General features: G+C 44.6%; 1 protein-coding gene across 1 annotated transcript; it reads right to left on the bottom strand.

Annotated features, from left to right (window-relative positions):
• Positions 1-39,931: 39,931 nt before the first annotated feature.
• GK (glycerol kinase) lies at positions 39,932-107,787 on the bottom strand. Its single transcript, XM_056861808.1, has 21 exons — positions 107,704-107,787; positions 101,536-101,609; positions 100,432-100,538; positions 99,581-99,658; positions 98,661-98,740; positions 97,580-97,717; positions 96,912-97,021; positions 94,138-94,204; positions 92,515-92,532; positions 89,765-89,800; positions 79,056-79,123; positions 76,599-76,641; positions 75,660-75,740; positions 75,013-75,091; positions 64,250-64,346; positions 63,731-63,815; positions 62,528-62,648; positions 61,085-61,228; positions 60,643-60,723; positions 54,198-54,284; positions 39,932-40,365 (listed from the first exon to the last, which is right to left on the bottom strand). Exons 1-21 carry the CDS (start codon positions 107,785-107,787, stop codon positions 39,932-39,934), a joined length of 2,112 nt encoding a protein of 703 aa, XP_056717786.1.
• Positions 107,788-144,179: the final 36,392 nt, after the last annotated feature.

The following is a 144,179-nucleotide window of genomic DNA, read 5'->3' as shown; positions in this document are numbered from 1 at the left end:
ACATACATACATACATAAATCTGCTACACGAATGATCTCTCTTGAAGTCATTTAATGTATGCTGTTATTTTTGTTTCTCAAAAGTGGCTGTTTACATGCTGGATAAAACATCCAACTCTTGAGGTAATGTGGGGGCAATGTCTTATTTGAGTGAAAGAAGTGCAGAGAAAGACCCCTGTGGAAGCGATGTCTTCTGTCCTGAAAGCCTTGGTACTTAATTCTGTATCAGGAGAACTAAGCTCGGTGGTAACAAACTGTTCGGAACATGCTCAGAGACATTTAATGGGGCAAACCAATGCTCCTATGAAGCCATCTTTATAGATATGCTTTCAAATGATATAGAATTCTTCCTCAAATGGATACTTGCCAATGCCAAGTATTTTTCAAGACAGAAAAAGAAGAAATTCTTTTAGAGTTCCCAACATGGCCCCATCTTTGGAGAATTAAATCAGAACAGAAAACAGAACCTTTATTGGCATTAACAGTAACAAAACAAACATGAGAGAATTAAATCAGTGGATCGGAGCCATAGAGACAGAACAGAGTGTTTTTTTTCCCAGCAAACTTGAAGGACCTCCCAAGTTTGCAGAAAAATCTGAAAAGTTTTAAAATATTGTCGAAGGCTGTCCTTCAGTGTTAATCCTCTGAAGATGCCTGCCACAGCTGCTGGCGAAACGTCAGAAAAGAAAATACGAAGACCACGGTCACACAGCCCGGATAACCTACAAGAACCAATAAAATATGTGAACCCCACTATGTTATTTGTACCAGTGGATCTCTCATTATTGGCTCTTCCACAATATGAGTTTGAATGTTCTCCCTTAGAGTAGCATCATCTTGAGCAACTATGGTATATCCTGAAGAAGCCAACCAGTTATCCCTGTGGACTTGAACTCCCTTAATTAGAAAGCCAGAATTTTCTGTGCTTGTATTTGATGATGGATGTAGCCCAGCACTTTCCATTGGTGATTGTTAGAGTACATTGTATCACTGCCAAAAACAATTTCAAATTCACATCAGCTTTGATTGTCTTTTGTGAATCCTGGCAAAATAAAAATACTAATGTTAAAGGTACAGAAGGACTGCAATTAGCTTCATCCACATTCATCTGTTCCAAAACAGTACACCCAGCAATAGTTTAAACGTTTCCCTTGCTCTTCTGCAACTACATCAGTAGGCAGTGGCCAGTGACTGGTCCATTTATTACATGGATATATGTGGGAAATTCTTGATTAATTATCTCTGCTCTTGTTTCAACTAGGATTAACTCTTTCACCATTAGAACAGACCCTTATCTCATGAGAGAAGGTCTGGAGACAGAAGCAGGTGAAGACATGATGTTTATACCCACTGTTCAACCATCAGGGAATAACTTCTTTTGCCACCACTTCATAGGGGATGAAGTCACTTTTAGAATATGTGCTAATGGGCACAAATCAGTAACAGTTAATTCTCACTAAATATGTTTTAATAAGGCTGTGAAGACATGATGTTTATACCTTCTGTTCAACCATCAGGGAAAAACTTCTTTTGCCATCACTTCAGAGGAGAGTGGGCATGACCCCAAGAAGTAAATGTATGTCATCCAATACCTAATAGAGTGCTCTACTGGATGTCAAGTCCAGCCTTCAAAGAGTAAGTAAGCAAATTCCAAAACCAGAGTGCTCTTTAGCAAAGTGGCTTGACAGTGTGGTTTTCTCTTCCTCATAATTAGGTAGTATCTGTAAACACATTAGCTATCATTAAATGAAACTATCTCAACTTAATAATTACCAAGGAACAGCCTTATTAAAATATATTTAGTGAGACTTGACTGTTACTGATTTGTGCCTACAGCAATTATTTCTTAATATACTTTAAGAGAAATTTTATGTGCATGCAATTATGGTATTGTTCAGTCTAGTATGAATGTGCCTTTTGGAATATTGTTGTAAATTAAAGAAGTCAAATAAACTTATTGATTTTTCATTCCACTCTGTAACTAGAGGAAAGGTTATGCTTAATTATTGGAACAGCTCTATAGTGGGATGGATGTGAAAGATGCAGCTCGCTCAGTAAGTCAAACACATGTTGCTAAAACATTGTAAGATTAGCCCAGAAGTGTACTGATGACAACAGTACAAGAGGACTTGATGTACAAATGAAGAAGTTCTTAAAGAAGCCTGTCAGTCACTAACATTTATTTAATAAATGGCCACATCCTTAAGATTGTACTATAGTCCAATTGTCTGTAAATATTTTGGAAATGTTTTTGAACTTTCTTCTCCAAACATGCAACTTTGTATGAAAGAGCACCTGCCTGACCTGAAAAGTGCTGCAATATGCTGTGCATTATGTCCTGGCTTAAAAGTGGACCCAAGAACAAGTCCTGGATGAGTGCTCCAAGATTTGGAGTGGAAGAACTGGAAAAAGGGAGAACTAATGTACCTACTTGAGCACAATATAATGTGTTTAGGTTGGAAACAGTAATGATTGATAGGCAGTGGCTCCAGTTCAAACAGCGGATACTCCTTTTGGAAAGGACTGCAGTGGATATAATAGGACAATGCATCATAAGATTCAATGGGATTTGCTTACATGAAAAAAAACTCAGTGTTCACAGCCTTTTCTTCAATTGGTTTGTGATATGGGAAGCAGCCTAAAAAATTATGCACATATGTGCTGTCAAGTTGCAACCATGTATGGCAATCCCAACAAGAGGCTGTCAAGGCAAGTGAGAACTAGAGGTGGTTTGCCATCACCTTTCTCTGCAGAGCCTTCCTTGGTGGTCTTCCATCCAAGTACCAAACCTGCTTAGCTTCTGAGCTCTGATGAGATCAGACTGTACAATGCCACTTTTCCTTCCCAACCTAAACTAGTCAAAATTACAAAGAAATGTTGTGAAGGTAATAAATGAATTGCTGAATGTTGCAGGATGTATTACTAGTATAATGGGAGGAAACTTGAAACATGTATCTGTACCGACTGTATATAAGAAACCCAAAATAATGAGCTCAGATGATATGATTGAAGGCTGCGGCAGTGATCTTAGAAGACTAGAAACAAAGCATTGTTGTTGTAGTCTACTTCGGAGAGTGGACTGTTAGCAAAATGGCAGGGTATGTTTGAAGTAACAGGCCTTATCCATTTGGCTACGTTGGCTCTGGCTGTGCCCCGTCACAGTTTTTTTCTTGTTGGTTTTTTTGCACAAAACAAAGGGCCAGTCCACCAGAGAAAACCTTGCTCCATTCTTGGATCACTGAGTTTGAGCACTAGTAAACAACACCTCGTGTGAGAAAGAAAACCAGTTTAAGTACTTGTCAGAATAAAAAGGAGTGGCCAATGCCAGTGCTGCCCTGGTTTTAGGATTATAGACTGACTCCCTTTTTAAAAAAAATTCTAATTTTTGATTGGTCCGCTACTTCTGCCTTATGGGTAGTTCTCTACCAGGCGCTACTGGGCATTTTTCCAACTGGGCCTTCCTTTCCTTCCATGTATGTTTGTGTGTGTGTATAAAATTTCATACAACTGTTACTACTACTACTACTGTCATTCTTGTTGTTATTATTATTAACCTCTGAATATTGATGCACTACCCCAGCCCACCAGAGTTCTAATAGTCTTAAAATAACACAGCAAACTTTGTATATCCATTCATGCCAGCCTTACTTATTCTGTGCCTTCACGTCTTTATGCTTCAAATAGCAGTCCCTGTGGCCACTACTATCTTTTTAGCTGCTACGGATTAATACAGATACTCTGGGACAGAACGTTCTTGTAAGAGCTCTCTGCATCAACACTGCATCAACCAAATTAAAGTTCAGAGCGTAATGCTTCACATTCAAGCTACCCTGAAAATGTGGGACCTCTACCTGCAAAAATGCCCCCACGGGAGCTGCGCAAACAAACAAACAAAAACCCATTGTGCAAATAGGTGGGAAAATTCCAATCAGGTCTGACCTAATTCCCAGAGGGGCAGGAGGAAAGTAGCTGACTGCAATTCTCCCACTTATTTCCACAGGGGGGCGGCCGGGGGGAGGAGCCGCCGGTTAGGCGGCTTCCTACCCCCTTTCGGCCACTTGTGCCAGCGGCCGAAACAGCGTTGCTGCGCCTGCTATTTTGCAGGCGCAGCCTCACTGTTTCCAATGGGGCAAAAAGCCCCAGTTAAACAAAAAAAAGCAGTGAAATTGCTTTTTTTGTTTTGTTTAACGGCGTAGCGGAAACGGCTTAGGAAGAGGCGCTGCTGTGCCTCTTCCCCGCCGTTCCCCTATGCCATCAGCTCAGGAATGGGCTGTTAGTCTCTAGAGTCCTGAGTAATCCCAGTCCAGTGTAGGTGTTAAACTGGTGAAGAATGTGTTTTAAAGTCAACTCAAGTGAAATCTAAACAAGAAACCAACAAACAAAAACAAGCCTCTCAGTGGAAACAAAGATCTAGCATCCTGAAGTGAATTTAGCCATATCATGTAGAAGAGCCAAACCTCTCTTGTGTAAATATATATTATTGTGAAGTGCCTACTCTGTTTTTGGAATTAGCTTTTCTGAAATCCAAGTTTACCTGCCTAAACCCTCATCCTGCCTTTCTGTTATAAATAAATCCCTGTTGTTTTGAACTTTCACCGCAAGCCTCTGTGTGCCCGTGCCGTCAGATTTCTGACAGACCTAATTTCTCGGAAAAAGTCAAGTCTTCCTTCAGTTCATCACAGTTTTACTGGAGAGTTTGCTGGATAAGGATTGGCGTGCTAGAAAAAACCTGCCAGAGCCAGCGTGGTGTGGTTAAGGACGGTGGACTCTAATCTGGAGAACTGGGTTTGATTCCCCACTGAATACTAGTTAATGCAAGAGAGCCAGGGTGGTGTAGTGGTTAAGAGTGGTGGTGTGGAGCAGCGGACTCTGATCTGGAGAACCGGGTTTGATTCCCCCCTCCTCCACGTGAGCAGCGGGCTCTAATCTGGTGAACTGGGTTGGCTTCCCCACTCCTAGACATGAAGCCTGACGGGTGACCTTGGGCTAATCACAGTTCTCTTTGAACTCTCAGACCCACCTGTCCCATGTAAGCTCAAGTCCTGCGACAATTCCATAAACAGACTTCAGCAGACAGGTAGTCCAACGAAAGCTGATTTATTAGAAAAATCTACAAGTATCAGAAGCTATAAGTCAAAATGGACACTAGTAAAAGCTATGGGTACAGTACAGGGCATAATGTCAGGCCTGTGTCTCAGTTGGTTTCGTTTTCCCACTGACCAGACTCAAGGACTGTTATGCATACCTGAACTCTTTTGAAGCTGTGGGAACCACAGCGCTATTTGTGTTTTGTAATCTCTTGCTTTTTTCATGCTTTTATATTACCAAGTGCAAGCCAGCAAGCTCCATTGCTGTCACCTTTTCTTTATGCTCTGTTAACCTATTTGACCAGTAAAAACCAGCTTCTTTGGACCTGACTGTCTCTGATGTGGTTTTTGGTTCAGATTGGGCCAAGGGCTTACACATATATAGAAGAGCAAAGGGCAAATCAGGGTAGATCTGGATACCATGGCCACCCCCCTCCCTGGAGCTGCCAGGAGGCTAGGAGAGTTCCCACATAAAGAAGTCTAAACACACTGTAAGTCGAAACACACACTGTTCACAGGGCACGAAGTTGGCCTTGGCCGGCACCTGGAGAAACCACAACATCCCTTTCTCAGACCCATGCCTGACACCCCACAGGGTGTCTGTTGCGGGGAGAGGAAGGGAAGGAGATTGTAAGGCGGTCTGAGTCTCCTTAAAAGGTAGAGAAAGTCGGCATATCAAAAACCGACTCTTCTTCCTTGCTTCCTCTGAGATATTCTAGGGTAGCGTATTTAAGGCTTTATTTTGATGGCTGTTGAATTGTGGGTTCACTATTGTGGGGTGAGGTTTATGGTTCTTTAAGGACGCAGACTCTTGAAGCAGGATTATAATAGAACAGCAGTTGTGATTTATTTTTCTTCTTAGAACTGGATGAAATGCTTAAATAGTCGTAGGCACGCTGAACAAGCTACCGAACAATGCAAAGTTACAGCCCTGACTGAGGTAAATATTTTCTTCTCCGCAGGTTACACTGTCAGAAAGCGTTATATGCAATTTAACTCAATTGCTCACAAAGAAGTGTCATTTCACCGCAGAGTCATACATTTTCAGCCACGAGTCATTCAAGGGCTTCATCTCAAGGCAGTTTGTCCCTGTAAGACTTCCATAATCTTGACATGCAATGTATAACAAGTAGGCTTTCTGAAGAATAGACTTTAAACCGATTAGACTGATTTATAAACCATCTAACCTGCCTAGTCTGTTTCACCCTTTAAACAGGCGGCTTTTTCTTTTTACATCTGTTCTGGCCTAGAGTCAGACCTTAACTATACCTCCCACTCCTCCCACCAACGCTCCACCAGCTCTCTGAAAACTGACTAGATGTAGCTGCAGACTTCAGATCTTTGCAGGGTATAGGTAGGTTGTTTGACATCTAGGGGCCAGGCAGCCTCCTGTCCATCACAGTCACCAACCAAGCTTCATGGAAGAGTGGATAGTGGAGCCCCTGCATCTCCCAGATCTAAGTCCTTAGCACTACACCATGTTCGATCTCGACTAGCTGAGGCTGTAGTTGCTAGGAATTTGCTGCTACACGATTTAACTTAAATATGTGCAGCTTTTCAGGGGGTTCATTGTGATTTATGTATGCTACCACAAACCACACAACTAGCTGTGGGGTGGGTCATTATTCCTTGACTGTAGAATGGAGCAGGTTGAAGTTAGAGAGAGAGAGAACGCCTAGTCACTGCTGTGAGATAATAATAGAGATGCAATTTGAACTGCTTGCTGCTCAGTCTCTCAGCCACAATTACACTTGGACTCATAACTGAAATAAATTAACGTGTGTGGTTGTGCATGCATTGGCACCATTGTCCACTGCAGGTGTTGTGGAAGCTGATTTGAGCATAGAAATTGGCCTCTGTGCATGGATTTCTCTTGCAGTAGCACAAAGAATATTTTACAGTTCTTGGGGTCATCTACAGAGAAAAAGAAAGGGGAAACTGACAAGAAAAGGAAGAACAAAATCAGACTGGGTTATTGGAGGTGAAGAGAAGATGCATGTGACAAAGTAAGGAAGGGTGGAGAGTATAAGATGGAAATTTCTACTCGTTTTGTCAGTCCTTTCCTTGAAATAAAACTGCATGTTTTTCAGCAGTGCTACCAAGGGCAGAAAATGGAAGGGACAGCTTAAGGCAGAAGTCAGCACTACCAGTTTTCAGTGAAAACACGACCTGAATGGTGAATAGCAGCTCTGAAAGGTAAAATGGAGATCAAAGGAGGTGGCATGGGGAAGAAAGAAAGCATTTGAGAAATCAGCAGGATTATCAGAGTTGAAGTCCCCATGGATAAGGGTGACTGACAGCATAGGAACAAGCAAAGTTTAAGCATCAAAGTTAGAAAGAAAATAGGTAACAAAGCTAGCAGGGAGAAGAGGAGAAAATGAATGATGTACCATTATGTATCAGGATGCATTAAGCCACAATGTTAAAAAATGTGCAAATGACTATCACACTCACAATTTGACAACCACTCTTAAATGTTTCTTTGATAGCCTTTCTTGGATTTTAGTGCTACTAAACCCCTAGACAGAAGCTCCCATTTAATAAGCCATTCAAGATTTTTAAAAAAACATTCAAAGAATTAAACATATACCAAGTAACATGCTAAATGACACCATGTTTATTCTCCTCAGCTTTTGTAAGGTAAATGATGCATGATTATGATATTGTTGCATACAATAGCAGCTTTGCACAAGCAAAATTAATTATGTGAAAAATGTATTGAGCGAACTGCTGCTACACACAAAATTATTAAAGCACATTTTGAAGCACATTATAAACAGTCACATTTGCCACATTTCACATGGCATTTAGCACAAATGCCGAAGTCTTGAACCCTTCAGAGAATGGCCATTCAGCACAGCTATTTAATCTTTATTGCAATGAAACATCTCAATTGCAGCAGTTGATGAGGCCATCTGGGAGTAGTAGTGACAGGACAAATAAGGAAAACATACTTCTTCTTTTACTGGTCCCTGAAGAGGCTTAACTAAAATGTCCTTTTAATTTAAAAGCATCTGGAGCTATTTATCACCAACAGTTTAACAATGCTACTGGGTGTTATGGAAAAATACAGAATACAATTGGCAACAAACTGTTTTTGAGCCTATCACAAAACACCTATATTATTTAGAGCTTACCATTCTTTTTTACACATTATTTGAATACTTAATATTAAATATCTAGAACAATGATTACAAATTAATGTTCAACGTGAAACACACTGTTACAGGCTTTGACATATTAGCGCATATGAACTGTTGTGTTAGTGTTGTACATATGCAGATTTCTTCAATGTAAAACCATATTATTCATGACAAACCATTAGAGGCTTGTCTTTCATTTAAAATGAACTTGCCTGGCTAAGAGACTCTTTTTGAGGACTCTTCTGGAATCCTACGCTTTTAGAAAACTAAGTTTCTGGAATCCTACGCCTTTTGATTTTTCCCAATCTGTCACTAACAATGACTGAAGACATTATCAAATAGTGTTATATAATGTTATATTGGGTTTTAAAGTTTAAATGTGAAAGAGTGGTAATAGAATGTTGAAAATAGGTTCATTTTGATCATGCTCTTTAGGAGATGAAGATGCTGATAAAATCAATCATTATAGAGGTATATTAATGCTAAAAACTGTCTAAGGAATAGCTATGATCAACAAATGACCAGCTGGAAGAGGAAATCCACATATGGTAGTCTGCAGGAAAGCAGTAAAATAATCTAGCCATAGGAATCCGGCTAAATTGGAATACGGTGGCTTTTGACAGTATAAATACAGGCAAGGAAAGGCTAGAAAGCTAGATCTCTCTAAGTCTTTGGACTAAGAGAATCTCAAAGGAGACTGGCTTTGGGTATGTATTGATTTATTGTCGAAGACTTTCACGGTCAGAGTTCATTGGTTCTTGTAGGTTATCCGGGCTGTGTGACCGTGGTCTTGGTATTTTCTTTCCTGACGTTTCACCAGCAGCTGTGGCAGGCATCTTCAGGCATCTTCACTGTCCTTCAGTGTTACTCCTCTGAAGATGCCTGCCACAGCTGCTGGCGAAACGTCAGGAAAGAAAATACCAAGACCACGGTCACACAGCCCGGATAACCTACAAGAACCAATGTATTGATTTGCTTATACAGTATGATTCTTTTAACTAAATCAGACTTCTTTAACTGTTGTATTTTAAGTATTGGATTTTAAAACTAAATAGTATGTAGAACTTGCTTGCTTTATTGTATACATTGTTATTGCTTTGAAGACTTTGTATTTTATTGCTTTGAAGACTTGCATACACACACACACACATATATATATACATTTATTACATTGAAGCTATTCAATAAAAAGACTTACTTTATGTGAGTAAATAAGTTGAGTCCTGCTTAGTAGGTGACTAACTGAATAAGATAACATACCACTTCTCAGGCAGAGGTCGATTCAAAGAGCATAGTCAACTGAAATGCAGTGACCCGCTTCAGCACAAACTAAAACGAGCCCCTGGTACATGGGAGTGTGTGTGAGGAAGGGGAATATGCCTTTTTTAATGTAAGCAGTCCATAATAGATTTCTGCCGTCTTTCCCTCACCATCACTTTTGAAGAGGGAAAGGCTATAAATTCTACACTGACTGCTACATTATCACTATGGGGCACGGGCAGGTATGCCTTCTTATATGTATATGGAGTGTTTGTACTGATAAATGTGTGAAGCAGCCTACAGGAAACAGGAAAGAAAAACCATAAAAACAGAGACACTAGAATCTTGAAGACACAGGTTCAAATCCTTACTCTGCTATGGAGGTTTGCTGAGTGATCTTGGACCAGTCACATGCTCTCAGCCTCAGCTGCCTCACAGAAAAGAGGAGAACAGTATAAGCAGCTTTGGGTCCCCAGTAGGGGGAAAGGCAGGGTATAAATGAAGTATGTAAATTGGACTGAGTTAAAAATGCAAAGGGGTAACCAATGCAGGAAAGGACTTTCTGTGAGAACCTTTTGGCTTTGGTAGCTTTTTTAACTGTTCCAAACATTAAGGATGGAGGCAGACAGAACTGAGATGAAAATGAATGGAAAGTTGCTTTAACTGCCTACACTGTATATATATTCAACCACCCACACATCCCCTGATCAAATATATCTTGCATGTTTTCTGAAACAATATAAAAAGCTGTTTACTCTGACAGTACACACACAAACTTCTTTCAGCTCTCTGAAATAAAGCCTACCACCATTCTAACATTCACAAAGGAAAGCCAATGGCTTTGATAAAGACTAATGTTTCCATAGGCACAATGATCTGTGCCCATGGACCGTGATTTTCCTGCGTCCCAAGACAGCCCAAAATGTTTCCCAAATTTCTCCTAATTTTGAGCTGCCACAGGAGGTAGGAGCAAGAAAACCATGCTGCATAGGCAGAGATCCTTGTGCTCAAGGAAACTCTAGTCTGAATCAAAGCCAGAATATCTGAAAGATACAGTTGGGTGAGTTTTCAAGCTGTACAGGACTCTTCAGTCAGGGAGAATGGAAGTAGCTAGTTTTCAGGTGTTTATACTGCAAAGTAGTAAACATTTCTAAAAAAAAATTATAGGGATTGAGTTATTCACAAAGTTCTTTTTAAAAAAATGTTCTGAAGATTATAGATTCTTGTCATGATTTCGAATGTGTTATGCTGTTCTATGATCTAAACATGTTTTAAGAACTAAATATTTTGTGACTTCCTCTTCCCATCCCTTCTGCTAGTCTTTGGGTTTTTAGGAATTCTGAAAATATATTCTCAGTTTCTGGGAAATCCATTTAAATTCAGAGGTACTGAACCTGCTTGATATTTGTTGACAGTCTATTAAAGAGCAGAACTTCATTCAAAATTGCAGGCTGGTGAGGTACACCCTGATTTCGGAAAATCACAGTCTTCTCTTGCAGTCATATTGAGGAGTTGAAACCCCCAGATACGACATTGGTGAAGAACACACATACATGTGTAAGTGTGTTTACTATCTGTCGTCAAAATGTAAATTTCAGTGGTGTGAGATAAGATATTTCCTAATACTTGGCTCTAGAGCCAGCGTGGCATAGTGGTTAAAAGAGACAGACTCTAATCTGGAGAACGGGGTTCGATCCTCCACTGCTGGGTGACCTTGGCCCAGCCACACTTCTCTCAGAATTTTCTCAGCCCACATGGAGGCCGGCAGTGGCAAACCACCTCTGAACATCTGTGGCCTTGAAAACCCTAGGGGATTGCCATAGGTCGGTTTTGACTTGATAGCATTTTCGGCCACCATAACTTGGCCCTTTGGGTAATGGTTGAAACCAAGGCATAACTTCTTTTTTTACTTTATATATAAAATAATTAGTTGTTTATAACATGTATCCAAGTATAACTGAGAATTAGCCGTCTTGTGCAGAGCCCCAGCCAGAGCTGGCTTATGTATAGAGAGAGATGCATGACAACAATGGAGGGAATGAAAACATGAATTAGAATGAAGTCAGGGGGTGAAAAACTATAACACAACAGGGGATAAATATGTTTTGAGGAGGAAAAAAATGAAGTGAAGGTTAATTAAACAATATCTGACAGCTCAATTTCATATGCAGCACACACTGAACAGTGAAATGGATCAGGTGATTTTTATCATGCCATAGGCTTACCATATGTTCAATCAATTGTTTAACTCATCAATTAATATTTACTCACTGAAAACTTCTTCAGCAAAGCAGCACACACTTGGGAAAGAATCTGTGAGGAGCAAGAGAACTCTGGATTTGGAGGCTTGGGTTTTGTCTTGGCACATATTTTAGACTCCTGCTGCACACAGTCATTATCCTTGTTACAGAATCTAAGGCAGCCAGCTAAGCATATTCATATTTCTTTTTATGCATTATTCTTTGAAGATATGAATGGGAGTGGATTATACATGGACTTAATGAAAGTGTAAAAATAGAATTTATTTAATAGGATATGAAAATGTATTGAGGTTAAAGAAAATCTTCATCTTCCTGAAAGCACTATATGGTCTACAGATGTATCCCCTCTGTATACAATAGAGAAAATTTAGTTCCTCGTTGCTAAGCAATTTGAAGCACTTGTCCTTGAAACAGTCGGCAGGATTCTCTTGCCATTGGAATAGTTATAGGAAAGGTCACGATGCCCTTGAATCTTGCATGCTTGTTTTCCAAGGTTGATTTTTCAATCCTAATGTTTTTAGGGGCTTCTGTGCAGCCTATGGTGGCTGTTCGTGGAACACTTACAAATCAATATGAGAGCTAGAGAATTCTTTGGTACCTCTCCCATTATTGATTCAGTTCCTTTTAGTATTTAACAACTCTAAAATATTCATTACTTCTGAAACCTTTTTCCCTATCAAAAGCTTATTCCGTTTTTTTCAGCTTCCTCCACATTTATTTGATTTGACTCTACCTCTTTTCCAAACTGTATAAAGGGCTCTTATGAGACATAATTAAGATGTACTGCTATATTAAATAGAAATTTCACTTTTCAACATGACATGTCCATTTCTAACATTTCTTCAATAAACTGTTAACACAAATACTCTGTGTGTGTGTGTGTTTGGCTGATGGAAGAGAATCAATATGCCAACTAAAACAAGAAAGAACACCATGCAAAACGCAACACAGAGTTTCTCATTATTCTGTACGAAATATCAAGAGATGTGACTTCAAAAGCTTAAAGAATTTGCATTTATTGGATGAAATGGCTTTTAAGCCTCACGTTCACAGAATTTATCCCAGAGCTCTCTCTCTCTTAAAGACAGAAAAAAGGTTAAATACCAGAAATAGATAAGCAATACGTGCATTTTCACATCATTATCTGCAAAGCTCTGAGCTGTTCACAGAGTGTGCGCTCACGGAATATGCCTGTGCCTAGAGGATACATGCTCCTGAGCATTTAGCCCACACTAGTCAAAACCAGTTCAAGCCATGTGATCTGCTCAACAACCTGTCTATTGTCAGCTCAAGGGTACCCTGTGGGAAAAAATTTCCATATCACCCCCTCAAAAAAAAAAAAGTGCTAGGAACAACAGAAACAAAATCTCCACCAAAGTCCATGGTAAAAACAGTTGTGTGTGTGTGTGTATGTGTGTGTATATATATATATATATATTCATTTGTACCATTGATAGCTTCTTGATGCAAAGAGCATCCACATGGCAGGATTCTACTTTCCTTGGTCATCCTCTCACAACCCCCCCCACACACACATTGGAAGACTCTTTGCTGGCTTAAAATCAGTAACTGCTGTAGCACTCCACTGGTTCTGTGGGAACAAAAATGGTGGCTGCGAGGTTATCACAGCAGCAAAATAGTACCAATGAGGGTGGGAGGTTTGAAAATGCACACCTTCCCTTTCCACATGGTGAACTACCACCTGTGAACTACAATCTTCCCAGAAAGATCATACCACAGCAGGTTCATGAATATATGGGAGCAAAGCAGGCAAAAGCCTGGAAGATGGAGGAGAAAAAGCATGATACCATTATATGGATGGAGCCTCGACAAAGCAAAATAGCCACGTGGAAGCAACTTTTAAAAACCCTCAGAAATGCTTTAAAGGTATTCTCTGGTGAGATGAAGCATACAGCACGGTGCTATTTCCACAGTGAAACAAAACATCTAGATCACTATTCAGCATACGTTTGAAGCACATGAACTGGATAAACAGCACAACTGTAATCATGTTTTCTCTTAAGTAAGTCCTACTTAATTCAGTGGAATTAGAAATAGATGTGTGTTTTGGATTTGAGGCCTAATTTTGAAGGCTCTTCCAGCTGGAAAGGCTTCTAAATTAGCATAGCAATTATTTACAGACAAAAATATACTGATTGTCAATTTCAAAAGCTATGCTGAAATCCTCTCAATTTTCTTGCTAATAAACATAGAAAAGAATGTGGAAAATCCCATTTACTGTAATAAGATTTGGCTTCAGCACTGAGGCAGTATGTTGTACTGGAACAGTTCAGTTGGTGCTAGTGGTTTACCACCATTGACTAATCAGGGCTGCGAATAGTAACAAGCTCATCAAAGTTATCTTTCATCAATAGCTTGTTACAGTTTGGTACTGGCTTGGGGCTGTTTTGCTTAAGCCATTTCAGTTGATGATCTAATGTATTTTCAACTAGTACTGCAATTTGAGGAGAATTGACAAATAAGATTATAGTTAGTCGGAAAGCTATTCTGAAGTTGTAAAGTGCTTCATAATCATAGACACTGGGCACTTTCACACAGCCCAAATAATGCACTTTCAGTCCATTTTCATTGCACCTTCACAATCGTTTGCAAGTGGATTTTGCCAGTTCACGCAGTAAAATCCACCTTCAAAGTGCATTGAAAATGGATTGAAAGTGCATTATTTGGGCTGTGTGAAAATGCCCATATAGTTACATTCAGTATAGTTGAATATCCAAGGTCTGATAGAAACAGCAGCAGATGGACACCCAGCCAGAGCACAGCTACAAAGTCAAAGTTACAGTATCACTGCACTATCTTTATGTTAATGATGCTGGATGGCACCTAGGAATCAAGAGGTTATTGACTATATGGAACATTATTTTCTTCCTGCTTGACTAACTAATCAAAAACAGCGTCACTCTGTTATCTCCATGATTTCCTTTTATTTCAGTCTTCTGAAGTGGGATTAACTCCTAGACCATAGCTGATTCTTATATTTAAAATGTCATCACTGTGAATAGTTTTACACAGGACGAAAACATTCAAAAAGAGAGATCTTCTCCGCTCTTTTCTACTGCAAAGACTTTATCTGTCTACTTTGACTGGTTCCTTCACAGGTTAATGTGTTCATTTTTTTTTTTCAGTTGTGGAAAGGGACCACCTTACCAAAATGTAGCCCACAAATCTTAAAACCCAGCAAATGGGCAGAAGCATAACAACCACTCTTTTAAACCCCCACTTTAATTAACACCTCTCTATGTATTGTTTAACTGGCATATTTAAAAGCTTGGAGCACTGAAAATCCTGCAGAGCCGCACTGGCTGGGCTGTTTTTCTTCCTTTAAAAAACAAAACAAAACGAAGGGATACACAAGGCAAGGAGCCCACCTTGTGGACAATTCAGTGAAGTAACCCTCACATAGCCTTTCACTTTTAATGATATTTCCTTACAACTAGAAAAAAACAATCCTCGAACAACCAAGCAGCAAAAATCTTGACCCACACGTACAAATAAGGTTGACAACTGGACAGGAGAAAAAAGTTCAGTTTCTTTAATAAATATTTAATGAATTGAAATGAGCAGTTGAAGCTTGCGGGAGGGGGGTAGGTTTACCAGCTACAGGTTGGGAAACTCCTGGAGATTTTGGGGTGGACCTTGGGGAGGACAGGTACCTGGGGGGACGGGACAATGCCATAGAGTACACCACCCAAAACATCCATTTTCTCCACGGGAAACTGATCTCTGTAGCCTGCAGATGAGCTGTAATTCCGGGGAATCCCCAGGTCCCACCTGGAAGCTGGCATCCCTAGCTTTCCATGACAAGAAGTAAAATAACATCACTTGATAATTACTGTAGACCAAAGTAATATTAAAAGGACATCTAGAGGGACCAGTTGAAAAGTTGGCAATCCTACCTACACAGAAATTCTAGTAAATGTTAGGAGTGGAACTCCTCGTTCTTGCTGCAGCTTTTATGCAGGGCCTGGCATTAGAAGCTCTGCTCCATGTAACTCCCTGCACCATAAACGCTCAAAAGGGTGAGGGAAGAATTACCTACCTGTTATAGGCGTAAACTATGGGGGGCCCAAGTGGCTAGAGCCCCCTGAACTTACATCAGTAAGGTACCTTGCGTGTCAGGGCATTGCAATATGCAGCCATGACAACGAAGAGTCATACCTGAAACTGCTCTTGCTGCTATGTTCTACAGATGTTACGCAGCTGAAATCATGGCTTAATTGTACAAACAACAAATGGATTTCACTACCATTGTGAATAGGTATGCATCATGACTAGCATCCATTTTTAATGGTAGCCATGAATACTCCTCCATGAACATGTCCACTTCCCTCTTAAAGCTTTCCAAGTTGGCAGCCATCACCACATCCTGGGACAGGGAGTTCCACAATTTAACTATATGTTGTGTGAAAAAATACTTTTATCTGTTTTGAATCTCTCACCCAGCTTCAGCAGATGACCCCACATTCTAGTATAATGAGGGAGAAAAGCTTCTCCCTACACTCTCCATACCATACATAATTTTATAGACCTCTATCATGTCTCTCCTTAACTGCCCTCTTTCCAAGCTAAACAGCCCTAAGTGTTTTAACCGCTCCTCATAGGGCAGTTGTTCAAGCCCCCTGATCATTTTGGTTGCTCTTTTCTGCACCTTCTCAAGCTCCTCAATATCCTTTTTAAGGTGTGGTGACCAGAACTGTACATAGTATTCTAGGTGTGGTCTCACCATAGATGTGTACAAGGGCAGTATGATAGCAGCAGTTTTATTCTCTATTCCTTTTCTAATTATGGCCACCATGGAATCTTCTGAGAAGAGAGGAGAACCTGGGGGGAAAGCAGATGAGTATACACAAAGCTTGTTGAGATTTGTTACTTACTTCATGCTTCAGTTACTGCTGCTTGTGTTTGGTCGTTTGGACTTATTAAACACAACTCTTCAAAAAAGTAATCTAGTTCCATCAAGCAGAGCTTGATGCTTAAATTACTGCAAAGGAGAGTACAAAGCAACTGCAGGACAACTTTGAACAGTTCTGGTCACAGGCAGTCATGACAGCAAAAAACTTACCTTTAGAGAGTCCTCCTGTTCCTAGGTGCAGAAAGCCTGCATGACGTGTTGATGCCAGGTGTGATCTTCACCAATTTCAATCTCCTAAGAATTTCTACAGGAATGTCAGGCCCTGCCTGTACAATGTGCAGGGAATGCCAGGCATGGTCTGGCAGAGGATGTTTTGCTTTCTCCAGGTGCAGCCTCAAGGTCAGCACTAACAACTGCCAACTGTGTATTTTGACTCTGGACTCTGTGGGAATCTTACCCCACTGGGGGGAGGGTTGCCATGGCATCCTGAGTTGTTCTATGCTTTCAATATATGCATTGCTCCGTGCTTTTAGTTCTCATTAGTGCCATCTTGCTTCTAGCTTCTGTAAACCTATGGATCTTCCAATAAATCAACTCTCTTTTAGACTACTTGTCTATGGATGTTGTTTATGGGATTGTCTTGGGACAAGTGCTCGCATTATGGCACTAATCTCCCTACCTCTTTCACTTGGATTTCAATCCCTGGCTAGAGCCCTGGAGGGATCGCCGGGTTCTCGGGTTGGAGCTGAGGGCGTACTCCCCGAGTGAATTGTTCCTGGATCTCGGGTTGGAGCATAGGCTGTGCTCCCCGAGTGGATGTCTCTGGCTGGAGCCCTGGAGGGTTCACCTGAACACTTGTTTTCTTCGTTGGGAATGCCGGACGAGCTCCCCGGCGACCCTGACTTATTGCGGGACGTTTTGGAGGAAACACTGCGAATGGACGCAGAAGCCTCCCAGTTGATTGGGTTTGTAGCTGACCAGTGGTGTCACCTGGCTGCAACGTCCCCCTCGAAGACACCGGATGCTGATCAACGTGCCCAGGACGACCTCCGACAACTGGACGTACTACTGGAAGAGGTCCGACTGGCACAAGAGAACTTGGCAACACTGACTCGTTTGTTGGCGAGACTTATGCTCTGCGAGACTCCATTGGCACCAGCGGTCCCGATCCAGGGACCTGACGATTCTTTGCCCATGGCGGAAGCTGTAGGGGAAGCAGTTCCGCAATCCGCTCCGGATCCTGCCCTGTGCCAATGGGAGGCACAGAACGTGGCAGCCCGGATGGTCATGGTTCTGCTGGACTTGCCACCGGCTACAGAGGCGGCAGCTGACATCAAGAAACTGCTAGCCCCTGAGTTCGGCGCAGCATAGGTGGATCTGGCTCCCCGGGTCCAACCGCTGTTGGGCCAACCTAAAGAGATTGAGCTGCTCTTGCAGCAGGAGGCCTTACCGATCGTGATGACGGCTGCTGCCGTCCAACTTGAATAGGATCATGCTCTCGCTGACCAGAAGCGAGCGGAGGAGCAACAGATGGCCGATGCAGCCATCGCTCGGGCGTGAGCGGCGGCAGGAAGCGATGTACGGCCAAGGGAGAGCAGGGGACTGGGACAGTATTTCCCCTCATTTTCTCCGGATGGTGGCTTGCCTCGTGACATGGCGCGCAGACGACGACTCGCTTTTAGTTCTGACGTAATGGAGTACTCCGCCGCACCTGCCCCACAGAGACCGGCTCAGCCCGTGCAAGACCATGCGTTGCGCTTTCAAAGGGGAACCTGCCTCGTTTGCGGTGCCATGGGTCATTTTGCTATGGCCTGCCCATTTCGTTCGGAACAGCCAACTCCCGCTCCCCGCCCGGAGGGGACACCTCGCGGAAGAGGACGCATTCGGGGGCGAAGAGCCACGACAGATTGCAGTGCCACACCAAGGCAGCAAGCGCCTCCAGCCCTCTATGTCGAGGAGCCGAAACACGAGACCTCGCCAGCGAACCCGTCGGGGTCCCGGATTACAATTAACCCATCGGGGTCCCAGATTACAATTGCCCCAACAGGGGAAGGTTCTGCATCGTCGGATGAGGACCACCACTGTCTTAAACCTAGAGTCTCCCCTGGATCCACTGTCCTCCGCGGTGGCTGTGCGGCCGTCTTTGCGGTTGCCCACTCCGGTCGCGGGTCCACTCCACTCCACTCCACTCCCTTAGCTCTCTGTCTGGAAAGGGAAAGGTTTTGCCACCGGCATTCCACTTCTTCCGCGAGAAGAATCCATTCTTCAAATGTAGGTAGATCCCTCTGCATGTAAGCCCAGTACAGCACTTCAGGATGCAATCCTTCTCGGAAGCACTGTACCCGGGAGGCCTCGCTCCAGTCCATAATTCTACTAGCGAGCTGTTGGAACTCGCTGGCATACTCTCTGACCGACTTAGTGCCTTGGCGCAGTTGAAAAATGGCAACCTTAGCCTTTTCACTCTGAAAAGGGTCCTTGAAGCGTCTTCGTAGCGCCCACACATAAAGTCATTTAGGGTCTGAACGGATCGGGTCCGAAAATCAAACTGTTGGATCATCCACTCCGCCGCCGCGCCTTCCAAGAGGGACGAGACAAACCTAACCCGACTGTCTTCCGTGGGGAAGGTATGTCCCTGTTCCCTCATAAAGCTTTCCACTTGATGCAAAAAGCAGGGAAAAGTTTCATCAGACCCATCAAAAGTCATTGGCAGGGCAAACGGTGGAGGCAAGGGCTGTGGCCACGGTTGCATGTACGCCCCTGGTAGTCCCGGTGCTGCAGGCATCGGTCCCACACCTCTGGGTGGCGCAGCGGGTCCCCCCACTCTGGGCTGCGGCCCTCTTGGTTGCTGTGGTGCCAAACCTCCAGGCGTCAGCACCCCCGGTTGTCCTGGGCCCCCCGGTAATCCTGGTGCCGGCTGGGGTGCTCCTGGCTGTGGAGCTGGGGGGGAGCGGATCAGAGGTCCGCTGCGACCCACCTGACGCTGGTTGGAACAGCACACCTGGCTGACCTGGTTGTCCAGGCGGCAGCGGGGTCGGTACAAGAGTTTGCACCCGCTGCATCTTGCCTAAGTCCTGCCCCATTAAATCCATTTGATTCTGCATCCGAGCCATGTACTCCTGCAACACCTGGTTTTGAGCCCGCAGACGTTGGACTTCGTCTGTGTCCTCCCTGCTCGGAAGGTCATAAAATGAGGGTAGCGAGTGGAACGTCCAGTCCCCCTCATCCGTGTCAGTCGTCACCGGACCCTTGGGTTGTGCTCCGAATGCCTGTGCGGCCCAGGCATCCAGTTCGGCGGCCCGGGCATCGACCGCTTCAGCAAACATTCGTTCCATCTCTTGGCGAAAATGGGGTTGAGTAGGACCTGCCGTCTCCACTCGCTCCCCCATGAGGGATAAGGGTACGGGATCGGGGCCCTTCAGGAGAGATTCGTTAACCCTGGTTGCATTCTCACTCACACGGAGGTACCGATCCAATAGTCTGTCCCTACTGCCCCTCAACCTCTCTGCGCTGCGGGCAAAACTCCTTCCACTGCGGAGTTCGGGAACTCCTGTCTAGGCTTCCGTGTCGCCGTAGATCCACCTCCACACCTGTGGCCTCTCCTGAGCCCACTGCCCAATGCAAGGAATCTCCCTCCAGGATGGGTCGCTGTAAGTCCTTTCCCGCAGACTCCTCTCGGGCGGGCAGCATCTGTATTCTCACCTCCTCTCGGAGGAGTTGGCGAAGCACTTCTCTGGCTGTAACTGTCCCGGGTCTCCCCTCCTGGGATGACCCATCATCCCTCCCTCCAGGGGAAAGGGTGAACTCAGCTGCTGCCGCCATGCAGAACTCAGGGAAGAGGCTTTAGACTCATTTTCCCCAAAAACCAAAACAAAGAAAAAAAACAAAATGATGAAGGGCTTTGAGAATAAAGGAAGCGGAGTAGAGTCCTAATGTAAGGTCTGAGTTCACCTGTAGAGTCCTAATGTAAGGTCTGAGTTCACACACACCCACCCCCTTTTACACACTCACAGTTTATCTCTACTGGTTTTTTAACAATTTCACAGACCTTTACTGGCCAGAAAGCAACTACTGTCTCTGTCACAGTCTTGTGCTACCTTATTTTATTCCATCATAAGCTTATTGAGCACTGGAGTCCCTGGGTAGCCAATGTTAGTCAATTGCAGCAAAAACAAATAGCAGTCCTGTGTAAGTGTAAAGCAGATGTTCCCAACCTTTCTGAGCCTGTGGACTACCATTAGAATTGAGACAAGGTGGTGGGTACAGCCACAAAATAGCCACCACAGGAGGCAGAGCATGTGAGTACACACACACACAAAGGGCTAGGGTAGCCAACGTCCTGGTGGTAGCATTCCTGGGGTGAATGGGGTTAGGAAGCTGCCCAAAGGCAGCTCTGCCCCCGGGAATGCCCCAGGAATGCTCCCCACATTCCTTCCAGGAAATCCCTGCCAGCATGGCCACCAGCTCCTGGACACCGGTGTGTTTGCCCCTATGCCAGCATAGGTGCCACGTTATTCCATGATTAGGTTGCACCCATGCCGGCGAGGGGTTATGCTGACTGCTAAGGAGCTTCGCCTCCCCCTTCAGGAATGGTCTGCCCGAGGAAGTAGAAGCACTGCATTTGCAAACCACCTCCTCAGAATTCACAGAATATTAATATAGTTGAAGAAGGGAGTGTTCAGTGCTTTATAATTCCTATAACCAATGTATCCAAAGTCCTGTGGTTGCAGAGATTTAGCCCCATGTTCTTAATAGAGGAAGAGATGCACAGCAGATGCTGAAGCCGTTCATGCATACGGTATCCTTAGGGGAAGAAGGGACCCCTCAGACAATTGGGATACCGTTTCAGAATTTCTCAAGGTTAGAACAAGGTTATCCACTTAGCTACATTGTGGTTATATTTCCATTTTAAAAACCCCACGCTGAATAACAAACCAGGCATTATTACTGTGCAAAGTGGTGTTTCAGACAGTACTTAACAGATTTGTCAGAGGCTGCTTTTGCTTCTTGTAGGTCAGCACAGTGGTGTTATGGTGAAGCAAAGGACTTGGCTGGTATACAGAAAAATCTGTGGTGGATTGTTCTACCTATTAATTAAGGACAGTGAGAACCGTTTGGATTTTTTTTTTTTACTTCAGGTACCAACCTACCTTTATGTATAATTTACTTCTTTTTTTTAAAGCTCAGATTGCAGCTAATATGCTATCAATAATACAAATTAAAATAGAATCTGCTAAGGAAATCTGAACATGATCTTTTTTGAATTTGGAATGGAAAAGCCCAACAGTTCACTCACAACAGAGATGCAGTTTATCAGAATCTTTTTCTGCACAAACTGGATTGAATGGGAGCAGAACAAGATACTCCACAGATCAGATTTGTCGGTGCTAATGTCATTAATGGCATTGCAGATCCAGCATCTCATGCAACCACCTTGCTTTGTTGGCATTATGGTGTAGCTACCTCTACCTGTACTGCTTTTTAGCCCCTGCCTTTCTTTCTTGCCCCTACCTCCTCTCTACCAGGGTTGCCAGGTCCCACAATTAAATTCAATTCAATTTATTATGGTCATTGACCAGCAAAGTAAATATGCAAAGCCCAGCTATTATGAGGCAGTATTACAAGACCATCCAGTGGCAGCTGCAAATTATTGTAATGACTGATCAATAGGGTTGCCAAGTCCCTTTGCCACCGGTGGGAGGTTTTGGGGGTGGAGCCTGAGGAGGGCGGGGTTTGGGGAGGGGAGGGACTTGAATGCCATAGAGTCCAATTGCCAAAGCAGCCATTTTCTCCAGGTGAATTGATCTCTATTGGCTGGAGACCAGTTGTAATAGCAGGAGATCTCCAGCTAGTACCTGGAGGTTGGCAACTCTACTCTCTACAGATATCACTGCTAACACAACAATCATCTGAAATCTTGAAATGCTATGTCCAGTGATGACAGCAACCAGGAATCTTTCATAGAGTCATAGCAAGGAACAAAACAAGACTTGTTGCAATAGTACTGTGTTTGTATGTTTAAATAAATAACAAAATGTAAATGTAAAATGCTGAACAATGCACCTTACATTATGAATGGGCTCCCATCAGATTGCAGTATAGTTTTCAGGCTAACATTTAACAATGGCAAAAAGAATAGGCCAAGTCAAACATTTGTGTGACTTCTCCCATTTCTCTACTTCTAAATCTATGTGTTGTTTGTTTTTGTTATCCTTTGTATTTTGTCTGCTATGTGATTACACTTCCAATTAATATACTTCTCTTACTTCATAGGCAGACATTGAAAAAGCTCTGTTTTCCTGATTATTCAAAAGAGCAGGTGGGATCTCATTAGTTATTTCATAGCATCATAGAATCATAGCGTTGGAAGGGACCACCAGGGCCATCAAGTCCAACCCCCTGCACAATGCAGGAAATTCACAACTACCTCCCCCCTCCACACCCCTAGTGACCAGAAGATGGCCAAGATGCCCACCCTCTCATCATCTGCCTAAGGTCACAGAATCAGCATTGCTGACAGATGGCCATCTAACCTCTTCTTAAAAACCTCCAGGGAAGGAGAGCTTTCCACCTCCCGAGGAAGCCTGTTCCACTGAGGAACCGCTCTAACTGTTAGAAAATTCTTCCTAATGTCTAGACGGAAACTCTTTTGATTTAATTTCAACCCATTGGTTCTGGACCTTCTTGAGCAACAGAAAACAAGTCAGCACCCTCCTCTATATGACAGCCCTTCAAGTACTTGAACATAGTTATCACATCCCCTCTCAGTCTTCTCCTCTTCAGGCTAAACATACCCAGCTCCTTCAACCTTTCCTCATAGGACTTGGTCTCCAGACCCCTCACCATCTTTGTTGCCCTTCTCTGGACACGTTCCAGCTTGTCAACATCTTTCTTAAATTGTGGTGCCCAAAACTGAACACAGTACTCTAGTTGAGGTCTAACCAGAGCAGAGTAAAGCGATACCATCACTTCGCGTGATCTAGACACTATACTTCTGTTGATGCAGCCCAAGACTGCGTTTGCCTTTTTGGTTACAGCATCACACTGCTGACTCATGTTCAGTGTTTGGTCTACTAAGACCCCAAGATCCTTTTCACACACACTACTGCTCAAACAAGTCTCCCCCATCCTAAAGTTATGCATTTGATTTTTCCTACCTAAATGCAGAACTTTACATTTGTCTTTGTTGAATTGCATTTTATTAGTTCTAGCTCATTTCTCCAGCCTGTCAAGATCATCCTGCATCTTGGCTCTGTCTTCTACCATATTTGCTACCCCTCCCAATTTAGTATCATCTGCAAATTTAATAAGCATCCCCTCTATTCCTTCATCCAAATCATTTATAAAAATGTTGAACAACACAGGGCCCAGCACAGATCCCTGAGGAACTCCACTAGTCACTTCTCTCCAAGTGGACGAGGAACCATTAACTAGCATTCTTTGGGTACGATCTGTCAACCAGTTGCAGATCTATCTAACAATAATAGGATCTAACCCACATTTTCCCAATTTGTCAACAAGAATACTATGTGGAACCTTATCAAAAGCCTTACTGAAATCTAGATAAACTATGTCTACAGCAAGGTAGTAACTTTCTCAAAAAAGAAGGTAAGATTAGTCTGACATGACTTATTCTTGAGAAACCCATGCTGGCTCTTAATGATCAGCTCCATCCTTTCTAAATGCTCAAGGACGGACTGTTTGATGATTTGTTCGAACACTTTTCCTGGTGTAGAAGTCAAGCTGATGGGTCGGTAGTTACCCGGATCCTCCTTTTTTCCCCTTCTTGAAGATGGGGACAACATTTGCCCGCCTCCAATCTTCTAGCACCTCACCTGTTTGCCAAGACTTTTCAAAAATAATGGACAGAGGTTCAGAAATTACATCTGCAGGTTCTTTGAATACCCTTGGGCCAGAGGATTTTGTTTCATTTAAAGAAACCAGGTGTTTGTGCACTACCCCAATGCCAATTCTAGGCTGCAAGTCCCTTCCCTCATCACGTGTTCTGTTTATGCCATGTTGAGCACCACTTCTCTCACGAGAAAAGACTGAGGAAAAGTAGGAGTTCTGCCCTCTCTTCATCTCCTGTTATAATTTCACTTTCCGGTCCAAGCAATGGGCTTATCTTGTCCTTGTTCTTACTCTTGCTCTGTACATAGGAAAATAACCCTTTTTTGTTGCGTTTAGCATCTCTCGCTAGCCTAAGTTCATACTGAGCTTTAGCTTTCCTAACACTCTCCCTACAAGCACTAGTTATTTGCTTATATTTCTCTTTGGTTATAAGGCCCTCCTTCCACTTCCTAAATGAGTCTTTTTTATTTCTCAACTCTTTAAAAAGCTGTTTATGGAGCCACCCTGGCCTCTTTAGGCTCCTCCCATTTTTCCTTCTCATAAGAATGGTTTGGGATTGCGCCTTCAGTATTTTATTTTTAAGAAACTCCCACCCTTCTTGAACTCCCTTCTCCTTAAGTATTTCTGACCATGGGATTCTACCTAGCATAAGTTTAAGTTTGTTAAAATTTGCTCTTTTGAAGTCCAACCTACATGTGACTATGTACAGGTTTTCCTCTCCCCAAGATTGTAAATTCCAAGAGTACGTGGTCACTACTATCCAGGGTGCCTACTACTTTAACCTCATCGACCAGTTCTTCCCTGTTGGTGAGAATCAAGTCTAAGATAGCAGACCCCCTTGTTTCCCTGTCCGCCTTCTGGAATAGGAAGTTGTCAGCAAGACAAGTCAGGAATTTATTGGATCTTGCATTTTTAGCAGCGTTGGACTTCCAACAGATATCCAGGTAATTAAAATCTCCCATGACCACCATGTCCCGTCTCCTTGAGAACTTTGTGATCTGGTCTAGGAGTGTCCCATCCAAGTCCTCTGCCTGGTTTGGCGGTCGATAGCAGACCCCCACCAGAATATCACGATTATTTCTTATTCCTTTTATGTTTACCCATAGAGTCTCGACTGCACTACCATGCTCAGATTCATGTACTTCACAAGTGTACACATCTTTGACATACAGTGCTACTCCTCCCCCCTTCCTTATCAATCTATCCCTTTTGAACAAGTTGTACCCCTCAATCTTAATATTCCAATCATGAGTGACATCCCACCAAGTTTCAGAAATGCCTATTAGGTCAAAATCCCATTCCTGTATTAGGGCTTCAAGTTCTTCCTGTTTGTTTCTCATTCTCTGCGCATTAGTGTACAGACATCGGAATCTGTGGTTTAAATGCCCCGTGGTTTTCGTTTCTGTACTTACCTGTGAGTTTATGTGTAAGCATACGAGCCACCTAAAACTCCCAGACTGGACTTGGCAACCCGATATGCAGGCACATGACTGTTCCAGCTGCACGCACGCCCCAAACACTACTGGGACGGCCACAGCGCGCTCCGTTGAAACTGACACGGCCGCTCCTGTGTGCTCCGTGCAGCCGGCAGCTAGGAAGCAGAGGCAAGGGCAACCTCCAGTGAACCTGAGAGACTCCATGTTCCTGTTCATCCCTGTTCCAGCCGCTGCCATCTCGTGGAAAGCAGACAGCCACGTAGTCAGTGCCAATACACCCCCCTCCCATTGCAACATCAGCAGCGTAATGGGCAATCAGCAGCGATCCTGATATCAGCGATGAGTCGTTCCTCCAGATATTCACTTCAGCACTTCAAAGATCTCCCGGTTCCTCCCAGGTTGTGCAAGCCATTGGAATTAGAATAGATTTCTAAATTCTCACTACCCCACCCCGGCAGCCGAAGATTAATCCTTTTGTCACCTGGGAACCTAGGAGGGGTAATCCCATTACCCCGCCCCCAGAAAAACAGTATATCTGGGGTGCCCACCGCCCATAATGTTACCTTAGGTCTTTCCTGGAATACTTGCTGTTACTCCGTTGGTCTGGTTTTACACAGCTTGACCACTCTCCCTCCCACCTCGCTGGCCGAGTCTACGGGAACCTCTTGCCCCCGCCTTTGCTCTTATTTTCTGCTATCTTAGTCTATGGGAACTTGGACAACTCCTCATCTAGAAAAGGTGCAGTATTTCCCAATCAATGACCTCCTGCCACGTTGGCATCCGTCCTTATTCTACTACCTTTTATTTCTTAGAATCTCTATGTTTGTGTTGCATCACTGAATGAAAGAAACGACATAAACTCTCTTAATTCGGAATCCCTTGTCTGTCTTTATTCTTAAGGTCACAGTTAATGGGCTCTGGTATAGTTGGTTGATCTCGCTATATAAATATTAAAGTTACCGATCTGCTCAGCTAATTCCCCACTCAAAAAGCATTTCGGGTAACATATGTTTCCTTGCATACATGCCACTCCCTGCAAATCTTTATTGTTCTCGTCTCCAGGTATTGTCAGCATACAAGGCTTTAAATTGTTGTCTCGCTCCCCCAAAGGATTTAGTTTAAAGCCCTCCTGATCAGGTTTGCAAGGCTCTCACCGAACACATTTTTTCCTACCCTCGTGAGGTGTAACCATCCCCTGACAGAAATTGGGTGAAATTGAAACCTTGGACAATTTGATGCTTCGTTGTCCTTGCTGGTCTCAGGACAGAGAGGCCTTTATTGCTCCAATTCTTACCAACTTGATCCTTTCTTCACATTCCTGGGTGTTATCATTCTTGCTTGGCGATTCAAGCAATGGTCTGGTAACATCGAATGTGGCACGCTTTCTGGCCAAGGTTGCTGCTTTTAAGAAGAAAGAATTCTCAGCGCCTACCTTTGGTAACCTTCAGGCAGTTTGCTCCGCCCCCAGTCTAGCTTAGTTAGGAAATTTTATTCCCCGGGCTGATGCCTGGTTTTTAGCATTCTTAATCTAGCATTGTTTTTATGTTACTTATGTTACTTATCCCTTCCCTGTTTCCCTATCCCTCCCTCCTTTCTTGTTCCAAGACTGCGGTTATAGACCTAATAAATAATTTAATTAACAAAGAAAACCAGTCAGAAACCCCCCTCCAGCAGGCTACAGGCACTCTCTCTCTCTCTCTCTCACGCACACACACACAGCAACCTCAACTACTGCTCCCCAGCCACTGTGGAAAACACAAACTTTACAGTAAAACTTTCCCTGACTTTTCTCTAAGCTCCTTCTCTGTCTCTCTCCCAGCTGCTCAGGCCAGCCTCTGGCAAGCCGAGCCTGTTTAAATACTCTCAACCCCACCTGCAGCAATCAACAGCACAGCAATTGCTTTCAGCCAGCTACAGCTTTCTCTAAGCTCCTTCTCTGTCTCTCTCCCAGCTACTCAGGCCAGCCTCTGGCAAGCAGAGCCTGTTTAAATACTCTCAACCCCACCCTCAGCAATCAACAGCACAGCAAATACCTTCAGCCAGCTACAGCTTTCTCTAAGCTCCTTCTCTGTCTCTCTCCCAGCTGTCATCAAGTTGTACTATACCTTAAGGAAAGAAAATGGAGTTTGTCCCTTTTAAACACTATTTACTTAATTGCCTCTCATTCTCCCATTGGGTAGTAAAAAACATGGACTGGTAATAAATGTATTTGCCATTCCCTGCTTGTTCTGAACATTTGCATTTAAGAGCTTTATTTTTGTTTGCATGTTTTTCATGCAGTTTAGCAAAGCTGGCTAACTTGTGTCTTTGTTTCCCTTATTTTCTACCGTAAGCAATTATAAAAAATGAGGGGAAGGGTTTGCCCCTTGAAAAGGACAGGTGAGATCAGAATATGAATTTGGCGTGCTGCAGAGCATGCTGGCTCTTTGAAGGAAGGATGGGACTGACCGCTCCTGAGTCCCTGAAAAGTGAAAACTTTAAATGCCTCCTTCTGGGCTCTGCAAAGGCAGAGCAGATATGTATTACATGCACATCATGTCAAATCAATTTAAAGCTGAAATTAACCTATAAATGAATTCATTGTGGGATTTGCAAATGTTTGTGCAACAATATTCAAAACAATATGCTTGCAGATGTTTTGGTCAATAAATTCTAATTGGTATAAGTTTAGGGATGTTAGTAAAAATATTACCATTAGGAGCAAACCAGGTTCACTAGTTCGAATGTGAGCTTTTGTGCTTCATAGAACTCTGTTTCAATCTGCTTTGTGAACATTGGCTGGTCCCAGGAAAGACACTGCATGACTAATCCTGTGCACTTTATTCATGAACCAGAGTGGCAATTTAATCTATAATCTTGTTGCAAAATGAAAATGGTGCTGTTTCAGACTATCTAAAAAAAAACAGTTTTGTTATTTTGAAAGTTTGGGTTTGTGCCTAAAAACAGAATTCCCCAGAGCAACTTAATTCTGAAATGTGGAGGATTTGTCAAATGTTAACTCCCCACGATAATTCATCTCATTACATCTGTAAATAACAGTCAGTGAAATCACCATGTTCAAACCTATTATTATTAAAATACAGCTCCTGCGCACTGCTGAGAACACATTACCTTCATTTCTCTAAAAACCAGGGTAATATATTTTGTTAATCAGCTGCTCAGTGTGAAGTGAATGAATAACAGCCACTCTTAGACTTGGAGAGAGCTTCAGCTGAAGCATTATTTTTCTTTACAGCCCCACTCCTGAATCATGTTCCTTCTCCATCAAGTAACATTGCTGAGGTGAGGCCCAATGGCATTATATAATTAAAGGCAGTTAAACATCAGCATTTTCTATTAAAATCACCTTGTCCAGAATTAATTATAAGGCTGTGTGAAATCTTTTTAAAATTACTTTTAGTTGGAGCATTAGTTTAACCTGAGTTGTTTTAGTACAATTATTTGGAAATGTGATGAATATATGCAATTTCAGCGTTCTTCTGATGCTGGGAGTCATAAATTGTTTGCATGTATTTTTTGTCAGGTTCTTTTGAACTGGCAGAAGCACAGCCTGTTTTGGCAGAACAGTCAGTGGTAGACCACCACAGGGCATGCCACTAGTTAGTATCGGCTTAGCCAGAGAATCCTGCCATATGATGCATCCTAATTATACCTTAATAGTTACATGTCTGGATGTGTGGGATTCTTTCTAAGAAGCATTAGTGCATGTGGGTGCAATCCTGCCAAAGTTTACTAAAACACTACTATTCTTCCTTGGTTTTGCTAGGGAAAAGGTTCAAGCATGTGCATAACTGAAATCAAAAAGATTTAGAAGTGCTTACTTTACCCATCTTTCTAAAGGATACATTAAAATTTAAAAGGCTGTTAGAAGTGTATGCAGATATCCATCCATCTGCAGGTGAATACATGGAGAGGGGCCATGGCTAAGTGGTAGAGCATCTGCTTTGCATGCAGGAAGTCCAACATTCAGTCCCCACCATCTCATGTTAAAAAAAGGCCAGATAGTAGGTGATGTGAAAGACTTCTCCTTGACACCATGGGGAGCCACTGCCAGACAGAGTAGACAATACTGATTCAGTACAAGGCAGCTTCATGTGATAAAAACTTTCCCTCTGAACTCACATGAACTATTCAGACTGCTAAATTACATTTTGACATTAAAACTAAGGGAACGGGGCTGCCAAGATAAAATGATATCCAAAGGTACATAATGTCCCAATTAAGTTCCTATTTCATTCTTCAAAACAGAACTGCAACACCACTTTAAGCAAACATCCTGTCTGTAGGGCAATTTTATGGTCCAGCCTAAAATGTTCAGAGCACAACCTAAATTTACACTGGTGCAATTAGTTCATATCCTATGCTTCCCTAAGCTCCCCAGGAGCAAAGTCAAATCAATAATTATAGTATTGCATGCAACTGTAATGAGAGATTCCCTCCCCCATCCTATTAGAGGACCTACACTAAACCATTTCAAAGGTTTTACCTGTTCAAAACTGTCCAGCTGCAGAATTCTCTGGGATCTATCTATTAAAGGGAGATTAATAGGAAAAGTGCTTCAACCTTATAATTACATATTTAAAATTAAAACTTTTTGTTCCGATGTGCATCATCTAATTTTTTTTTAATTTTAAAAAATACAGACCATTCCCCCCATGTCTCCACGACCGAAAAGGTGTTCTGGAGCAAGTATGCTATGCCTAACACTAGGTGTGATGGAGGAGGTACGCCTAGCACACTTATTATCACACATTGGGGTGGAGGAGGAAGCCATTTGCAACACTCAGGGCCAAGCTACATGTTTGTGTTTTTAAAGAGTTGGGCTCAGCTTCCCCATAGGGGAAGGAGGAAGGGCTCCTACCTTCCCCCACATGCTGTTTTGGGGTGGCCAAATGGCTTCAGAGGGGAGCAGGATCCCTTCCTCCCACTGTGGCAGCATCCCAAACCCATTCAGTCTGTCCTTTCTTTTTAAAAGCTGCTTTGTAGTTGTGGGGAACCCAGACACAATCATTTAAAAACACAAACATGAAGTATGGCCCTCAGCCTTTGAAGGATGAGGTTCTCTTCTCTCTCCCCCCCGTCCCCATTTGTGCTTGGTCCTTGCATCCCCATCTGGAAGTCTGGGATCAACATTTCTGCTGGCTGTTTGTGTCTAGAGTTCTGGCCACACCTTGTCAGCAATATGACTTAACACAGATGATCACACTGAGTGGTTTCTTTCTGTAGAATGCTCTTCCACCACAGTTCCAATTGCCAAAGTCTTCATGTGTGACCTGAACTCTGATTTACATCATGCAGGGGAATCTGGAGGTAGAGTGCAGAAGTAGTAAAAGAGACCGCACCGTGTCAGACTGTAGGTAGATTCCACTTTGAATCGTGAACCACCTTGTTATGAATGGGGGTTGCTCTGACTGTAAAATAAGTTTATTTGCTGGAATGGGTAATCAGATCCCCAGCTGCATACCAGGGGGAGATGTGCCGGTTTAGTGTGGTGCATAACCTGGGAAAACCCAGGCAGGGGTAGTGAAGCATCTGCCAGCGGTCAACTTTTCAATGGACTCTCACTTCATGGGCACCAACAGCCAAAATGTCATAATACCAAACTGGGGGTAAGGCCAGCAAGCTTCTGATTTCTAATTGGGAATATTATTGGTGAATGGTTTTGTAAGAACTGGTAACCTTGCAAACCTGAAGGGGGGCCAGAGCTGCACAGGAACCAGCATGACCCCTATGCTGGCGTCCATGCCACTTGCACCATGTAAACTGGCATGGATGCTGGTGCAAGAATGCCAGCATCCTTATGCCAGCATTGAGGGCCACACAACAGCATGAGCCTCCTGGACCCATGCTGCCTTCCTGGCGGCATATATCCAGCATGAGTGCTGGCGCCAGCATCCTGAGAGCATTCCCTGAGGAGCAGCTGCCTTTAGGCAGCTTCCTCTCCCCTTTTGGGCTGGAAAGGAGACATTTTGCAGGTGTCGAGATACTCCTGCAAAATCATGGCGCAGTCCCATGGAATTCTATGGGGAGTTCCATGGAGTTTTTCTCTAAAAACTTATTTATTTTTTGGCTTGCTGCACTGGCAGCAAGGTGCTGTGAAAGCAGCACGGTTGTACCATCTCTGCTCGCCACCTATCTGCCCCTTCAGGAATGGGCTTCCCTCCCCCAAAGGTGTCATTGATTCCAGTGTGGGAAACTTCCAGGCCATAATCAGGTAGAACAGACCTGCTACCACAAGCCTTTTGTCTGGTCCTAGAACACTCGTGGAAGGGGGCCTCAGGAAGCTCACCCAATGGAGTACGAGGGCTGGCCCATCTTCCTTCAGACACAGAGGACTGGGGGATGTTCAGCAGATGTAAGTGAATTCTAACTAGCACTGGTTTTATGTTTGTTTCTCTAGTAAATCCTGAAATGTGTCCCTTTTTCTGGAAGGTATTTCCTAACTAGGAGGAGGAGGAGGAAGAGGAAGAAGAGTTGGTTTTTATATGCTGACTTTCTCAACCACTTAAAGAAGAATCAAACCGGCTTACAATCACCTTCCTGCTTAAATAGAGGTATAGTGGAATAAAGTCCTTTTAGCAGCCCAAAGTGACTGAGACTTGGAAGAAGAGTTGGTTTTTATATGCCGACTTTCTCTACCACTTAAGGCAGAATCAAACTGGCTTACATTCGCCTTCCCCTCCCCTCCCCACAACAGACACCCTGTGAGGTAGGTGGGGCTAAGAGTGTGACTAGCTCAAGGTCACCCAGCTGGCTTCAAGTGTAGGAGTGGGGAAACCAACCCAGTTCACCAGATTAGAGTCCACCGCTCAAGTGTAGGAGTGGAGAATCGAACCTGGTTCTCCAGATCAGAGTCCACCACTCCAAACCACCGCTCTTAACCACTATATGCTGCTCCCTTAGGCTCTCTTAACCACACTGGCTCTCTTAGGGCAAGGGGGACCTGAAACCTCCTACCCACAGCACCTAAGACCCAATATGCTAGGCGAGGCAGTCCTGAAAGACAGCTCCGTCCTAAAAGGAGAAGGTAACACAAGGCTCTTTGTTTTAAAGCAATGTATTCACCACTAAACCACGAGGCTGTGTGAGGAACGATCAGTCTCTCCCATGATCATTCAGTACAGGTGCCAGTCTTCTGCCTCAAAAGAGTTCAGAACTGTATTTATTCCAGGTCTTGGTAAAACCTTGTATCCTAGCCAATGATCACTCAATATTATCTTTTAAGAAATTTATTAAAAACCACCCTAGTTTCTCTTGAACAGATTAAATAAACCAGAAAAACAGAGTTTCACTTACCTGTAACTGTTGTTCATCTGGTGGATCTTCTATGCAGGCACACATTGGGACTGCGCAGGCGCAGGCCAGCCACGGATAAGATTTGTCAGCTTCCAGCAAATTCCAGAAGAGTGCTCCCCCTCCCCTTGGGACATGCAATCTTCCCGCCCCTCGGTCACATGACCCAAGGGGGAGGGAGCACTCTTCCCTCCAGTTCTCCAACCTGCCTCCACGGAACCAACCACTGGTCTAGCGGAGAGGTCCCACAGCGGGGAAGGAGGGTGGGATGTGTGCCTGCATAGAAGATCCATCAGATGAACAACAGTTACAGGTAAGTGAAACTCTGTTTTTCATCTGCATGGCTTCTATGCAGTCCCACATCGGGAGAGTAGCGAGCTCGCTTACCAGGACAGTGGGTGTGGGACAGTCACCGAAACAATGACTGCAGTACGGCACGTCCCACGGCTGCATCTCTCGCCGAGTCCACATCCATAGTGTAGTGTTTCATAAACGTGGAGGGCGTGGACCAGGTGGCAGCCTTACAGATGTCCTGGAGATCTATCTTTGAAGAAAAGGCGATGGAAGCCGCATACGCTCTGGTAGAGTGTGCCTTAATCATAGGAGGGCATTCTTGATGAGCAAGATCGTAGGCCAGTTTGATGGTAGACGTGATCCACCTCGAGAGAGTCTGAGGAGAAGCACGATGACCTCTACGGTGTCCCCTGAAGCAAACAAAAAGGTTATCGTCCTTATGAAAATTCTGAGACCTCTTAATGTAAAAAAGGAGGGCTCTTCGGACATCGAGGGAATGTAATGCCCCATCAGCATCTGAGGATGGGTGAGGGGGAAAACCCGGGAGGACAATGTCCTGAGTAAGGTGGAAGGCTGAGACTACCTTGGGTAAAAAAGAGAACTTTGGCTTCAGTACCACCCTATCCGATTGGAACTTAGTATAAGGAGGGGAGTGTGAGAGTGCTGATAAGTCACTCACCCTCCTTGCTGAGGTAATTGCGACCAAAAAGGCTGCTTTAAACGACAGTAGAGCCATTTCACAAGTGGCCAATGGCTCGAAGGGGGGCCTCATGAGTTGAGAAAGTACTAAGGAGAGACTCCACTGAGGAACAGGCAGAGTGATGGGAGGATATAAATTAGTGAGACCTCTCAAAAACTTTTTGGAAAGGGGATGAAAAAAGACTGAAAAAAAGTCGATATCTGGGTGAAAAGCCGAAATTGCGGCTAAATAAACTTTAATGGATGAATTAGATAAACCATCATCTTTGATGGTTAGCAGATAATCAAACACAACAGACAGTGGGCAAGTAATTGGCGAAACATCTTTGACCTTAGCCCAATCAGAAAAATGTCTCCATTTAGCGTCGTAAGATCGCCGTGTGGAGGACTTTAAGGAATGCAATAAGACCCTAGCTACCCTGTCAGACCACTGCCCTGGGGTCGCACCCTCCAGGCAGCGAGTTGAAGGTCTGGGGGGGAGTGGGAGGGATCCTTCGGGAGAAGGATGTAGTTCCCTTGTGCAAGTGACTGTCAGAGTAACAAGTTGCCCATAATAATCTGACAGAGACAGCTGACAGGTAGCTGTCAGATCAGAGGCATCTAGGATGATGCAAGAGGCAGCAATAGCCTTGCAGGTTTTAGGGTGAACTGCAACTAACCGGTTTGAAGCAGTAAGGATGATGTAATACTGTGGCCAGGTCTGCAGGTGGCCTTATTGGTTTCAGGTGGAATTCTGTATATAAGCCTATGTAACTGTAACTCTTGGTTGTACGTGACGGTTTGTCTTTTATCTGTGCACTGTAAATTAAACAACACTGTTTTCTATAAAGCAAGGAGTTCTGGTGGTGTGTCCTGGATAACTGCTAATCCGCCTGCTTCCACATCAGTAACATGAGCACTGCGAACCATGACCTCCTGGGCCAAAACGGAGTGACAATGATGGCATCTGTCTTATCGTGGTTCAACTTGGCTAGGACCTTGTGAAGTACAGGAAATGGGGGAAAGAGGTAAAAGAGAACTCCATTCCAAATTGTCTGAAAGGCATCCCCCAGTGAGCCCAGGCTGGCTCCCGCCCTCGAGTAAAACCTGTGACACACAGAGTTGAGGTGTGTTGCAAAAAGGTCTATTTGCGGGTAACCCCACAGTTGGAATATCTGGTGGAAACAGTCGTTGCTTAAGGTGAGCTTGTGCATTTGATTGGGAAGGCGACTCAGAGCATCCGCTGTGTTGCTCTTGCCTGTGATATGAATCGCTACAAGAGTAGCGCGATGAGCTATGGCCCATTCCCAAATGCCGCTGGCCTCTTTGGAGAGCGAAATGGACCCTGTGCCGCCCTGCTTGTTTATATAATACTGGACGGTGGAGCTGTCCATTGCGATCTGAATGTGATGTCCATCCAGGTGCTCTGCAAATGAAGACAGAGCGAGACGGATGGCACGAAGTTCTAATTTATGTGCAACCGGGATTCTAAGTGTGACCATGTACCCCGTGATGTCAGGTTACCACAATGAGCCCCCCATCCAGAAATGGAAGCATCTGTGAACAGGTACCTCTCAGGGGAAGGACAATGAAAGGGGACGACTGAGAGGATGTTGATATCATCCGCCCACCACTGCAGGGAGGTAATGACGTATCTGGGAATGGATAGGCGTTTGTACTGGGAGTCGACATTGAGCCTGAACGCCCGGAGGAACCAGTTTTGGAGCGGGCGCATACGGAGTTGTGCAAACTCCACCACAGCCGTGGTGGAGGCCATGAGGCCTAACAACTGCTGTATATGATAGGCTGTCTGAAAACGTTTCTTAGTGAACCTGGCTACCAATTTATGGATGGCACAACCTCTTTGAACAGGGAGGAAGGCCCTGGCTTGTTCGGCATCCAAACGTGCTCCAATGAAGGTCTGTACCTGTGCAGGGACAAGTTTGGACTTGGAAAAATTGACTAAAAGACCAAGATTGTTAAGGACTGAAAGGATTAAATCCACTTGCGTGGCCAACTGTGATTGAGACGGACCCATGACTAACCAATCATCAAGGTAGGGAAATATTACAGAACCTTTCAGGGCAAGGTGGGCTACCACAACTGCAAGGCACTTCGTAAAGGTCCTGGGGGCCGTAGATAACCCAAAGGGTAACACATTGTACTGGTAACATTTTCCGTTACATTCAAGCCTCAAGTATTGGCGACACTCTGTGTGAATCGTGATGTGGAAGTAAGCATCACAGAGATCTAGCACCGTGAACCACATGTGCCTGTCCAGGAGGGGAAGCACTTCTGGGAGCAAGAGCATACGAAATTTCCTGGTCTTAATAAAGGCATACAGGTCCTGGAGATCCAGGATAGGACACTTCCCCCCCTTTTTATCCACAAGAAAAAAGTGGGAGTAAAACCCGCGGTTCTGGTCGGTAGATGGAACCTCTGAAATAGCCCCCTTAGAGAGGAGACTGTCAACCTCTTGTACAAGTAGGTCAGGGGCCGGTGTCAGAGAGCGGGCCAAGGGCCTATGTGGAGATAACATACCAAACTCTATGAAGTAACCGACGTTTATTATTTTTAGAACCCAGACATCACTGGTAATAGCAAACCAAGCATGGTAGAAATCAGACAGGCGATCACGAAAACAAACGGACACGTCTAGTCATGCCTGTTTCGGTTTGTTGAAATGGCCGGGAGACCCTCAGGGACCTTTGCGGACCCTAGGTTTGGTTTGGAACTTCCTTTCGTTCTGGGGGCGAGGAAAGGAAGGGCGGAATGAAGGTTGTGTGAAAGACCCTTGAAAACGGTATGGGTGGAAAGGTTGGCTGGCTTGTCAGCCAAAATAATGCTGCTTGAAATCAGGCGCCCGAAGGGTAATCCCTAGAGACTTTGCATTTGTCTTATTCTTTTTCAAGCGATCCAGGAAGGTATCCGTTTGGTCGCTGAATAGGGATGTCCCTTCAAACGGAAGGTCCTCGATACGTGCCCTAGTATCATAGGGGAGCGCAGACTGACGCAGCCAAGCGTGTCTGCGGATAACTATGGCGGAATGGCTTTACTGGACGGGTCCTCCACATGGCGTGCTGCCGTGAGCTGTTGCCTTGCTAAAGACATGCCCTCGGACTGAATGGCTATTGCCGAAGGGCGCTGGTCATCAGGCAGGATGGAAATTTGAGGGGATACACGATCCCAAAGGGAGTACTGATATCTGGCCATGACAGCGAGGAAGTTGGAAATGCGGAGGCCTACCACACTAGAAGTATAAATCTTTCTAGCAAGGTTATCTAGCTTGCGACCTTCTCTATCCTGTGGAGAGGAATGTGCTCCTGACCTATATTTATCAGGCAAAGCCTCCGCTATAATGGAATTAGGAGGGGGATGCTGGTAGAGGAACTCCCCACCTTCTCTGCAAATCTTATACAGATTCTCTACTCTTTTGGTGGAAGAGGGGACAGAGGCAGGCTTGGCCCAGTTGGTACGGACCACTTCGAGAATGCTTTTTATCATAGGGCGGGCCACAGGGCCTACATCAGGGTTATGGAGTATATCCATAATATCATCGATAGGACCGGAATCCTCCGGTTTAAAATCAATTTTAAGAGCTTTCGCCATGCGGATTAATTGTTCCGCTTATAAGCAAACATCTCCCATAGGAGAAACTGGTTTAGAGTCCCTGACAGTGTCCTCGGGTGAGGGAACTGAAGTGCGGGATTCCTCATCCTCATCAGGAGAGAAGGAGGCATCATACTCGGATGGATCAGTGTCCCTTGACATAGAAGGAGACCTGGATAGAGGAGGCTTGCAAAGCGATGCTTGCCACGGCCGCGGCCATCTTGCGAACCCGGAGCAACAAACTTTGCCGGACGAACAACAACCGACGAGGGCTTCTTAGAAGGGCCACCCCGCTTTGATTTTTTTTTGGGGGGGTGCCTTCGAATTGTGGCTTACCTGTCGAAGGACCAGGCTCAGCAGATTGACCTCGTGGACGAAGAGACTCCTTGTAAAGATGAGAGAGCAGGCGAGTCAACCGAACCCTCAAGGCCTTGTTGGTGAGTTTGGAGCAACTTTTACAAGTTGCAGGAATATGGCCTTCCCCCAAACAAAGGAGGCATTCAAGGTGAGGATGTCTTTGCCACCTTGGTACCACAAGAGGTACATTTCTTGAAAGGTGGAGCTTTCTTGGACTCCATGGCTAGAGACAAAGCTAACACGTTCTCTCTACGTGGCGGCAGAAAGAGAACTGGAGGGAAGAGTGCTCCCTCCCCCTTGGGTCATGTGATCGAGGGGCGGGAAGATTGCTTGCCCCAAGGGGAGGGGGAGCACTCTCTTAGATTTTGCTAGAAGCTGACAAATCTTATCCATGGTTGGCCTGTGCCTGCGCAGTCCCAATGTGGGACTGCATAGAAGTCACGCAGATGAATCACAGTTATGTAGTAAACACTAGCACATGTAAATGAGATTATCAATAAAAAGAATATATGTCATCCCTTCTCTTCCCTAGCCTGCATTTAAAGATAAAACACAATGTCAAAAATTCTTACCAAGCCTTTTCAAAAAAGTCTCATCTCAACCCAGTGGGATTTTTGGGTGTGCCTATTTTGTATAGATACACATTGGGTGAGCCTCACATGGCTTTCTTAGTCTGACTTGTTTTCTCTAAAGGCATGACAGATACCTGTGAGCATTCCAAAGAACAACTGTGGCAACCTTTATTCCATTTGTTATGAGATTTATTCTAGATATAAAGCCATTGATTCATAAGTTTTCCTTCTCAAAACTGAAGCTGTAGGTTTGCTGGAACAGTGAAAAAAATGCACGTTTGCAGATTTACAGAAGAACCTCAAAGTAAACTCTCAGATCTACTGTGGCAAAACATCCTAAACAGATATTTAAAGTTATGTGAATTAGGCTTAAGTTTACCCTTCATGAGGCCAGAATGATGTAGCTACATACGACACTCTGAGTTATGAGTGACTGGATGTGTTATGGTATGCTAATAGCCCAAGGCTATCTTGGTACACCCCACAAGGACTGGAGCTACTGTGCAAGGATGGAACAGTGCTGTATAGCCAGAGACAGACAGGGGTCTCCTGACATCCATCTTGTTTGTGCCAATGCAGCAGAAGCTGATTGGGCAATGTTCAGATTTGTTTTCATATGCTTTCCCCTGCAAGGAACATTGATGGTGCACTGAAGATAAAAGAGACAAAGGACAGACATTTTAGCATTCCTTTAGCTCTCCTGCAGTAGGCCAGACACCCCTTGCCAGATCTCATAAACTCAATTCAGATGGACACAGTAGTAGTTAGCCAAGCCCTGACTCACCTTGCTCGAACCTTTCCAGTCCCCACCTCAATCTCCAATTCTATAGCCCAATACTCGGGTACTCAACTCTCAAGTACCAAGGCATTGTTTCTGATCTGCTTTACCTCCTGGCTCTATTCTACTGTGTGTGTTAAGTGCTGTCAAGTCGCTTCTGACTCATGGCGACCCTGTGAATCAATGGTCATTAAGGCATGGCCATAATTGAATTTGTTTGCCCCTGGCCAATCTCACGTTTTATGTCCCCGAGTTAAAAAAACTGAATGTACGGGGACATAATCTGGGGCAAACAAATTTGGCTGCTTTCCCCACCGGGTAGAAGGCACTGCCGGGCCCTGGTGAAGAAAGCAGCGGCGGCAGCACTTTTTCCTCTCCCCACCCCACCCACGCCTCTCTCCCCCCCTCTCCCCGTGCCCTCCCCCCCGCCGGCATTTGAAGCTCACCTCTGAGCAGCCTTCAGCCTGCTGCCTCGATTCCCGCCGTCAGAGGCAAAGCGGCAGCGGCCTTTTCTGGTGCCAGGTCCCTGCACTTCCAGCCGCCACAAACCTCCACCCAGCAACCTTTCGCTGGCTGGAGGCTGGAAGCGCGTGGCATGGGAGCCGGAAGGGGACACCACCACTGCTCTGCCTCTGACGGTGGAAATCGAGGCAGCAGGCAGCTCAGAGGTGAGCTTCAAACAATGGCTGGGAGGGGGGAGAGAAGGTGCCCCCGTCGCTGCTGCTCCTCTCCCCGCCGGAGCCAGGCAGTGCCTTTTACCCGGCGGGGAAAGGAGTCGCTGCCATTGTGCTGCTGGGGCCCGGAAGTCTCCCGGTGGGGAGTTGATCCGGGCGCCCTGCATGCACGGGCGAGCTCCTTCCTCTGTTGCACAGCTTCCTTTTAAGTTGCAATAACAGAAGAATTAGTTCTCCCGGGAATGTAGTGAAAGGCAGAGGGGTCAATGTGCGCTTGTGCAAAGCACATGCGTGGGGACCTCGCCAATTTGCTACATTCCCGGGAGAAAAGAGGGCGAAAACGGCCATGTGCGAATGGCCCCAGTCCTCCAAAATATCCTATCTTTGTCAGCCTTGCTCAGATCTTGCAAACTGAGGGCTGTGGCTTCCTTTATCGAGTCAATCCATTTCTTGTTGTGTCTTCCTCTATTCTACTGCACCCTCCTAATCCAATGTAGAACAATCATGCCTTTGTCACTGACAATGACCAGCCATTCCCACACATTGCCAAGCGCAGTGAGACCTAGCCTCCAGCAACATTCTGGGGTATAAATATATTCCCATTTGCCACAGCAAATTGCTAGCACTTTTCCTGGATCCAAGCTGTGAGCCACGATACTTGCGTGTATCATTTCCCTTTCCTTGCAAGTAGCGCAGGTAGCTACATGTCTCCACACATCTGTCTCTATCTCGACTCTCACTCTTTGGAAGGTAAATATAATTTCCCCTGGGTACCTTCAAACCTTGTAACCACCCCCTCAATCCTTTACTTTCTGAGTTCTGTATGTGTTGGGAATGTTGTGTGTATGTGCAAACAAATTGGACTATTTTAATAAAACCCTTCACATTCACAAAACACTTTATTTACTTTTTCCACTTGTGTACTCATCTGGCATAGAAATTGGTTTTAAAGATCCCCATGCCAACCTCTTGCAAAGCTTTACCAGTCTCCAGCTAATTTCCCCCAATAAAAGGAGACTCCTCTGCTTGGCGAAACAGATGTTACTACTACTTTTAGAAGTATATTGTAGAAACTGGAACTAAAGTCAGCAATGGGTATTTTATGCTTAGTGTTCAGGTGTATTTTATGGAAATGGATTTTGTAAACTGCCTTACAGCCCCTATGAACAGAATAGTGAAGCAGGTTTTTTTTTTACTTACTTTTTTATTATTATATTTATTCAATAAAATTAACAACAGCAAAAACAAAAAAAACCATATAGCAGTCTTCATAATTTAAAATACTATATATATATATATATATATATATATATATATATATATATATATATATATATATATATATATATATATATATATATATATATAAACAAACTTAAGAAAACACACCCTGAATTTCTATATTACAGCTTCACGGTTTAGTCCTCTATAAAATAGCTAGACTGTCATCGCAGAAAATTGTCCTTTCCCACCCTTGATTATAAGATTTTCCATTTTATTTACCGTTCGTAACCATAGCTCGTCTAGGTTCATTGTATCACCATTTTTCTGATACGTTGTTAACTTAATTAATACATATATTTTTTACTGTAACCAACCATTCCTCTACCTTTGGAGTCGTTTTTTGTTTCCAATGTCTGGCAAAAGCCATTCTAGCAGCAGTTATCATGTGTAACCCCATCCATCATTTATCTTTAGTTAGGTTAGGGGCTAAATTTAACAAACAGTATCTCAGGTTTACGTGGGATATCAATCTCTATTCCAACAGGCAGATATTTCACTATTTCAGTCCAGAACGTTATAGCTCTCACACTTCCACCACATATAAATGAAGTCTGTCACATATGAATTAAGTCTGTGAAGTTTTAAATAATAGATTGAAGCTTGTTTCTTAATGGAAATTTTATTTTCACAGAAAGGCCAGTTGCTCCAGGACAAGGCTGTATTTTGGAAAGGTCTTCCTGCATTCTCTATTTCTGAAGTATAGGCACAAGGGGGGCTTTTAATTAAGCTTATAAACAAATTGTTTTCAGCTTAATTATACACATCTGGTAGTTTTCAGAAGCCAAACTAATGGTTATTTTGCACTCACAAAAATGTAATTTGTTGAACAAAACACCAAGGTAAATAATTTACAATAATCCTAGGTTGCTTTGCATCATGGAATAGTTTATGGACATGATCATTAAGTATTTTCTTCTAAGTTGCTTATAATATTTATGCAGGGGTAATTCAAGCAATAATGAAAAACACTATCAAGGAAGTAAAACCCAGCTGTAGCTGCTGGAAGCCAACATCATGCAAATGAATATTCAAAATAGTTTGTTCAAACAACAGCAAGTCCTATGAATTGGGCTACAGAATCTAACTACAGCTGATCAAATAGGGAATGAGCATTAACCAAGACAGTATTTCCTTAACAGCTGCTGTGACAAAAATGTCTAAGAGCCAGACTTGCTACCCAATTCCTCAGAAATATTTTCCAGCCGTGTACAGTTTTATTAAACTCTTTTTTTATTACAAGCCAAGTAATGGAAAATGATGAGCCCCCTTCCCAACAGCAGTCATTAATCAAAGCAGGGAAGAATTCACAGTCTTATCAGCAAATGCACCTGCTCACTGCACTAAGTCCAATAAATAAGCTATCCATGTTGAGGCTGTGTATACCTAGGCCTCCCTTCACTTAAAGAAACAAAACTTTACTAGTTTGCAATGCTGCTTTACTACTGAAAAAGAGGAATAAATAAATCTCTCTTTCAAGGAAGGCTGTGTGATCTTCAGTTCCAGAAGTGAATGTGCAACCCTTCCTTCTCCTTACAAGTTTGGAAGTTTTCAGCAATGTGGAACTATACATTAGAAGCAAAACAGAAAAGGCCCTCATCCACTCACTGAAGCACTTGTCCACGCCAAAGAAATGCATGCAATTGCAGCTGAAAGTGTGTTTAAAACATTTTTTGAGCCTAGCTCAGCTTCTTGAAGATTTTTACAGCTACTTATTTAGATATAAAATGAAACAATTAAAGATTTCTATTTAAACAAAAGCTATCACTGTATTGGTAATGTAAGTTCATTAATTGCTATAATTAGCTAAAGGGCTGGATCCAGCCAACTATCATGCTCAGTCTCACCCAATTCTTCTCCGTACTATAGACCTCATTCCACATGACTTTCATCAAAGCAGATGCCATGATTTCCAGTACAGCATTTTTGTTGGTCTAAAGTCTCTCCTCTTCCCTTTTTGATTAGCCAAAAAACCTAGTTGACTCCAACCCCACATGTAGTTTGTATCACAGATCAGGAAAACTGTGCAATACAGAGGAAAATATGCTGGATTTATTGCTTTCACAAAACAGTTTAAAATAGTCTGTATTTATCAAGTTTAAATTCCTAGTGAAATTAAGGCAAGAAAAGTAGTAGAAGCTCACTGTAGAATTTTGTAAGGAAGAACTTGATTTGTTCACTCCAATAAGCACTGGATAAATAAGGCATTTTCACACAAAACATTGCATTTTAAATTTTATTAATGGTTTATATGTGCAAAAAATAATTGCCAACAGAATTTAGGACATTGTTACATTTATTCCTAGTATCACAATACCAGTCAGTGTTGCTATTCTATGTGTCGATTTAAGAATTTTAAAATCTTATATTTTATAGGAAAAGAACAACTTTCTATTCACAAAAAGTGAAGGTTTCCACTGTTATTAGTTCAACACATATGTAGAAATAACAGTGGAATTAGGTATATTTCATAAAAATTGAAACAGTAATTGTTTTCACAAAAATAATTTAATGTCATATTCCCTAAACCACAGCTGAAACCACCAGTCATAGTATATGTGAAACACCAACAGAACACACATAAAGGCAATCAAGAAAATTGGCCTTTCCTATGCTCATTTAAGATTTCATTTTTTTTGGGAATTTGTTTGGGAAAGGGGGTACATGTTTGGCACTTAAATCACATCTTAGGAACCCAATATTCTGGCAAAACGGTTGTCCCAGGACTACGCCCACTACACAGACTCCCAAGCACAAATTGATAGCAATGTATCTGCCCCAAGAAAAGCTCAGGGTCTCCGATTCCCTCTAAAAAATGCTAAGTTCAAGGAGGAAATGGCTACATTATAGCAGACAAAGGCTGTGTGTTCCAGGATAAACCTTGGCAAGCCATCTGGTCCGTAGGCCTTATGGTACCCATTCTCCAAGTCACTGTGCTGATCTTTGGAGTTTCACAAGTATTCTTCTCAAGCTGACATTTACAGGTAAATCACAGATCAGATCAAATCAAATATCCAAATTACCTTTTGTCATTAACATTTATCAATATGCTGAACCCATTATTCACCAAGACTACAATGAAAATGCTGAGGAAACAGGGTATTCTACATTTTACACCAACACATATATGCAGCAGTTTCAGTCATTATACATTTAACGTTTTCATTGCACTTAATGAAAAGGATTTCTATTAAATATCCTGTACAGACCTGATACACTTAGCATTTCCAAAGCTTAACTTTTTCTCTTAAGTTTCCTAGTTTTCTCTTAAGCTTCTACACAAACAACTTGTGATAGAAGCCAGTTCACACAAAACAGATATGGAAACAATTTGAGTGCACAATCCCTTTAGCTCCTAGTGTACCTACCTAGACACAGTACTGTGCATTTCATGCTAAGATGACACCAAGCTCACTTGTTTATCTACCAAAATAAGCCTTTTAGTAAGATTTTGTAGGAGAAAATGAGCAATACATTTAGCTCTCTCATTTATTCCCCATGGGACCCATTTCTGACCGCAAATTTAAGGTATGTTCTAGCAATCTGAGGAGTCTGCATATCCAGAAGGACCATGAGTTCAGCTAGATCCCCTTATGTTCAAGAGACTAATTTTAATGTCATAGAAAGGAGAAATCTCCCAACTAGAGATAGTAATGTGACCAACTTGAGTGCAATATTGGGGGGGGGGGGGATGGAGCAGCATGGAAGAAGGGAAGCACTTGGGACACATTTTTGTTGGCATCTCAGAGAGCCACAGACCTTTAAATCCTGTCAGATTCAGGAAGTTGAAGAAGTACCCCTTTACCTGCTTTTTTCTCACACCAGTTCCCGTTCAGTATCCTTCTCTTCCTTCACTGTCTTTCCCAAACAATGCCCCCCTTCTACTACAGTTGTAATACGAAACAGATTTTGCTTAATGTCAAATTTCTTTCCTAGAAAGTATTCATTATGGGCGCGCAGAATCTGAAACTTGTGTCTCGAATTCTCCAGCTTAGCATGCCACCACGCTGAGTCCAGAAGCAGCTTTTGGTCCACACTTTTACACCAAATGCAAACAGAAAAATCCAAGAACACAAGAAGTGCTTCTTTCTAAAGTTTCTTAAATCCACGCCTTTACAACCAGTTTTCTTCATTCCCAGTGGTAACCATCGAGCCTGTATTAGGGAACTTCAAGTAAGTAGGTTCTTGGAGCTCTGGCCTACCAATGGACATGAAAGCGAGAAAAAACCACAGCTTTAAAATACTTTTTTGGGTGGTGGGAAAAGCCATGATTAGCCTTTTAGGGTGGCATTTACAGGATTTAGTGTCCTCAGTACTAATGAATAAATTAATCACCATTTTTATAATTGAGAGAAAAAAGTATAATAGAAGACTGAGATTGGATAAGGCTGTTCATGTTTTCAGTGGTAACATTAGTTAGTCCAGAGATGACTTTGGCCTAATTATGGATAGTTTATAGTAACTGGAAGGAGCCACCATCACTCTACAGACTTGTAGGCAGAGCCCAGTTCTTGAACCACAGTTTGCTTTTTTTAAAAATGGCAATTTTTTTCCAGGTTGAGATGTATGAATAGGTGGTATTAGAGGAGGAAACTAACAAGGTTTTTACCCCTCCCCCATACGAAAAAGGCAGTAATGCTTTAAGTGTTTTGTATTCCACATTCAAGTCCATCCCTAAATTCTCACAGGTGATATTTTGACAATAAATGAGACAAAACAATGCCATCACATTGGAAGAGCACTGGATTCTCTACAGATATTGCAGTCTTCTGGAAATCCATGAAGCAGCCTTACTTGGCTGTACCTTGAAAAGAAAACATAGCATCAGTATTAAAATATTCCATCATTTAAAATGACATCTTAATGTATCTCCTATGATGGTTTTCTAAAAAATTTTTTTAGCAAGAGGTAATAACACCTGGCAATTTCTTAAGTTTCTGACTGTCAACATGGGCTACTGTATCATGGGGAAAAATACACATAAGTCTTGTGGCACCTGAAAGGCTAACATTTTATTCTAGCATAAGCTTTTGTCCATAAGAGCTTGCTTCTTTATACACTTTGAGCGAATCCTCATTCATTTTATATAGGAGGTTTGAAAAAAAAAAACGGGTTAAGAAGACTAATTACAGGTGTTAACTAGCTTAGTGTTAGTAGAAAATGGTTATTTCTTTCTGATTAGATTTGAATTTTACATAATTACATTTCACTCCGTTTCCTGTGTTTTATGATCTCTTGTCCCTGGTATTTGTTCTTTCCCCCCCATCCAACTTCCTACATAGATTCAAAGCAAGTAATCACTCCTAGCATCCGAAGAAGTGGGCTCTAGTCAATAAAAGCTTATTCTGGAAGAAAATGTTGTTTCTCTTTAAGGTGCCACAAAGATGGGTGTGTTGGTTGAGGGCCAAAAGATTATATGTATGAGAAACTTGTAATCATTATGTTTACATAGACTTTGTTAAGATAAAAAGTAGCGAGAATAAACTAACCTTTCAATATATTTTAAGAAGACATTTCAAGTTTAGATAACCTTCTATGCCCCCTTATCAAGTGTGATAGTCACTTGGGGGATGATGTTAAAATTCTATAAATATGGGAAATTGAACTGATTAGGAACTTCTTCCAAGAAGGGGCTCTTTGCCTGTGACCTGCTTATTTTTGGGGTAAGAAACTTTTAGTGACTCATGTTCTCCTTTAATTATCAATGATAAAAAAGAGAGGCAATTGTCCAAGAATGTACATATTACCTTTTTAAATCCAGAAATTGTTCATCCTACATCGGGGTATCAAACATATGGCCCAAGGGCCAGATCCAGCCCCTTCAGAACTCTTACCTGGCCCGTGAGCCAGCTGAGGCAGACTCCCCCCCCCATCAGTCCCAATCTGGGCTGATGAGGCATGGCCCAGCCCAACCAAGTGACATTCATGTCATATCTGGCCCTTGTAACAAATGAGTTCGACACCCTTGTCCTACATAGTACATATCAAGTGGCTGGAATCACAGGAAAATGTTTGGCAAGCATTTGAGAAAAATGGACAAATACCACATGTTTAACAGTGAAGGAACTCTGAAAGATAACGGCATGTGTGGACTTTATGAAACTTCCTACCCAAACCAAAAGAACTTTCTACCTGCATTTCCTGAAGGATGTATTTGACCATGATCAATTTATTGGTTTGAGCTCAAAGACATCATATTTGCTCTAGTTTTCCCACAGCTCTTTTCCATTGACAATCAGTTTAGCATTGAATATAGGGGTAAATCATAACAAGGATGCCCCAGGTGCTTAATGGCAAGCTGAGATGCTATTGTGTGTGTGTGTGTGTGTGTGTGTGTGTGTGTGTGTGTGAAGTGCTGTCAAGTCGCAGCCAACTTATGGTGACCCCTTATGGGGTTTTCAAGACAAGAGACTAATAGGTGATTTGCCAGTGCCTTCCTCTGCATAGCAACCCTGGTATTTTTTATGGTCTCCCATCCAAATACTAACCAGGGCTGACCCTGCTTAGCTTCCAAGATCTGACGAGACTGGGCTATGCCTTCCCTTCTTGAGCCACTATCATGGCATTCTGTTAGCTAGGGCTTGAGCTGCAACATGTCCAGAAATAAACAGGGACTATTTAAACGATGAAGCATCTCAAACTTTGAAAGTAAGGGGATCATACTGAAGATAAATGAGTCTAAAAGCAACAGCAAACTGTGAAAATCACTTTACTTCCATGCCTAGGAATGTAATGGAGTTCAGGACCAGTGAAATTGCAAGAGTACTGTAGTAATTAATACACATTTCTCCTTTGCCCTGTTTGATGGTATGAATGAACTGGTTTGTGTCACAAAGCACAGAAACTGGACACTTAAGTGAAAAAGGACAAGGTGTCTCCTTGTCCAGGTGCAGAAGGTAGAATTACTGAACCAACATTAATTAATATAATTAAATATGTACTTCAACACTGGGGATGAAGCACAAAGTTGATTCAGAAGAATTCTGAGCAAAATATTTTTCAGCCATGACATGTCAGGCCATAGTTGAATATGCCACGTTGAGTCTAAGGAGATAAGGCAGGGGTGTAGATTGATGAATAAACTGGAGTTGCTTGCAATGTACTTAGTGACAGTTCAAATCTTCTGCTTAGAGACTATGTACAGAATAGATGTGATATGCTCCAAATCTAAAATACATAAGGTCCAGTTTCTTCAAGGCAGATAACTGGGTAGAATTACATATTATGCACAATCAAAATTGACAACATCCTATTGATATTCAATCATCTGCTTCCTACAATATAGAAAAGCACTTGCTGACCATTTAGTGTTTTTGTTATTTCACTTTTTACTAGTTTGTGTGATAGGAATGTGAATTTCCTTCCTAATATCAGCCCTAAGTCTGCAGCTACTGGAATGCCTGTTTGACTTAATTTCAGCTGGATGTAAGACACACTTTCACCAAAAGTTTGAGAACAAACAGCAAATGTATTCTGTAGTTCCTGGACTTACTTTAGTTGCCTTTCAGTAAATAACAGCCTAGCACTTGCAATGGATCTGGATGCCATTGACACGCAGATGGTTGTGGACTGCAGAAGGGAGTGAGGTGCCAATACCATTAATCTTTAAAGAAATGAGAACCACAATAAGAGCACTACCTTGAGGGGCAACCTCTTCCTATTAAGAGGTCTGGAATGGGCACAGTGGATGCAAATATAGCTTACATGGTACCCCACAGAACTATATAAAGATGAGTAGATTGCCTTATAATCCAGAGTTAGTAGTCTCTGAGAATTCCACTTTGACAAAGCAATTCTCTGGATTCTTGAAGCTTGATCTGGCCTTCAAAACAGTATAGTGGTTAGTACTTTGGATGAGAGACCATCAAGGAAGACCAGGGTTGCTATGTAGGGAAAGGCAATGACAGATCACCTCTGCTCATCTCTTGCCTTGGAAACCCTCCGAGGTTGCTTGTGACAGTTGCCTCAGTTTTTCATCATGGACATTATCTGCCCCTTAAGGCATGGTACAGTGACTAATAGCTAAAACGAATCCATCCTGTTACAAAAAGCCAATTAGCGACATTTCCACTTCAAGTTTGAGAAGCAAGAATTCAGTTAGGTAGAGTTTAGGACACAAAGATGACTTCTCTGATGACATTTACAATAGCTAGCAAGTGCCTTCGATGATAGAAGTCAGAAGTCACAAGAAATGTATAACACCAGTTTTACAAGTTTTATTCCAAGCTGGTACCAGGCTTTCCTTACTGGTAATTCCAGATACTGAACAGATCAAGTGTTTCCCTGATGAAGGATTCTGTGAGCTATTAAAAAGCAGCAAGCTAGTCTGCACAGGATTTTGACATAAGACACACAAGCATTCCTCCCTTCTCAGTGACATGTTCCATAGACTGGATTGAATTGCTTTCATGGCAAAGAACTCCTCCAAATAAACCTCTGTGGTTTTTATGACACGACTACTACTGCTACCCCCTCTATTCTCTCACTGCTAAATCACTGTAGCAAATGTGCTGTCAGAAGTTGTTTCTTTTCAGGTGGTTACAGAATTATCCAGCTGTAAGGGACCATTTCTTTTTGATAAACAGGTTTTGATATAAACTCTCAACATCTGTTGTGCAACTAGACCAAAAGATAAATCAGGAAAGCATGTACATGGCAGATTCTTTTTAACAAAAAGATTAAGACGATTCTCTCTTTAAATTGGAGGAGAAGACAAGACAAAAGTAAAAAAAAAAAAAAAAACCAACAACAACCCAATCCCACACTCTGCATGAGTGGAGAACCTGGCCCTACTAGCCATTCCTTTACCTGGAGTATCACATCTGTGCGAGCTGTTCAGATTTTAAAAGCAGAGGCCCTCTTGCAATCTTTTATTACAATAGCAAGCATATCAGTACTGGGCAAGTTATATGCTAGACACCTTGAGACCCGCCTTTCGGAGTGGTCTCAAGCTAAATCCATTATTGGCCCAGAGCAAATAGGATTCACTAAGAACAAATCATCTTTAGATCACTGTATCGTTTTATCCTTTCTTGTGGAAAAATACATGAAGATAGGTGGGGGGAAATTGTTTGCAGCTTTCATAGACCTAAAAAGTGCTTTTGACTCTATTCCTAGAGAGAAACTGTGGGACAAATTGTCAAATCTAGGAATTGACCCCAGGCTGCTAATACTTTTAAAGAAATTACACTTAAATACCACCTGCCAAGTTAAATACTCACCTAATGGTGGACTGACTAAGAAAATCTTAATTCAAAGAGGCGTTAAACAAGGGTGTGTTTTAGTTCCCCTACTTTTTAATATTTTTCTTTCTGATCTAGCGCAGTCATTGGGTTCAGTTAATGGTCATCCACCTAAATTAGGGTCCCAGTCTTTACCTCTACTTCTTTATGCGGACGACACCGTCATTCTTTCTTTCACTAAAGTAGGCCTCCAACGATATCTAGATGCTTTTAATAATTATTGCCATTTTAATTTACTTTCTATTAACTCCTCCAAATCAAAAGTAGTGGTATTTTCCAAAAAATGGTCCTCATACAAATGGCACATTGGGAAGGATTCAATTGAACAAGTTAAAAGCTATAAGTATTTGGGAATTACTTATAACTATAATCTCAATTGGTCTATACATCGACAAAATACTATTAAAGCCACCAAGATTTCCTTAAATCAACTCAAGCAGTTTTTCTATGCGAAGGGGAATCAGTGTGTTCCTGCAGTGATAAAAATCCTGAATTTGAAAATATTCCCCCAACTTCTGTTTGGAGTTCCCTTATGGCTTGGAACTCTTAATCAAGAAGTGGAGAACATCCAAGCCATATTTCTTAGACAAATATTGGGGATACCTAAATGCGTCTCATATTTCACAATTTGTTATGAAACTGGGCAAAACTTGATTGCCACCAAAGCCTGGATTCAAACAATAAGATATTGGCTCAAATTATATTTTCAAACTGAGCCAGGTTCCCTTTTATATTTCTTGAAAAGTGAACTTCATTATTTCTCATGGGACATATTGATTAGATCTAGACTCTGTCAAATTGGAATTGATTTAGATAATCTTGCTCTGGCCAATGAATCTTACATCTTTAAAAGAATCAAGCAACGTCTCCTTGATGTAGAATTGCAGAATTTTAACCCAGCTCTTCCCCCCATCTGCTCTCCGGCGGCCCTAGGCCTTAATAATGGATCGGGTAAAATGGCTAGGTATCTAGATAACCTAGAGATACCTTCTCAACGCCGCGCTTTTCTATTAGCTAGGGTTAATGCATTCCCATCTAGGATGCTCTTAGGCCGATACCTCCAGATCCCTAGACATGAACGCCTATGCACATGCGGTTTAAACTTGTTAGATACAATTGACCACATCCTTTTAGATTGCCCCTTCTATGTGACTCAGCGGGATAAACTGCTATCTACTTTGCTCCAATACAAGACATACAGGAGTAATGAAGTGAAATGCAAATTTCTTTTGAGTGACCATGATCCCAAAATTACTGCTACCGTGGCTGAATTTCTTACAGGAGTTCTTAAAGAACAAGAAAAGTTTTATTAACCCGACTGTATATCTATTGCCCTTTGGAGGTATTTTGTTGTTGTTTTTTCTATCTCTGTCTTTGGTATGCCAATAAAGGTTAATGAAATGAAATGAAATGAAACAATAGCAAGCAACTGGCTTCTCTTCTGCCAAGGCCTAAGGAGGAGCCCCATACAGAAACCACAGAAAGAATGGACTACTAGGCACCCTAACATTTGAAATGAATGACACCATACCAGGCATGGCAGTAACCAGGTGAGCAGAGATGGGCTCACAGAGCCCTGTGGAAAGCCACCTCCCATCCTATTCTCCACTATGCAAGGTGCAGAATTGTAGTCAAAGCCTTTCAAATAATCCCTTCCTTAGTACATTATGGCAAGTGAATCTTCTCTAGGTGATCAGCCAGGGAATCTTTAAAGAGTTGGAGGTTACAATTTACTAACTTGACAGCAAGTGCTAGTACAATTTTTGACTTAGCAACTTCTATAGACTTGCTTGCAAGGCTAGCATTATGGCCTGGATTCACCATCAATTTCTACAGATGGAAGGGATTTCTGTCTGCTGTGTAACTTCTTTACCTCCACCTGCAGCCCCAAATCCCCCACACCGAAATGCTGCTTCCAGGGAACAGGGGACCACCAGGAACAGCATGAGGTGGGGAGTCAGATCTTTAGCAGAAGGGGGGGGGAATCAATAGAAATTCCCTCCCTCCTACATCTGCAGAAATCCTCTGGAGGATTTAAGCCTATAGTTCCATGTGACCTTCTCTCGCCATAAGACAGATCCCATCACTTAGAATCATAGAATCATAGAGTTGGAAGGGACCACCAGGGCCATCAAGTCCAACCCCCTGCACAATGCAGGAAATTCACAACTACTTCCCCCCTCCACACCCCTAGTGACCAGAAGATGGCCAAGATGCCCTCCCTCTCATCATCTGCCTAAGGTCACAGAATCAGCATTGCTGACAGATGGCCATCTAACCTCTTCTCAAAATCCTCCAGGGTAGGAGAGCTTACCACCTCCCGAGGAAGCCTTTTCCACCGAGGAACCGCTCTAACTGTTAGAAAATTCTTCCTAATGTCTAGACGGAAACTCTTTTGATTTAATTTCAACCCGTTGGTTCTGGTCCGACCTTCTTGAGCAACAGAAAACAACTCGGCACCCTCCTCTATATGACAGCCCTTCAAGTACTTGAACATGGTTATCATATCCCCTCTCAGTCTTCTCCTCTTCAGGCTAAACATACCCAGCTCCTTCAACCTTTCCTCATAGGACTTGGTCTCCAGATCCCTCACCATCTTTGTTGCCCTTCTCTGGACACGTTCCAGCTTGTCTACATCTTTCTTAAATTGTGGTGCCCAAAACTAAACACTTCTGAAAGCACTTCCAAGCTGAGCAACTTTTCAACAGTTTGAGCTAAGGCAGCCCAAAATTAAAACAAGTAAAACACCAATTATAGCATTTTATAATTTAACAATTAAAACTAACACTCGAGTCATACACAGTGGTTTGCATGTGTGATAAATAATTATTAGAACTGACCAAACATACGCCAGAATATTTATAATCATCATCATAATTAAAAATCTCTTTGATTGCTAGCTTTTCTTTGTTCCCCATCAGCTGCTAAAAATGCAACACTGGAGGTTGTTGGTGGAGGGGAGAGAACTTGCATGGATTAAAAGCCAAACAGAACAGGGAGCTGCAGTGAAGGATGAGGAGAAAGTAGTTAAATTCACCTCTCCTGCTTTGTGTGTCAGCAGTCTCTACCACTCGGTGGTGAATTCTGATGGCAGAATGGAGGCATACGATTCAGATCAACATTAGTGACCATGTTAAGTCTGTCAGCCAAATTGTCACGGTTCTATATGATTTTTAAAAATAGAAACTTTTTAGTGCTATCTATTACAGAAACAGCAACTCTCTATATGACAATAGCACCAGGGAATATTATTCAGTTCAATTCAATGCAATTTTTAAAAGTTTGTTTTTTTAATATTGTGGTGATTTTAATTGTAAACTGCCTCGAACGGGACTCTGAAGTGACAGCATAGAAGTGTCCTAAGTAAAATAAAAATATAAAACATTCCTTTAAATCCAGTAGGTATTTGTACCCTTAATGATTCTTCACATAGTAAAACACTGAACACTTTTAATAATAGAAGCAGACACTTAAACTAGCAAAGATACCTTGTAAAAATAATAAAACTAACCTGAGATGTACTTTGTTCCGATTAACATTAACAGGCTACTCATTATAAAGAAGCCCAAAGGTAGACTACAGAAGATACTAGATTCACCTGACGTCATTCAGTAGGAGAGGTTCCAATCAAGCAAATCAAAAGAGAAAAACATATCAATCACATTTTTTAAAAATCATGTCAATAGTAGAATTACAAGAAAGCAGCAATACCTGCAAAACACTGAGTGCACAGGGATAATTAGAGCTGGACCAAGCCTTTGATGCCTAGGTCTATTCCAATCGAACACCTGCGTTCCAGGTTATTTAGGCAAAGCCAGTCTCAAATACTAATCAAGCAGATAATACAGAATTCCAAGGTAAAGCTGATACAATGTTTTTTCTTGAAGAAATTTAACAGAGTAAGATTATTAAATTAAATAATTGTATTTAATTTATTGAACACTATAGAATTACTAACACCCTTATTTTGCTCAATAGCAAGGGCCGGTTCACACACTCACCTAGCCAAGAATCCAGCATAGGTGGTGGTGGAGCAGACAACACAGGAGCTTCTTCCTCAACATACACAATGCAAGCCAACATATGACACGGGTGCCACTTTCATAGGCTCATAACACAGTATTTTTCCCTTGAAAGGAAAAGAGGGAAGGATTACATTAATCTTCCCCAATATGCATTCTTGTACCCTTATCATATGCTGTCTGGCAAAACAGTGAAAAGCACCTGGCTCCTTCATCACATGCGCTGTATCTGTGGCTGGGGAAAGCATATATTCCCCACTATCCATTTTTTTAAAATTTTTTATTTCAAAAAGTGATGATTAATAACAAAAATGAAAAAGGATAGGTATAGGATACAATATAACATCATTTGATATTTTTAACAATTTCTATCCCTGAGTCTAATTTAACTCATTTATAATAACCTATAAATTAGATATATAAATGTCATTTACATAACAACTTAATATACATTATATTATATCCAAAAGAAAAAACAAAAACAAAATAGAATATAAAATATACCCACCACCCCCATCTCCTGTGAGTCACCCCCTCCTCCAGTGGTTGGCCTCCAGTGAAAGCTCTCTTAGATTATTCTGTTTTTCTACCCTTTTTTATTTATTTTATTTACAATCCTTTCATCATATTTTTAAAGTCATTTTTTGCCGTTTTTTCCCAATATACAAACACCTTTTGCCACTGTTCTTTGAATAGTTCTACATCTTTGCCCTTTAGGCTATTGGTAATTTTGGCCATTTGTATATAGTCTAATAGTTTGTCTCTCCATTCTTTCTTGTGTACATTTTTGTCTTCCTTCCTTCTGAGTCATCAGGGTCTCGGATGACTCAGAAGCAGTATACAAGCCGCAAAAGAGCTTTGAAGAGAAGCTGCCGGAGTCATTAATTTCCCCCCCACAAGCCGGATGGACCCTCAGGAAAGAAGCACACAAACAAAAGCAAGTAACACCTTCAATTCTTTTATTATGCACATCTCAAACTGAAAGCTCACTTAGAGTGTTTAATAGAAGCTCTAAAGCTCCCAATCTTGTTGCAATCTAAGTAACGCTAAAAGGGGAACAGCCAAGTCCTGCCGGATTTCAAACTGGAAGAAAAAAAAAAGGTTCGCTAGCAAAAATAAGGGTACATCGTTGTAAGAAATGAGAATCTAACCATTAATAAATACTATGAAATGTTAAAGTTACAAGTTTAAATGTTTTCCCAATCTTGTAGTTTCTAAAGACAAAAAATAACTCCAAAAAGAGAAAAGGGTATCCATGCTGGAATTGTAAGACTTCTCCTCTCCTCCCTCACAGTCTAAACAAAACTGAATACCAGCCAAACTTGGTGTCTTTATGGATAAGAAAAAAAAATATTCACCACTATCCAGACTAGGCTTGAAAGTATAAAACAGCTAGTATGTCTAATTATAAGTGTGCTGAAACCACTGTTCTCTAAATAATTGATCTTTTTTTCTAGCCTATATTTTTCGCTTAGTTATTAAACAATGTAAGATTACAAACAGCATGATTAGTTAAGCAAGAATCAAAATAGTGAATTACTGCATTTACTTCAATGGTTCTTGTATTTCCACCCTCCAAAATATGCACCTTGATCTTGTGACTAACAGTGATTTGTTCTGGTGACTAACAGTCCTGAGTGGAATGCCTGCGCAGGGCTTAGGAGGCAAAAAATCCATGCAATCCTAAAAGGTGGTGTATTGCGGCAAAAAAGGGGGCATTCCCGGGCCAAAACGGCTTAGGAGGCTGCCTAATGGCGGCCCCGCCCCCAGCCAGGTGCTGTTAAGCCCCGGGAACACCTCCCAGGACGCCGTAACATTCCAGGAATGCCTCCTGGGATGCCGGCGCAGCCTTTGGACGCTGGTGGAAGGCTCCGTCAGCGTCCCAGCCCAGCACTGCCATGGCAGCGGGCGGCAACCGGGCCTTTCCACTGCGTCACTTGCCCGTACGCCGGCGCGGAGGGCCGTATGCCGGCATGGACCCTGCTGGGCCTCCTAAAGGGCTTTTGCCCTGGATGCCAGCGCGGCTCAGGAATGGGCTGTTAGACTTATTCCTACTGTTCACTTGCTATCACTTCTAATCCACATGAGCTATAGATGCTGGCATTGAATAGTGATCACATTTTTCATTATAAAAATAACACCCTGTCTTTGCAGAAACATATATTTAAAGCCTCCCTTGCATAACAATCTCAACATTGTTTTGCAATGCACTCTTAAACCACTTGGAGGTACAGAGAAAAACTTCTTACAATTAAGAGCATATTCTATCAGACTCTCAATTATGCTACCTAAGGGATCAGGAAGTAGTTTTCACAGGGCATGACTTAGAACATTTAAGTACTTCTAATAATTATCTCCCAAACCCCTACATTCATAAAGCTTCAACCCCACCCCCTTTTTATATACACAGGTAGTATGTGTGTTTGTTAGGGGAAGAGGTTATCAATAACAGAAAGTAGAAATTGCTATAATATTCTAATAGTAAAATTGGCCAAATCTTTGGATACCTAAATCAGGTGACTGGAACTGTGAATGGGCAAGACAGATTTTTCTATAAACCTGAAAAGGGCCCCAGGTTTGCAGAAAAATGTGAAATCTAAAAAAAAGAAAAAGAAAAAAAACATTGGGGGAGGGGTTAAAAAACTCAGAAATTATATATGGGACACCTGTAGCTTTAAGCAACAGATCCCTCTCAGTGGCTGTTGCTACGCAACCACAGCATTCCAAGGCTTGGTTCTGTCACTAAAAGCAAGGGGGAGGGGGCAGAGCCCTTTCCAGGTAGGGTTGCCAGCTCCAGCTTGGGAAATACCTGGAGATTTTTGGGGCGGAGCCTGAGGAGGGCAGGTTTTGTGGAGGGACTTCAATGCCATAGTCCAATCGCCAAAGCGGCCATTTTCTCCAATGGACTGATCTCTATCGGCTGGAGATCAGTTGTTATAGCGGGAGACCGCCTGCTATTACCTGGAGGTTGGCAACCCTATTTCCAGGCCTATTTTGGCCTTTGAGCGGGGGCACCCTGGGGCCTGGCTAGGGTTGCCAGCTCCAGGTTGGGAAATTCCTGGAGATTTTGAGGTGGAGTATGAGGAGGACAGGGTTTGGTAGAGACAGAGAGGCCATAGTTGAATATAATGCCATAGAGTCCACCCTCCAAAGCAGTTATTTTCTTTAGGGGGCCAGATCTCTGTTGTCTGGAGTTCAGTTGTTATTCTGGGAGATCTTCAGGTCCCACTTGCATGACTCATTCAGGCTTGGCTGATTACTGCTGTTTAACAGCAGCCACCCTATGAAAGCCAGTGTGGTGCAGTGGTTAGAGCTTCAGAGCAGGGTCTGGGAGACCCAGGTTCAAATTCCCATCATGTTGTGTACGTTAACTAAGTGATTTTGAACCATTCTTTCAGCCTCACAGGGTTGTTGTGCAGATAAAAAGGAGAGGAGACTAGTGTAAGCTGCTTTGCTAAACTGTGGAGAAAGGTGGGGTATATATTAAGTAAATAAATAAATAAAAATGAAGATGGGAGGCAGATAAAAGATAGGTTGATGAATGGATGAGGAGAGAATGAGGCAAGGAAAGCTGAGAGGATATGTGAATCGCCAATTGGAGGGAAAGGGGAAATAATGTGGGGAGAGGGATACAGGGGATAGTGATGTGCCCCCCACATGTACTTGAGAGCTCCCTGCCATGCAAGTGGGCCTGGCTCAGTGGCCAGCCTTACACGACTTTGCCATAGTTTTCTTCTCTACCATTTCTCCAGGGGAACCCAACTTCAGTCATCTGGCCATTAAGTACACAGAATTCCGTTTAGGCTCTTGAAAGCCATTAACCTAAGACTCTGACTGGTCAGGACAGAGCCAACTAGTTATTTCCAGCCCTGTGAAAAAGAGTATGAAAAGACAAGGTGCAAAGCTCGCCCCATTAACCTGCATGCCATAATATCCCAGCCAGGAGGAAGCATCTTCATTCAGCTGTTTCTGCTATGACAACACCTCCACCAGTCCCTCCAACCCCAGACCTGGCCTGACACTTTTAGCCGATTAAGGACGCTGCTACTTCTGCAAGGACACTTTTGTTCCTGTGCTCCACACTTTGGTTCCTTCCACAAACTACCCAAGCTTACTAAACCACTTAAGAGACACGAATAGAGAAACAGAGGCAGAAACCACATGCACTTTCCTCAAGATTTCGTCTGCAGCTGCTAGGGCTTTTAAGAAATGAAAAAGCCAGGATTATTACTTGTAACAAAGCCCAAGCCCTTCTCTCACCCAGAATAGAGTCTTAAGTTTAAGAACCTTTGATCTAATTGATGCAACTTCTCTGTCTGGAGGGGTTTGTAGTTCAGGGTTCTCTTCAGATTTCGCAATGGAATGTATTTAGTTTTCCATGACAACACGTGGGTAAGTGCTCTCACCCTGATACACTTTTACTAAGATCAAGTCATTTAAAGCATAAACACACTGAGGAGTAAAAGCTACTAAACACTCATTATTTCAGTGGAGATTTCAGGATTATTTAGTAAAGGACAATGAAATAGGGCTGAAGTCTGATATATTCTGATTAGAATTAAAACAATTTACTGGCAGATCTGATTCAAACTTTCTATTCTACTTTTATAGGCCTAAAGGTAAAGGTCCCCTGTGGAAGCACCGGGTCATTCCTGACCCATGGGGTGACGTCACATCCCGACGTTTCCAAAGCAGACTTTTGATTTGCGGAGTGGTTTGCCAGTGCCTTCCCCAGTCATTTTCCCTTTACCCCCAGCAAGCTGGGTACTCATTTTACTGACCTCGGAAAGATGGAAGGCTGAGTCAACCTTGAGCTGGCTACCTGAAACCTAGATAGGCCTAGATCTGTCAATATGGGATTGCACTCAGTGGAACATATCCTATTGGACTGTTCATCCCACAGCAGACCTCGTCATTTAATGCTCAGCCATCTGCCAGATCCTCGGCGTATAAGATCAAAAAGGGATCTGCCTCGCTTCCTTTTAGCAGATCAGGACAAGAACCTCACTGCTTTACTAGCCTCCTTTTTAGCTACATCCCTCACTGAGAGAATCTTCAAAGATCATCCGGTTCAAGAGAGCTTAAGAACTTTACCAAACTTTAATTGATAAACTATCATTACTAATGAATAATAAGAATGATCTTAACCTATTTCAGCCGGCTGTTCGGCGTGTTTTATTATTCTAAGATGCCAATAAAGGTATGGTATTGTATTAATATGGGATTGCATGATCATTCTTTATTTCATTTTTAGTGCATTCTTGTTTTTCCTTTACATAGCATATGTCAATTTCTCTTTTATTTAAAATTGACCCTATTTGATATCTCAGCACACACATATTAGTACATAAAAATATTATCTGTTTCTCTCTACGTATGAAAGATTAGTCTTTTACTTCACTAGTCACAAAAACATTTTCTGAACGATTCTTGGCTACTTTCCCTTTTTACTATCTGGATATGAAAACGTTTACCCTGTTAAAATGCAGAACACTGCTTAAGAACAATTAGAATGACAAAATAGTTACCGCCTTAGAAGCCATTTGTAAATTCTCAATGTAAATGCAGTAATGGGGAGCGCTTTTCCAATTAAAAAAATAAAATTGGAGTGTTCCTTCAGCAATCCGAGAAACCCTTTTTAGGGGTCTTTCATAGTTATTAAGAAACTGAATTAGCAGAGCCTAAATAATGACTCATTGCACCTTGTTTGTACATTTCTTAAAATGTTTTTGAATGGTTTGAATTAATCATCAATCTCACAAGCTGGAACTATTTAATAAGCTATTTAATAATTTGGATGGTTTCAGAGTTTGTTCCCCCAAAGAAAACTAGTAAGAAAGGTCTCTTTCACAACAACATTCCTTGCAAAAAGCAAATAGTGTATTTAGAAACCACTAGAACGTACATAAGCCAAGTGTAGATGTAATGGCTTACCATCAGTATGAGGTTCTGAGGTCTCCCAGCCCATCGATCTCTTAACAGCTCTCTTCCACCTGGCATAGCGACATTCACTTTCTGGAACCAGAAGGAATACTTTCACTCCAAATTCTAATTCTTCACATCTCACAAGTATTTATGATGCAGGAACAACAGCTGTCCAGCTGTATGAACTCTAGACTGAGGGTACACTGAAATAGCAACTTCCCAAGCTCCTTATCCCACCGCTGCAGAGACCAAGCAGAAGCGAGGGCCTGTGTCACAGATGGGCACTTTTTTCTGGGACATGCCACACACATTGTGTGAAGCTACCTATGCTGACTGGACTAACAGTGCTAGCTCCCATCAGCAGTATGGACCAGACCAGAACCAGAACAGGCAGAGGAGGCTAGGTGTAACCTTGCCTATAAGAGATCAAGTATAATTTTCCTCTGTTTACCCTCAGGATTGATCTGAGGCTCAAATCGTTCACAAGTCACTGCTGTCAAGTCATCAGGATTCAGACTCCAGACTCCCACTCCTTCTGCAGCTCCTGCTGCCATTGCTGCTCCCAGTGCTGTGGTTTCAGGCATGGATGGTTTTACTAAGGAAGAAAGAAATGAAGGGAAAAGTGGATGAATTACGAAGAATGATACAAAATACTGAAGACTGAGAGCCAGCGTGGTGTAGTGGTTAAAAGCGGTGGTTTGGAGCGGTGGACTCTGATCTGGAGAACTGAATTTGTTTCCCCACTCCTACACGCGAAGCCAGCTGGGTGACCTTGGGCTAGTCACAGCTCTCTCAGCCCCACCTACCTCACAAGGTGTCTGTTGTGGGGAGGGGAAGGCGATTGTAAGCCAGTTTGAGTCTCCCTTAAGTGGTAGAGAAAGTCGGCATATAAAAGCCAACTCTTCTTATTTTTTTATTTTTTTGCTTTGTTCACTCTCTTTGCTTGAAACTTATGGAGAGGTCACCAGAACCAAAGATGTACTGTAAAGTTTACTGAAATTCTTATGCTACTAAGAGGCACTGAAGGACACACATAATGGATCTTATAAACGGCATCTACAGCATCAGTGGATACCTGGGGTGCTGCTGGTACTTATGTAACTTTCCCATACAGGCCTCCAAGAGAAATTTCCTTTCCACAGCAACCGCAGGAAGTAGTAGCAATACTGCCTTATCAGTAACAGGGGTGACAGCCACCCCCCCACCCCCGAAATTGAGTAGGCTCACAGGTACTTTCAATCAGTCAGTCTCACATTTTATTCGTAGTCATAGCCCATCAAGTATCCTACAAAGTTAAAAATTGAATACATATATATTCCACCTAAACATTAGGAAGAACTTTCTGACGGTGAGGACTATTGGATGGTGGAATGCACTGCCTCAGAGGGTGGTGGAGTCCCCGTCTTTGGAGGTCTTTAAGCAGAGGATGGATGGCCACTGTGTGAACAGACTGTTGGACTTGATGGGCCTCGGTCTGATCCAGCAGGGCCTTTCTTATGTTCTTATCTGTCGGGAGTGCTTTGATTGTGGGATCCTGCATGGTGGGTTGGGCAGAAAGAAGTGCTTGTAGTGGACTGGTACTTCACACATAGAGTAATTGTGGATAATACCTGTTTGCGTATTCACAATAAAATGGGCAGATGAGATTAGTTAAAAAGCACGCATGCTGTATCCCTAGATCGTTTTAGAGCTCAGCTTTTTCTTGCAAGAAGGAATTCTCCAAACAGGACTGAATAATCTGCTATACGTGGAAACGCTTTTCATCTAAATTCTTAAGTAACCACCGTAAAAGGAGAGGGAGGCAAACAAACCAGAGAAAGTCTAAGTTATTTAGCATTTACACTTCTTTATTTCTTATAGTAGTAGTTCTAAAAGTTGAGTCCAGTGCTCTTACCTACTGGAATACAGAGAATGTCTGCTTGGAGCTGCATAAGGATCTTATTGTTCGTCATCCCTCCATCAACTTGTAACTGGCTTAGTGGTATCCCACAGTCCTTGTTCATGGCATCCAATATCTTAAAACAGAACCATTTATATAAATTACATAGTTCATACGAGCCCTTGAGACATGGAAAAAAGATTACTGCCAATGTTTAGGAAGGTGCTAACAGCACAGCAGAAGGAATGTCATCTGAAGTTGTAATGTCAACTCTTAAGTCATTCCTAGGATTAGAATACCAACCTCAGAAACTCACTGCTCTTGCCTTTAACAAAAAAGGTAAACATTACAGCCCTGATTTTAATCCAAGCCTGAGAAGAACTCATCCTTTCCTTTCCTACACCTCTGAGCTCAGACGGCTGCTGTTCTAGCAAGTGGCCTGTCTCTCTCCCCTTTCAACGGCTGTGGTGGCCACTTCTGTGGCACTGTGAGATAAGGAAAAGGTCCCTACATCCCTCTCCCTGTATTACAGCAGCATTAAGAACACCAGGAGAAAAACAAGACTTCCTTCCTACTTTGCCATGGCTACTACAGCCCTTGGGAGGGGGACAAGCAAAGAGAAGAGACCACTCATCCTGTCCATGTAATCACCACAATGCCAGAGGTAAGTTGCACTGCATCCTCAGGAGAGGCCACACAGTGATCAACTATTTTAGAGCTCTTGGGAATCTTCTGCTATCCCCGCTACCCTCCCCGCCGGAACTCTCCAATATTACTAAAATTGTCAGACCTGCTCTGTCTAGAACCTGGGAAATTTTGCTCACACTAAAAAGAGTTCCTTATTAAACATAACAGGCCTTTCATAAACAAAAAGTGGGCATTCTAATGGTTTCTCTCCATTTGAGAAACTGTCTTGTGACTTATGTTCAGAGAGAACACAAATGTTTACACTTAAAAGAAATAGCAAAAACCAAAAAGGAGTTCAGAAAAAGCTGAGATGCCAGTGGGGGTAAACTGGGGTTGGTTTTATTGTTGCTAGGATGTTTTTAATTGTATATTGTACGCTGCTGTAAGCCTTTGGGAAAGGCAGGCTATAAATGGTTTAATAAATAAATGTATATAAACAGACAATTAACATACACCTCTGCTTTTACTGCAGAAATTATGTTTACCCCCTACAACAGGTCAGAGGAATGTTGATTAGTCTTTCATACGTACCTCTCGAGTCTGAAAGCAAACAGCCTCTAGTGCAGCATAGGCAATGTGTTTTTTGTTTGTAAACTGAGTAAGGCCACAGATAATTCTGTACAGAGAGGGGGGAACCAAACACCAGAGTTAATAGAAAGTTCAGCTTTTTTGCTAATGTCTTAGAGTTCCAACTAGAGTTTATTACAACTGTATCATTAATATGCCCAGCAGCCAGATTAAAAAAAAAAAAGAATACTGTGGTAGTAACAGAGAACTGCTGTGTTGCACTGGGAAAGCAAATTCCCTCTTGCTTGGCTGAAATTGTACTAGCAGCACCCACAGCATTCACATTAGAGAAAGACACACTCTAAGCACTGGCCCAAACTACATGTGACAGAGACATACCCAGGTTTTTGAATGCAATTCGGTCCCAGTTATTAACAGACTGTGTGTGCTTGTGTGGGGAGAATCCAATTTTAAAAGAGAAAAGGAAAAGCAGTTCCCTACCCAAAGCTTTCAGTGTAACTTCAGCCATAAAAAAACCCTTACCCTCTTGCACTGGGTTCCCAGTATGGTGCATATAATCCTGAGAATGCTGGGACAAAGTAGCAGCCATAAGAAGTTCCCACTTCAGCAGCAAGCATCTCTAAAATAAAAACCAAAGCGCAATCTATCATACTGAAAAGACATCAAACAGATTATTCCACTAAATACTGCCAATTAGGAAAGCCAATGTCCCAGTTTTAAATATTTGCAATGCTATATGCAGTTTCCTATAGATATTTGCTCCTTTGACAGTTTCATTTGGTACGCTCTGTCCTGAAAAAAAAGTCTCAGTGAATTGTAATTATGAAACTTTTACTAAGTGTTTCATTTTCACACACAGAATGTCATCAGATTCCTGACAATATATTCTAATTTTGGTCTCCTATTATCAAAACCAATACATGGGTTTCTAATACCTATCCCTTATAATTCCTATGTCTCCCAGAGTTGCTTGCTCTAATAATTCTGATGAATCCTTCCTGAGCTCCCTATGGGTACACTAGAACTTCTAGAGACTCGGTAATTAACTCTGCTGGCTTATGTCTGGCCCAATTTGCTATCCAGAGATACCTAATAATAGTAAATGGGCGATCGCAGATTGACCCTAATGGAGACTTTACTTTTTTAAATCAAAATGGTGCCAGTGTTATCGATAATTTTCTGGTTTCACTAGATCTCCTACCTTTAATCAGTAATATGGAAGCTTGTGATTACATGGGCAGTGACCATCTCCCTATTTCTCTTTCCAACCTAACATGTGTTCAACATCTGACATCATCCCACCATCAAACGCTGCATCAATCCCCAAAAGCCCTAGCACGTGTTTACTGAGCTTGACTCCTTGGTGCGTTGCAGAATGCACCTTTTAGAGGTGACTTTGTTGAGAGCTGCCCTCCTTGGGCAAGAGTCTGCAGCTACTGTCCTAAATGTTTTCTTCAAATTAATTGATTTATTTAAACCCTTATTTACTAAGGAAATTACCTCAAACTCACACGCCTTATCCAAACAAAATTCTTGGTTTAACCATGAGTGCAGTCTCCTCAAACGAGCAATATCCAGGAAACACAAGAGAATTCAAAAGGAACAATACTATTTTAGTATTGAAGGAGCTGCTAACCATTAAAAAGAACTACAAAGGCTTGGTACATCGGAGGAAAAAAGAGGCCTTATATAAAAATGGGAGGAGCTTGATTACAGCTATAAACAACAATGATAATTCAACCTTCTGGTGGACCGTGAATTCTCTAAGTAATGGCTATGTCAGAGTCCCCGCATGTATCCCGTCATCGGTCTGGGTAGCTTACTTCAAGAGCCTTTTCTCCTATTCTCTGGACAACCAAGGACTCTGGACAACTATTCTCTGGACAACCTGTAGTGCCTCCTATTTTGCTGAATTCCTGGCCGGATGTGTTTCCTAATGAAATTAAACCGCTCATTGACCGCTTATGCTCAGGGAAAGCCCCAGGTCCTGATCTAATTCCCTAAGAACTCTTTAAAGTGAATAGTAAATGGTGGGCCGACATTCTTGCTCCTGTATTTACACAAATTAATGAATCAGGAGCCATTCCAAAATCTTGGAGACATACTATAATTGCCCCAATCTTCAAAAACGGTCAGCGCTCTGACCCAAGCTGTTATCACCCAATCAGCCTTTTGTCTTGCTTAGGCAAATTGTATTCCTCCTACTTATTAAAGAGGCTGTTGGATTGGGTTGAGAGTAATGACATCCTTGGCTGGGAACAGATTGGCTTCAGAAGGGGTTTGTCTGTTACGGACCACTGTGTAGTGCTCTCTCACTTAGCCGAGAAATATCCCCCCCCCCAAATGGCACCCTTTATGCAGGCTTTATGGATCTTAAGGGAGCCTTTGATGCCATCCCAAGGGAGAGGCTATGGTAGCAACTATTAATTTCTAGCATGGATAGGAGGTTACTATGGCTTTTTCAAAAATTTCATACTGACCTCACAGCTCAGGTTCGCTGTGGCGGCCAAGGAGAACTAACTGAGCCCTTTGAACTGGCCAAGGGAGTTAGACAAGGTTGCCTCCTTGCTCCTCTCTTGTTTAATCTATATCTGACCGATATGGCAACTAACTTCTCAGAGTCCTGTCATCCCCCAAAGCTTGCAAGTTGTCCCACCCTAATTCTACTCTATGCCAATGATGCAGTTTTTCTGTCCCGCACAAGAATTGGTTTGAAAAGATCCTTACAATCCTTTTCTAAGTACTGCTCTAGGGAAGATAATGAAATAAACCATCCCAAATTTAAGATTATGATCTTCTCTAAGAGGAGAAAAATGCCTCCATTTCACTGGGTATTAGACGGCTTTGAGGTTGACCAAGTCAAGGAGTTTGCTTATCATGGCATTCTTTTACCCATAACCTAAATTGGAATGCCCATCAAAAAGCAGTGTCCAACAAAATTAAACCTGTGGCTAGACATCTTACTGACCCAATTAGAACTTATAGAGGGGTCCGACAGGGATGCCTGCTTGCGCCCTTGCTGTTTGCCTTCTATATAAATGATCTGATAAGCCATCTGGGAAATTTTGAATACCATCCCCCCAAACTCGCAGAAAGGCATATCGGAGGGCTGTTATATGCTGATGATATAGTTATACTCTCTAGAACCACCATAGGGTTGAGGAGAGCTTTCAAGAGGTTAGCAAAATATTGTGATGAGGAATATCTCACAATAAATTATCAGAAAACCAAAATTATTGCCTTTGGGAAAAATCAGAAAACTAGGTTATGGGCACTCAAGGAGCATCAGATAGAGCAAGTGACCAGCTTTAAGTACTTGGGGGTTGTGGTTCAAGCAACTGGATCTAAGATTAACCATTGTAAACATGTGGCAGATCAGGGAGAAAGATCTTCAAATAGTATAGTTAGATTTCTTCTATCACATGGAGGTTACTTTATCCCCGCCTTGAAACTGTATAAAGGGAAACTATGGCTCAACTCCTAAATGGCTCTTTTTTGGGCTCACTCTCTTCCTGTTATGCCTCATTGGAGAGAGTCCAATCTAAATTTCTGAGAGCCATCTTACAGGTTCCAAAACGTGTCTCAAATGCCTGGATCAGATTAGAGACTGGAATGTTGAGGATCGAGGCTAGGGTACGTATTATGTCCACTCATTTATGGCTAAAAGGAAATCTGAATCCCCAGGGTCTCTTTCCCCTGATACTTCGAGATAATTTTCAGTCAAAATGGCTATGGGCTGTTTTGAATTATATTAGGAACTTCGGTTTATCCCCGTAAGCCCTTCTAAGTAGTGGGCTAGATCAAGCAAAACAGCTGATCAGGCAGAGGATCGAAGACACCGAGCGCCAAGCTGATATATCTAGAACACCAGATTTCATATGCCCACAGAGTGCCAAATATGCGGTCGCTCCAGCGGCTTATTTGGCCACATTGGAATCCAACAACACCAGGAGAACTTTCACACTTGCCAGGTGTGCGGCACTCCCCTCTGCGGTACTTGAAGGCAAATTTAAGAAAATCCCTTTTATAGAAAGAAAGTGTCCATGCTTGCTTCAAGAGGTGGAAACGAACGAACATATGCTCCTATGGTGTACCTTCCATAGGGAGGTTAGAATTAAAATGATTAACCCACTGCTAGAAAAACTCTCTGGAGAAACTGACAAAACTAAAGTGGACCACCTGTTAGCAGGCAATAATCCTCAGATCTTGAGCCATGTTGCTAGATACTGCATAATACGTAGGGCTTGGAAATCACAGCTGTAATTTTTTAACTATATTTTAATAACGGTCAAATTCTATTTTGATAGTGTTCTTATGGTTTGTCCTCAGATCTGCCTTGTCTTTGTTAGTAGGCTGATGACATGCATTTCTGTATTTTTATAATGCTGGTCAAATGACCGTAATAAATTGGAATTGAATTGAAAACCTGTGGCTGGAGCTATTTTTCCATACCAAAGGCGGCAAATATATCCCAGGGACTAGTCAGGTTTTCAACTTAAAAATCATTCCAATTGTCCTTTTTGGCGTTGCCATTTGGATAACTGTTGTCAATGAATCTATAGATCGTCCACTGCTTCAGTGTTTTACGAAAACTCTTAAATGCCCCTTGATGGGTTGCTGGCGTTACCCTTCACTCTGAGTTTGGCCAGATGTCGCTCGAAGCTAGAGCATGGTTGGCCACCTTTACGTTACAACTTAGGCTGCGCTTTAGCACTGAGGCCTCCTAGCTTCTCTGAAGCCCGACCCTTTTAAATCTTCATGGCAAAAAATCTTAGATGAGAAATTGTCATTGTTGGGCTTTTCGCAGGATATGTTATTAGATCTTGGGGAAACTGAAGCTTTCACTATAATTAAAAAGTGCACTAAACAGCACTACTTTTCAAGCTCGTCGCGTTTGTTCATCTCAGTTTTTTGGAACACCACCACGCGGTTTGCCCACTTATACGTATTATTTGATAACTCCTTGTCTTTCTAGAGCCTCCTGTTTAGCTAGCTGCTAACCCCTCTATGGTTATAGTAATGCTAACCCCTCTATGGTTATGCAGGGCAGAATTTTGAATATATCATACCTAGACATGACCTGTCCTTGCTCTTCTGGTTCTATTGATTCATTCGCTCATGCCCTTTTGGAATGCCACTTTTATGAGGAACTTCTATCACATTATACATATTAATCTAATGCCTCTGTGTCTGACATAATGCCTTTTTTATTAAGTGACAGGGATCCCAAGACTACATTGTCAGTGGCAAGATTTATTTCAGTCCTTATATCCCTCAAACATTAGATTTACGCTGCTCAAGATCAATGGATCAAGGAGCTTCTAAGGGATAAAGGAAAGGCTTGCTCTAATATATTTCATAGTGTGTGTGTAAAGTGCCATCAAGTCGCAGACGACTTATGGCGACCCCTTTTTCATGGCAAGAGACTAACAGAGGTGGTTTGCCAGTGCCTTCCTCTGCACAGCAACCTGGTATTCCTTGGTGGTCTCCCATCCAAATACTAACCAGGGCTGACCCTGCTTAGCTTCTGAGATCTGACGAGATCAGGCTAGCCTGGGCCATCCACACTGTATTAAAAGTTTTTTTCTGATGCCATATGGGAAAATGTAGCCTTGGTACTCACTGAGATGGCTCTTTCCACTCTGAGGAAGAAGGGCATCTTGCAAGCTTGGGTTTTCCCGCCCTTTACCCGGGGAGGCAGGACCAAATTTCAACTTCCTGTCTCTCTGGCGGGAAAGCCTACAACTTCCAATTTTCCGAAAGCATAGACCGATAGAGACAGGAATAATAACAGTGTAACATTGTCAACCGTAAGGATAACAGTAGAAAAGGCTAAACATATAAAAGAAGTACACATATGTACGTAGGTCAACTCGGAGACTTAGTAAGGTCTAACTGGACAACAGGAAAACAGGGTTTGCAGAAGATAAAAAAAACCGCTGGGACAGAGGTTAGGATTAAGGCAAGGGCAGTGGATAGGCCTTGTCATGGGAACTACATTTTCTGAGGTTACTTATTATTGGAAAAAATGTCGAGGCAAACTCTATTAAGTTGGAAACATCCCAGCCAATTAAGAGTGACCACCCAGGCGATTAACATGAGAGTATAAGAATTTTGGGTGGGCAAGATGCCCTTCTTCCTCAGAGTGGAAAGAGCCATCTCGGTGAGTACCAAGGCTACATTCCCACTCTGAGCGAAGGGCATCTTGCAAGCTTGGGATGTCCAAGAGCTAAATCTCCGGGTGGGGTTAATCGTCCTGTTCCTCGACAACATGCTGGAGAACACGTCTCCCGAAGGCGGCTTCGGCTGAGGCATAGGTGTTTATGCGATAGTGACGCACGAAGGTGGAGACATTGGACCAGGTGGCCGCTTTGCAAATCTCTTCCACTGATGCCTGGTTGTGAAGAGCCGCTGTGGTCGCCGCACTCCGAATGGAATGGGCAGAGATGCCCTCTGGGATGGTAAGCTTGCTAGCGTGATAAGCTTCAACGATGCACTGGTTGATCGCCCGGCTGAGAGAGGGTAACTTCCGACCTTTGTTGGGCCTTGAGAGGGCTACGAAGAGCGAGTCGGAAGATCTGAATGGAGCCGTTCGGTTGATGTAAATTCTAATAGCTCGCCGAACATCCAAGGTGTGCCACTCCTTTTCCTTTGGGTTGGCTGGGTGAGGGCAAAAGGATGGAAGTTGGAGTTCTTGTTGCCTGTGAAACACCGAGTTCACCTTGGGAATAAAGGTAGGATCAAGTCTTAAGACTATTTTGTCTTTATGGAAAACACATAACTCTTTACGGATGGAAAGGGCTCCAAGTTCCGATATTCTTCTAGCCAAAGTGATAGCTGTTAGGAAGATAACTTTTTGACCTAAAAATCTAAGAGGGACCTCTCGTAACGGTTCAAAAGGAGGTTTGGTAAGTGCCTGGAGGACGGTGTTGAGCTTCCAGGTAGGGAACCGATGAATAGGAGGAGGGTTGGATTGGACGACCCCTCTTAGAAAGGCTCTAATTTGGGGATGCTCGGCTAACTTGTAAGCGTCTAGTGTCGGGATGATTGTAGAGATAGCGGACACTTGTTTACGCAAGGTGGCAGGTCTAAGGTTTTGGTGAACTCCATCCTGTAGGAATTCCAGTAACGATGGTAGATCAATGAATAAGGGATCTTTTGATTTTCTGCGGCACCACCTGGTGAAGGTTTTCCAAGTGTACTCATAGATCCTTCTAGTAGCGGGACGTCTGGCTGCGATGATGGTGTCAATGACGTCTTTGCTGAGACCGAGATGACTTAGCCGGAGCCTTTCAATGTCCAAACGGCTAGTTGGAACCAAGCCGGGTTGGGATGAATGATGGGACCCTGTTGTAGGAGGTTGGGAAGAAGAGGGAGGCGCCATGGACTCTGGACCGACATCTGCTGGAGAGCTGCATACCAAGGCCGTCGAGGCCAGTCTGGAGCAATCAGAATCACCTTGGCTCTTTCGAAACGAATCTTCCTGATCACCCTTGGCAGGATGGGTAGAGGAGGAAATGCGTAAAGGATTCCCCGAGGCCAGGGTGCCAGGAGCGTGTCTATCTGTTCTGCTCGCGGATGGTGAAACCTGGAGAAGAACCTGGGAAGGCGGTGATTCAACCCTGACGCAAAAAGGTCCACCAGTAGAGGGCCTGCTTTGGTGTTGACCATCTGAAAGGCCTGGGAGCAGAGGGACCATTCGCCTTCGTCCAAGGAGCGACGACTGAGCCAGTCGGCCTGAATGTTTTGGACTCCCTGAACGTGCTCGGCTTGAAGGTGGAGAAGGTTCTTTTCTGCCCACTTCAGGATGATCTGGGCCTCCAGGTGTAGGGACGACGATCTGGACCCACCCTGCTTGTTTAGGTGGGCCTTCGTCGAGATATTGTCGGTTCTGATTAGCACATTTTTGGAGCGCAGGAGGGGTTGGAAGTGGAAGAGAGCTAACCGAACGGCTCTCAGCTCCAGGATATTGATGTGCAACTTCTGTTCTGATTCTGACCATTGTCCCTGAACTGCTTGCTTGTCCATGGTAGCTCCCCAGCCCTGAAGGGATGCGTCGGTAAAAATCTGGATGGGGTCCGGGAGGATGAAGAGCTTGCCCTTCTGAAGGTTTGGGGCGTGACTCCACCAGAGTAAACTCTTCCTGACTTGATGTGTTAATGGGATGAGCTTGTTGATTTTTAGTGTAATGGATCGTTGGTGTGGTCTGAGGAGCCACTGTAGAGGGCGAGTGTGGAAGCGCGCCCAGGAGATGGAGGAGATGCAAGCAATCATCTGCCCGAGTAGACATGCTAGGGATAGGAGGGGTGCTTGGCTTGATTTGGCTATGGTGTCTGCCAGTCTGGCGATGTTGATGGCCTTGTCCTCTGTAAGAAATATGATGTCCACTGAGGTGTCTATGATCACACCCAAATGTCGAATTCTTTGGGTGGGCGTGAGATGGCTTTTTTCTTCGTTGATTAGGAAGCCGTGCTCCTCTAGGATTTGAATGACTCTGCTGGTGTGAGCCTGGGATAGATGTACCGACTGTACACAGATAATCAGATCGTCTAAGTAAGGATGGACTTGGATACCTCCCCGTCTTAGCTGAGCGATCAGGGATACCAGAACCTTGGTGAAGGTCCTTGGGGCGGAGCCAAGTCCGAAGGGAAGAGCCTTGAATTGAAAGTGGTTTCCCATGTACGCAAACCTTAGGAACTTCCGATCTGATGGGTGTATTGGGATGTGCAGGTAAGCTTCGCGAAGATCTATGGAAGTCATGTAGTCTCCGTGTTTGAGGGCTTCTGTGACGGAGAGCAGGGTCTCCATCCTGAAACGTCTCCGTGACACGTAGCGGTTGAGAAACTTGAGGTCGAGGATGGACCTCCAGTCCCCGTTCTTCTTTGGGACAGTGAAGAAGATCGAGTAGACCCCCAAGAAAAGTTCCTCGGGAGGGACCTTCTCCACTGCCCCTATGAGCAGAAGATGATGTATGGCGTCCAAGGATCTCAAGTGCTTTGCCTGGGACCGAGACACAGGAGATGGTAGGTAGCGGTCTGGAGGAGTCTTTCGGAACTCTATGCTGTAGCCGTGTAGAATGGTTTGCAGTATCCAGGCATCCGACTGGGAGGTTGTCCATTGTGGGCTGAACAGCTGTAGTCTTCCGCCCACTGGTAGTGACTTGGCGTCACTGTTTTTGAGGCTTCTGGAACCTCTCAGATTTGTCGCCTCTAAATTGTTGTTGTTGCTGCTGGAAAGGGCGACTGAATCGCCCTTGGCGACGAAAGGGCTGCCGGTTGCTAGGCCAGGATGGGCGCCTCTGCTCTTGTCGGTAGCGAGAAAGAGTGTGGGAAGAACGGAAAGGCCTGGAAAAGGGCCTGGACTCCTTTTTGGGAGGGTCAGGCATGGTGCGTTTTTTATCTTTAGTTTCTGCCAGCATTTTGTCCAGGCGGTCTCCAAATAGTTTGCCAGCCTGGAGGGGGATTGACAATAGCATGGATTTGGAATTGCCTTCCACCTTCCAAGCCCTCAGCCAAAGGGCCCTACGGATTGCCGCGTTAGAAGACATAGAGCGGGCAGAGAAGGACAGAGCATCCAGGGATGCATCTGCCAGGAAGGTTGAGGCTCTTACTAGTCTGTCTACTCCATCAACTATTCTCCTATCAGCTCCTTCAAGGAGTTGGAATATCTTTTTACCCCATGCAATGGATGCTCTGGCCATAATGGCAGCTGTGGTAGTAGCCTGAATCGCCAGGGCTGAGGACTCATGGACTTTCCTGGAGAGAAACTCCATTTTGCGGTCAAACTTATCCTTAATAGTTCCCGCCCCATCCTCAGACAGGACATCAGAGGATTGCAATGATGCTATAGGAGCATCCACTACCGGTAGGCTAAGGAGATCCATGGCTGCTGGGGACATATCATATAACTTTTTTATGGCGAATGGGAATTGCCTGTTTTGGGTAGGTTTATCCCATTCGGTTTTGATGAGTTTGACAAAATACTCTGGCATGGGAACTTTCTTGGTCTGGGTGGAGGCTCGGGGAAAGTATCCTTTGGCCCCAGTGGGCCATTGCTTGGCCTTAGGCTCCTCAGTGGTGCCTGGTTCCTCAGAGAGCTCTAGGGCAATGAGAGCTTTAGACAAAAGGAACTGGTAATCCTCCGGGGAGAAAAGCCTCTGGGGATCCTCCCCTTCCCTGACAGGGTCCTCAGTATCAGAATTATATTCTCCTTCCTCCCTGTCTTCATCACTATAGGAAGAATAAGAGGAGAGATCAGCCTCTGTCTGGACGCGGGAACTCTCCTTCAGAGCAGCCTTAGTGGGCCAAGACTTGGCTGCCATCTGGTGGCTGCAGCAAGGCTCGCTACTCAAGGACTGGGAGGGGGAGGGAGAGGGCTGCTCTGCAAGTTGGCCAGTAGGCGCGGGTATGTTAAGCTGAGCCTGCCTTCTACTCAATACAAATTGCATCATAGCCTCCATTTCCTCAAAGGAGAAGAGGCTTCCCCCAACCGAAGCTGACCCGGGCGTTGGTACATTACCGTCCGACGTCCTCTGGGCTTGTATTGAATCGATGGGGGGCAGTACTTCCACTCGATTTGCAAAGGAGGGAAGACCGGAGACGGCGGCTGGCGGGTTACCCGAGCTGTGCTTGGAAACCTGATGCCGCTTGGAGCTCCTCCCGGAGCTGGAGGATTTAACCTTTCGTTTTGCTCCTGTCTTTTTTCCGGAGCTGGATTTGGCGGTAGCGGACTTGCCCGGCTCTGTGATCTCCGCCGCTGCACCAGAGCCACCGCCCGAAGCTTCTAGCGGTTGCGTGGCTACAAGGGGGCGAAGAGAGGGATCATAGTCCCTCTCCGACAACAAATAGTCCTCTCTGGGGACCTCTTGAATGGTGTCCGCCATTTTTGGGGGGGCCGTTCTTAGCAGAGATCAGGGGGGGGAAAGGGGGGGCTTTTTTTTTTTTTGGGTAAGCGGAAAAGACAGGAGAATGAATAGGAAGTAAGAAGAGAGCGGTAAGAATGAGAAGAATAGGGTAAGTAGAGCGGAGCTCTGCTAATCACCAGCTCTCCCCGTCAAAGGCAGGAGGGAAAGTGGAAGTTGTAGGCTTTCCCGCCAGAGAGACAGGAAGTTGAAATTTGGTCCTGCCTCCCCAGGTAAAGGGCGGGAAAACCCAAGCTTGCAAGATGCCCTTCGCTCAGAGTGGGAAAGAAACATCTTTTCAGAGTTATAAACACCAGACAAGTAAAGAAGCCTAGCAACTATTCACTAAAATGTCAAATAATTGAAGCCAATTATTAATACTTACCAATTTCACTTGAGGACTTTGCAATGCCCAGGTTGTCCCTCAGCCAACGAACAACAGCACCTGCTATGGCAACAGAGCCCTAAAGCAGAGAACAGGTCACTGCTAGTTACTATATCTTCCTTCTTAAAGCACAGAATTACATGGAGGTAACATGCACAAACTGGGGACTTCTTTATAGCTCATAACAAAAGCATACCATATCTCCCAAAGACGATCTCACACACACTAGAAGGAGTTGTGGCAGTTGCACAGATTTCCATCAAATGGGCCAGGCAGCAAGACCATTAACTTAGAACAAATTCACACATGCTAAGTAAGTATTTGTTGTTAGGAAGTGACGAACATGTGGTAATAAACTGGCTTTAGTGGAAAAAGAATTATTTCACATAACCTCAAAACCTAGTATGTAGCAATAGAGTCTTGTTACACACTTAGCTGCCAGTTAACTACAGAACAGTTGCATGCAGAGAAATCAAGCAAAAATAAGCATTGTACTTTTTTTGGTGCCACAGAACCAACTTCAGAATCACCCAGGGCAACTCAATCCCAACTAACCTCGGGTTGCGGCTATCCAGGGAATACATGCAGTAGTTATTCCTTGGTGCAAAACCAAATGGACAAAGGCAGTATAGAAAAATTATACTTACTTCTAATGCATAGCACACAGGTTTGTCTCTTCCCAGTTTGTAAGCCACTGTGGTCAGCAGGCCATGTTCAGACACTGCGGGCTTAAAAAAAATGCTGAAAATTTTTACCTGCTTACTTTAGAAGTTGAGTTGTTTCTCAAATAAATTATTACTTTATGTGAAAAGCTAATGCTTAAAGATTAACCATAGTTTGGAGATGCAAACAGATTTTAATCAATAACTACATATCAACCAATGTTTCAGGAGAGCAATTTCAACATTTTATATATCATAAACTGCTGATCTCTGAAAGTATCAACTGACAAAGACTGCTGTGGTAGCAAGTATCAGGTTAATTTTTATATGTTACAGTTATCTTAAATACTGCATAACTGACTATAGCCTTTCAGTATATTTTTCTTTGGGGACCTTAAGGCTAAACAAATAATTTAAGCTGTGGTTTAAAACATGAACCATTTGGCTTTAATGAACAGCTGCATTCAGTTGAAACAAGCTGTAATTAAATTGCCAATGGGGATGAACACATCATGTTGCCATGATCGCATGTCCCTTTCTCTTGTCTCAGCTTCCTCCTCCTCTTATAAACAGAGATAATTGAAAATCTCCAGGTTTGATCAAGCTCTTATTTGCACCGATGTCTGAATGCAGGTATGTTGGCCAGTTGGAATTTGTTTACTCTTCACAATGGGGATTTAACTGAGTTGAGAGGATGTGGAACTACAGAAGGGAGTGTACAAGCATGTCAACAAGCTGTGTTGATGCCTAACTGCAGTTTAATTACTGCTTGTCATGACATCTGAATGCAGATTAAGATATTTAGAATATGACAGGCATGGGAAAGGTAATTTTCTTTTCTTCTATGAGTCATATACGGAAAAAAGTAGCAACTTGTCAGGGCTTCAAGCTTTTCAGTCAAGTGATTTTATTCCCAGCACTAACCTTATGACCTGTGTTGCAGAGCAAGAAGCAGCCTGTACCATATCTACAGTGGAGATGACAAAGTTATTGATCTACTTCAAAACAAGAAGTACAAGATGCATTGCCAAGATTATCTATGGCCAAACTGCATACACATACCACAAAGTGACTTTATACACTCAAACTGTAGCCACAACAGACTAATGATTCAAATAATAATAAAAAACCTGTTCTGCATAAACATAGCAATGACTAATTTAAATGTTTATCTAAAAATGTACTGAACTGCCAAGGATGGAAGAGAGTAACGACACCCACTATTTCTCCTTCTGCCACTGTCATCAGGGGCTGTAGTGCACAGTGGCAGCTGGGCTATACTGAACAAAATGCTCATGTATACTTCAAATGTTGTGCTTGCTCCAAGAGCCTAAGAGGCCTCATATAGCTTGCACGGGAACTTGTTTGATATCCTGTGTACAAAGGATCATAGGAGATGTTCCAGTCTGCATGTTTAAATTCTCTCAAAGAGTCAGACAGGGCAGAACAAACATGGTTGCCTTTTTGACTGAAACAAACGTGCACTTTCCTCTTCAGTCAAAACCTGATGAGAAAAATAATAAACTGAGTGCAGATTTGCTGGGCCTGTCAGTTCTCTGTAGGGCCTACCAACCCCTGGCCATGTTTAGTTCACATTACCATCATTTTCGTGCTATCCCTACTTCATCAACCTATAATGGGTTTGGAATACTCTCAGAAAAACAGGTGGTGGGAATTTGTCTACTTACTTGAGAGCTATTGTCTGTGTAAAAAGCTATTTCAGAAACATTTTGATTTTCTAGCATTTTAACAAACACCAGCAAACCTTCTAACACAAATGCACAGCATAGCCATACAAATTGAAATTGTGACTAAGAAATAGTACACCATGCTTATCAGGAATTATGTGAGGGGGACCTCTGCCTGAGACCCTGGAGGGCTACTGCCTGTCTACACAGACACTGACCTTGTTGGACCAAGAGTCTGATTCAGTATGAGGCAGCTTCATGTGCGTTCATTACGATAATTTAACTGGCAAAATGCTTCACCTTTGTTATTTTGATGAAATCCTTACAGAAAACCCTGTGCAGTAAGTTGGTGGTAGTAGTCTTATATTCCACATCTGAAGTAGACATTCCCTGATTCTGAGCTCAGTTTTAGCCACCTTGGTACACCAGTCACCTAACACTTTGTATTTCAAACAAAGGGCTTTTCTACATGCTTGACTTAAGCCTGATTTTCTTGGCAGTTGATTACAAGCATTGGAATCAATCTGGGCATGGTTCTTCTGCACATTTGCTTTCCCTCTGTATTTTCACATTTGTGGAGTCAGTTTATTGTTTTTTGCATGTGCCTTAAATAATTAGTATTTTCAAGGGAGGGTGCTGTTGTCATTGGTGGCATCACAGCATCCCTCTTTTATATTTTGTGCATACTTATATTGATATATTGTTATAGCATTGTAATGATAGGTTTAGCAGGTTCTCTACATCCTCAGCTTTCTTTCACAGCATGGTGTAGTGGTTAAGAGCAGTGGTCTGGAGCAGTGGACTCTGATCTGGAGAACCGGGTTCGATTCCCCACTCCTCCACATGAGCGGCAGAGGCTAATCTGGTAAACTGGATTTGTTTCCCCACTCCTACACACGAAGCCAGCTGGGTGACCTTGGGCTAGTCACAGCTCTCTCGGCCTCATCCACCTCACAGGGTGTCTGTTGTGGGGAGGGGAAGGGAAGGTGATTGTAAGCCGGTTTGAGTCTCCCTTAAGTGGTAGAGAAAGTCAGCATATAAAAACCTCTTCTTTCTTTCTTTCTTTCTTTCTTTCTTTCTTTCTTTCTTTCTTTCTTTCTTTCTTTCTTTCTTTTTAAAAGGAGGTTATCTAGCCTCTTCCCTTACAGAGATATGCTTTTTTCCTCATAACTCCATGAGGGGAAAGGCTAGAGACTCAACAAAATAAAAGCCAGGAACTCAAAAGACCTGCTAAACCTATCATTTCAATGCTATATCGGTATTTTACTGCCTTTAAAAAAAATAAAATGAAACCACTCATCTTCTGGGTGGGAGAGGGAGTGGTTTGATTATGACTGTCCAATAATTGAAAAGTGGGCTGGAGGTATCTGGGAGAAGGAAAACCAATGGAAACATTATGCACAAGAAAAAAAGGAGACTCAAAATCGGCTCCCAGAAAAAGATCAGGTGAAAGTGCTTTCAAATCAACTGGAACAACCCCAGGAAAAATATCAAAAAAATTGAAGCAAAACTAAAGGCACAAAAGATGCATGCGGAAATCAGGGGATAAGCCAAAGCAGTATGGGGCCAGAACTGATGGGGGAGGAAAACCATGTGGAAAAGTTCAAAGGCACGTCCTCTAATTGGCAGTGTTTAATTCTCTCTTACATAGGTTTAGTACAGAAATAATATTTTCTTCTCAGGTTAAACTCACGTATTTTTTGCCTGCCCGTTCCTGAAGCACATTTGTCCTACTAAAGCAGCAGACTGGTCACCTAAGCACTGGAAGGAAAAATACCACCGTTTTCAGCCAAAACATCCCAGAACAGTTAATCTGAACCACATTGGGTGTTTGTTGATTTTTGACCCAGCCTCTGTCTTGTTGCCACATAAAACCTTTTCTATGGACAAGAACAGTTACAGAATTTGATTGACTAGGTAGTCTAAATGAGCCAAAGAATCACAACGTTCAGTTGACAGGCACAGCATATCACCCCCACTTAAAGGTGCTGGTGCCTGGATTGCCTTATTAACCTCAACCAAAACTGCATCAACCACTGCTGCCCTTAGCTACATTTCGTAGTTGTGTTCATGGCTAATTGCAGTTTAATTACTGCTTATTATGACACATTTATTTATTTATTTATTGAACTTTTGTGCCACCCATTTCTGACCAGGTCCAGCTCAGAGCGGCTCACAAGCACTTCAGTACAATTAAAATAACCATAATATACAATTAAAGCTTATTACACAACTTCAAATCCAGGTGCCCTCAACCATAAGCAGCACAAAAAGCAATGATGGGAAACTGTACAGAGGGAATAAGGGAATAATATAATCCAACAGCATGAATAATCAGACAGAATCAACCATAACAAAGAAAGGGAAGGGAAGGAAGGGAAAGGAGGCCAGCAGGATGGAAACCATCACTGTCCTCAACTGTATGCCTGGAAGAACAGCTCAGTTTTACAGGCCCTGCAGAACTGTTTCAAGCCCTGCAGGGCCCTGATCTCACTTGGCAGGCGTTCTACCAGGCCGGGGCAAGAGCCGAAAAGGCCCTGGCCCTGGTTGAGGACAGTGAAATACTTTTCAGGCCAGGGATTACCAGTAAGTTCTCTTTTGCTGAGCGAAGTGCTCTCTGGGGGGTGTACTGGGCTGAACTCACGAAAAGCCTAACCCCTGATTTTGGAGCAGACGCTGCTGCTCTGGCAGTCCAGGTTCAACCGTTATTGGACCTACGTTCATGCGAGTGTTACGGGGCCATTTTGAGGACCCTTTCCTGGGAGAAAAGGCCAAGACAGCCCTCCTGCAACTTCGACAAGGCTCTACACCAGTGCGGGAATTCGCGGACAAATTCCAGAGGCTCGCCAGTAAAATACTGGACTGGATCGAGACTACACGAATTATTTCTGGGAAGCCTTACATCCTGAGATATTGAACTGGGCTTCTATGCAACGAGACCCAGACACTCTTGAAGAATGGATTTTACTAGCCGAGGAAGTGGAGAGTCGTTGCGAATTCATTTTGTTGGCCCGCCATCGAGCCAAGGAGGGGGGCAACCAAAAAACCCCGACTAAGGCCGCAGCTCCTACACCGCGGAGACCTGCTCTACCCTCGCAAGACCGCGTTTCTTGGTTTCAGAGGGGAGCCTGTCTCATTTGCGGAACCATGGGCCACTTTGCAGCCGTCTGCCCGCTTCGGCCGGACCGGTTGGTCCCTGCTTGACAGGATGGACCGCACCGGAATCGGGGGGCGACCTCTGCGCAGAGGCACCGCGGCCAACAGTAGCGCCGCTCCTGGACGGACTGCGCCATCAGCTCTCCATGTCAGAGATGCGCCCCACAAACCTGCACCAGCGAACCCATCAGGGTTCCGGATTACAAGTGCCCCACTTGGGGACAACTCGCCGTCTTCAGATGAAGACAGGGACTGGGACTCCCCTGCCTTGAATCTCGAATCTCCTCTAGATCTGTCAAAAAACGGGCAGGGTCTGCGGTGAGTGGAGCGACACCGCGGACCCTCGCAGCTGTTCCTGCAAAGGCCAAAGCTCCAGTGAAGGTGAGTGAGATCGAAGATACTGTGTATGTAGACGTAGTGTTACAGCGCCATACAGGATTTGAGAGAGCGATGTACGTCTCACAGCCTTTTCCAGTTGCTTTAGCATGTATTAATTCTTAGTGATGCCTGTCCGCGAAACAAGTTCGCTGGGCGGACTTCTTTGCTCAGTTCCGTTTCGTATTGAAACATATGCCGGGGAAACAAAATGTCCTGGCTGATGCTCTATCCAGACTTCCCCAATATCCAACCAAGGTTGAACGCCCCACGGAGTCCCTGTTCACTCCTGCTCAAAGGGGTTTGCTGCCCACTCTAGCAGTCCAAACCCGACCGCAAGCCCGGCTCCCACCGCAGCCCCCACGGGGGGGCACTTAAAGTCCAACCACGCCGGTCAGCCCGACTGCGCCACCCCCCTCGCCTCCTTTGCCAGCCCCCAGTCACTCTGACAGTCCAACCATCCCATCCCCCTCGGGGACATCCCCTCCCTCCAACACGGAGCCCACACCGCCAGATGGGTTGGATCTCACAGACTCTTTTTTGGCCTCACTTCGTTCCGCTTGCCAAGCCAAACTCTCTGAGCAAGCCCTCCCCTCCGCTCTAACTGAACGAGGAGGTTTATGGTACAAAGACTCTAAGCTGTATGTGCCTAAGGAGCTCCGAAAAGAAGTCCTACAGCTAGTCCATGGAGCCAAGACCGTGGAACACTTTGGGTTTCTAAAAACATTGCATTTGTTATGGAGGCAGTTTTGGCGAGCGGGCATGCGAACTGACGTGGATTCGTTCATTTGCAGTTGCCCAGTCTGCGCTACGGTCAAAAGGGCCCAAGGGAAACCTCCCGGATTGTTGCAACCGTTAGAGACCCCCACTAGACCTTGGGAAGTGATTGCTATGGATTTTATGACTCGCCTCCCCCTTAGCAAGGGAAAAACTGTACTCTGGGTAATCACTGACCTGTTCTCTAAACAGGTGCATCTCGTCCCTTGTGCAGGTATCCCGTCCGCCCCAAAACTGGCCCGCCTCTTTGTGTCACATGTCTTCCGTCTACATTCCTTTCCGCGCAAGGTGATAAGCGACCGCGGAAGTAACTACGTGGCTAAATTTTGGAAACTTTCTTAAAATTAGTGGGGGTGGAACAAGGTCTCTCAAGTGCTTTCCACCCCCAAACCGATGGCCAAACAGAACGAGTGAATGCTGTACTAGAATGCTACTTGCGCTGTTATGTTAACTATCATCAGGATGATTGGGTTGAATTGTTACCCTTTGCTGAATATGCGTACAATAATGCTGTGCATCAATCCACTGGATTTAGCCCCTTACAATCATCTTCCCTTCTCCTCCCCAGAACAGACCCCCTGTGAGGTAGGTGGGGCTGAAAGAGTGTGACTGGCCCAAGGTCACCCAGCTGGCTTCATGTATAGGAGTGAGGAAACAAATCCAGTTCACCAGATTAGTGTCCCCTGCTCATGTGGAAGAGTGGGGAATCAAACACGGTTCTCCAGATCAGAGTCCATCACTCCAAACTCAAAGGGACTAGGCAAGTAGGTGATGTGAAAGACGTCTGCCTGAGACCATGTAGAGCCACTGCCAGTCTGAGTAGACAATACTGACTTTGATGGACCAAGGGTCTGATTCAGTAGAAGGCAGCTTCATGTGTTCATGAAGTTTCGAAGATCCGTTTCAAGTGGAGAAGGCCAAGGCTGCCGTTCTGCAACTCCGTCAAGGATCTTCTTCGGTCAGAGATTTTGTTGATGATTTTCAGAGACTGGCCAGTAAGATTGTCGATTGGATGGAGGCAACCCGAGTGCATTACTTCCGTACCGCTCTTAACCCTGAGATTTTGAACTGGGCATATATGCAAAGGGATCCAGCCACTCTGGAAGACTGGATTCTGTTAGAGGAGGAAGTTGAAAGCCGCCGCCAATTCATTACTCTAGCCTGGCGCCAGGCTAGAGAGGGGGACAGCCGGAAGAACCCTCCCAAGGCTGCCGCTTCAGCTCCGCGGAGACCGGCCAAACCTCCTCAAGACTGTACGTCACGGTTTCAAAGGGGGGCATGTCTCGTTTGTGGGGCCATGGGTCACTTCGCTGCGGCCTGCCCGTCACGTTTGGAGTGACCGAGTTCCACTCCCCGACCGGAGGGGACAACTTGCGGGAGGCCGCGCCCGGGGAAGGGGCACCGCGGCCGATCGCAGTGCTGCTCCCACATGGAAAGCACCCCCGCTCTTCACTTCAAGAGAAACCGCGCCAGAGGATTTGCCTGCGGACCCATCAGGGTCCAGGATTACAATTGCCCCGTTAGGGGACAGCTCCGCTTCATCGGAGGAGGGTGATCACTGGAACTCTCCTGCCCTGAACTTGGAGTCACCTCTCGATCAGCCAAAAAACGGACTGGGTCTGCGGTAGATGGACCGCCACCGCAGACCTCTGCAGGTGCCCCTGCGAAACCCAAAGCTCCCTTGGGAGAGACTGTGTATGTGGATGTAGTCTTGCAACATTACAGAAAGGGCCCCCAGTTAAATGTAAAAGCTTTAATTGATTCTGGGTGTGCCCGTACCTTAATGAATGAAGCCACCTTCAAGGCACTTAAAGTGATATCAGTGCCTTTACCCACCCCCAGTGCAGTTCGCCCAGATGGATGGCAGTGACTTTAGGGGCGGACCGGTGAACCGCCGCACTGATGGAGTGGCAATGGGAATTGGTTCTCACTGGGAGCAAATTAACTTTACTATTGTGCCCAATGTGCGCTACGCGGTGGTGTTGGGAGCAAATTGGCTCAAGGGACACAGTCCCACCATAGACTGGGAGGCTGAGACCTTAGCATTTAATAGCCAGCTATGTGAACAGCACTGTTACGAAGTTGCTGTCAAAACAGTAATCCGATCAACCCCTGCCCTAAACTCAGTCGCTGTCAAGCTGTCCCAGCTGCCTCCCGAATACCAGGATTATGCGGATGTTTTTGATGTGCAGGAATGTGACGCATTGCCCCCCCTCACCGCTGCCCAGACTGTGTTATTGAGGTGGTGGGGGATGAGAAGTTGCCAAAGAGTAAGATTTATCCAATGAGCCCAATTGAAAGAACAGTGCTCTGTGAGTTTTTAGACAAGAATTTGCCTCGAGGCTTCATCCGACCCTCCACCGCGCCCTATTCTGCACCAGCCTTCTTTGTGCGTAAGAAAACAGGGGATTTACATTTATGTATTGACTTTCAGAAACGCGATGCAGTTACTCAAACTAATGCCTACCCTATCCCTTTAATCTCGGATCTCCTGGGACAACTAAAGGAGGGGCACATTTTTACCAAATTGGATTTGGTCGAAGCATATTACCAAGTTAGGATTAGGGAGGGGGATGAGCCTCTAACAGCCTTCTCAAGTTGCTTTGGGATGTTTGAATTTCTTGTGTTACCTTTTGGATTGAAAGGGGTCCTGGGGGTCTTCATGCAACTCATAAACAAGATCCTACATGATTTGCTGTTCAAGGGAGTGGTGGTTTATCTGGATGACATTCTTATTTACTCTAAAACCATTGAGGAACATGTTGCCTTAGTGAGAGAAGTGTTGCAACACCTCAGGGACAATCAGCTCTATGCTAAAGTGTCCAAGTGCGAGTTCCACCAGAAACAATTGACTTTTCTTGGCTCCGTTATCTCGCATCACGGACTATGGATCCTGAAAAGGTGTAGGCAAAGATCACTTGGGAACCACCCACTACTCGTAAGCAAGTCCAAAGATTTCTCGGGTTCGCAAATTTCTACAGGGCGTTCCTCCCCCATTTCGCTCAAATTGCTCTGCCCATCACAGACCTCCTTAAAGGGGAAGGGAAGTGCAGCTGTCTTGCCTACTGCCCGAGTTAATTGAACCCCCCAGGGTCAAACTGCTTTTGACACTCTCAAAACGCTCTTTACCTCTGAACCGGTTTTGCAGCACCCAAATTGTAATCAAATGTTCATAGTCTTTCAAAATATCTCCTATCTACCCAAGCAAAACGTTAATTTTTATTAAATGATTCCAATCCGGAGGTTACTGTAGATGTTGCCAACTTTCTAGTGGATGTGATGAAAGTTCAAAAAGCGCAACCTTTGTAATTTCTATTTTTGGAACTTTCTGGCCTATGTTTTTATCTTAATGACTGCATATTTTATGTACTTTCTGTAACAATTGTAATATTACTTATGCCATTAAAGGTTTCATTCAACCAGAATGTTCATAGTCCAGGTGGATGCTTCCGACGTAGCAATGGGAGGTGCACTTTTGCAGTGGGGGGAGGATGGTCAATTGCATCCGTGCGCTTATTTCTCTAAGTTCACTCAATTGGCCCATTGGAGAAAAAGAGGCCGCTGCTGTTAAGCATGCCCTTACAGTGTGGAGACAGTTTTTAGAAGGCTCTAAACTGTCTTTTGAGGTATGGAGTGATCACAAGAACCTAGTAGCCCTGACGGGAGCCCGCAAACTGTCTGCAAAACAAGTGCGTTGGGCGGACTTCTTTGCCCAGTTTCGATTCGTCCTGAAATTCGGGGAAGCAAAACCTGCTGGCTGACGCTCTATCCAGGCTTCCCCAATATCCTACCAAAGTTGATCGACCCACACAGTCTCTCTTTACCCCTGCCCAACGCGGTCTGTTGCCCTCATTGGCAGTGCAAACCCAGTCTCAAGTCCAGTCCCCACCGCCACCGCTTTCAAAGGGGGGGGGGAGCCCAACGCCCGGCTGGGCCGACAGAGCCACCCGAGCGCTCCACCCCGCTCCCTCTGACTGCGCCGGCTCCATCACCCTCCGAGTCACCCTCCAGCGCAACTTCCAAAGCGGACGGGGTGGAAGGGTGGAAACTAACTGATTCCTTTAAGGACGCTCTCCTTCGCACTTGTCAAGCAGAGATCTCCTCTCAGACTCTACCAGCTGCTTTAGTTAAACACGGGAAGTTGTGGTACAAGGATTCTAAGTTGTATGTTCCAGAAGTGTTGAGGGGGGAGGTTTTGGGTTTGGTGCATGGCGCCAAAACCGCGGGACTTTTTGGGTTCTTTAAGACATTGCATTTACTCAGAAGACAGTTTTGGTGGGCGGGTATGCGATCAGACGAGGACTCCTTCATCCGCAGCTGCCCCGTTTGTGCATCTGCCAAGAGACCCCAGGGCAAGCTGCGTGGATTTTTACAACCTTTGGAGACCCCCTCCAGACCCTGGGAAGTCATTGCAATGGACTTTATGACCAATCTACCCCCCAGTGGGGGGAAAACAGTACTTTGGGTGATTACAAATCTGTTTTCGAAACAGGTGCATCTTGTACCTTGTGCGGGTATCCCTTCCGCCCCAAAACTGGCCCGCCTATTTGTTTTACATGTCTTCCGGCTGCATAGCTTTCCGCGCAAGATAGTGAGCGACAGGGAGGGCACCTACGTGGCCAAGTTTTAGAAAGCTTTCCTCAAATTAGTCGGGGTGGAACAAGGTCTGTCTAGTGCGTCCCATCCCCAAAATGGTCAAACGGAACGGGTCAATGCGGTTTTGGAATGTTATTTACGCTGTTATGTCAATTACCATCAAGATGATTGGACAGACCTGCTGCCCTTTGCTGAATATGCATACAATAATGCTGTCCACCAGTCCACAGGGTTCAGTCCTTTTCAGGCTGTATATGGTACAGAGTTTGGCCCTATTGGCCATATTAATGTTCCTGGGGAGGAGGGTGGTGCTGACGTGGCTGAGTGGGTGCGTGCGATCCAAACGACCTGGCCGTGGCTGGTTAAAAACCTGGAACATGCCAAACGTAAATATAAGGCTCAAGCTGACAAGCACCACTCGCCGGAATGGGACTGCAAGGTGGGAGACCTGGTATACCTGTCTACCAAAAACCTACGGTCTACCTGCCCATGCGGCAAGCTCAGTGCCAAATATGTGGGCCCATTCCCCATCTCTTGAATTATCAATCAGGTGACCATGGAACTGTCCCTCCCCAAGTCATTAAGGAGAGTTAATCCCGTGTTTCATATTAGTCTGCTAAAGAAACACATTCCCTCCCCGAAGTGGCATCCTGAACCACCGCCTGAAGTGCCTCAAATGGTGGGGGAGAAGAGCATTTCGAAGTGGCAAAAATCCTGGACTCCTGCATACACCATGGTACCCTTCACTATTTAGTTCGTTGGAAGCACTTTAGTCCTGCACAGGATGAGTGGGTGCGTTCTCGTGATGTTTCTGCCCCTCGTCTAATCCGAGAGTTCCATGCTGCCTATCCGCACAGGCCCGACTTGGGAAAGTAGGGGGGCCTTTGGGGGAGCAGAATGTCAGGCATGGCCTGACAATGGCATTGTCAGGCATGGCCTGAGAGTGGAATGTTGTGGTTAAGCCCAGGTGCCGAGGCCAAGGCCGAGTGCTATCCCGTTGTAGCCTAGCGGGTTGCCAATCTCCTGGACTGGTCATGGCAACCCCGGCAGATGCGTGCAGCAGCCTTTCCAGACCAAGCGGCAAGCCTGTGCCGCCGCGGAAAGGATTCCTCTTCATCCCGCAAAACCGGCAGTCAAAGAGCAGCAGCCAAGGCAGTCCCTCCAGCGAACCAGAGGGCATCCATGTTCCTGTGTATCCTGCCCCAGTGAAAGCCATATTGCAGGGAATACGTCCAGGCATGTAGCCTGCACCAACACCCCCCCTCCTTTGCATCATCGGACTGCTTAAGCAAAGCCACCCAGAGACATTGAGATAACAATGCCCGGATATTAGCAAGACTGCACCTATTGTTTTAGATCATTAAGCTCATCAGCGAGACTCCTTGTTTTCTCCTGAGGTTGTACAAGTCACTGGAATTAGAATAGATTTTTAAATTGTCACCAACCCACCCACGTAGCAGACCATGAGTTCTTTTGTCACCTTTTGTCACACTGGGAACCACCTGGATAATCCAATCAGCCCCCACCCCCTGGAAGAGTATATCTGGAGCCCAAAAGTCCAGACGATCCCTTGGGCCTTCCCCTCCATACTGCCTGGCACTCTGCCAGAGTGGGCATTCATGCATGAACACACAGAGGATTCCCCCGTCCCCTTTTATCTCCCATAGCCTACTGGAACCCAAGACGGACAACTCCTCTACTGGAAAGGTGTAGTATATCCCTTAATCTGCCTGCCACATGGCAAAAGTCTCTTCCTACCACCTGTTATTCCTAGATTCTTTGAATGTATGTGTGTAGTGCTATATTGAATGCGTGAACTATATAAACTCTCTTAATTTGGAATCCTTTTGCCTCTGTCTTGATTTCAAAGGTCACAGATTATTGACTCTGGTATACATAGGTTGATCTCGCTATATAAATATTGTAGTTTCCGATTGCTCAAGCTAATTTCCCCATTTATAGAGCAATTCGGGTAACACTGTTTTCAAGATGTTTAGACTATTCCGGTGGGTGCTCCAGGGAGGAGAATTGCCATGGTGACTGGGGTTACCCTGACATTTTTCTCTACTTAAACTGTGTACTGTTAGTTTGGTTTTCACTAGTATCCTTGACTCTGAGTAAGCCTCTTTCACCTGTTGATTTGTCTCAATAAATCTGCTTTAGTTTGACTGCTGTCAACTGAATTCAGTTTATGGGATCATCCCAGGGCGAGGGCTCACACTCTGATACTAGAGAGAATAGGTATGCCGCATGACTAGTATCCATTTTAACTAATAGCCATGAATAACCCTTTCCTCCATGAATATGTCCACTCCCCTCTTAAAGCCCTCCAAGTTGGCAGCCATCACCACATCCAGGGGCAGGGAGTTCCACAATTTAACTATGCGTTGTGTGAAAAAATACTTTCTTTTATCTGATTTGAATCTGTCACCCTCCAGCTTCAACAGATGACCTCGCGTTCTAGTATTATGGGAGAGGGAGAAAAACTTCTCCTTGTCCACTCTTTCCAAATCATGCATAATTGTATAGACCTCTATCATGTATCCCCTTAGCCGCCTTCTTTCCAAGCTAAACAGCCCTAAGCGTCTTGACCGCTCCCCATAGGACAGCTGCTCTAGTCCCCTAATCATTTTGGTTGCTCTTTTCTGCACCTTCTTAAGCTCTGTAATATCCTTTTTTAGGTGTGGTGACCAGAACTGTACAAAGTATTCCAAGTGTGGTCTCACCATAGATTTGTACAAGGTGACGTTCTCAGGGAGCAGACTGGGAGCCACAAGGCAACATTCTAGCTGTTCACATCTTCACTTTCAAAAGGGGCACCTCATTGTTCACATATACCAATTGCAACCAACCCAAGACACAAGTACAAAACTGCTCACCTTTAAGGACAATGCCTTAGGGCCCCTGACTTTGGAACTCCCACTCACAGGAGCTGAGAACAACTGCCTCCCTAATGGCCTTCTGAGTGGGCCCTTTTCTAGAGAGCTTTTTGAGTTGGACCAGTAAGAAACTGGGTGGCAAGGGCAAAGGGTTACTATCCTCCAGGTAAGGCCTCGAGATCTCCTGGAATTACATCTGATTACCATATTAATGAGAAAATGCCAGTTTTGGAGAGTGGACACTATGGTGTTATACTATGCTGAGATTTCTACCCCTCCCCAGGTTCCGCCCCCAAATCTCAGGAATTTCCTATTCTAGAGTTGGCAGCCCTAAAGGATAGTGGTACTACTGAAATATTGTATAATAATGATATTTTATCAATATTACTGTTTTAAACAGTTTTTATTGTATCCAAATGACTTTAATTATTTGCTTGTTAATGTGTTGTAAACAACCTGGGTTTTGCTAACATATTACACTCTAAACATCTATTTTTCAGCCCCCCCCCCTTTAAAAATAAAACAAGTTCCATCAAACTTAGATATACTACAAACATTATACTAGGTCTCCAAATTTGTTTGTACTGTAAGAATTTTACTTGGGAGTTAGGAGACTCACCCCAGAAATTGGTACACCAGTCAAGGCTCCAGAAGTCTGCCAATGAAGGAAGAAAATTGTTAGTTTAGTCTATAAATCTGTTTCTCAGCTATACTTTCCCCAATATTTTTACCAACAATGAAACCTATGCTCAGCTTGAAAACCATCAGAGCCACAGAAATGTATCAACTATTTTACAGTAAAAATCAAAGTGCACTGAATCCTGCTGGTGTGTATGTGTAGATGTACCAACCTAACCTTTCAAAAGTAAGATTCAAAACCTATTGTGGAAGTGGCAAGCTTCATGAAAACTATTCTGTCAATTAATTGGGGGATAGAGAAAATAATTTTGCTATGTTATGATCTAGAAATCTAGACTAAGAACACGCAAATCTACTTACTTGGACTGTTAAGGACAAACCATTTGAAGTCCATAGTAAGCTCCACATTATCCTAATGATATGAATAACTAACCCCTCCCCTAGGACAAATGGCCAATTTTAGCATCAGGTTTTTTAAAAAGGAAAAAAAACTGGTTTCTAGAAGCTGTTTTAACTGCTGATGGGGGTGGGGAAGCCTGAAAACAAGTAACATACCAAAACTGTGGGATGAAAACTAGAGCAAAGGGTACCAATTTTGAAGTTACATAAATATGATTAAGTCTCTCTGAACTGTGGAATCACCACTAAGGCAGCATACGATATAAGTAGTTGCTATTTAACAGGGAAAAAATGGCACATGGCCACCACATCATAGAACATCCATAGTTGTCCACTTTGCTCTGGCACCACTGAAGAAGAAGAAGAGTTGGTTTTTATATGCTGACTTTCTCTACCACTTAAGGGAGACTCAAACAGGCTTACAATCACCTCCCCTTCCCCTCCCTGCAACAGACACCCTGTGAGGTAGGTGAGGCTGAGAGAGTGTGACTAGTCCAAGGTCACCCAGCTAGCTTCAAGTGGAGGAGCGGGGAAACAAATCCAGTTCACCCTGTGAGGTAGGTGAGGCTGAGAGAGTGTGACTAGTCCAAGGTCACCCAGCTAGCTTCAAGTGGAGGAGCGGGGAAACAAATCCAGTTCACCAGATAAGCCTCCGCTGCTCATGTGGAGGAGTGGGGAATCGAACCCGGTTCTCCAGATCCAGATTAGACTGCAGTCTAATCACATCCAAACCAACACTGAAACACAGGAGAACCAAAGGGGCCAATACCAAGTTTCGCCAAAAAATATACATATATTCAGGACTGCAAGACATTTGTAACAGGGCAAACACACACTCCCAAAAAAACAAGTGGCATAATTTCCCCCCATATGGCACAATTAGGGTTGCCAACTTTCGCCATCCGATAGTACTGTCAGGCTATATGCCTTCTTGTCCGGAACATATGTTCCGTGGAACCTTGACGGAACGTCACAGGATTGCCTGAATTGACAAAGCACCAGCGAAATAGGACTCATTACCGGAAGCCTATTTTCTCTCTACTCATGGCATTCCAGGACTTTGATATTTAGTCACTTCACTTACCTGTCTACACTGCAGGAACGTGGTGACTTTTCTACACATGTAACAGGAATTTCCTTCTGTTCTTGGTTGGATTGTTTGTTTAATTTGTCATTACAAACATGTTGTTCAGCATTCTTTTGTAGTGCTTTTTGTGTCATAAATGCCTATTCTTGCTTTGCTTAACTTCCTTGTAAGGCACTAGTGATTTTGTTTGATTTCCAACTTTCAAGTACTAGCTGGAGATCTCCTCCTATTACAACTGATCTCCAGCCAATAGAGATCAGTTCACCTGGAGAAAAATGGCCACTTTGGCAATTGAAGGCATTGAAGTGCCTCCCTCCACAGGCTCCGCCCCAAAAACTTCCCGCCGGTGGTGAAGAGGGACCTGGCAACCCTAGGCACAATAGACCCCTGTCACTCCCCCCCCCCACACTTACATCAGGCAGTCACAGGACACTCATCTCCCACATCTCTGACCCCCTCTCTCATTCAACACAGTTAAGGAATGCAAGTGAAATTGTTTTTCTTCTCCATCTACCTTTGTCAAAAATGAGAAGCCGAAGCAAGCCCTGCCGTCAATCCACTTATACAGTATACAGAATACAATTTGTGTTTGATACTACCACCATGGTTCAAAAATGCAAAACAGTACCACAGTGCTTCTAAACAAGTGTGACTGTGAAAGAGCATTAGTTGGGGAAAATATATTCTGAAAAAGTACGTGAATATTTTTGTGAAACTACATGATTCTGCTGCTGCCACCCCACCCCGCAAGACACAAAGAAATATGCCACTGTGTTCTTGCAAACAGCCACGCATACCAACATTTAATACTCACCCACTCTTCCCCAAAACAAACACTGCTTTTCTTTTCAGGTTGTGCAATGGTTTAGCAAAGCCATGCATAAGGTGCAGCTAGTGCATTTCCATTTGGGATATCTTTTCTCATGCCCATCTTAACGGGTCACAACATATACCACATTATCTAGAATTTCCAGCCTCCACATTCTTCTTTGGAGCTCCTAGCTAACAGAATTTCTCTTGCAAATATGAGAACATATGAGCACAACATATTAGATCTCGCCTACATTTTAATATTTTTTTTGTGCAAACTCCTCAGAAGAACTTCAAATACAATAAGAGTGACTTCAGAAGAGGCCATTTATGTTCTGGAAAATAATGGGGATTCCCTTGAGGAAATGCACTGTAACTGAGCAAAATGGAAGGCGACAAGACTGGTGGACATCCTAACAAAATCCTGTACTCACCAGGCTAGGGGAGATTTTCTACAGTCAGAAAGATAAGGAGTGGGAAGGGGGAAGAGAAACACAAGTTCACAAGTTTCAGATCCTACTACTCTATCTCCATTCTCCTGAGAAATTATTTCCCATATAAATTGCTGTTTTTAGTCCCATGGATAAGCATCAGATTCAAAAGCCATCCTTTGATGTAAATATTCAAAAACAAGTTTATAAATTTAAGTGAACAATATAATGAATTTGTTCTTTTTTACTGTCAAAACAGACACACACACACCCCCGATCAATTAGTGATGCTAGAATGCCAATTTATAAGGCAACTCCGACCAGGTTACTTTATTTTGTAGCACAAAGTGCCAGGTAGATGAAACATTAACCTCTGCTAACATTTGAATGTTTCAATTATTCACAGATTTCAGTCTTGTGAAAATCCTTTACAGCAGCTGATCTTCAAACTGGGGAACACCTCCAAATGGTTCTGCAGTGGCTTAGATATGCTTCATCCTCACAGGACCATCCCACACGGTCCCTACCTCCTAAACTATGCATGAAACATAGGGGCATTCTTCACCAGCAGCTTCCTGGGGCAAGCTGAGCATGGGGTTGTTAGTAGGAAACTTGCTTTACTTTCCTAAGAACTCTTCCAATGCTCATGGCACAAGTAGTATACCATTTATACCAAACCACATTTCATAACGTTCTACAATGGAAGTTTATGCACACAAATCCTATGAGATTTGTATCTACCTTAGCTGAGGGCAAAGCATCTCTCTAATTCTGAAATAGGCGGCAGAGAGCAGATGAACTGCCCAACATCACAGGGTCAGTTACCATAAAGGGAGAGATTTACGGCAAAAACATTTGAAAAAGGAGTGGGTGAACTTTGCAGGGTTTAACCCACCCACCTCGCCAGTGAGAACTGATATCTGTGCTTGTTTGTATAGATGTGGAATTGGATTCAGCCAAACTTTTCATTCAATTTCAGCCCCCATCACCCTTGGTTTTTTTCCTTGTAGACATATACTTGTTGGTGGTCAAAGTCTATCCTCTCCATCCTTTTTCAATAGTGGAAAAGCTGATTTGATCCAACACTTTGCAACTCAAACAAAAAACCAAACGAGATAGCATGATGTCACAAAATCTCGGTGGTAACCTGGCCAAAGGTGGCTTGGAATGTAAAGTGCCATGCTTTCCACTCCAAGCCCACCCACCCACATCACCTAGCCAGCAGTGATTGGGGTAGGGTCAGAAATCATGCAGGCCATGCTTGTCACTCCTAGCCTCCTCACGTAGTTCAGAGGATAGCTGGCTGGCTTCAAGACTAAGCTGGGAGGATAGGATTACCCTCCTCCACCCAGCCCCCCTCTTAGTATTAATTCCTATGCTAGTTGAAACTATGTGTAATTCACAGAAAAATAATAACATAAAACTCCTGACACAAGCAAACTATAACTTTGTTAATGTCTCTTCTAAATGGGAGCAACAATGAAAATATAAAATCTTTCTGGTAAAAACTTTATTTTTCAAAAGTAGAAGTTGCCTCTTCTCTTTATCTCACCTTAATAACCCAAATTAATGCAATTACATTACATTAGTTTCATTCCAGGACAAAAGAAAAACCAGAACACATACCATCAGCCCATAAATTTCTGATGAACTCCGCACACTGGGAAGTATATCTATAGGGATATCAAAAAACCTGAAATAACAAAGAGTTATCCACTGATTCAGCTGTAATATTTCATGTCTATTCTTATTTCTTAGTAAAGGCAATCAACTTTGAAACCCTTTAATGCCGTTGGTTTTGGCAACATTTGAATGGCTAGAAACAGATGACTTATCCCTGTGGTGGCATCTTTTAGACTAACCACAGACTTTTTGTCCCCATAACCATGTTACTCCATTTTTCCAAATGATTAAAAGGGCAGGTGAAAGCACTTGACTTGAATAAGAAATTTCCCCCATGGCTACTGGGGCAGATTAACAGCCAGCCACCGGGAGACAGAAATTCAGGCTTAAGTTTCTCAGGCCTTCATATAAACCAGGATGCTTTACTGGCAGTGATGTAGAGAAATGTATAAAGTAGTATTTTTCAGATCCAAAATGTTCTACATGTTATGGGGGCAAGAAGCTTCTAATTAGTATCACAGAACCCCTGTGTCTTTGGCTCAGGTATTTTTTTTTTAATGTAATCCACAGCCAAGTTAAACTGAATTCTTTAGAACTATCAAAGATATCAAAATCATTTTAAATTTCAACTAACCCAGCCAGATGCAATGGATATATATTTAGTAGATATTTGTACTCAGGTTTTCTCCCCAGTGGTGACCCAAAGTGGCTTCTCTCCCTCATTTTATCCTCACATCATCAACCATGTGCAGTAGGTTGGGCTGCCAGACAGTGACTGGCCCAAGGTCATCCAGTGAGCTTCCATGATAAAGTGGGTATACAAACCTATGTGTTGCCCTGATCTTCTTGGATAAAAATATACTAAAACAAAATTAATTTATTCATGTAATGTGCTGCCATTTCAGAACAGTAGAAAAATGCCACGGTTACACAACCCGTTACACAACCCGGATAACCTACAAGAACCAATGAACTCTGACCGTGAAAGTCTTCGACAGTGCAACTACTATTTTTAAAATGTAGGAAGATATCTAATGACCCATGTCTCCCTGCTCTTTTTACTTTTAACAAAAACTTACACCCTAGGAAAATATGATAGAAAGCTGATTTTCAAAGCTTTGAAACGGCCTCTCTGAAAGGAGACCCATTTGAGTTTAAACAGAGACATTGCTCCTAATTTGGTAGCAGTTATAATTAGTGTTGGTGAACATTTCTATCCTACCACACAGCTTACAGCAAAATTTAAGAAAGTTAGACAATTGGACATAAGAGTAGCACAATCCAACATCACATATCTATTTCTTAACATGGCCAAATCTGTGGGACCTGTACATCCAGAGACTGGAGTCATAAACAGACAAGACAGATCTTTCTACAAACCTGAAAAAGCTGCAGGTTTGCAGAAAAATCTGAAATCTAAAAAAATACATTGGGGGGGGGTCCTAACCAAAATAATAGAAACAGTACCTGTACTTTTATGAAATGAATGCCCTCTGCAGCGGCCAATGTGGGGGTTGCTAAGCAACCACAGTAGTATTGCCAAATTGCAAGCCTTGGTTTCCACCAGTAAAAAGCAGGGGAGAGTCCAGGGCCCTTTTCCAGGGCTGTTTTTACTTTTGAGGACAAGTCTGGCAGCAACCACCAGGCAACTTGATAGCATGCAACCTGCATGATTCACGCAGGACTGGCTGCTTGCTACTGCTCTATAGTAGCCACTCCATGAAAGCCAGTGTGGTGTAGTGGTTAGAATTTCAGGTTAGAATCTGGGACACTTGGGTTCAAATCCCCATTCTGCCATGGAAGCTCACTGGATGACCCTGGGCCAGTTACACATTCTCAGCCTAACCTACTTCACAGGGTTGTTGTGAAGATAAAGTGGAGGAGAGGTGAAAGATGTAGGTTGCTTTGGGTCTCATTGTGGAGAAAGTAGGGTATGAATTAAGTAAATAAATAATACAGTGGAAGGTGAAGGGCAGATAAAAGGTTGGTGAGTAGAAAGAAAACAGAAAAAAGGTGAGGATATTGGGGTTTCTTGGAGGAGAGAAGGAGGAAACAGTGTGGGGAAGGGGTACAGGAGGAAATGAGATGCCCCTTGCAATCCCTTATGGGTTCCTCACCACCCAACTAGACCATAGTTTTTTCCAGGTAGAGGTTGCTAGGGGAAGGAAGGAGGGAAAGCTGAAAATGCTGGGGCACAAAAAGGTAGGTTTGCTGATGGATGGGAAGGAAAAAGGGGAGGGGCTACAGCGACTTTCAGGGAAGGGAAATGGTGGGGGAGTCCTTGTACTGATTCTTATTAAACAGATGGTTAATTCACACACTGAATGCCAATATTATATCACCACTGTATGGAGGCATACACACAGAATTGTATTGTGATCACCCTTATGGCAAGCTGTATTTGAAGCCATCACAAATAGTTTCAGTAGAATCCACTGTGTAATGGATCCTTCAAACAGACACATCTGCACATGAACCCACCAAATACTGTGAAATTTAAATAATCTGAACCCATGGGAAACAAGCACCTTATTACTATGAAGGAGCACCTTGCTCTTCAGTGTCACAAATGGGACCAGAAGGTTTTTTCTGCATATGACTGTGAGTCAACCAACATGCTGCAATCTGGTGTACACTTGCCTGGGAGTAATCCCAATCTACTAAATGGGGCTATTTCCAAGTAAAATGGCTTAGGAGGAAGCTGTTCATTTGGCTTTTGGAATATAATCAACAAACCCTGCCTTTTCAGGGTCCAACAGTGTTTTTTTTTTACTTACTTGCAGAGTTCAGCATCCCATTTTAATGAATGAATATTGAACAACATTGTTCTACTGGCATTGGTTACATCAGTGCAATGAATACCTCCATCTTTCCCACCTGTCAGACTCTGAATAAAAAATCAAAGACAAATCAGTCAAACTAGAAGCCTACTCACCAATGCAAAAGTAATAAAAGTTGAAAATCTTGCTGGTTACATTCACTGTTGCTATCTAAAGTTGTGCAACATTTCTGGCTCCTTTTTTAACAATACAAATACAGAGCCAAGCATTGCAGACCTTAATTTGTGTACACAAAAAAGTTATATAGTAGAACTATACAGAACTCAGCTTCACATTTTTCATAGTTAAAATACTTCTGAAAGTACCTGTTATGACAACTTGTACTAAGGTTCTGCTCTTGTGAACAAGACACTAGGTTATTATTGGCTAAAACATAACAATAATTTTAAAAAATTAACTTTTTGACCATAATTTATGTCAACTCCTGATCTTATCTAGTACTATTAGAGGAAGATTATGCATAAATACGCTTGAAAACATGGAAAGAAAAATCATTTTGATAAGGCTGAAGGTTGTTTGCGACTGACACTTGATTCAAGTTCAGAGATGACTGAAACAAAGAAAATCTTGCACTCCTGGTTTCATCATAGCCTACTGAGACTTACCCATATCAGCCATGAGTCAATAGTACCAAACAGAGCTCGCCCCTTTTGCACTGCTTGCCCAACTTCTTTCACATTGTCCAGAAGCCAGCGAAGTTTCACAGCACTGAAGTATGTGCTCAGTGGGAGGCCCGTCCTACTCTGCAAGATTGAAAGCCAGTCAGGTGACAGAGATAAACATCTGCAGCAATCACGACTCAAGCTTTATCCCTCATACAAGAACAGTAAAAAAAAATCATTTTCACTGTCTTATTAACAAGTCACTCGCCTGTACTGCAGACCTCAGATATCCACCTCCTCTAACATGTTTCATGATCAAAGATCACGAAAGACAGTCTGAAGATCTGCCACAGAGCAAAAACTGAAGAACTTTTCCAAAGGTCGTGTTTTAGGGAGGTGCTTGAGTTTGGTGAGTAAATACAAAGGATTGAGGGGATCGTTAGCACACTGCAAGAACCAACACTTAAGTTACACATAGTACCAGCTTTCAAGGCAAGCAGATTCACATACTGGTGTACTAGTGTATTCCCTATGAATTTTAGAAAAAAGAAAACAACACTCCAGGACAGTTGTTGTATAACTTAAAACTGATGAATTTATATTTAGGTACATAAAGTAATCTCTTCAAGTTAAATTTTTAAGAAGCTTCGGGGAGTTTCACATTTTAATTTACTCAGAATACTGTTGCCAGGTAAGCCCCGGCCAATGGCGGGGTATGGGGGGTAGGGTCACCAGATCCAGGCTGGGAAACTCTTGGAGATTTTGGGGTGGATCCTGGTGAGGATAGAGATCTCAGTGAGGTACAATGCTATATAGTCCACCCTCCAACGCTTATGTTTTCTCCAGGGGAACTGATCTCTGTAGTCTGCAGATGAGCTGTGATTCCGGGGGATCCCCAGGTCCCACCTGGAGGCTGGCATCCCTAACACAGAAGATGCTTGTTAACCTACTTACAACCACCTTCATAAGTATTTGGGAGACAAAAATCAGTGAACTCCTTTTACTGGAGATATACTCACCTATTGCTTTCTTTCAACACCTCACATTAACATATGTCTACCAATATGATAAACCCAATACTTACCTTTAAAAAGGATTTATCGTGTCCTGGAATTTTTTTAAGCAGCCTGTCAACTGTAGATTGGGTCCTAAGATCGAGCCAAACTGGAATCCAAAGACAAACATTATAACAGGTAAAGATTGTGTTGCTGACTATTTGGGCAACTAAACAAGATCGGGGGCCTAAAACTACAAAGGGACCTTTATAAGTTCCATATCAGTAGCTGTATATTTCCTGTATATTTTTCCTCCAGCTCTCTAGAGCTGCTTCAGGCCAGAAAAACAGTGGGAAGGGGAGGCTTAACCCCCCCACTTCCTTGCACCACAGTCCCAATCCAAATCAGGCCCATGTGTGCCTGCTTTTAAAGGAGGGGGGGATGGACACTAGGAACGTCATTCATAAAACTCCCACCATCAAACCTGGTTTGGTCCTGAGTTTGGCAAAGCAACCCATGCCTTGGTGACTTTACAGTACTTTATTTTGGCAGTTCCCTTGCATTGGGGCTTTCTGCAGCATTCCTCCAACACTTGCTCAGGATACGGCAGGACAGTATATGAGCTAATGTGATTACTATGCATACTCTGTACTTTGTCTAAGGAGTGGCATACTGAATTTAGGATTGTGCCAGTCTTTTGGTAGAAGTAGTTTCCCCAACATTTGAGACCTGTTCTTAAAACCTCACTTCCTGACTTGGCTCAGATACTGGATGGCGACCACAGCATCATGTTGTGATGGAACTTTTGCTGCAAAAGGGGCTTGTCACAGCAGAGGTTCTGCATGTAACTTGCTTTATGTTTTTCTCTTCACCTATTTTATTCGCCCAACTATTTCAAGGAATTAATATTTGTGTACAGTGAAATTTACCCCTTGTCACTTATCAACGCCTATTTTATTGAATTTGAACAATAGATTAGCATGTATTCTGAAGACAACATTCTGCTTACCAATAGCATTATACAAAGGTTCTCCAGTTACTTTGTCCCAAACCACAGTTGTCTCTCTCTGGTTGCTAACTCCAACAGCTTAAAAACAAAAGAAAGTATTTCCTAAGATGACATAGTATATTTTAGAAAAACTGGGAACGTGCCTTTGTTTGTATTTTAATCTGTACTTTTTCCATTCGATATTTTACTTACAGCTCAAAAACACTGGCTTGCTCCAAAGATACCGGCATGCATGTATTGAGATTGGTGGGGGAGGGGGGAGAAAAGAGGGTGCCAATTTTGTGTTTTGGCAGCTGCTCTTTTCACCAACTGTATCAAATTCGGAAGCTCTCCTAATTCTTGGGGTGGGGGGCAGTGTGACAAAGATACTGCCATAGGAATGGGGAGGCTAAAAACGCCTGTTGTTGCTGTTTTTTAAATCAAAGCCAATAGCAGTATGGCACAAACTGTACCAAATCACTACCTAATTCCCATGCTGTCCCCACCCTGAAGAAGCAATGGAATGGAGCACTTGAGTTGTTTCCACTGGTACAACAAGCCTTCTGCCAGCATAAGGGGCAACCTCATCTGCTTCTTCCTACTCACTGCAGCCACCTCAGCCACATGGGTCCCTTAACCTCCAGCATTGCCTTTTCTGTGCTCATAAGCAGCTGCAAAGAAAAAGGAAAGGGGGGAAAAGATCTGCCAGTGCTTTCTGCTGGTGAGACCTAGGATCCAACCTATTAAAAAGCTACAGAAACCATCAAAACATTTCAAATGTAGCTACAAAGTGTTACTGCTAATGTCCAGTACTTGTTCCTCTCGTCCTCTAGAGTACATTCTAGAACTCTTTTAGGAAAACACGGAAATACCTTTTATGTTGTCAATGTCTATATTCAGCTGCTTCAATTTCTCGCATGTTTTTTCCACACATTCATAGACAGATTGAAGAATTTCCTTTGGATCTTGTTCCACCCACCTTAAAGAGACCAATAATCAGCATAAAAGCAGAACAGATATCTGAAAGCTAGATTTTACAGCTCATAAAGCTTGCTCTACAACCTTAGAAACTGATGATAAATTTTCCAGGAACAGCAACTCTAATGTAAAGAGAATTGGAGCTCAGTGTATGTCCCACCCCCCACCCCCGGTGATGTCTCAGGAATTGACACATCGAGCTTAGGAAATTGCTGGAGATTTGACAATGGTGCCCAGGGAGAGTGGACCTTGGGGAGGAAAGGGAGCTCAGCAGGAATATGGATGGAGTCTAACCCCCAAAGTGGCCATTTCCTCCACCTCTGATTATTTAGGAGACAAAGATAGCTGTGATATGACTGTATGAATTCCTACCTTACATTCTTTCCATTACAACAAACCTCCAAACCAATTTCATATTCTTACAAGCTATTCCACTGATTTCAATGGAACCGCATATAGGCTGGGATCCCACTAGGGTTACCAGTTCCGGGTTGGGAAATACCTGGATACTTTGGAGGTGGAGCCTGAGGAGGGCAGGGTATCGGGAGGGGAGGTACTTCAATGGGGTGTAATGCCATAGAGTCCACCTTCCAAAGCAGCCATTTTCTCCAGGTGAATTGATCTCTGTCACCTGGAGATCAGTTGTAATAACGGGAGACCTGGAGGTTGGCAACTCTAGATCCCACAGTAAAGCTTACAGAAGGAGCTGGCAGAGCAGATCTACTCCTAACTTCTGCTTCCCCCACTGGGCATCCTGCTCTTCTCAGAGGCCCAGGTTACTGTTATGAACAAAATGTACTGCTATACCACTGCAATGCGGAAGAAGTCAGTGTAACTATTCCCTCCTCCACTAGTGGAAAGTTTGTTCATGCATGGGCAAAAGAAGGAACAGGATTTTTAGGATATACAACAGGCTTCTGGGAGAAGGGTAAGACAGATCTGCTCCATCAACTCTTTCCACTGACAAGTAATCAAGAATACAACAGAAAAGGTCATACCCCTCCTTGGGGAATGTCTGCTTCAATTCTACTTGATGGTGACTCAGCAGCTCAGCAGTGTTTGCATTAAAAACCTGCAAGCATAATACAAAAAAAAAAAAAAAAAGTCACCAAACCTGTTTGGAAAGCCATAGGGAGTAGTAGACAAAAGAAAACTGGCACCCACAGTCCAAAATACAGTCTTTGAAGCACATTCCACTAAGGTTGGTGACCTCAAAATCCAGGTTATCTAAGAAAATGTTTTGATTAGTCTTCAGGCTTAACAAAAGATAATTTTATACATAACAGAAAATCAATTATGTTGCGAAAACACACAACTTTGAATAAGTGGAACAAACTATATTTTGGTTCTTGTAGGTTATCCGGGCTGTGTAACCGTGGTCTTGGTATTTTCTTTCCTGACATTTCGCCCGCAGCTGTGGCAGGCATCTTCAGAGGAGGACACCTTCAGTGTTATTCCTCTGAAGATGCCTGCGACAGCTGCGGGCGAAACGTCAGGAAAGAAAATACCAAGACCACGGTTACACAGCCCGGATAACCTACAAGAACCAATGAACTCTGACCGTGAAAGCCTTCGACAAAACTATATTTTGCTCCACACTGCTGTAGAAAAGAAACACCCCTATACACACATCTTTTGAGAACTCAATGAGCAGGAACATTTGGAACATGAGTCAATCTATGGCTTTTGCAACTGTATGAAAGGGTTTTGGAACAACACAAAAGGGCAATTAACAAGCAGACATTTCCTGAAGCCTAAACTAAGGAGGATTACTGACAAGAAAGCATTAAGCAGACCTCACCCATATCACCACAAAAAAGGGATGAGGGAAGAGGAGTATGGCTGAACCCCTCGTAGCTACCTCCACTATTTGATGTTATCAGCCAGGCAGGTGAGGAACTTGTGTGACTGGGGTCACTTTGCAGAGTTTGTCCCCCAGCACACATCAGGGAAGTTGAAATCACTCATAACTACCAGCTTTTGTTGTTTGGATAGTCTGTCAATCAAGGAGGGCAGCATCCACCTCCTCACGCTGGTCAGGTCTGTATGGAGAATCCTACCACAATACCTTCCTTCCCTTATCCTCAACCAGATACTTTCCACTGGGCTGTCACCCTCCTCCTCCAGTATTTCTTGACAAGCAATCCCTCTGCTCACATATAACACCACTCCGCCACCTCTTCGATCTTTTTGGTTTTTCTTGAACAACTCATATCCATCCACTACTACATTCCACTACTACATTCCAGTCATTACCTACTTTGCTTCATGGAACACTGGATTGTAACTATGGGCATACACATCACATTTGTGGCTTGTGTTCTTGATCAACCAAGATGCCATGCTTGGTTGAATACAAAAGGTAAGGAAAGAATAGGTAGTTTAACTTATTGTTAAGAGGTGGTAGTGGTAAACTGCAGTACTCCAGTCCAACCTCTGCTCACGACCTGAGTTCGACCCCGACGGAAGTCGGTTTCAGGTAGCCGGCTCAAGGTTGACTCAGCCTTCCATCCTTTCGAGGTCGGTAAAATGAGTACCCTGCTTGCTGGGGGTAAAGGGAAGATGACTGGGGAAGGCACTGGCAAACCACCCTGTAAACAAAGTCTGCCTAGAAAATGTCGGGATGTGACGTCACCCCATGGGTCAGGAATGAGCTGGTGCTTGCACAGGGGACCTTTACCTTTTGAAGAGGTAGCACATGGTAAGGTTATATTCTAGGTCACTTGGTTTCATAATTAATCAAATCTATTTCCTTACAGGATTTACTCTAAAAGAGCAGTATAATCTGTTCATTAGCCGCCCTGAGCCTAACTTGGTCAGGAAAGGATGGGATAGAAGTCAAAAGAATGAATGATGAATTGTGGCTTTTCAGTTAAAGTAGGTATGCTGGCAAGGCCTCGAAGGCTGGAATCAACAAAAGTATCCTCTTGAGTGTTTCTACAACAGAGATTTCTAAACATGCCAAAAGCAGAAGAGAGCAAAGAACTCTAACAGTTGTTAATTATTGCCCAGGGGTGCATTGAACTTTTCCTGCTCCTAGTGCATTAACTCTACAATATTAGGTTTAGCTCTTCCTCTTACCGCTTGAAAGAGTCAGGCCATCACATTTCCAGTATAATGTTTTGTAATACTTTTAGTATACTGTCAATAAACATAACAGCATAAAGGTACATTTCACGTCCAAAAGGCAGCATACAAATTGTTACTTTGCAATATCTACCATTAGTGGTAGTCTAGGAGAAAGAAATGTCTAAAAGTGCAGCATGCCTATCCAAATAAGATTATGTGGTGTACAAGTAGCAATGGTGTTTACTTATGAGGGCCTATGAGAAGCAGTGGACAAGTTAGTGCCAAGTTAGCTCAAAGAAGATGCTCTGATAATTATTTGGAAACTCACTAGTCAATCCTGGGTAACCTCTCAGCCTAGCCTCAAAGAAGTTGATGAAAAATGAGGAAGGAATGGTAAGCAAATATTAGAAGTAACAACAAAATAAATATCACACCAATGGTTAGCTTGATGTCTGAGGGGTGATCGAGTTCTTTGCAAGTGTAGGGTGAGAAATTTTTGTTTCCTTTCAGAATGCAGCATGTGATATGAACATACAAACTTCCATCTGTACAGAGTTCATATAAACCTCCTGGTGCACTGGAATTCCAGAAGGAGACCTGCAGCACATGCTTAAATAATAATTACATCACACGGTTAAATAATAATTTCCTAACAATTTTGGTAGCAATGCTCTAGTTATTTAAAAAGCACCAGAACCTTCATAAAAACATAACAGTATGACAGACTACTCATACTCGACTTAATATTAACCAACAGGCAAGAATTGGTAGATGGGGTGAAGGTGATGGAAACCTTAGGGGGAAGTGACCATGTCCTCCTAGAATTCTTTTTGCTGTGGAGGACCAAAGAAGTTCATAGCCACACGTATACGCTAGATTTTAGTAGGGCAGACTTTAATGAACTCAGGGGCATGTTGAGAGTCATTCCATGGGAAAGACTGCTGGAAGGGAAAGGAACAAGTGAAGGGTGGGCTCTCCTAAAACAAGAGCTCTTGCAAGCTCAAGCCATCACTATTCCAACAAGACAGAAACAAGTTAGGAGATCCAAGAAACCAACGTGGATGAACAGAGAACTCCATGATGAGCTAAGGGAGAAAAAGGAAATGCTCAAGAAATGGAAGGAAGGACAAACCTTTAAACAAGAGTATCTGAGGGTTGCTAAGCACTGTAGGTCAGCCATCAGAGAGACCAAAGCTCAGAGTGAGCTGAAGCTGGCCAGGAAGGCTTGCTGCTACAAGAAAAACTTCTTCAAATATGTGAGGACCAAACACAAGGTAAAAGAGGCAATAGGACCACTGTTGGGTGAACATGGAGAAACTCAGACAGAAGACAGAGAGAAAGCAGAAAGGCTCAGTGCCTATTTTGCCTCAGTTTATTTCCTTGAAGAAGAGAACAGACTCATCTAGAGGTGGTAGTAGTAGGCAAGGCACAGCATCCAGCTTGCTGGTTGGCATGGAGAGGTTGTTGAGAGGCACCTGGCTTTATTGGATGAGTATAATTCATTGTACACTGTTGAAAGCGGCACAAGTGGACAAGCCTACCTAGGATTATATATCCTGCTTCAGACAGACTTGGTGTTTCTACTTCTAAGCCTCGGCATTGTAACTGCGTTCTTGCTTTTTATCATTTTCTTTATCTGCAACAGTGATCTACTGCAACAACAGCAGGGACTTTGAACAGCCCCTATACCCTTATAATCTTCCACAATCCTTTGTGTAACACATTCCTGGACTTTAGCAAGAGGTCAGAGTGCTAGCGGAGGATCTGACAGAACCATGATGGAATCCCCACCCTGCCCCAGAGGCTTGCTGGGTGACCTTGACCACGCACACACTCTCAGCCTAACCTTACTCACAGGACTGTTGTCGGGAGGATAAAATGGAGGAGGGGGAACAATGATGTAAGTCACTTTGGGCCCCCACTAAGGAGAAAAGTAGGGTATAAATATCAAAATAAATAAATTGTGTTTAAGTACAAGCAAGGGTGACATTAACATCAAGCTTTTGACCAGTGGCTGCTCATCCAACAGCCTGACTGGGGCAACATTAATTTATATTGGCAGCCACGTAGATTCCAATTTGTTCCATACATGGGGCCATCAATGTACAAAACCCCAATATACCAAATCTGCATCTTGTCTATCAGCAACAGAGGTCTCCAACATCTGCTGTGTATTCTGATCTTGTTCCAACTGTTCTATGAGACACAGAGTATATCTAAGCAGGCCTACGTAAGAGTCTTACTCATGTCTTCTCAATGGGGGTTACTCTGATGTTCTGAGGAAAGTGTTCTGAGGACAGCATTGTTACTCTCAGGCAAGCATGTAAGTACAGTCACATATATACATATATATATATATGTGTGTGTGTGTATGTACATATATGTGTGTATATATATGTGTGTGTGTGTGTGTGTGTGTATATATGTGTTGCCATCAAGTGGCAGCCAACTTATGGCGTCTCTGTAGGGTTTTCAAGGCAAGAAATGTTCAGAGGTGGTTTGCTGTACAGCAACCCTGGTCTTCCTTGGTGGTCTCCCCTTCAAGTACTGATCAGGGCTGACCCTGCTTCCGAGATCTGACAAGATCAGTCTAGCATAGGCTATCTATAGTGGGTAGCCGTGTTAGTCTGTTTGCAGTAGTCAAAAAGGGCAAGAGTCCAGTAGCACCTTAAAGACTAACAAAAATATTTTCTGGTAGGGTATGAGCTTTCGTGAGCCACAGCTCACTTCTTCAGAACTTTCTAACTTTTGTTAGTCTTTAAGGTGCTACTGGACTCTTGCCTTTTTTGACTATAGGCTATCCATGTTAGGGTATTGCAGTCATAGATTCGAATTAAATAGGTTGTCTAGATAACACACAGTCCTGGTAAGTACAAGGCGACATTTTTTGCACGCCACCAGGCATTTTTATCTTCATCAGCCTCAACACCAAGGGATGTCGGAGATCTGAACACTTTCCGGACCGCAACACAGCAGGGGCGTGCCAGAATGTGTTAGGGGTCCTGGTTCAGCATTCGACCGAGCTTGCAGCATAAGAAGGCGGGACGGCTTCCTATTTCTTTTGCTCTCCTCGGTAAGGGAGTCACGACCCGCTGTGCCAGCTCTTTGACAGCTACAGGTGGGACCTAGCAAGAGCAGGCTTGCTAGGATCAGAAATATCGTGCGGTAAACCAAAGTTAGCGTGCTGTACAATAGTTAGCAAACATAAAGCAGCAACAACTGCAAAAGCTACAAAACAAGCTTATATATATATATATTAAAAAACAAAACAAGATACAACAGAAATATCGGCTGTGCCGAAGAACCAGCTCTGCCCCGTTTGTCACTCCCTGGACTCGAACACGAGGATGCAACGAGCGCCATTCCTATCACAGTCCACAGCCGGTCTTAGGCTGCAAACCCAGGAAGGGAAGAGAAGAGAGGCGCCGGCGTGGAGAGCGGTGATAATAATAAACATTCTTGTTTAGACCAAAGTCAGATGTTACACTGAACACACATACAACCTGCTTGTACGTGTGTGCATCTGTGGAGTCTGATCTGGAGAACCGGGTTCGATTCCCCACTCCTCCACATGAGCAGCAGAGGCTAATCTGGTGGACTGGGTTGGTTTCCCCACTCCTGCACAGGAAGCCAGCTGGGCGACCTCGGGCTAGTCACAGCTCTCTCAGCCCCACCCACCTCCCAGGGCGTCTGTTACAGGGAAGGGCAGGCGGTTGGAAGCCGGCTTGATTCTCCCTGAAGCGTCAAGAGGAAGTCGGCCTATAAAACGCCAAACTCTTCTTCAGGCCATTAAAGAGAGTTTCCCACGCGCAAAAAAAAAAAGGCCAAGTCCGTCGCATTTCTTGCACTGGCGGCGCGCTTTTCGCAGCAAGGGGGGTGGTCGCGGCGAGGCCCGAAGGCCGCCTGGGGGGGGAGGGAGGGAGAAGGGAACCCCCCACCCCTGAAACTCTGGCGCGGGGGAGGGAGAGACCCCCCCCCCGCCTGCTGAGGCCCCCCTTCCCACCTGTTTCACAGTTCGGCCCGGCACTGAAGGCCGCCCCCCACCCCGGCCTCTCGTGAAGGGCGACCCCGGCCTCCCCGCCCCCGACCCCGCCTACCAAGAAGCGCGTGGAGCTGGTCCCTTGGTCGATGGCCCCCACCAGCGGGCCCCCCATCGTCCCCCGCCGGGCCGCCGCCGCCATGGAGGGAGGCCCTGGCCCGCGCGGCTCCCGGCCCGTCGCCTAGGCAACCCCCGGCCACGGAGGGAGGGGGGGAGAACCGCGCGCGCGCCCAGCCGGCCCCCACCCTCTGCCGGCATCGACCCGGCGCGCCGCTTCCCGGATTAGGGGGCGGGGCGGGGGCGGGGGGCGGGGCCCAACAGCTGCCGCCCGGCCGCCAATCGGCGCGCGGCTGGCAGGGGGGAACAAGGCGGGGCTTCCCCGCCCCGCTTCATTGTGACGCAAGCACAGCTCCCCGCGGGGGGGGGCTGGCGGCCCGCAGGATCCCGAGAGCCCCTCCCTAGGCTGACGCAAAGGGGGGGGGGCGGGTGACGTGACGGCTGGAGGATGCCGGTGATGTCATGGGGCCTGGTGACGTCACACGGAAGAGTTGTATTACAGCGTGGCGGCTGTGGGTGTTCGCAACGGTGGCTTTGAACACGTGGGCCCTTGCCGGGCAGAATAATAAACACGGCGTGAAAATCAACGATGTGCACGTGCTCAATGTTAGACCAGTGGTTCCCAACCTTTTTTTGACCAGGGACCACTAGGACTTTTTTTGTTCGGTGCAGGGACCCCAAGGCTCAAAATAAAAATTCAGAGAATTCGAAAATAAACTTTAATCATAACTGTTAGTTAAACATTAAACTTAGAATAATATTTGAATATATAGATTTTTATAATACAGAACTTTTAATTGAAAATATTAATTTATTAGGGGTTTATAACTTTGTTTCGCGGACCGTAATTTAGTTCTCGCGGACCCCTGGTTGGGAACCAGTGTGTTAGACGGAGTTGGAGCTTGAATTTGTACGTGCAGCATTTATCTAGACCAGGGGTCCTCAAACTAAGGCCCGAGGGCCGGATCCGGCCCCCGGAGGGCTTTTGTCCGGCCCGGGGACCGAGAAAGCCAGTCCCCCCTTGCCCCCCTCCCCAGAGCTTTTCTGGGCTTCCTGGCCGCATGCGCCCAGCCGGAAGCCTCCCTCCCGCCCCAGTCGCCCCCTTCCCTGCTCCCTCTCCAGCCCAAAACCCCCTTTCCTGGTGGGAGGAAGAGGGCGAAGGGGGCGACTGGGCGGCGCGAGGCGGCAAGACGCCTTGTGCGCCGCCCAGTCGCCCCCTTCGCCCTCTTCCTCCCACCCTCCCTGGCTCCAAACCCCCTTTCCTGGGCGCATAAGGCATCTTGCTGCCTCGCGTGCCGCCGGGTCACCCCCTTCCCCCTCTCCCTCCCAGCCTCCCCGGCCCAAAACCTGCTTTCCTGGGCGCATGAGGCATCTTGCTGCCTCGCGCGCCGCTGGGTCACCCCCTTCCCCCTCTCCCTCCCAGCCTCCCCAGCCCAAAACCTGCTTTCCTGGGCACACAAGGCGTCTTGCTGCCTCGCGCGCCGCCCGGTCGCCCCCTTCCCCCTCTCACCCTCCCCGGCCCAAAACCCCCTTTCCTGGGCCCAGTCGCCCCCTTCTCTTCCGCAGCATGCCCCACCGGGAGACTTCTCTTATTGCCTAGCTTTGTGGCCTGGCTGGGCCTGGCCTCCTCGAGCTCCATGCAGAGGCGCCTGGTCCTTCGGGGCCCTCCACGATGCAGCCCAACGTGGCCCTGGCGTTCCTGTTTTGGCCGCAGTCGGGCAGCGTTCTCACGGCTCGGGGCTCTCTCTCCTCCCGGGGGTATCCTTGTGGCCTGGAGGTAATTGTAGGGGCCCCTTGGGGGGGGTGGGCATATCTCCAGGGAGAAGAAGAAAAAGACTTGTGGCCATTTATGCACAGGAGGTTTTGCCTTGGGTTTGCCGCTCTCCATCCGAATTTTCCCCATCCGAATTCTCAGAACTCAAAAGTAAGCTCCCCCCACCCCCGGGCAGAGTTTGGAGAATTCGGATGGGGAAAATGTTCATCTGGAGAGCGGCAAATCCAAGGCAAAACCTCCAGTGCGAAATGGCCTTGGTTTTTTCATGCCAACTTTCTGTACCACTAAAGGGAGACTCACATTGCCTTACAATCCCCTTCCCATACTTTCCCACAACAGATGCCCTGTGAGGCAGGTGGGGCTGAGAGAGCTCTAACAGAGCTGTAACTTGCCCAAGGTCAGCCAGCTGGCTTCATGTGTAGAGGTGGGGAAACCAACCAGGTTCACCAGATTAGCCTCCGCTTCTCACGTGGAGGAGTGGGGAATCAAACCCAGTTCTCCAGATCAGAGTCCCCGCTCCAAAACGCCACTCTTAACCACTACAGGGGGAAGGTCCTGGCTTGCGAGGAGGATGCTTTTCCGGAGAGCCCCCTCGGCCGCCACCTCCTCCCCCGCACACGTGGGGAATTTGTTCATATTTTTTTCAAACTATAGTCCGGCCCCCAACAGTGTTTGAGGGACAGTGAACCGGCCCCCTGTTTAAAAAGTTTGAGGACCCCTGATCTAGACACTCAGACGTGTACAGAAGTCATAGAAGCCCCCTATATGTAATCTGGAACAACATCAGTACTCAAGAGCAAGGTGGTTTGCTTATGAGTCCTTTAATCAGCGTATCCGCCTTCTTCTCAAGAGATATTGCAGGGCATAAGACTGTAGGACCGGACTGAAAACTGTTGGGAATGCTGGGGGTGGGCAGGTTCCAGGAGATAACAGTTAATCCCCAAGTTACACTTGAATGCAAATCACTTCCTCCGTCCTAGAAATTATCCTGTAATTACAGGTAGATAGATGTGTATGTTTACTGTGTGGTGAGAAGAAAGCATTCTGCACATGTGCAGAACGTTCACCTTTTAAGAACACAGACACTTGATTATTTCTTGGCACGTATTTATTTAGATCCTCCCCAAAATCTTATTTGTCTGTAGTGATGTGTCTGCCTGAATATTATGTCCCCTCATCCCATTGGCTTTCTACAGTAAACTACTTTTTTCTGTTGTAAAAGTCTGTGGAGTTCAAAGTAACACGGAGAAAAAGAGATTGGGATTAATTTATAACCAATCAAAAAATCAGAAAGGCCCCAAAGTGTGAGGAATAGAGGTAAATATATGAAAACAACCTTTTAAAAACCAAAATATTTGAAACTAAATAAATATCCTAAAATAAATATATTTAAAATTACATAATAATTATAGCATACCAACACTCCTGTTATTAATGGCAAGAAAAAAGACCAAACATATTTCAACATGCTGTCTTCATTGGTGGTCTGATATGCAAATTTCTACAAAATAACACTGCAATTAGAGACATATATACAAACCATACACAGGGATATTATAGATTCAATAGGTCTGTTATTCCATTTAACATTCACACAATACCTACAGAATAAAATATCTGAAACATATATACATAGTAAGGCACCTCTATAAACTTGGAAGCCACACTGAAATTCTGGATAGACAGCAGGCACAAAGTTTATTGAGAGGAATGACAGAGACAGCTGAGATGGAGCATTAGCTTTTTGACAAACAGTCAAAATAATATCAAGCATTCAGTATAATACCCAACACTAGGTAGCCCAATAAACAGACAAATATTCCAAGGACCCAAACACAATGTACAGCACTCAAGGGGTGAGAGGCAAGAGGCCAGGGAGGAAAAGTTAGCAGGAAAAACAGGTGCTCAGCTATGTATATGTGAAGGGCCAGAAAAAGGTAGGAGTTTTCAAGATAGGGATTCAAGCGCCTGGTAAATTAATAATCCAAAAGGTAATCCCAAGAGAAAGAACAGCAGTGTGTGTGTGTGTGGGGGGGGTCTTCTGTAGTAGCCTATGGGTGAACCCAGCAGAAGCACACACACTGGGGTAAATTCTGGTCCAATTACAGGACAAAAGCTTGAATTTATTTCTAAGCCTGGAAAGTAAGGTTGCCAGCCTCCAGGTGGTGGCTGGAGATCTCCAGCTGTTACAGCTGATCTCCAGGCGACTGTCAGCTCTAGTCCCTTGATAATCCCATAAACAGACATCATGGACAAGTAGTCCAAAAGAGAGTTGATTTATTGGAAAATCCACAGGTTAACAGAAGCTAAGAGTCAAATGGACACTAATGAAAACTATAAGCATGGTACAGAGCATATATGAAAGAGCATAGGGCAAATCAGGGCAGATCTGGATGCCATGGCAACCCTCCTCCCAGGAGCTGTCAGGGAGGTAGGATTCTACCGGCATTCCCACAGCATCCAGTCTAAACATATTGTTTGCAGGGCTAGAACTGGCCTTGACCAGCACCTGGAGAAACCACAACATTCTTTTCTCAGGCCATGCCTGACATTCTGACATTCTGCCCCCCCCAAAGGCCCCCCCTTCAGTTCCCAGGTGCTGGTTTGTGACGGTAGGCAGCATGGAATTCGCGGACCAGGAGAGGGGCAGAAACATTGCGCGAGCGCACCCATTCATCCTGAGCAGAAGTGAAGTGTTTCCAACGAACTAAGTATTGGAGAGAACCAGGATTTTTGCAACTTCAAAATGCCCCCCCCCCACCATCACCATCACAGGCGCCTCAGGCGGTGGTTCAGGATGCCACTCCGGGGAGGGGACATGCGGTTTCAATAGACTGACATGAAACACAGAATGAATTCGCCTTAGCGATTTTGGGAGTGAGAGTTCTACAGTCACCAGGTTGATGATCCGGGAAATGGGGAACGGACCCATATATTTGGCGCTGAGTTTGCCGCACGGGCAGGTTGACCGTAGATTCTTGGTGGACAGATAAACCAAATCTCCCATCCCGTACTCTTTACCCGGCGAACGGTGTTTGTCAGCTTGAGCCTTATATTTACGTTTGGCTCATTCCAGATTTTTTATCAGCCACGGCCAGGTTGTCTGAATCGTGTGCACCCAGTCAGCCACATCTCCACCTCCCTCCTCCCCTGACATACCAATATGGCCGACGGGGCCGAAGTCTTGTCCATACACAGCTCGAAAAGGGCTAAACCCAGTGGACTGGTGCACAGCATTATTGTAAGCATATTCAGTAAAGGGCAACAGTCCTACCCAATCATCTTGGTGGTAATTAACATAACAGCTCAAGTAGCATTCTAACACAGCATTCACCCGTTCTGTTTGGCCGTCTGGGGATGGAAGGCGCTTGACGGTCCTTGTTCCACTCGAACCAATTTTAGGAAAGCTTTCCAGAACGTAGCCACATAAGTGCTCCCGCGGTTGCTGACCACCTTGCGCGGAAAACTGCAATTGGAAGACATGTGATACAAAGAGGCGGGCCAATTTTGAGGCAGAAGGGATGCCTGCGCAAGGTACAAGATGCACCTGTTTCGAGAACAGATCCGTGATTACCCAAAGTACAGTTTTTCCTTCACTGAGGGGTAGATCAGTCATAAAATCCATTGCGATCACTTCCCAGGGTCTAGTGGGGGTTTCCAAAGGATGCAATAGTCCAGGCGGTTTGCCCTGGGATCTCTTGGCAGCAGCACACACTGGGCAACTGTGGATGAGCGAATCCACGTCTGATCGCATGCCCGCCCACCAAAACTGTCTCCTCAGTAGATGTAACGTTTTGAGAAACCCAAAGTGTTCTGCGGTCTTAGCCCCGTGAACCAGACTCAGAACCTCCCTCCGCAGTACCTTAGGAACATACAACTTTGATTCTCTATACCAATAACCCCCGCGTTCAATCAGAGAAGCCAGGAAGGTTTGCGCGGGGAGCTCGGCATGGCGACCGTGACGGAGAGTTTCCTTGAAGGAATCTGTTAGCCCCTCCACATCCGGTGTTGTGGGCACTGTGCTGGCAGGCGTCTCTGCAGGAGAAGGAGCTGGCACCGTTGAGGGGGGCAGGGTGGTCGGTTTGCCCGGGCGGACGGGTCCCTGTACCCCGGGACTTGCACTGGCAGACTGCATGGATGGTGGAGTCAGTGCCGGTGAAGGAGGCGAGGGGAGCGGAGTGGACGGGCCGACCAACGTGGTCGGGCTTTGTGCATCCCCCCCTTTCGGAGGCGGCGTTGGGAGTCGGGTCTGCAACCGGGTTTGGAGTAGGGTCTGCGACCGGGTTTGGATTGCCAGGGTGGGCAGTAAACCCCTCTGAGCAGGAGTGAATAGAGACTCTGTGGGGCGCTCAATCTTGGTAGGGTATTGGGGCAGTCTAGACAAAGCATCGGCCAGCAAGTTTTGCTTCCCTGGTACATTTTTTTAATACAAAGCGGAATTGGGCAAAGAAGTCCGCCCATCGTATCTGTTTCGCGGACAGTTTGCGAGCCCCTGTTAACGCTTCCAGGTTCTTGCAATCGCTCCACACTTCAAAAGGGACTTTAGAACCTTCTAAAAATTGTCTCCACACCGTGAGGGCATGCTTAACCGCGGCTGCCTCCTTTTCCCAGATCGGCCAATTGAGCTGAGACTGCGTGAACTTCTTAGAGAAGTAAGCGCACGGATGTAGTTGACTGTCCCCCCCTCGCTGTAGCAGCACACCCCCCATTGCTACTTTTGAAGCGTCTACTTGGACCACAAACATTTGTTCACAATCAGGGTGTTTCAAAACCGGTTCAGAGGTAAACAGTCATTTGAGACTGTCAAAAGCAGTTTGGCACTGGGGGGTCCAATTCACTTTAGCCGTAGGCAAGGTGGCTGCGCTTCCCTTTCCTTTAGTCTTAAGGAGGTCTATGATGGGCAGCGCAATCTGAGCGAAGTTGGGAAGGAACCCCCTGTAGAAATTTGCGAACCCGAGAAATCTTTGAACCTGTTTATGGGTTGAGGGTGGTTCCCAATTGATTACAGCTTGCACCTTCTCTGGGTCCATCGTGAGCCCTTGGTGTGAAATTATATATCCCAGAAAAGTCAATTGTTTTTGGTGGAACTCATACTTGGACACCTTAGCATAGAGCTGATTGTTTTTAAGACGTTGCAAGACTTCCCTAACCAGGGTGACATGTTCATCCATGGTTTTTGAGTAAATAAGAATGTCATCTAAGTAAACCACCACTCCTTTGAATAACAAGTCATGTAGTATCTCGTTAATGAGTTGCATGAAGACCCCCGGAGCGCCTTTCAATCCAAAAGGCATCACCAAAAATTCAAACATACCAAAGCAACTGGAAAAGGCTGTTAGGGGCTCATCCCCTTCTCGAATTTTGATTCTATAATAGGCTTCAACCAAGTCTAACTTGGTGAAAATGTGTCCCTCCTTTAGCTGCCCCAAAAGATCTGAGATCAGAGGAATGGGGTAGGCATTGGTTTGGGTGACCGCATTGAGTTTCCAAAAGTCGATGCACAACCACAAGTCACCTGTTTTCTTACGCACAAAGAAAGCGGGGGCTGAATAAGGGGCGGTAGAGGGTCGGATGAAAACTCGAGCCAGATTCTTGTCTAAGAAATCACGAAGCACTGTCCTTTCAGAAGAGCTCATGGGATAAATTTTGCTTTTTGGCAGTTTCCCATCCCCCCCACCTCAATAGCACAGTCTGTTCTGTGGTGGTGGGGGGTAGCACATCACACTCCTGTACATTAAAGACATCCGCAAAGTCCTGATACTCAGCAGGTAGTTGGGATGAATCAGTAGTGTCTGAAGCCAAGGAAGGAGTTGATGGGAGTACGGTTTTGACAGCTACTTCGTATCGGTGCCGTTCGCAAATCGGACTGGAAAATGTCAAAGTCTCGCCCCCCCCCCCAGTCAATGGAGGGGCTTTGTCCCCTGAGCCAATTTATTCCCAACACCACAGCATAACGAATATTGGGGGCTATAGTAAAGTTGATTTGCTCCCAATGGTGGCCACTCCCGAAGTGCGACAATCTACTGGCCCACCTTTAAAATTACTGCCATCCATCTGGGCGAACTGAACAGGGGCCTGTAGAGACACCGACTTAACTTTGAGTGCCTGAAAAGTGGCATCATAGACAACAAGAATTCCAGACATAAGAAAAAGTTTAAAAAGAAGGGCTAAGAAAGCCGGAAGAATTTTAATTCGATTTTTATAAGGGGCATGGGGGAGTAGAGGTATTACAATATTAAACTAGTTTTTTTCCTAGGGATTTAAGCTTTTTAAGATCTAATCCATTATAATATGACAGAGATGAGTAATTGAAGAATAGTGTATTAACATATTTTGTATTGTCTCTGTTTTTTTCTAATGGTTTATTCTTTTTTCCCTGCTTATTGCTATTGTTATCTTATTATTAATTATGGAAAGGTACTATATAAGGGGGAACTATAACATTAAAATAATAATACATCAGGATTAGAAAATATTAATACAAAGGAGATACCAGATTAATGTTGGGAGAGAGGAAGTCGGTGGAGAAGTTCACCACATTTAATTAGATTTAATGTTGAAGACTTACACCTAAATATTTGTTAATGCTTTGTTGGCTTAAAGATTAGTATATAGGTTGTATTGTCAAATGAGATGTGTGGTAATTATTGAAAAATAATAAAAATTATATTAAATAAAAGGTGGCCTCATTGTTCAAAGAGCGGGCACATCCAGAGTCTATAAGAGCTTTAACTTGTAACTGGGGGCCCTTTCTATAATGTTGCAACACTACATCCACATAAACAGTCTCTCCCACCTCACTCACCATTAAGGGAGCCTTGGGTTTTGCAGAAACATCTGTGGAGGTCTGCGGTGTCACTCCACTCCGTTTTTTGGTTGATCCAGGGGAGACTCCAAGTTCAAAGCAGGGGGGTCCCAGTGGCGGTCTTCCTCCGATGAAGCAGAGCTGTCTCCTCCCAGGGTAATTGTAATCCGGGACCCCGACGGGTCCATTGGCGAAGGCTCATTTGCAGACTCCTCGATGTGGGAGCTGGGGGCAGTTTCCGTCCTGGTGCGGCGTTACGATCAGCCGCGGCGCCTCTTCTCCGAGCGCGTCCCCTTCCGCGAGGCGTCCCCTCCGGCCGGGGAGTGGGAGCCGGGGAGAGGTCACCTGGAGAAAATGTCTACTTTGGAAGGTGGATTGTATGGCATTATACTCCATCAAAGTCCCTCCCTCCACAAACCCTGCCCTTCTCAGTCTCCACTCCCAAAATCTCCAGGTATTACCCAACTGGGTGCTGGCAACCCTACTGAAAAGGGGGAAACGGGGGTGAGCCTCATGTGTCCTGTCACTGGATGAGGGGGCGGAATGGTTGGTTCAGGGTCTTCCGATTTCTTCTAAATAAGAAACACATCAAGCATGAGGGAACTTATTTCCCAAGTCCACAGGGCCCAAATTCAATTTGGGACTACTGCTCAGGGTAAGGAAAGGCTTCACCCTCTCTCCATACCATTTTGCTGCTCCTAAATGGTCCCGGGAGGATGATACTTGCCCTTTTGGGGGACTATACATGTAACCCATTACTAGTTACATACTGAAGTCTCTGACCTTCTTGAACTCTATGCAAACAGCCAGAATACCAACCAGAAATTTATTAACTGGTTCAATAAACATATTAACAAATGTTAGGTTCACATTTTCATTGAATATCTAAATGCACATCCCTCACAATAGTGTTGTGATGAACAGTGCAAAAGGGGGAGCAAAAGTGGTGAGGATGTGGCATGACCATGACACCAGTGTAAATGCTACTTGTGCTGGTGTAAGGGGCACTTATGCTGGCACCAAGGCACTTTGGTGCCGGGGAGTGACGTGGCAGCGCTACGCACGGGCACTGGTGCAGCTGCAGCAGCAGCACACCTCTGGGGCAGGAGCTCATGCGAGCGCCAAAGGGGATGTTCTTGGGGGCGGGGCTGGCAGTAGTCAGGTCCCCGAGCCCTTTCACCCTGGGAACGCCCATGGCAAAATCATGGGTGCAGCAGTGTTGGGAGAGCGTCCCTGCCAGGCTGCTGGCCAGAAGTGCAGCAAGCTGCTTGGGAGACAGCTCGGCTGCACTGTGGCTGTGCCACCCGTGGCTGTGGTGCAACTACCCCCACCCATCCCCCGGATTGCACTGCCCATCTACTTGAGCTTATGAAATATTAAGGCATGCATTTATTTATGTTTTGGTTCATAGATAAATCTTACACTACCTTCATTTATGTTGGAAGAATCTATACAAGAAAATCTTTCTTTTGTGACCTGGTTGTTTTATAAAATTATTATTTATAGATGAGGGTTTTATTTGATTTGTGGAGGAAATGGGCATTTTCCAACATAGCTCACAGATTTCAGTGATTTCCAAAGGGGGGGGGGAAACACAGGTTTTCTTTTTCGTTACCTGATTCATTTGTTCCCAGTGGCCATAATTTTAAACAGAGACAGCTGGACCAAGTTGTTAGATCTTCCTCAACGGACCCATCACTGTGGCCTCTCTCTTCTTTTCTCCTGTGATACAGTGAGTAATTTCATTTTGCAAAGTCCACAGAATGCAATTGAGTACATTTCTCTCTCACACACACACGCACGCGCGCGCGCGCACACACACACACACACACACAATGTGTCTGGCACAATAGATAGCAACATGGTCATAATTCTGAAAATAAGAACATAAGAAAAGCCCTGCTGGATCAGACCCAGGCCCATCAAGTCCAGCAGTCTGTTCACACAGTGGCCAACCAGGTGCCTCCAGGAAGCCCCCAAACAAGAGGACTGCAGCAGCACCATCCTGCCTGTGTTCCACCGCACCTAAGATAATAGGCATGCTCCTCTGATCCTGGAGAGAATAGGTATGCATCATGACTAGTATGCATTTTAACTAGTAGCCATGAATACCCCTTTCCTCCATGAACATGTCCACTCCCCTCTTAAAGCCTTCCAAGTTGGCAGCCATCACCACATTTTGGGGCAGGGAGTTCCACAATTTAACTATGCGTTGGGTGAAGAAATACTTCCTTTTATCTGTTTTGAATCTCTCACCCTCCAGCTTCAGCAGATGACCCCGTGTTCTAGTATTATGGGAGAGGGAGAAAAACTTCTCCCTGTCCCCTCTCAACAAATGTCAGACCTCAGTACCTCGTTGCGTTCCTTGCATAAGGGACTTCAGACGTAGTCGCGAGTTTAAAGTTTTATCAAGAAAGCCAGCGAGTTCAGCAAGTCATAGAAACTTAAGGCTAGAGTACAGGCATGGGAAAATACTGGTATATATATATAGGGTACATACAATGAGGTTGATTAAGTTTAGATACAAAGAAACAATACAGAAGTTAACTGCCGGTAACGACTTAAAAAAACACATACAAGAAATTAACGCGTGCTGCAGTTAAGTGATCTTCCAGAGCTCCCCAGCATTGTTCCGCGGGACCCGGTATCATACTAGCAATTACTCAGGCGGGTCTCCATTGTGGTGCAGATGCCGGGCGGGAGACAGAGGGCAAACGGGGGGGACGGGGACGGAGCGAACTAAAACTCCATTTAGCTTTTGTGAGGAACCATTTTGTTTTATCTGGGGTTGACAGGAAGCCTTAGCTGACACCAAACCATGCATAATTTTATAGACCTGTATCATGTCTCCCCTTAGCCACCTTCTTTCCAAGCTAAAAAGCCCTAAGCGTCTTAACTGCTCCCCATAGGGCAGTTGCTCTAGTCCCCTAATCATTTTGGTTGCTCTTTTCTGCACCTTCTCAAGCTCTGTAATATCCTTTTTTAGGTGTGGTGACCAGAACTGTACACAGTATTCCAAGTGTGGTCTCAACATAGATTTGTTCAAGAGCAGTATGATATCAGCAGTTTTCTGCTGCTAAGAAAGAAGAAAAATTGTTGGGATGCTCCACTCAGAAACAAAATTATACATCTTTGAGACAAATGATGCTTCTAGTATAGTTCTCATAAATTTCAGTTTACATATCTGGATTCTTGAGCTTAATTCTTCTTTAGGGATACAATTTTTTCAAGAATGCATTTTTAAAGCTTTCAGATCATATTTCAAAATGAGAACCAAAAGTCCTCTTTGCATATAAAAGCGAACAGCAGCTGCAGTTTTATTCTTTTATGTTGTCATTAAGCACAATTTCTCCATTTTACTGATATAAGATTTGTGGAATTGAACTCTGTTCCCTTGTCTATTGTCTATTGTAGATGTTTGTAAAAACCTTCAGTGTAAGAGATAAGCTTAGGGTCTAGCAAATTAATTCATTCTCCTAAATACCATGGAAGGCCTATGTCTTAATTTATATACCATGTAAAACATAAAGACGCTGTACAAAGCCTAAATAAAAATATAAATCTACGGTATTTATTTTAATTTACATTATTTATAGTCCACCTTTCTCATGGGGACTCAAGGTGGGTTCCACAGATACAGTCAACAAGATGGGATATTCAATAAACAGTGAAATAGGATTTGGGTTGTAGATTGAACCAGAAGTTAAAAGGCAGAAGTGAAGCAAAGCTGAAGTGTTAACATGACCCATTAAATGATGCCAAATTACACAACAGCAAACTATATAGAGTAGTACACTACAGACCACAGCCCCCAATAATTTATCCAAGTAATTTTGTGAAGTCTTTTGTAACAGTGTTACCCTATTGCCTGCGTAGAAAAGCCCTCTTGAATAATTCAGTTTTGCACAGTGCTCTCTTGATGCATACAAAGAAATATAGCTTAAATGGTGAGCCCCCTGGATTCACTACTGTTTCAGATTAATGGATACCTTGAACACACGAGGGTTCAATATAAAGGGAGAATACAACTAGATAAGACATGAACTACACAGAAAGCACTTTATTTTCTGAAAACCTATAGAACTAACAATAACAATATGCCTTTCAATATACCTAGTCTAACAAAATTTGTCTTACAGCCTCACCATGGCTGATTCCATATGACAGTTTTTTTCCTTTGGTGGTCATGTTGATGGTGCGATTATTGGTCAATTTATGCTCACAACGGAAATTCCAGATGGCACAGGATAATCAGCTTTTTCACCATTATTAGCCATGGTTTCCCTTTTACACAAGATGCTCATTTATAACTATCCCCTGCCATCACCATGCCACTGTCATGATTCCCCACCCATACCTTTTTAATTTTTGATGCATGCATAACACTGCTCAAGAATAGCACAGTTTTAAGCCCCCGTGGCACAGAGTGGTCAGCTGCAGTACTGCAGTGTCAGACTCCAGGACCTTGTTACAACTCAGGAATAATAAACTTCGCTCCAGACGTGGCAGAGAGTTTTAAAAGTTTTATTAAGAAAGCAAACGAGTTCAGTGGTCTATACAACTTAAGGTTAGAGTGGCGACGGAGATCTTACAGATCAGCTTTATAGGATGCACACACTAGAACTGTTTACATGTAATGGCTTTGAAATGCAAAACATCAGAGTTCTCTCAAACTTCAAGAGAGAGAGAGGGTTCCGGCAAAATCACACCTTAAGATCAGAGTAGATTTACAATAGGAAGGCTACTTTGAAATGGAGACATCGGAGCCTCTGGCCATAGCACCTCTCTCCCAAACTGAAGAGGCTTTCCCACCGGACCAAAAGGTGGTGGTGGGGGGAACACGGAGTTTGCTAACCGGGGCTCGACTGCATGCCCTCGCTGACATGCAGTCAAAAACTCTGCTCACGACCTGAGTTCGATCCCGACGGAAGTTGGTTTCAGGTAGCCGGCTCAAGGTTGACTCAGCCTTCCATCCTTCCAAGGTCGGTCAAATGAGTACCCAGCTTGCTGGGGGTAAAGGGAAGGTGACTGGGGAAGGCACTGGCAAGCCACCCCGTAAACAAAGTCTGCCTAGTAAACGTTGGGATGTGACGTCACCCCATGGGTCAGGAATGACCCGGTGCTTGCACAGGGGACCTTGACTTGACCTTTTAAACTGCATTTTGCTCAGTTGCAGAACTGAACAAAACACTGGTGGCAACTCTCTCTCTCTCTCTTGTCAGACACTAGTGCAGATTCTCTCCCACAAATCTCCCTGGTTATGTATTGCTGTATTCTAGTAACTGTGCTACGACGTTGCCCTGAAACCTCAAATAATTCTTTAAAAAAAAAAATCTCAGGTGGACAGTTTGCTGTGAAAATGCAGAGGAAGGGGGAGGGGCTGTGGCTCAGTGGTAGATCATCTGCTTGGCATGCAGAAGGTCCCAGGTTCAATCCCCGGCATCTCCAGTTAAAGGGACCAGGTAAGGAGGTGATGTGAAAGACCTTCTCTGCCTGAGACCCTGGAGTGCTGCTGCCGGTCTGAGTGGACAATACTGACTTTGATGGAACCAGGGTCTGATTCAGTATAAGGCAGCTTCATGTGTTCAAGGGGTCATTTTTTTCCATTCACATATAACATGCACACAAAGAAAAAACAAATCATCCGGACAATTTCATGCCAAGAACATTTTCTTTCAGGTTTTTTTAAACTGATTTTTTGTGTGTGGAAAGAATAAGCAATGCACGACTTGTGCAAGAATGGAGGATGAAATCATGTAGGGGGGGGGAAAGCACAGGTTGGGTAGCTGAAATGGGGAAAATTCTCTGTGTGTCATCAACCCATGTTAGAGAGAGTTTACACTGCAAAGCTGGCTGAAACTGGATCAATTTCTGGGAAAAGCAAAAGAGTTTAGCTGGAAATAATATAGCTGACTCCTTTGCCCCTCAGCAGCAAGTAGGATTGCCATCGGTGTGAGGTTTTTGGGGCGGAGCCTGAGGAGGACAGGGTTTGGGGAGGGGAGGGACTTCAATGCCATAGAGTCCAATTGCCAAAGCAGCCATTTTCTCCAGGTGAACTGATCTCTATTGGCTGGAGATCATAAGAACGTAAGAAAAGACATGCTGGATCAGACCAAGGCCCATCAAGTCCAGCAGTCTGTTCACACACTGGCCAACCAGGTGTCTCTAAGAAGCCCCCAAACAAGACAACTACAGCAGCACCATCCTGCCGGTGTTCCACAGCACCTAATATATTCAGCATGCTCCTCTGATCCTGGAGAAAATAGGTATGCATCATGACTAATATCCATTTTTACTAGTAGCCATGAATACCCCTCTCCTCCATGAACATGCCCACTCCCCTCTTAAAGCCTTCCAAGTTGACAGCCATCACCACATCCTGGGTCAGGGAGTTCCACCATTTAACTATGTGTTGTGTGAAGAAATACTTCCTTTTATCTGTTTTGAACCTCTCACCCTCCAGCTTTAGCAGATGACCCCACATTCTAGTATTATGAGAAAGGGAGAAAAACATCTCCCTGTGAACTCTTGACCCATCGAACCAGAAATCACCACAGAGACAATCAGATTCCAAGCAGATGGCTTTACTGGTCAAATAGGCAATACAGTGCATTGAGGATAAGATGACAGCTATGGGTTGTCTTGCCCGTTATTTGGAAATATAAGGCAGAGAAACAGCGGGAGATTACAAAGCATAAACAGAGCATTATTTCCCAGGAGTAGCGTTCCCAGGCTTTGGTATGTGTAGCCGTCCTTGAAGTCTGGACGGTTCAGCAGAGAAACGAAAGGAAACATCTAAACCGAGATAACAGCCTGACATCCTGCTCCCCTTAAGGCCCCCTCCCATCCGGCAAGGGGGCTGGTCTGTCTGGGTAGGTATTGTGAAAGGCGTTGATGAGTTTGGGGGCAGAGACATCCCGTGCGCGAACCCATTCGTCATAGGCAGGGGGGAAGTGTTTCCAGCGGATCAGGTATTGCAAGGCCCCGTGGTGTATGCGGGAATCGAGGATTTTGGAGACTTCGAAATGTTCCTCCCCCCCCCACCATTATAGGCTGTTCAGGAGGCGGCTCCGGGTGCCATTGTGGGGAAGCAGCATGGGGCTTTAGAAGGCTGATATGGAAAACGGGGTGTACACGCCTCAGAGTTTTGGGGAGAGACAGTTCCACTGTGACAGGATTTATGAAGCGGATGATGAGAAATGGGCCAATGTATTTAGCATTGAGCTTATGGCATGGACGGGTGGAGCGCAGGTTCTTGGTGGAAAGGTATACCAAGTTACACACTTGCAGGTCCCTACCGGGGGAACGATGCTTGTCGGCCTGCGCCTTGTATTTGCGCTTGGCTCGGTCTAGGTTGCTAACCAGCCAGGGGCATGTTGTACAGAGGGTGTGTGACCAAGAGGCAATGTCGGCATCCCCCTCCCCCTCTAATCCTTCTATTGGGGTGATAGGACCAAAGTCCTGTCCATACACCGCATAAAACGGGCTGAAACCTGTGGACTGATGTACAGCATTATTGTAGGCATATTCTGCAAAAGGCAACAGTTCCACCCAGTCATCTTGGTGGTAATTGACATAACAACGCAAATAGCATTCAAGTACAGCATTGACACGTTCGGTTTGACCATCCGTTTGGGGATGGTATGCACTAGACAACCCCTGCTCCACCCCCACCAATTTGAGAAAAGCTTTCCAAAACTTAGCGACGAAACTACTTCCGCGGTCGCAGATTATCTTGCGCGGAAACGAATGTAGTCTAAAGACATGTGACACGAAGAGGCGGGCCAACTTCTGAGCGGAGGGGATCCCCGCACATGGAACCAAATGTATTTGCTTAGAAAATAAGTCAGTGATAACCCATAACACAGTTTCCCCCCGCTGAGAGGGAGATTCGTCATAAAATCCATAGCAATCACTTCCCAGGGTTTGCTGGGTATTTCAAGTGGTTGCAGTAGTCCTGGGGGCTTGCCTTGAGATCGTTTGACTGTGGCGCAAACAGGACAGCTGCGAATAAAAGAGTCAATGTCAGAACGCATTCCCCCCCACCAAAATTGTCTGCGCAACAGGTGAAGGGTCTTTAGGAACCCAAAGTGTCCAGCTGTCTTTACTCCATGAGCCAAGTGTAAGACGTCTTTTCGGAGCGCTTTGGGCACATACAATTTCGAGTCTTTGTACCAAGAGCCTCCTTGTTCGATTACACCAGGAGGCAGGGTTTGATCAGAGCGTTCCATAAGGCATTGTTCCCGAAGGGAATTTAAGAAAGATTCGGAGACGGGAACCCCCCCCTTGTTTACGGCGGCAGTAGGAGCAGTTATGGGGGTTGACGAGGGGGAAGCGCTTACGTGCGGTGGTGCGCAGACTGCAGGCGGCTGGGCGGCCGGTTGGGTTGGAGGAGCTGGAGCGCCGGTCATCGTGTGTTTCCGTTGTGGGGGCAGCTGGGCGGCCGGTAGGGCTGGAGGAGCTTGCGCGCCGGCTACTGTGTGCTTTCGCTGGGGCAGCGTCTGGGATCGAGTTTGTACAGCCAGTACGGGCAGGGCTTCTCTTTGCGCGGGCGTAAATAAAGAGTCTGTTGGCCGATCGAGTTTCGCCGGGTATTGAGGCAACCGGGAGAGAGCATCTGCGAGAACGTTTTGTTTTCCTGGGACATGCTTCAGGACAAAACGAAACTGAGCAAAGAATTCCGCCCAACGCTGTTGTTTCGCGGATAACTTCCTGTGAGGGCAGCTAGATTCTTGTGATTGGTCCAAACTTCGAAGGGGACTTTAGACCCTTCCAGGAATTGTTGCCATAGAGTAAGTGCATGGTGAACGGCCGAGGCTTCTTTCTCCCAAATGGGCCAGTTCAATTGGGAGTGCGCAAATTTCTTTGAGAAGTAAGCGCAGGGGTGAAGGAGACCATCTGGTCCTCTTTGGAGCAGGGCTCCTCCCATAGCCACGTCGGAGGCATCGACTTGTACAATGAACATTCGATTTGGGTCTGGGTGCCGTAGCACAGGTTCCGACGTGAAAAGGCGTTTGAGGGCTACAAAGGCGGTCTGGCATTGATCAGTCCACAGTATCTTAGCGGAGGGTAATGTAGCAGAGCTTCCTTTACCCTTGGTTTTCAGAAGGTCGGTGATGGGCAGCGCTATTTGGGCGAAGTTAGGGATAAATCCACGGTAGAAATTAGCAAAGCTCAGAAACTGGTGTACTTGCTTGCGGTTGGAGGGAGGAGTCCAATCGAGGACGGATTGGACCTTGGCCGAGTCATGCTAAGGCCATGGTGGGAGATTATATATCCCAAGAAAGTTATTTTGCTCTGGTGAAATTCGCATTTAGCCAGCTTTGCAAAGAGTTGGTGATTGCGCAGGCGGTGCAGAACTTCTCGGACCAAAGTGACGTGCTCGTTCATGGTTTTTGAATAAATAAGAATGTCATCCAAATAAACTACCACCCCGCGGTACAGTAAATCATGGAGGATTTCGTTGATGAGTTGCATGAAGACCCCCGGGGCCCCTTTTAACCCGAAGGGCATCACAAGGAATTCAAACATTCCAAAACAGCTAGAGAAGGCAGTGAGGGCTTCATCCCCCTCACGGATACGGACGCGGTAGTAGGCTTCTACTAGGTCCAATTTGGAGAATATACGTCCCTCTTGTAGTTGTCCCAAAATATCTGAAATTAGCGGTATAGGATAGGCGTTGACTTGAGTAACTGCATTGAGTTTTCGGAAGTCAATGCAGAGGCGTAGGTCGCCCTCCTTTTTTCGGACGAAAAACGCGGGGGCTGAGTTGGGAGCATTTGATGGGCGAATGAACCCTCTGGCAAGGTTTTTGTCCAAAAAGTCCCGTAGTACAGTGCGCTCGGAAGTGCTCATAGGGTAAATCTTACTCTTGGTTAATGTGCAGTCCTTCACCACCTCAATTGCACAGTCAGTGGCCCGGTGGGGGGGGGGGGGTAAGGCATCACATTCTTTAATGTTAAAGACATCCGCAAAGTCCTGGTATACATCAGGTAGGGACGGCTGTGATGGGACATCAGAGATTAATGCCGGAGCGGGTGGAGACAGCACCGCAACTTGCTGTCGGTGCTGGTCGCATTTGGGGTTGGCAAAGGAGATCATATTCGTCTCCCAGTCTATACTGGGACTATGACCTTTAATCCAGTTAATTCCCAGGACCACTTCAAATCGGATAGGGGCTATGGTAAAGTCTATTTGCTCCCAGTGGGAGCCAATTCCCATCGCCACCCCTATAGTGCGATGATCAACTGGGCCCCCCTTGAAATGGCTCCCATCCATTTGGGCAAATTGGACGGGGGCTGGTAAAGCCTCGGACTTGACTTTGAGTGCTGCAAATGTGGCCTCATTGATGAGAGTGCGACCGCAACCGGAGTCAATGAGTGCCTTAACGGGTAGTTGGGGACCACCTTCATAGTGTTGCAAAACTGCGTCCACATAAATGGTGGTTTCTACTTCCTTTACTTTAGTGGGAGCTTTCGGTTTAGCAGGAGAATCTGCAGAGGTCTGTGGAGACGCTCCACTCACCACAGACCAGAGCCGTTTTTTGACAAATCAAGGGGGGATTCCAGGTTTAAAGCTGGAGAATTCCATGGGTTCTCTTCGTCAGAAGAAGGAAAGTTGTCCCCCAATGGGGCATTTGTAATCCGGGACCCGGCGGGGTCATTCGATGTAGGAAGGATAGATGAGTCCTCAACGTGAAGTGCAGAGGGTGTGGGTCTTCCCGGCGCTGCGCTGCGGGTGGCCGCGGTGCCTCTGCGTTGAGGTTGTCCTCTAGCTCGGGCTGTCATGCTGGGACGAAAGGGTTCAGGGCGATGTGGGCAGACTGCTGCAAAGTGGCCCAGTTCCCCACAAGTGAGGCAAGCACCTCTTTGAAATCGGGTTTTGCGATCCTGGGGTGGACGCGCGGGTTTCCGTGGATTGGGGGGCGGTGCCTTGGGCTGGGGTTTTTGGACGCTTTTCTCCTTGTTCCTTTGGCGGACAAGGGAAATAAAGCGCCGGCGGCTTCCCACCTCTTCGGCTAATAGAATCCAATCCTCGAGGGTGTCGGGATCACCCCGCATATACGACCAGTTCAGAATATCAGGGTGTAAGGCTTCCCTGAAATGGTAAATTAGGGTGGCTTCGGGCCAGCCCACAATTTTGCTTGCTAGTCTTTGAAATTCATCGGCAAACTCTCGAACTGGAGTAGAGCCCTGTCTTAGTTGTAGAAGCTCCGCTTTGGCTCGTTCCCCCAGAAAGGGGTCCTCAAACCTCCTCCGTAAGGCAGTCATGAAATTGTTGAGGGAACGGATAGAGCGGGATCGGGTGTCGATCTGGAGGACCATCCAGTCGGCTGCTTTACCTGTCAAAAGGGAAGCCACATAGCGAACCCGGCTGTCCTCTGTAGGGAAGAACTGTCCTTGTTCTCGCATATAGCTGTCCACCTGATGCAAGAAACAGGGCAGGGTTTCGAGAGATCCATCGTAAGTAGTTTTCAACTTGAGTTGTTTCCAAGGACCGGGCATGGGTTGGCCCGGTTGCACGGGTGCCCTGGGTGCAGGTAAAACGGGACCTCCAGGAGCCGGAGGTTGAACAGGCACATTAGCGGGTGGCTGGGCTGGCACTCCCTGAACCGGTACTGCGGCTCCCTGTGGAACGGGTTGTGCCGGGGTTGTCAGGGCCTGCTGTAACTGCCTGTTGTCCTGAAGCAAGCGTTCCATTAGCTCCTGGAGTTGATCTACACGGCCGGATAGCTCTCGATTCTGAGCTCGTAACAGGTGAACGTCCTCACCCGGGCCACCTGTACGATGAGGTTTGCTTGTCCTAAAACTTGTGGCCCATTGAGAACTGTCCCCATACAAGTCCTCTTCCTCAGACTCTTCAGAGTCTTGGCGTCGTTCCGCGAGGCGGCGTGCGCATTGGGTCGTGCGCGACGGGGCAAATACCGGGGAAAAAGACAGACCCAATGGAGGACCGCTCCGTCCGGAGTCTTTGGGGCAGCCGCCTGTCCGCGCCCGATCCGCAGCCAACTGCAGTTCTTTATCCCTTGCGGCTTGAGCCTCGGCTTCCGCCTTAGCCGCTTCAGCAGCTTCCCTATCCGCGAGAGCTTTTGCGCTTTCAAGTCTCAGAGCGGCAGCTGCGGTAATGTGCGGTAAAAGTTCCGTTTCCAGGAGCGTGAGTAGGGGGTCGGGATCCCCACCTAGCAAGGGTTGCACTCGGACCGCGACCGCGGGTGCATCGGCCCCGAACGTCGAGGCCAAACGTTGAGCCAAGGTGGCTATCGTGGTATCCTTTGTACAGTCCGCAAAGAGGAGGGCCATCTGGATAGCGACCCTCTTGGCTTCAGCTTGACAGTCAGCTGCATTGGGTACCAAAGAAAAACCTGCCGGTGCGGCTCCCGCCATGGTACCTTCCCCCAAGGCGACAGGACGCGTTAGAGCCGTGGATGAGAGAGTCTCACGGGCAATAAGCTTATCCAATAAATCGGTTAGTATTTGTAAGTCCTCAGTTGCCAGCCAGGCATCATCCAGCAACTGATCAAAATCCTGGAGGTCTAAACGAGCATTAGTATCCTCCGACGTTAACATCCAGAGAACCCTCACTAGAGATTGCCACTGTGCCTGGACCAGTCCACTCAAGCGGCAAACCTCTGAATTAGTCCTAAAGAGTTCAGCTACTATGTCCTGTAGAAGGGTAGGATCCTCAGATGAGGACTCCAGGGTTCCAAGAAGCAGTAGTCACGGTTCACTCGGAGAGCGCCCTCCTAGCTCCCATCCGAGTGGCAGGCGAACCCTCCGGGGCTCCAGCCTGACTAAAGAATCGATGAAGAAGAGTAGAGATAGCTGTCATAATGTGAACTCTTGACCCATCGAACCAGAAATCACCACAGAGACAATCAGATTCCAAGCAGATGGCTTTACTGGTCAATTAGGCAATACAGTGCATTGAGGATAAGATGACAGCTATGGGTTGTCTTGCCCGTTACTTGGAAATATAAGGCAGAGAAACGGCGGGAGATTACAAAGCATAAACAGAGCATTATTTCCCAGGAGTGGCGTTCCCAGGCTTTGGTATGTGTAGCCGTCCTTGAAGTCTGGACGGTTCAGCAGAGAAACGAAAGAAAACATCTAAACCGAGATAACAGCCTGACACTCCCTGTCCACTCTCTCCAAACCATGCATAATTTTATAGACCTCTTTCATGTCTCCTCTCAGCCGCCTTCTTTCCAAGCCAAACAGCCCTAAGCGTCTTAACCGCTCCCCATAGGACAGCTGCTCTAGTCCCCTAATCATTTTGGTTGCTCTTTTCTGCACCTTCTCAAGCTCTGTAATATCCTTTTTCAGGTGTGGTGACCAGAACTGTACACAGTATTCCAAGTGTGGTCTCACCATAGATTTGTACAAGGGCAGTATGATATCAGCAGTCTTATTCTCTATTCCTCGTCTAATTATAGTCAGCAAGGAATTTGCCTTTTTTACAGCAGCCGCACACTGAGTTGACATCATCAATTGTAATAACAGGAGATCTCCACCTAGTATCTGGAGGTTGGCAACCCTAATGCCCAGTCAGGGGCTGTCCAGATGGGACATGCCCAGTGGGGGGGGGGGTCTGTCAGGGTGGTGGCCTCCCGCCAAGTGACAGGGGACCACACAGCAGGCTTCTGCCCAAGTGGGTCCCACATACTGCCATCTCAGGCTACTCCCAGCAGGCGGGCTAGGCGCTAGGCAGCAAATGCATCCACACACAGCAAGGTATGTGTCACATGGCATCTATGTGCAATCAAAATCATGTATGAAGAGATGGGCTATTTGCCAAAGTAAGAAAATTAAAATGACATGGAAATTTCCTGGGTGGAGTTTTCAGTGCCATTTATTGCCTCCCATCTTCGATTTACATATGCAATAATTATCTCAAACAGGCATGCACAGTTTTATTAGAAGAAACCACGACTGTAAATTGGTAACTTACCTGTTTTACTTGTGCTGGTCATTGACTGTAATAAAATTTCTATTCTATTCACCTGTTAGAAGAAACCACATATCTCCAATATGGCACTCCAACAGCTATCCAGGGAAAAGGGATTTGCATGTGATCATAGTATGTGTTCTTTATTGGTTTAATTAGTGTACCTGTGATGGATGAACAGGAGTTCTTCCACTTTCTGGATGTCACCAAACCCTGTACAGAGCAGCTAACAACCAATCAGGGCCCACTGATGCCTGCGGAAGCCAGATGGGAGGGGGGGAGTGAGATAGAAAAAGCTTTTACACTGTTGGCTGACTTCAGATAGGGTTTGCATCCCCAGAGTGTTAGTTGGGGGAGAACCTGTCTCAGGAGACTAAATGGGTCTCAAGAGTCTGTTTTGAGCGCAAGCAGGCTACACCAGTTAATGTTTTGGGATGAGGGTTTGTGCTTACAGCGGGATAGGCTGATGATCCTTTCTCAGGAGTCTTTGGAAGTTTCAGGGTCTGTCTTTTAAGATAAAGCAGACCTGCATAGTGAATGCTTGAGGAAGAGACCTAAGTTGTTTCAAAGCCCAGTTTCTGAGCAACTTGTAAATGGTTTTTGTTTCTGAGAGGAGCTCACATTTACACAGTGGGAATCCTGAGGTTTAGGGAAGGTCAGAATGAAAGCTTAGCTGTTAACTGTTCTGTGATCCCACTAGTTGATGTTAAAATGGTATAACTTGATTAACCCAGCAAAAGCTGTGTGTTACTTGCAAATAGTTGTAAGCCTCCTCCTGTCCCTGGTAGTGAACAGAAATTATTTTTAAAACTCCTGTTTAGCTGATGTCTTATACGTAATAATCGCATTTAGAAGGCATGGGGTTCAGTCTGTCAGCAGAAAATTGGGGTAGAGGCCACTCTGGTTGAACTACAGAGCATGCTACCTCCTCTTAAACAACCTTTACAATCCCAGCCTTCACAGTACTTACACAGTCTTTTCTCAAGAGATGTTGCAGAGACCGCAGTGTAGCATTTAAAACTTTTGGGAAATCTGAGAGTGGGGGATAGCAATTAATCAACCATATGTTAGGTGTATTCTAGCTTTGCACTTCCTGTAAGGCACAAGTGTGTTGTGCCTAGAAAAACGTTACCCCGGGTAGCTCTAATCAAGGATAACACACTGGAGATCAGGAATTACTTTTTACAGCTTATGCTATTTAATGGTACCAGTTTAAACAGTACAAGCTGGGATTAAATCTCTCCAGCCGAAACCCAAAGAGTCACACTACAGAAAGAATTGCATTGTCATTTAGCATTGATCAACCTTTTATACACTTCTACAAATTGCCTTCAATAACGATACTTTTCCCATGGTGTCATTCTCAACAAGCAGTTTCTGCAAGGCAATTTCTTTTGCTGAGATGCGAAGGTCCTTGTAATGAGGTAACGAGCTAGCGAAGCAGAGGAAACCGGCATTGTTTGGGATATTGCAACATTGAGGAATGTATGTGAGTGCTTTTATGCAGACTTAGTGAATACGAAAGGAAGAGAAAGGAGAGGAGGGGGGGCAGTTCTTGACACGCATTTATTTACATGGGTGTCATGTCTAAAAGGAGGATTCCTACACCTGTTTATGTACACAGGAGCAGTTTATAGTCCCACAGGTAAAAGACCTTTATTTGGGGCACTTCGTTGACCTAGATGATCTATAAGGGGTGTTCATGTGTGTGTTTTTGCAAGACATGTGGTGGAGTACAATGTATATTTTGATTAGGGTTTCCAGTCACATGCTGGCTACTCCCAGCAGACAGGGAGAGGAGTCATGATAAATGGTGCTGTAGTGATGTCTGTTTTTAGGGCACCCTGCAGAACCCATGCCCTGAAGCCTGTATGTCTGCCCCAAAGTCACCACTGTGTTGGGTAACCAGTTATGCCCACCCTTGGGTAATTGCCCGAGATGCGGTCCCCACCCCACGCCCCGGGTCTTACCCACCACCATCCCCTTACCAGTCCAACCCAGACGGCGTCTATAGGTTGCGGCTCTTCCCTTGCAGGAGCCTGCAAGCTGGAGGAACACTGGGGGAGCAGCGGCGCCGGACCCCATGTGGCTTCCAGTTCTTGCTCGTTGTCATAGATTACGCCACGTGGGACCCTGAGGCCATACCCCTATGAACCATGCAGGCGCCGGGGGTTTGTAGGGCATTGATCCGATTCTTTTCCCAGGTGGGGCTTCCCTGGGAGATCGTAACCGACCAGGGAATCTCTTTCACTGCATCCCTCACCCGCCATTTATGTCACGCACTGGGAGTTAGGCAAATATTCACATCAGTGGCACATCCTCAAACAGATGGTCTAGTAGAACGTATGAACCAAACCCTCAAAGCCATGCTCTGAAAACTGGCCGGTGAACACCCAAACCTTTTTTTTTTTTGAATTTATGGCAATTAGCTTGGCTCTCATGAAAGCTTTGCTAGCATCCCATATTATTGCACTGGAGAAATCTGAAGTATTATTTAAACTAAAAAATTCCTTTAGATCTTCATCGCATTTTTAAACAATTTCTTCTTGCTGCAACAAATTTGTCATTAAGCCTCCACTGTCGAATTCTTGTTTCCCATATGACCATAATACTTCTATTAGGTTGTGGTCAGCAAAAGTTTTTGGCAATATTTTGACACTTTCAAGATTTTTAATAGGGTCTTGGATATCCAGCTCATATCTATCCTTGAGTAAGAATTGCATCTGTCAGAAAAGAAGGTGTAATCCTTGTTCTTTGGATTCTTACTTCTCCAAGCGTCCTTCAGTTGATAATTTCCATATAGTTGAAAACATTTTTGGAAGTTTTCTTCCTTTTTGGTTTTTGGGTCTGTCAGGTTTTGGGTCTAGAATGCCATTCATATCCCCAAAATCATTACCTCTCCTTATTGAAAGTCTAATAGTGTTTGAAAAAAATTCTTTAAAAATTGTTCTCTTGCATTGCTGGGGGCATAGATTGCCCCAAGCATAAAAATCTTCCCCTCATTTCCAAGTAATTTTAAAAGCAGAAATCTTCCTTCCATATCTCTGACGTCTCCCAAAACCTTTATTTGAAGGTTTTTAACATATATGGCTACTCCGCTTCCCCCCACCCTTGCCAATGAAAGATAGAAGTGGCCAAACGTCTTATATGTTCACTTTTTGTTTTTACATGAGTTTCCTGAAGACAAACAATGTCAGCCCCTATTTTATTTAACGCATGGTAGATCTTATTACGCTTGGATGGAGAATTTAGTCCATTGACATTTAGTGAAATAATTTTTAATTTCTCCATTTGAAAGCCTTAGTTCTTAAAAGCAGCTGCTGCTTCAAGTTTCTTCCACCTGCATCTGCTAGACCAAGTTAAACTATAAGCTGGGCTTCTGGAGGAATGCCACTCAGCCTCTCTGGGCTGTCCTCTATTAAGGGTGGTCCAAAGGTACTTCCAAACAAAACACTGAGCCAAGGAGCCTTCCTGCGCTCTGTGGGTAAGCTGCCACCAGCCCTTATGCAAACGTTTAGCCTTAGGCAGAGGATAAGGGCAGCCTCTGCCTGCTGATACCAAATCAACGTGCAACGCTCTTCCTGCAGAGTAGGAGGCCTGACAGGAGAGAATTACACTAACAAAAGGTTTAAGTTTGAATAGGTGGTCAAACACACATTAAGGCACTCGGATTTAGAGCTTGAAACCCATAAAGCCAAGAGACACGACCAAATATAGGTTAAGTATTTATTCCAAAGATTTGTTCTCGTTACAGAGACAAAAAGGGTTCGTGAAGCAGTTAAGTAAGAAAACAACAAAAGCGTAATACTTCTGACTACACATTAAGGTTCTTAGGTTCAAAAGTTTGGCAAAGCTTTAGGCAAGTTTTACAAGAAATTTTACCAGTTCCACAAAGTTCACAGCATTTCGCTTCAGCATGCAAGGTTGCTCCAGAAGTCAGTCTGACAGAGTTTCCCCCTGAAAGGGCAAATCAAAATGGGTTTGATGAAGCAAGGATCTGGACCTGCCATCCCCAAGCATTCATAACTTGGCTATGAGACTGGTTTACATTTATTGTCAAAATCCCAATAGCATGAGCTCACAAGGGCCAATGAGATTGCAAAGAAGTCCATAAACCAGTAATTAATTGATTTGTCACACGTTGCCCCTCTGTTGCATCAGGGTATGTCAAAGGTGCTTGAACCTGCAGAACTCAATGCACCTGGATATCCTCAACGCACAAGATAAGGCAAGGCCTGGCAGTCTTGTTACCATAGTAACTAATGATCTTCAATTTAGGGAGGAAAGAAGAGGCTGTAAATACCTCGCAGCTGGTTGTTATCTCTTGCCCCCACAGGAGTGAATCCTTCAGAAGTGAAACCATTCTTACGGTCTTAAATTTGCAAGCTGGTCAGTTTGCACTCCGACCTGCCAGAGTTTAGTTTTAAAATATAGCAGGCCCAAAAGTTTGAACCAAAGAAATCGTAAAACAAGGAATGCTGGGAGCCCACTTTCTTGACAGGGCTTTAAATCCGCACACTGTTCACGAGCCTGTTAGAACTGTCTCATAGAATTACAGTTTTTAAACAGGATCACTTTATGGTAAGATTTCTACTTTGAAAAAGCCATGTAAAACCACCTCTATGCATGGACACTTCTTGAGGAGAAGACCTTGTATACCATTCTGAGCAACTTGAAGAAAGGGTGGGTTTAAAATGTTGTAGGTACGTAGGTAGGTGGATATATGGATAAATCATATCTCATAGACTCTATGACAGTGACTCTCAAACCTTAGCAACCAACCCATGGACCCCCCAATTTTGATTTTTCCCTCCACAAATCCCCAAGCCCTCACTCATCTTCCTTGCTGGCATATGCTGGATAGCCTCTTTTCAAACACTTGTGGTAAACCATCGTGTTTGATAGCTAGCATTGCCAAATACAGGTTGGGAAATATCTGGAGATTTTGGGGGGTGGGGTTTGGGGAGAGGAGGGATTTCAATGGGGTAAAATGCCACAGAGTCCACTTTCCAAAGAAGCCATTTTTCTCCAGGTGAACTGATCTCTTCCACCTGGAGATGAATTGTAATAGTGGGAGATCTCCAGCCACCACCTGGAAGTTGTTATCAAGAATTCACCTATACTGTAACGTTAGTTAGCAAACAGAAACCACAGTATAATGACTCTCATTCAAAAATTACAATGAACATAGGAAATAATGTTTTAACACACGCCATATAGTGCAAAAGTGACAAAAATACAATCGCTTACACTTACAAACCCTCCTAAAAACATATACCACATACAAACTGGTTTTTCACAAACCCCAGTGGCTCAGACCCGAGAAAAGTTCATGAGGCGGATAATTCTTCTTAATTCTTGCCGTTGCCAAAATTTAATATGTAGGGTCACTCCGCTGTGATGTTCCACAAGGTGACTTGTCAGGCTTTGCCGGCATACTAGCGCGTTTTCGCCACAAGGTGGCTTCATCAGCCTTAATATCGTTTCTTTGGTCCTCACTAGGATTTCAAAGCCCTGACCTGGATGGCCCAGGCTAACCTGATCTCGTCAGATCTCAGAAGCTAAGCAGGGTCAGCCCTGGTTAGTATTTGGATGGGAGACCACCAAGGAAGTCCAGGGTTGCTGTGCAGAGGAAGGCACTGGCAAACCACCTCTGTTAGTCTCTTGCCATGAAACCCCCCCCAAAAAGGGGTTGCCATAAGTCGGCTGCGACTTGGCGACACTTCACACACACACACAGGATTTCAAATTCTTTAATTTTGGTTTTAAAAGTTGACCGCTCCCAATTGGGCTGCATGCTCTTAGAGACAAAGCCTTTGTCTCTAAGAGCCTTTGTCTCTAAGAGCACGCAGCCCGATTGGGAGTGGTCAACTTTTAAAACCAAAATTAAAGAATTTGAAGTCCTAGTGAGGACCAAAGAAACAATATTAAGGCTGATAAAGCCACCTTGTGGCGAAAAGGCACTAGTATGCCGGCAAAGCGTTTCTTCTTTTTTGCCTGACAAGTCACCTTGTGGAACATCACAGCGGAGTGACCCTACATGCTAAAATTTGGGCAACGACGAGAATTAAGAAGAATTATCTACCTCATGAACTTTTCTCGGGTCTGAGCCACTGGGATTTGTGAAAAACCAGCTGTTATGTGGTATATGTTTTTAGGAGGGTTTGTAAATGTAAGCTATTGTACTTTTGTCACTTTTGCACTAAATGGTGTGTGTTGCAACATTGTTACCACCTGGAGGTTAGCAACCCTATCCATATTCAGACCTCTTACATCCTTGTCTGTTGAGACCCTTGTCAGTGATACTTTCGAAGGAAGTTTAAGAACAAAAATGTTTTTGTCTTTGCATACCCTACCAGGTATAGACACAAAATACTCAGGGGGGTAGCTGATTTTCTACAACTCAAAAGGCCCTGGCCCAAGTTCTAATCAGTCTTACCCCTTGATTGAAAAAGACTTTGCACTGGAGACAGCAAGACACTTCATTACTGGTTAATAACTTCTAAATAGAGGCCCACTGAACAGAGGTGGGCAGGAACATGGAAAAACCTCCAAAGCTGCTAATAGAAATTTAAAAAGGCCAGCATCATGCAAAACCTGAAATTCCAATATTCAACTGAAAGCCACCAATGGGTATTATTGCCTATGGAAGCAAAATGCCCCCCCCCCATCTCTTTATTCTGAAATATTTTGTATTGGAGAATAGAGTGAAAAATAGCTCAGTTTTATACTGAGGGTAACTATGATAATTGCATTAGGACTGAACCTGTCACCTTCCCTTGAGGTGGAGATTGTCCTGCCTCCATTCCTAGAAAACTGATATGGATCCATTTTTATGTTAACTAGATGGCACAAGAAGGGCTCCTTTGACTGCACAAATGTCTCATGAACCCCTGGACATATGCTTGTGGACCCCCAGGGGTACTGGGTCTCCAATATGAGAAACACTGCCCTTTGAGATAAATTTATTATGGCAGCCACATAGGCAAGGAATGTTTGCTGTGCTCTCAGCCTTCTTTTGTTGAACCGTGAGAGGCATATTGCTACTCCTTAACTTATGGGCAGATGTCAAAGGCAATAAAACACTCACCTTCTTGGTAAGAAGAATGAACAGGGACTTCATAAACAGGCATGAGATTCTCAACTTTTGGAAGCTAGAGGTGAGGGCAGACTATCCGCTGCTGAGCTTCTGGGGCAAGGCATAAATAGGCCCCTGAGCAGCTTGCCAAGGGAAACTCTTCCCCCACCCCCCAGAAGTAGGCTCTCTGTCCACACAATATTGTTTTCCTCATTTCTCTTTTATTCTGCTCTATTTTAACACTTCCTTCCCATTAGGAAATATAGTATCAGGCAACCATTTATTGCACAAGTAACTGCCTGTCTCAAGTGAGCCACCAGAGCTATGCTTTAGTCCTGCAACTAGCCATATTCAAAGCACCCCCACCTTGCTATTTTTATTAGATGAGTGAAATTCCTTGTTAGATTCGAGTCCGATAGTACCATAAAGACCAACAGGAATTTGGGGGTATAAACTTTCAAGAGTCAAAGCTCCCTCTCAAAAGCTTATCCTCCCAAAATCTTGTTGGTCTCTAAGGTGCTACTTGACTTGAATCTAGTTCTTCTACTGCTGGCCAACATGGTTATCGTCCTGAAACTAAATTCCTGGCCAACAATTGATTTTTGACAGAGGACATATTTTGACTGTGCAAGAGTTGGACAGTCAGCAACACTGATCCCACTCGCTACTCACTTCTACTCAAGGCAAGACAAAGGCAAAGGGTTTTTTGTCTTGCCAACTGCATGTGAACAGCAGTAAAGGTTTTGGCAGATCCCTGCAGTTAGGTATTTCAGCTGCCCACTACCATTTGATGGTGTTTTGGCTTGAATAAAAACATGTAGGGGGCACAAAGAAGAATGCTTACAGAGCCTGTGTTTCTTTTCATGGGGGGGGGGGGAGAGAGAAGTGATTCAAGAGCCCTTTGTCAGAATCTCAACTTGACAGTAAGGGGCTGAGATGCATAATAGTGTATGGGTGGGGTAAGGTTCACTGAGATCAGAGTCTATGCTGGCGGGGCAGATGGGTAGCTTTTGTGGGATAGATTTGGACAGCAGACCTTCAATTACCTATGCTCCAAATGGGTGAAGAGATAGCTGGTGTTGTGGTTATATGTATTTGTGAGCCAGGGCTCCCACTTCTGTGCTTTTCTCAGCCCCCTCCGTGCTGCCCTCGCTCCCCAGTCCCTGTTGGGCCAGCCTCAGACCGGGCAGAGATGCTGGATGCCTCCAAGTGCCTCCTCTGCCCTGGACTTCTGCTTTAGCACTCTGTACTCCTCCTCTCTAGCCTTCTCCCTTCTTGTGCTTTCAGCTCTGTCTCCCCTCCACATCGGCTGGCCCTTCCTTCCTATTTATCCCTTCCCCCCTGAATTTTCTACACCTGCTCCTTTCCAGTCACCACCCTCCTCCCCAGGGTGTTCCCATTATCCAGGGGTGGGGAACATCAGGCCTGGGGGCCGTTTACGGCCCGCAAAATCATTTGGTCTGGCCCTTTGTGGGTCCTGGCAGATCTCTAGCTCAGAAGGATCTAAGACTGGCGATACGCCCTCTCCCGCAGCCAGAAATAGCCTCTATTCAAGGCAGATGTGAGTTTGTTTTGCTGAGAAAAGGAACCCCTTTTCCCCCTTGCAGAAGAGTCATTAGCTATGGAGCTGCTAGGACCACCCAAGAAACTGTGTTAGCCCTTTCCCACCCGAGCTGTGGAGAAATGTATTCCCTCTGTGCTACAAGAGGACTGGGGGCGGAAGCGGCGACAATGGAGAGGTTAAAGAGGGCAGGGCCAGAATGCGCATGCGCGGGATGGGAGTTCTTAGCCAGTGTGTCCTCATTTCATCCCTGCAGGCGGAGGTAGCAGGAGCCAGCTGTAGAATCCAGTCTCGACCATGTGGAGTAGGAGCAACTCCTGCGTGTGGCTGGACGGCTACACCCGGCTGGTGCAACAGACCATCCTGTGCCACCAGGTGGGTGAGTGCGCCACCGGTTGGATGCCTTCCTGCTTGCCCACACCGGGGGGGGGGGTCATCTGGGGCAGCTGCCTGCTTGGGGCTTGGTCGGCTAATCTTTAAGTTGATAATTTTGTACGGCCTGCGAATGATGTTATAAATATCCAAATGGCCTTTGGCGGAAAAACGGTTCCCCACCCCTGCCATTATCCCTCATCCGCCAGGCTTCCCGCAGGAGGAGCCTGGCTCTGCCACTGACGTTACTCCCGAGGAGGGCTTCTCTCCCCCCTTCCGTCCTTGTCATCAGACGCCTCTGGGGAATGTTGTCTTGCTGGTCCCCTCCCCAGCCAGGCATCTCATGTTTCTGCTGGGCTGTCTGCTGAGAGGCGGTGGGGTCAGCACCCACCTTTAGCATCAGGGCCGGGAGCGGAGGAGGTGGAGGAGCCTGTGCTGTCTCCGTTTCCCTCCCGTTTTGCAGCTAAGTGGGATCCTGGGGGTCTTTCTTGCCTTCCTTGGTCTCGCCCTTCCCTTTCCCGTGGCTGGAGGGCGCTCCCCTGGGGCAAGCCAGCGTTGGGCAGGACTCTGTCCCTTCCCCCTGCTCGGCTGCCCACCCCCGCCCATCCTGGTCCCTCCCCAACGGCATCTCCCCTGTGTCGGGCGCTGGGTCTGCGCCAGCCCAGGGCAGCTCGGTGCTGACCCATGGGGTCAGCATGTCTGCTGCAGCCTTCTCCGCCGCCTCTGCAATGGCTCCCCTGGCAGCAAAGTCCGGGGAGGCCATGCCTGACAGGGGCGCCTCTGCCGAAGCCGAACCCGGAGAGAATTATTCTGAAATAACATGGGGATTGGGCATGAATATTATTGAGATGTTTCATCTTCTAAAATTATTTTTAAAGATGCAACTTTCAGACTGCTTGAGTGCTATAGCTCTGAGGTGGTTAGTTGAATAACTAGTAAATAAAGGCTTACCATTAAATACAAGTTATGGAAAACATTCACAAACAAGTCACAGATGATACCTACTAATTACTTCAGTGTGATAAAGCACATTGCAAATGTTACAACTTTGAAAAATACAAGGGAAAGAGTGTGGGTGAGAGCACATAGGCCTGATGTATTTTCATAATGTTGTTATTACATCTGAATGCAGCCCTCTTACCAGCACAAACTTTGCTAAGAACATTGCTTAGGCAATGTTAATTCCACCTGACCATAGCTTGGATTTATTGCTTCACTGCTGTCTTTTGTCTGCAAAGTTTCATTCAGCTGAGTAGTTCTGGGTGGTGAACAGGCTGTTAAAACTCTGAAAAAAAATTCCCCCCTCAGTGATTGCAATCCGGAAGTCTAGGCAGATCGGCAAAAACATATATAATGTAGCAACAAACTATTTTAATAACAGACAGTTTCAGAAAAGGGTTTCGTGTGGTTACAAAAAGAGGAAGAACGCTTTAGAAATGGCATATCACCAATAAGTAAGTTTTAAACCTCCTCCTCTGCCTTGCGTAGGGACTTTCCATTTTAAGATCCCTGTATCACTAAACACTGAAGACAAAAGCATTTTCCATCTGCGTGGCTGCAAATGAAACTTCTTACTCAAGAGCTACATTCAGAAACAGGGGTGGGTGGGTTGTACTAGAAGCTTTCGGACAGATAAAGAACTGTGAAGCATTTCTACACATCATCCCTTACTGCTGCACCTTTATTGCCTTAAGGAGCCGCTCAGTTTTTGAAGGTATGTGAGATTGGAATTTTCTTACATAGATTCTTTTTTTTCTTGCATTTACTTGGATTCATTTAATTTGTCTCCTTGCTTCACATGCCCTGTGAATGCTTAGAAGATTGCATTGAAGAACAACCTAGATTTGCTAAGTTTATGTCTTCAACCCAGGCTACAATGTGATTCAATTTACGAACACTGGTTCAAATTAAACGTGTCCTATTGAGAAATTAGGTGTACATTGGTGAGTTTCTGCAGACAATCAACAGCACTTGTAAGTGGTGGGGGAAGGAGTTGTTGTAATCCCCTTATCTGCTTCCATTTCATGAGAAGACAGCTATTTTCTGTGTCACTTAAAAACCATATATAAAATCGTACTTAGGAATCTAATGTGGTGCACACATAATTAAATTTACCATGCAGAAGCTGTATCTGTTCACTATTATGTTCATGCATTCTTAAACATTTCAGAAAACCTGCAGAAAAAATATACCTGCTTTAGTAAAAGAGTACATGACTTCATTTTACCCACCAATTGTTTTGAGAAAGAAACCATCTAAATTACAATTGATTAAAATGTATATTGTACGTGTGTGTGCACACAATTTCAAAGAATTTGTGTTGTTTCAATATGCATACATTGTAAAAAGTAATTTCATTAATATTATCAGCATTATAATATGAAAGATAACATTTTACGATAAATCTTTTGGTGTTTTTTCCTCTCACATATGCAGAAGTATACTCCTATGTACATCCAGAAGTACATTAAAATACTGTTCTTTAGGCAGCTTGCACTAAAGCAAACACAGTAAAGCAAATAAAATCAACCCAGTAACTCAAATGATATCCAACAGTAAATATTATTCAAGCAGCAACAGTGGTGAAGTTAGGTAATTTTAGACTCTAGACTTAATAACTGATGTTTAATAGGCTTGTGGAGCCCCCTTTACGTAGCCATGTATACTTCATATGCAAAACTACAGCTTGCTCCCCACTAGGGTTGCCAGGTCTCCCCCTCCTCTGGCAGGATGATTTTGGTACAGAGCTGGGGGGGGGGGGAATTGCGCATGCGTGGTTGTACTGATGCCATTCTGTCACTTCTGGTTTACACCTAGAAGCGCCAATCACGACTGGCTGCTTCACTGCTCCTGGGATGGCCGATGGATTGGCGGGCAATGCCTGCCAATTCAAGTGGCCTGGCAACCGTACTCCCCACCCATCCAGCACCTGAGCTGAGGCTCCGGGCTTCAATCCCATAGTCATAGCACCATTGGATAGCAAAAATTGTTGCAGCAGAAAACAAGGGCCTCAGAATCAGCAAAAACAATAGTCATCTGTCATTAAAACCTGAATCTCAAAAGAATTGTTTCCATAGAGAGAATTCCACAAATGAAGTGCCGCAGCAGCCACCCATCTCATTGGATGCCCCCAGGCTAACTGACCTTGTCAGATCTCAGAGGCTAAGCAGGGACAGCCCTGGTTAGTATTTGGATGGGCAACCTCCAAGGAATACCAGGGTTGTGACGTGAAGGCAGGCAATGGCAAACACCTCCGAATGTCCCTTGCCTTGAAAACCCCACCAGGGACTGCCTTAAGTTAGCTGTGACTTGACGGCACACAAAAAAGGGCACACATGGAAGAAGAAGAAGAGCTGGCTTTTATACGCCACTTTTCTCTACCGTGAGAAGTCTCAGAGTGGTTTACAATCACAATCCCTTCCTCTCTCCACAACAGGCATGTTGTGAGGTAGGTGGGGCTGAGAGAGTTCTGAGAGAACTGTGACTGGCCCAAGGTCACCCAGCACGTTTCATGTGGAGGAGCGGGGAATCAAACCTGATTCTCCAGATTAGAGTCTGCTGCTCTTAACCATTATACTACACTGGCAAAGACCTTGCCTACAGACACATAATAAGGAGAGCACACACTTCATTTGGCCAAGGGCCAAGCTTATTTAATTATTTATTTACATTGATCAAAGGGGATCTGCGGCACCCTCAGGCCAAACCCCATTCCAAACCCATTTGCAGTGCAGGCTGTTGGTGGGGTGCAGAAGAATCAGGCCTCCTCTTGTTTGCACATCCCTGAATTTATGGACAAGGCCACCCTGTCCTTGAGCCTTGTGCCGTCACGTAAGGCTCAGGCTCCTCCTTGCAAGCTTTCGTGATGCTTGAGGGGGAAGATATTGTCACAATTATATTTTCATTTACTTTGTATATACCCCACCTTTCTTCTCAATGGAGACCCAAGGCAGCTTACAACATATCATGTCCTCCATCTTATCCTCACAACAACCCTGTAAGGTAGGTTTGGCTGAGTGAAAGTCGTTGGCCCAAAGTCACCCAGCAAACTTTTATGGCAGAGTAGGAATTCGAAACTGGATCTCCCAGATCCTCGTCCAATCACTATACCATACTGGCTCAATGGGAAAACAACATATAAATGTCACTTTGGTTACTGTACTAAACACTCATGTGAAAATTAAATCTAAGTCATACATAAGAAACTTTAATATGCTGTTGTCAGGAGCAGGCCATGAGGATGGTATGCGGTAGTGCGATTGTGCTGCTTCCAGGTGCTGTTGTGCTATTCTGTCCAAGGCCAGTCTAAGCCCCGTGTTTAGTCTTCATAGATTCCCCTACTGTGGGAAGCGCCAAGTACTCCTTCCTGCCTCTTGGAGGGGGGGGGGTTTGCCTGGGTAACCGGTTATCTCCTTTTGCTCTCCCATATATGCTATGTACCTTGCCTTTGACCCTTACTAGTGTCCTTTTGAATATGGCTTCTGAAACCTGTCGATTCTACCCAATAAAACTGCTTTTGTGGATTGGTTGTCTGCTGAAGTCTGTTTAAGGGGGCCGCAGGACTAGAGCTTACAGCTGTCTTCATGCTAATAGGAATACTTTAATGGGTAGGGTTGCTAACCTCCAGGTGGTAGCTGGAGATCTCCCTCTATTACAACTGATCTCCAGGCAACAGAGATCAATTCACCAGGAGAATATTGCCGCTTTGGAAGGTGGACACAATGGCATTATACCCCATTGAAGTCCCTCCCCTTCCCAAACCTTGCCCTCCTCAGGCTCCATCCCCCAAATCTCCAGGTATTTCCCAGCCTGGAGCTGGCAATCCTAGTAATGGGCCAAATTTATCTTCTATTTTCCATGAAATACAAATGTACTAGAATAGTAAAGGTCACCTGTCTGTATGTCTGTACTTATGCATGTCGTGTCCCTGCATTGTCGGTATT

The sequence above is a fragment of the Euleptes europaea genome, chromosome 16, assembly GCF_029931775.1.
Source record: "Euleptes europaea isolate rEulEur1 chromosome 16, rEulEur1.hap1, whole genome shotgun sequence".
Taxonomy (NCBI): Eukaryota; Metazoa; Chordata; class Lepidosauria; order Squamata; family Sphaerodactylidae; genus Euleptes; species Euleptes europaea.
This window is presented reverse-complemented; position numbering and strand designations above follow the sequence as displayed.

Coding starts and splice junctions, on each gene's coding strand:
- GK (XM_056861808.1), bottom strand. CDS start 107,787: ATGGCGGCGGCGGCCCGGCGGGGGACGATGGGGGGCCCGCTGGTGGGG. Junction 100,539..101,535: donor CAGACATTCCCCAAGGAGGG/GTATGACCTTTT, acceptor GGTCTCTTTAAG/GTGGGTGGAACAAGATCCAA. Junction 75,741..76,598: donor TCTGCAACACAGGTCATAAG/GTTAGTGCTGGG, acceptor ATTTTTTTTAAG/CCCGCAGTGTCTGAACATGG.